Source organism: Prionailurus viverrinus, chromosome D3 (genome assembly GCF_022837055.1).
Source record: "Prionailurus viverrinus isolate Anna chromosome D3, UM_Priviv_1.0, whole genome shotgun sequence".
NCBI lineage: Eukaryota > Metazoa > Chordata > Mammalia > Carnivora > Felidae > Prionailurus > Prionailurus viverrinus.
Genome location: NC_062572.1, coordinates 71,446,825 through 71,591,003, shown reverse-complemented (window position 1 = coordinate 71,591,003; position 144,179 = coordinate 71,446,825). Strand labels below are relative to the sequence as shown.

At 47.9% G+C, this 144,179-nt stretch overlaps 1 protein-coding gene across 2 annotated transcripts; it reads right to left on the bottom strand.

Moving 5' to 3' along the window:
• Positions 1–34,216: 34,216 nt before the first annotated feature.
• On the bottom strand, positions 34,217–84,841 carry MAPK4 (mitogen-activated protein kinase 4). Of its 2 annotated transcripts, none has more exons than XM_047828086.1 (5): positions 84,296–84,841; positions 45,228–45,372; positions 43,341–43,502; positions 37,643–37,865; positions 34,217–34,913 (listed from the first exon to the last, which is right to left on the bottom strand). In XM_047828086.1, exons 1-5 carry the CDS (start codon positions 84,839–84,841, stop codon positions 34,217–34,219), a joined length of 1,773 nt encoding a protein of 590 aa, XP_047684042.1. The 2 variants fall into 2 exon arrangements, with proteins under 2 accessions (XP_047684042.1, XP_047684043.1); XM_047828087.1 differs by having other exon boundaries at positions 37,664–37,865.
• Positions 84,842–144,179: the final 59,338 nt, after the last annotated feature.

Genomic DNA, 144,179 nt, shown 5'->3' with positions numbered 1-144,179 from the left:
GGCTTTTTATGTGCTTAGTTGGGAACCGTCTGAGGGTCACTCTGCCTTGCTATGTGGGAGCCACAGGTGCACCTCTGGACCGTTGAGGTGGCCCTGCCCTGTGGCCCACCTGTACCTGCACTACCCCCCCAGAAAGCACCTCACCCTGTTTTCTGGGGCTGGCTCATTCCCCTCCCTCCGTGAGGAGTCCCTTTCCTTTTTTGTTTTTTGTTTTTTTTCAGTGGTAATACTCACACAAAACTCTCGTCATGGAGATCATTTTAAAGTGTACAATTCAGTACATTCACAGTGTTATGTGATCACCACTATCTAGCTCCAGAACCTTCATCCTCCTCAACAGAAAACTTTATACGCTTTAAGTAGTCACTCCTTTTCCTCTTCCCCCCTCAGTCCCCGGCAACCAATAATCTATGTTCTGTCTCTATGGATTCACCTGTTCTGGACATTTCATATAAAGGGAATTGTGCAGTATATATATATATATATATATATATATATATATAGTTTTTTGTGTCTGGCTTCTTTTCCTTGGCATAGTGTCATTAAGGTTCATCGATGTTGTAGCATTGTTAGGACTTTGTGAAATTAACATTCGTTCAGTGGAACACAGGGTGCCAATGGCGAGCCCCAGTTCAACCACAGGAGAAATTGCAGTAGAGCAGTTTATTACTCACAGGTCCTGGAGGAAGTACACAACTCCAGGGGCCACAAAGGAGGTCAAGGCAGAGTGCAGAGAGGGGCAGGACCTGAGCCACAGGCCTGAGTGCTTTGGGGGTTCCTGAGCTAGAGCTCAACTGCTCAGTTTAAACCCCAAAAGCATGGTTTTGGTAAGCCCCACAGGGATCCCATCTAAGGGCACCGGGAGGCAGGAGAATCTGCTTATCCCAAAGGCTGTTGCAGAAGTCGTATCAGGAACCTACATTTGCCTATGAGTCTGGGCTGCTATTAAACGCATGTGCTTGCATGAGGAGGCTGGTATCAGGCTGAGGTCCCGAAGGTCGCTTGGCCAAACAAAATGTATGCCAAGGCAGTGTACCATGGAGTAGTTTAGCTAAACTCTTGGCAAGCATGCATCAGTCCTTCTTTCCTTTTTATGGCTGGATAGTATTCCGTTGCGTGGATGTGCCGTAGTTGGTGTAGCCATTCATCTGTTGATAAATATTAAGGTGTCTCCATCTTTTGACCATTGTGGATAACGCTGCTATGAACGTTGGTGTACAAGTATGTGAGTCCCTGCTTTCAATCTTTTGGGTACATACCTGCGAGTGGAATTGCTGATTCTATGTTTCACTTTTTGAGGAATTGCCCAGCTGTTTTCTGTAGTGGCAACACCATTTTACATTCTCACAAACAATGTATGAGGGTCCCAATTTCTCTGCATCTTCCTCAACATTTGTTCTTTCTCATATTATTATTGTTATTATTATTATTATCACATGTGTCCTAGTGGGGATGAAATGTGTGCTATTGTGGCTTTGATTACATTTCTCTAATGACCTCTGGTGTTGAGCATTTTGTCACATGCTGGTTTCATTTATGTATCTTCTTTAGAGAAGAGTCTATTCAAATCCCCTGCCCATTTTTAAAATATTGGGTTGGTTGTATTTTTGTTGTTGAATTTTAAGAGTTGTTTAGATATTCTGGATGCTAGAACCTTGTCAGAAATATGATTTACAAATATTTTCTCCTGTTCTGTGGGTTGTCTTTTCACTTTCTTGATAGATGCATAGAAGTTTTTTAATTTTGGTGATATCCAGTTAATTTTTTTCTTTTGCTGCTTGTGTTTTGGTCACATGTAAGAAGCCATTGCTCAATTCAAGGTAATGAAAACATTAACCCCTATGTTTCCTTCTAAGAGTTTTATAGTTTTACTAATTGTAATCAGGTCTTTGATCTATTTTTATTTTTTATTTTAGAGAGAGAGAGACTGTGTGGGCGAGAAAGAGGGGCAGAGGGAGAGAGAGAGTGAAAGAGAGAGAGAGAGAGAGAGAGAGGAGACAAAGAGAATCTGAAGCAGGCTCTATGCTCAGTGCAGAGCCTGATGCAGGGCTCAATCCCATGACCCTGGGATGGTGACCTGAACCAAAATTAAGAGTCGGATGCTCAACAGACTGAGCCACCCAAGTGTCCCATGAACCATTTGCTAAAAGTATTATCTCTGTGGGTTTTTTTTATTGACATGTAACATTATGTCAATTTCAGATATACAATATGATGATTCGATATTTGTGCTTTTGATCCATTTTAAGTTAATTTTTGCATATGGTGTGATGTAAGGATCCAACTTATTCTTTTGTATGTGGATATCCAGTTGTCCCAGCACCATCAGTTGAAGAGACTATTCTTTCCCCCATTGAATGGTTTGGCATCCTTGTTGAAGATCTGTTGACCATGAGATGTATGGTTTCTGGAGTCTTAATTCTATCCCATTCTCTTTGTTTTAGCACCTGCCTGGAGTATTTAAGAATAAGGTGCTTTTCCCTTTCTTCTCCTTCTCCTTCTCCTTCTTCTCCTTCTCCTTTGGTGCTTTTCTTCTATTCTCCAAGCCCTTGTCAACCTTCTTAGTTACTATTCCGGATGCTTTCTTTTCATTCACCATGTGCTCCCCTCCAAACCCTAGCCTAAGATTCTATGATGTCAATGTTTATGTAGACAGTTCTTCTGACCTGATCTCTCAGTTCTCAAGCCTCCTCTCCTACAGGAGTCTTCTCCTGCCCTACCACAACCACTTGCTTCCACTGGTATTCCCTTGACCTTGTCCTCACCAATAACTCCACTCTCCATAACCATAGTTTCAGAAACCCTAGGCTCCAACCACCACCTCATATTTACTAGAGAGTTGTAAACTAAAACAGTGAGACCCCACTACATACCTATTAGGATGGTTAAAATCCAAAACACTGGCAATACCAAATGTCAGTGAAGCTGTGGACCAGTAGGAATTTCCATTCACTGATGATGGAAGTGTGAAATGGAGCAGCTACTTGGCAACAGTTTGACAGTTTCTTACAAAAGTAAACATAGTCTTATCTCATGACCCAGCCATCACACTCTTAGGTATGTGTCCAAACAAACTTAAAACCTATGTCCACACATGGGGCGCCTGGGTGGCGCAGTCGGTTAAACGTCCGACTTCAGCCAGGTCACGATCTCGCGGTCCGTGAGTTCGAGCCCCGCGTCGGGCTCTGGGCTGATGGCTCGGAGCCTGGAGCCTGTTTCCGATTCTGTGTCTCCCTCTCTCTCTGCCCCTCCCCCGTTCATGCTCTGTCTCTCTCTGTCCCAAAAATAAATAAACGTTGAAAAAAAAATTAAAAAAAAAAAACACCTATGTCCACACAAAAACATGTGCACAAATGTTTATAATAGTAATCACCAAAAAATGGGAAGGAACCAAGATGTCCTTCAGTAGGTGAATAAAAAAAAACGTGTTGCATTCAGTTGATAGAGTGTTTTGCAGCAATAAAAAGAAAAGAGCTATCAAGCCACAGAAAGACGTAGAGGACGCTGAAATGCATACTACAAAGTTAAAGCAGCATATCTGAAAAGCCACATACTGTATGATTCCTTCTGTATGATATTCTGGAAAATGCAAGATGATGGGTCAGACACTTGAGGGGAGAATGGAAGACATGAACAGGTGGAGCATGGGGGGATTTTTAGGGCACCGAAGCAGTTCTGTAGGATATGGTGATGAAGGATACATGCCATGATACATTTGTCAAAACCCAGAGAACGTTACAAAACAAAGAGTGAATCTAATATAAATTATGGATTTCAGTTAATGATAACGTGTCAATATTGGTTCCTTAATTTTAATAAATGTGCCATGCCAATGCAAGATGTTAATAATAGGAGAGACCGAAAGGGAGAGAGGGAGTGTATGAGAACTTCAGTTCTTCTTTGAACTTAAGAAATAGTCCACTAATGAAAAAAACTTAAAATCTCAGCAGCAAGGGCGTCTGGGCGGCTCAGTCTGTTGAGCATCCAACTCTTGATTTCGGCTCAGATCATGATCCCAGGGTGGTGGGATTGGGCCCCACGTAGGGCTCCATGCTGAGTATGGAGCCTGCTTAGGAGTCTCTTTCTGTCCCTCTGCCCCTCTCCCCAGCTCACGCCCTTTCTCTCTCTAGAAAAAAAAAAATCTCAAAAAGAAAATTAAAAAAAAAAGGCAAGTGGGAGCATCTGTCTCCATCTTGAAACCATGAAGACATAAGGCTGAGAACAAGATCCAACACCCCGAAGTGAACAGAATAGAGAATAAATAAATTTTGTCTGAAGATGTTGAAAGGTAAGATTAACCCTGAAACTGCCTCATCTCCAGATTTCTTGTCGTAAGAAAAGAAATCTCTCATTGTTTATTACTTTTAATTGGCCTTCATTTACCTGCAGTTGAAAACATCCTACTTCATGTCTGAATATAATAGCCCATTTTATACACGGATAAACTGAGGTTAGGAGAGATTCAGCTACTTTTCAAGAACACAAAGCTAGAAAGTGTTATGGATGGGATTCGCACCTGGTTTTCCCAATCCCTAATGTTCCACAGTCTTTCAATCTAACGTATACTTTCCTTGCATGTGGGCAGGACATGTGATTTGCTTTTAGCCAATAGAATGTGACAAAAGTGTTAGACTTTCATTGCCTGTTTGATGAAGTCAGTGGCTATGTTAGGAAGGCAAGGAATTACAGCCGGCCTCTGGTGGAAAGCAAGCAAAAATCTAGGACTTCAGTCATATAGCTCAACAAGAGAATGAGCGTGAAGACATATTCTTCACCAGTCGAGCCTCTGTGAGAACGCAGCCCAGTTAATACACTAATTATAGCCTTGTGACCCTAAACAGAGGGCCCAACAAAGCCGTGCCTGGACTCCTGACCCATAGAAATTGTGAGGTAGTAAAAGGATGATGTTGTAAGCTATTAAGTTTGTGGTGTATCTGCTATGCAGCTGTCAATAACTAATAACACTATGCCTTGCATGAGCCATATTTTGATGCTCTACAATTATCTAAATTATGTTTTATAAATCTTGACATTGATACGGATATTAGACTTATGTTTCAGATGGGTAAACAATGATCCTGGAATACAGCAATTTGCTAGCCTGCGTTCTTATCTTTTTGTTTTGAATTGCAGGAAAACACAAAAAGAAATGTGTGTCATTTGAACAGAGCATAATTCAATTGTCTTTCTTGAGACCTTGTGTCAATCTGATTAGCAAGCAAATTGTTTTTTCTTCTGGCTCCCTGGGCTGTAAATATTTTCTATCTTCTAACTCCTTTTTCCAGAAGGGATTTATTATCCCAAATAACAAAGTACTTTCAGATTCAAACAATGTGTTTCACAGTTTCTCTTTTAATGAAAAGCTTATCCCATTTTAAAGACACCCATCCATCTGATTTTATATTCCTCTTTCTATATGAAGACTTATTTATGCTGATTACATAGACTTCATATAAGCAATTCTTGTTAACGGCCCTCCATTGGACAAAAGGTAAAGTCTCCCTTATTGTGAAAATGTAGCTGAGGTATAGCCTGGTGGGAAGAATTAAATTTCCTAGCCCGGTCACTCCAGCTTATAGATTTGACTTACAAAAGTGGGCTGCCTTTTATTTTATTTTATTTTATTTTAATTTTTATTTTTATTTGTGTTAAAGTATAACTGATACACAATGTTACATTTGTTTTGGGAAAGGTGGGCTTGCTTTATTTAATCTGGGGGGGGGGGGGGAGGAGACAGGGAACAGAACTCCTGGGCCAAGTCCAGGGCCAATTCTAGAGCATAATATTAAAACAAGCCAAGAACTCTGGTTTTGAGTTATGAGCATGTGGGATTGACTAGAAATAGGCTGGAAGTCGGTTACATTTTAAGGAAGTTTATTGCCAAGGAATCCCAGAGCTGTCAGACAACTGCTAGGTCAGTCCAGTTGCTCACAGAGAATAGGCTGTTGAACCTGTAGGATCCTCAGAAAGGACATTCTTCCCAGTGCCCACCTGTGAAGCAGCTGGGGAAGACCAGCTTCAAGGGAAGCCTTCAGGGAGCAGACCTGTGGGCAGCCAGACCGGGCTGACACTGTGTAGGGAGTCCCTCCCTCTCTTTCTGTTCCAGGGGCCCCCATGCGTGGTTCACCTTTCTCCCTTTTTCCCAATGGAGTTTGTATGGCAGTTATCTTGTTCTCATTCACCACTGGGTTTTGGCCATGCTGGGGCTGGTTGCTTACTCTTTAGCCTTTGGTCATTGATCTGCTCCACCAAGGTCTCTCAGAGGATTGTTTTTCTCACAGAGATCCTGGATTTGGAGGTGGATGAAGCAACTGGTTCGTTCTTTTGGGGAGGGACTGAGCATATAGCATAGGACCTGAGCTTTTCAGAAAGTCTGCTTATGAGAAGGACATAAATGGAGATCAGGTAGCCAAGGGGTGAGCTATATTGGAAACTTTCTGGCTCTTCCTCTGGCCTCTAGTCTTTCCTTCATTCTTCCCAACAGTCTCAATTTCCACTGAGGATCCAGATGGTTCTGGGCTAAGCTCGTCTGAATGCTCCTTCTCTCTGGCCAGAGAAATTGGTTTTGAGCGGCTAAGTCACTCTAATCAGAATGCTTCTCAAAACTTTAGTGGAGGGCTCTGGACTTAGATGATCTTTTTTGGCTTTCCACAATGTGGAATACAGATATGAAGCCCAAAATCATGGCTGCCATCTTGTTTTCACTTAAGAAGCCAGTCTGCAATGAAACTGACACATCAAGGGGAACAGGGCTGAGAGAATTACAGATAAACTAGAGCCTGATCCTGATCAAACCATGCCTGAAATCCTTCCACCTTGGGGTTTTATAGTCACAGAAGCTTATAAATTCCCCTGGAGCTTAAGAGAGCATGCATTGCTTTTTCATTTATTTGCAACAGAAAGCATCCTAACTGGCACCAGGGGTTCTGGCTGCTACCACAGGTCTGGGAGGAGAGTCCAGGATGTCAGAAGACCCACAAAGCTGGAAGGGCAATGTAAGTGGTTTTACAGGCAACAGGTAAATCTAAGGAAGTCAGCTGAAGTGGGCAGAGCCACACAGGGCCCAAGAGGTCAGGGGATTGGTCAGAACTCCATCACAGAGAAGACAGCAAAGTGAGATTTGCTCAGGTTCTACTTTAAATGGGAACAAGCTGAGTGAGGACCCTCAGCCGAGGGGTGGAGGTCTCACCTTGGTTGTTGGAGTTAGGTGGGTACAGGTGTCACCCATCTCCAAAAGTCTCTCGGCCTTGTTTTCACAGTGGTTCCTCCCAACTCTTTATAACCTGGTCTTCATAAAGGCCACGTCAAGACACCCCCTTTCTCTTGCCCCCGTCCTTCTCTTTCCTCTAAGATTATCCCTTTGGACTGAGAGGTGAGTCAATGGGAATCATAAGGAAATATCTTGCACCATCTTCTGGAGGCTGAAAGTGTTCATGACTGACTAGTCTAACTAGAACCCAGTTCTTTCCAGTAACAGTTTGGCCCGGCTTCCCAGAGCTGGAGCACCTCACTGGGTTTACAGACCCACTGTGTGTCCTTGAATTCTTAGCACACTGTCCCCTCAGGCTGGAATACTGTGCCCCACCTGTCCACAGGGCCGTGCCTTCTCTTCCGCAGGACGACCCGATGAGGAAGACCACTTAAAACACCACCTCCTGTTTCCAGTTGCCAGCACTTTCTAGCCTCATTGCCTTCTTTATTTTTGTCTGATATTTGCTACCTTCTGCATATTATACTCTTTGTTGTCTGTTGCCCCTCAGGACAGAGGGCAGAGTCCTTATCACTTTTTTTCATTGCTGTCTCTTGCATATCCAAACTAGGGCTTGATATTCAATCAATACTTGCATGGTTTAACCTACAGTTAGGCATATTAATTTTTTTTTAACTTTATTTACTTAAGTAATCTCTACACCCAGTGTGGGGCTTGAACTCACGACCCCAAGATCAAGAGTTGCATGCTCTTCCAACTGAGCCAGCCAGGAGCCCCAGAAACATTGAATTTTTTCTAAGACACATAAGTAAAGAAAAAAAAAATGTGCATTTTAAGGAGTTTTTTTGTTTTTGTTTTTTTTGTTTTTTTTTTTACAGGTGCCTGGGTGGCTCAGTAGGTTAAGCCTCTGACTCTTGGTTTGGGCTCAGGTCATGATCTCACGGTTTGTGGGTTTGAGATGCTAGAGCAGAGCCTGCTTGGGATTTCCTTTCTCCCCCCCTCTCTCTGCCCCTCCCATGTGTGCTCTCTCTCTCTCTCTCAAAGTGAATAAAACTAAAAAAATATTTTTTTAAAGTTTTAAAACCACAAGATCATGACCTGAGCTGAACTCGAGAGTTGGACGCTTAACCAACTGAACCACCCAGGCAGCCAAGAGGTATTTATTTATCTCATAATATTTCTTCAAGAAGTCAACCCCTCTCCTATCATTTGTATGACCTTGGAGGTTATGACTAGTAAGCTAGATAAAGTCAGATCTGCAGAATCCAATCAAATGTCATTTTGATGGATTCGAATGGATTCATGGATTACAGGGAGACTATGAAAAGAATCTGTAATCGAATCAAGTAAATCGTCAAATCCCATCAAGTGACTGCCAACCTCTCTGTGAGTTAGGTACACAAGCATTCAACTTAAGAATGAGGTCATGTGTAACTTGAATTCTGTCAGATTGTAGTTAACATTAATCTGTTAGAACCATCTTACTAATAAATGCATATTGCAAGAAAAATGATCCCTTTAAGCTACGTTTCTAATGTTAAGAAAACTGGTTCAATCCTTTTGAGTTAGTTTGAGCCAGATGAGTAATGTCATAGTGAATTACTTTGTCACCAAGATTGTTGGGAAATACCAACTTCCTTTGACAAATGTAGCTTATAACTCCAAGTGAACAAATACCATTTCTGTAATAAACATTCTCTCAAATGTGGTTACACATTAGTCTTAAGACTATAAGTCAAAACCCTTGAAATGTAAGAACAGAACTTTCAACATTATACCACATTTTAGCAAACTAGACTCTGATGACAAGATGCAGAAAGTGGATAGAATTAGTTTACATTATTTGTTCACAGGTGTATAAATATTCACTATTATTTCTCCTACCTAATAAGATTTAATGGCTACCTCAAGACTTGTTTTTTTCAGAGCACCTGAATCAACAATCTGTGATTTTTCCAGGATTCTTCTTTAGCAATGGCTAACGGGGGTCTTAGAGATTCTGCTTCCTCCCACATTTTCTAGCCATTTTCTGGCTTTCTGGCCAAAGCTGAATGAAAGAATTCGTAGTGTACAGTCTGTTTCCACAATGCCATTCGGAAAGCATGGACTCAGATTTGCATTGGCGCCATGATTGTGGAAGATTGCTCTGTTTCTCCTTGTCCTGGAGAACTACAGTTCCTGTTCTTCTATTCTGCCACAACCTCTGGTCAACTTACAAAATGGCCAGCTTAAAGGAAACCTCAAAGTTTGCTTGGAAAATCCTCTAGTTGATTAGAATTCCTTAATTGTTCCCTTAGTGGGTGTTATGGGTGGGATTGTGTCCTCCAAAAAAGATCAGTTCAAGTCCTATTTCTAGTACCTCAGAATGGGATCTTATTTGGGATCAGGGTCTTTGCAGATTTATCCTGGTGAAGATGAGGTCATTATGGTGGGCCCCAATCCAACATGAGTTGTAGCCTTATGAAAAGGGGAAATTGGACACAGACACCCACAGAAGGAAGACGATGCGACGACACAGGGAGAAGGCCATGATGTGAAGGTGGAAGCAGAGACGGACCAATGCAGCTCCAAGTCAAAGCGCTTTAAGGATTGCTAGCTGCCGCCAGAATCTAGAAAGAGGCGAGAAGGATTCCACCCAGAGTCTCAGAAGAACAACAGCCAGCCGACACCTTGCTTGTATACTTCTAGCCTCCAGAAATATAAGAGGATAAATTTCTTTTTTTTTTTAACGTTTATTTATTTTTGAGACAGAGAGAGACAGAGCATGAATGGGGGAGGGGCAGAGAGAGAGGGAGACACAGAATCCGAAACAGGCTCCAGGCTCTGAGCCGTCAGCCCAGAGCCTGACGCGGGGCTTGAACTCACGGACTGCGAGATCGTGACCTGAGCTGAAGTCAGAGGCTTAACCGACTGAGCCACCCAGGCGCCCCAAGAGGATAAATTTCAAGTGGAACTTCGTTATGGCAGCTCTAGTGGGTCCTTTAAACCTGGGGATGATGCAGAATTGAGAACAGAGATTATGAAGCAACCCCAACCCATGGTGTTACTATTGCGTGAAATCTGGGAATAACTTGTGCATCTTGGTATGTCTTAGTCTGCATTCCCCCTGGAAAGCGGAGCTACATTGATGACTTTGGGGCAGGCAGTTTATTTTAACAAGGAACCCCAGGGAATAGGAGTAAACCAACAGGACTGGGTGCATAATCGGACTGGTCATTGCTGTGAGTAACCGAGGCTCCATCTTGCCAGCACCTCTGAGGAACATTTTGGAACATGCCGTGGGAACTATCTGCCCAAGGAATGGTAGAGAAGCGCATTGAAAGAAGCACCGGTGTCTTTCTCCCACTGGATTTCCCCGCCATGGCATCACATCCCTATCCTCTGGGGTCCGTGCATGTGTGAACGCAGAGTGGTTCCCAGGAGTGCCTTGCCATGGGTCCGAGACGGGGGTGAGGAACATGGGGATGAGGGGGGCTGTCAGGCCTCACCTGAGCAGAGCCGGGAGCTACAGCAGTGGCTAGAGCACAGGCTGAGAGGCTGTGGCTGGGGCATGAGAGTCATCCAAAAGTATGTGGAGAAGTTGTCTTATTAGGGAACTGGGCAATTAATTTACGTTTAAGCTGAAAAGTGCAAGAGGATTTTAGTCTATAAACAGCATTGGAACATTTGGAGGAACTTAGTCATCATATTTATAAATTTAATTTATTAGATTTTTAAGCATTTTTTAAGTACTTGTGAAAACCGTTTGGTCTGCCAGACAATTGAATTACTTCTAGAAGGAAACTGAGCACATTGGATTTATCAATACAGTTAAAATACTTAAAGGAAGTTAATTAAGTTATAACAGTCTCCTTAGGGGCGCCTGGGTGGTGCAGTCGGTTGAGCGTCCGACTTCAGCCAGGTCACGATCTCCCGGTCCGTGAGTTCGAGCCCCGCGTCAGGCTCTGGGCTGATGGCTCGGAGCCTGGAGCCTGTTTCCGATTCTGTCTCCCTCTCTCTCTGCCCCTCCCCCGTTCATGCTCTGTCTCTCTCTGTCCCAAAAATAAATAAACGTTGAAAAAAAAAAATTATCAAGAACATTTGTGAAATTTACAAATAGAACTTGTCTCTAAATTGAACTTAAGGGGTGCCTGGGGGTTCAGTTTGTTAAGCATCTGACTCTTGGTTTCGGCTCAGGTCATGATCTCACCGTTTGTGAGTTCAAGCCCCGCGCTGGGATCCATGCTGATGGTGCAGAGTCTGCTTGGGATTCTCTTTCTCTCTCCCTCTTTCTCTGCCCCTCCTGCCCCCAAAATAAGTAAATAATCTTAAAAAAAAAAAAAAAAAGGGAATACCCTATCAAATTAATTATAAAAAAAATTAATTGAACTTAAACATTTAGGGAAAACTGGGCCTCTGAATGATCTGACTTCAAATCCCAAGGTAGCTCCTGAATATGCTTTCCTACACATACAAGCTACTCCTAAAGACTAAAAAAAAATCAGGGGCACCTGGGTGGCTCGGTTGAGGGTCTGGCTTTGGCTCAAGTCATGATCTTACGGTCTGTGAGTTTGAGCCCTGCACCGGGCTCTGTGCTGACAGCTCAGAGCCTGGAGCCTGCTTTGGATTCTGTGTCTCCCTCTCTCTCTTTCTCAAAAATAAAAACGTTAAAAAGAAAATATTTTTTAAAAAGACTTTAAAAATCATAATTATATCTCCAATGCTATGGAAATCATTTTTCTACTATCCTGTCCATCTGAAAAATGAGTTGGTCAAAAGTAGGATAAACAAGGGGTGCCTGGGTGGCGCAGTCGGTTAAGCGTCCGACTTCAGCCAGGTCACGATCTCGCGGTCCGTGAGTTCGAGCCCTGCGTCGGGCTCTGGGCTGATGGCTCAGAGCCTGGAGCCTGTTTCGGATTCTGTGTCTCCCTCTCTCTCTGCCCCTCCCCCATTCATGCTCTGTCTCTCTCTGTCCCAAAAATAAATAAACGTTGAAAAAAAAATTTTAAAAAAAAGTATGATAAACAAGATATTTCCATTTAATTTGCAACTTGCATTTTGTATCATCTGGGGTTTTTTGGCTGCAAACAACAGAAATCAATTTTGGCAGAGCAAAGGGAAATTATCGGAAGGATCCTGGGTAGCTCAGAGAATTAACGAAAAGGCTGAGATCCAGCCTCTGAAATGGATAGGCGTCCAGTTGGCCCTGCGAGTCTAAGCAGGGTATGTGCACTCTGTCCTAGGCAGATTCATTTGCAGGTGGCAGAGGCCACCCTGGCTCTTGTCTGACAAGAGAACTTAATTTTGGGAGTTGGGTGCTTGCCAACTCCAGGAAAGGCTGGAGGAGCGGACTGTAGAACACCACCGCCAGGCTGACATCCTCAGGGAGCACTCACTCTGTCACTGCCAGAAGGTCCAAGGGTCCCATAAACTATCCTTCCTCCCCAACCAGCCTTGCCTTTCGGAGTACCAGAGCATCTAATTTTCCCACAGGTCTCTCCTACTGCTAGAATGACCACAGCTCAAGCCACTTTCTCCCGGCATGCACTGAAGAGTCTTTCTTACCACCTGGGGCCAGCCCAGCATCCTCAGCCCAGGCCTGACTTCGTTTTGGTTGTTCCATAGTGCAGAACAATGGCCACATAACTAGTGGTATAAAACAATGAGCATATCCCACTATGTCACTGATTCTGTGGGTCAGGAATACAGATGGGGCACAGAGGACAGGGCTTTCTCTTCTCCATGGGAGAATACTCTGGGAATACTCAAATGGCTGGACTCTGGAGTCACCAGAATCCTTCTTTGCTCAAATATCAGGTGCTGTCTGAAGGACAGCTGAACAGAGCATGTGCGTGTGGTCTCTCTGGGACGCCATCTTGGGTGGTGGAATTTCTGAGGAAGGGTCAGTCCTTCAAGTGCACAGGTTCCACTGAGCAAGATGGAAGCAACTCGGCCTTCAATGACCCAGCCTTGGAAGTCACAGGGCATAACTTCAGTTCTGGTCAAATCCTGCTTAGATTCAAAGGGAAGGATACAGACCCTGCCTCTTCCTTGGAGGAGTGTCAAGAATTGGCAGCATTGTGCTCTTCTGAGCTTACACTCATGGTCCTCCATGAAGCTCATCTGCCCCGTTTGCTGTCGATCAGAAATCAGCCTGTGTCCCTGTAACTGGACTGCTCTGGCCAGCATGCTACTGCACATGGGTTATTATGACATTAATCCCCACAGCCCTGGGGAGTGTGTGTGTGAAGGCGGTCCTGAGTCAGCCAGAGAATCTGGACATCCCTTCTAGCCAGAGCAACCTCATCATTCACCCTGATATGCAATATGCATGTTATCATTCCCTAGGTGGATGCAAGGTAGACAAAGTTGGGGTGTACTGCATGAGGCCATGAGCTCCTTGCATATGCGAGCTTTGTTTGCTTTCTTCATCACTATATCCCCATGGTGTCTGACACACAGCAAGTGCTCAACAAACACTCGTTGAATGAATGAATGAATGAATGAGTGAATGAATTTGCTCTGATGTTCATGACACGAAAGCAGCCATTGTGGTTCGTCTTTTAGGGAAGGGCTATGCATAGAGAGTTACCAGGAATGTCCTGAGGTAGTGAGGCCACTCTCCCCCACCCCAGGTCTTTGGTTCCACGAGGCAGGTCACTTGTACCCCTTTCTCCAAGGGCTCTGTGCTCTCTTCACCACTTTGGGTCCCACTAGCATTGGTGCCTCCTTTGGCTCCAACCTCAGCTGGTTGAAAAAGCAGAAAAAAGCAAGTGTGAGCAGGAAGACAGGTAAAGCGGAAAACGCGTTCTCTTCAGCTCTCCTCTTTCCTCCTGGGCCCTCGCCCATCAGAATCGCCCTTGACAGGCCCTTCTTGGCAATGTAGGCTCTTCCCAGCAGGAACCTCAAAACCCTTCCAGCTTCTACCCAGCACCCAGTTCCAAAGCTGCTTCCACATTTTTAGGTACTGATTATAACAGCACCCCACTTCGTGGACCAAGTTCTGTTTTAGACTGTCCAGGCTGCTATAACAGAAATCCCATAGACAAGGTGGCTTATAAACAGCAAACATTTATTTCTCATAGTTCTGTAGGCTAACAAGTCCAGGATCAAGGTGCCAGCAGATTCAGTGTCTGGGGAGAACCCACTTCCTCATTGACAGGTGTCTTCTCACTGTGTCCTCACATGGCAGAAGGGGCAAGGGAGCTCCGTGGGATCTGTCTTATAAGAGCGCTGATTGCTCCCCCACCCCCTGCCAAAAGAGTGCTGATCCCATCCTTGAGGGCTTCACCTTCATGACCAAATCACCTCCCAAAAGTCCTTCCTCCCAACACCATCACCTTGGGGGTTACAATTTCAATGTAGGAATTTTGGGGCACCCAAATATCCAGTCTATAGCACTCACTCCCCCGAACCCAACCCTAAGGCCCAATTCCATACCCCAGTCCAGCCACAGACCACCTGTGAGGTCACGGACAGAGCAGTGAAGCTCCCCTTCCTTAGTGTTCCCATCTGGAACTTTCCTGCCTTCCTCCTGGGCTGGGCTGAGGTCATAAATAGATGTTCTGTCTGCAAGCTCTGAAGTGTTCTCACAGGGAGGAAGCGCATGTGCTTTGGTTGTTCAGAGGCTGTCATATTTATCTATGTTCCCAGCCCTTGGGGTACGGTAGATCCTCACTCCCTATTTGTTCATTGAGGGAACAATTGAAGTAATTTTTAATTGTCCTGGTTCTGCAGGTCAAGAAACAGGGGCGCAGAAGGATGACCTAAGCTCTGAATGAAAGGAAAACTTTCAGACGGACACCTGCTGAATTGCCAATTATCTCTTGGCCTCCAGATGTCCTCATTTCCTATTGTCCATGTCAGTTGGAACAATGAGGCTCAAGGATCAAACTTGAACCATGGCTGCAGCTGAGCACAACCTTTATAAACTCAGCACCTCTCTCTCCTAAACTCAATCAGTTCCTGCTCATTTAGCTTCTTCCCCGATTTGGATGGAGGTTTGGTGCTGGGTCTGCAAGTCAGGGTCTAGGAGGCAGAGTGGACATTTCTGGCCTCATAGTGCAGGGGAGAGCAGAGACCAGGCTGCTGGAAGAAAGATGATCAGTGCAGACTTCTCCTGCGGGGGCCCGATTCCAACGGCACGCCAGGCTCAGGCCACATCTTTCTCGTGTCATCCAGTTTTCCCACGAGGTGGGCGTGTTGTGTGTGCGTCCAGATCTACGTCTGTTCTTGGCCTCCAGAAGGGCAGGTTGTGCAGGAGTGGAGCTGGCTGGGGGCGTGCTCTTAGGGACACGCATTAGGACAAGTAGCTCATTAGGGGTAAATACACAAAAACCAAATTGAGTAACATTCTAGTTCATATGAAAACAAGCCCCTGGGCAGCTTGTGCCAGATGAGGTAAATGGAAAAGCATGATGTCATTGTTAGGCAGGAGTCTCTCTGGCGCCCCTTCCTCCCTCCCCTCTTCTCTGTGTCTCCTCTTTCCATCACCCCTTATTGCCTCCCTCCCTCTCCTCATTTCTTTAATCTCAGGATCAGCGCCCCTCCTTGTTCTCTTGGGGGCATCTTCTCTCCTTCTTCAGAACCCTTCTGACAAGACGCAAGCAGGCTATCGCCTGTCCTTTAAGAGAAATTCATTAACGATGAGGGGCAAACAACTGATAAAGCACTAAATCCTTTGGTTTCCAAGGGCACTCATTATACTGGCCTTTTGACAGGTAATAAGCATCTCAAAGCCCGCTCCCCAAAGGAAAAAGGGTCTCTAACAGTGGAGTTCGTTCCCCACCTAATGAGTGGGTACGGTGTTTTGGGGACCTATTTTGGAGTCCTTGAAATCATATCCTACAGATTCTACCTACGAGGCCGGCAAATTATGCATTCAGCTGAGTAGAAACATTTGGGGAGGTGGGAAAGGAAGGGACAAAGTCAGCTTGGCTCAGAAGCAAGTCTGGCCCATGTGTGGGCCTGTGGGTCTGTTCACTGCCCCCTTCCAGCCTGGAGCAGGTGCTCAGCAGACACGGACAGGATGCTTTGTCTTTGCTCAGTCGAGTCAGATCTCATTATCCTCTCCTTTGCAGCAGCTGCTGGCTGCTTTTTCCTCAACTCTCCCCTTCCCTGCCTGCTGCCCACCCTTCTTTTTCTCCCTATACCCCCAATCAATACCCCTTGCTCTTCCTGGTAATTCCATCACCAGGCATTTGGCCTAATTTCGGGTGCATGGCTTACCAAGCACGGCAGATGGAAGGCATCAGAATCCCCAAATGAAGAGCTGGCTTGGGACTTTGCCTGAGTCAGACTGGTGATGCTCGAAGCATAGGAACAGCCACAGTGCATAAGTTTCCGACTCCCCTTGCCGTGCTGCGTGGTCCTTTCGGGCAGGGGTGGGTCAGCTCTGTTCGTGCTATACCCCCAGCTCTAAGCACTGTGCCTAGGGGATACTTTATCAGCTGTGTTGTTGCATTAACCGTGTCCGGTCCTGTCTGGGGCTCCTGTTGCCTTAGAGACTTGCCCCAAAGAAACCTCTTGTGGTTGCCAGAGCCATCCATCCAGGTGTGTGTCCACCTGAATTCCTCCCTTTTAAGTAATCCTCCCCATTAAACAATTAGACATGCGTAAAGGACCTCATAGTATGTTTCACGTCTGGGCCCATCATCTCAGGGGATCATGGGATCATCTCAATTGTGCCAAGTAGACAGAGCAGGGTCCACATTCCCCCTGGTGCAGATGGGTGGGGGAAGGACCCAGAACTCCTGTCTCCTGGCCCGGAAGTCTGCTTGCTACCCCACACGCATGTACCCCACGCCGTCTTCCCCACATTTCTGCTTCCTTTCCCACCAGGGAGGGAATCCACTCTCCTTCCCTCTGTCCTGATCAGCCCCTTGGGTTTCAGCCCAGCTCTTCATCTGGTCCTGCATCTCAACCAGAACTCTTGCTTCCCGTACCGTGGCTGTTCACATCCCACAAATGTTGACCGGCGCCCTCTCAGTCTCAGCCAGGGTTCCCATTTCTGTTCTCGCATCCCTCTCACCGTGGCCATCTTGTGGCTCCCACCCTGAGAATTGGCTCTGCCCTTAACAACACCCTCACCCCCTCCCTTTAACAATGGTTTAGTGGTCATTTTCCAGCACCCTCTTAGCTTCTTTAGAGATATCTAAAAAGAATACACCTCCTCTACTATTTCAAACATTATCCCCTCTGCTCAGTGTGTTAGGGTTTGCATTTCAAAGCCCTAAATAAAATTGCTTTACTTCCCTTCATAGTTGATGTCCCCCCAGTCCCTCCCCAACCCCCACCCTGGACTGGTTAGGAACAAAACAGCAGGAAAGGAAGAGGTGTGAGGTTCCCTTAACAGTGCTCATTGTGTCTTTCACTTTCCTTTCTCTTCTCCCTACATCCAGCAGAAGGGAGCTGAGAGCCAAGGGTGAGGAGACAGGTGCGGGGCGTAGTTGCAGGAAGGTCAAGGATGCTCTGGGGGCAAGGTGCTCCCAGTGGAAATCTAGAGTGACCGCTCTGTGGGGCTGCTTTGTCCTGGGGCGGTTTGCTGAAAACTTTCCCTTCTCAGTTGTGAAGGAGATCAGAATGTGCCTCCCACAAAATATACCACTTGGGCATAAAGATTATTTTGAGCTGGAGGCAATTTGAGAATCAAAAGATGCAGAAAGAAACCTTCTTGGAGCTTCCCTTATCTGGCTAAAAGCAATAAAATCTGGGAAAGAAGTCTGCGATAAATTCCTTCTTCAGGCCAGGCCTCCTCCCAGAGGAGAAATGAATATAATCTACCCAAATCCTTCCTTCAGGGTGTTTTAAGGCCCTGAAGGAACGGAAGTTCACTCATAATTGTAAAGAAAAATACAATCACAAACTTTCTCTCTTGAGTGTCCTCCTAAAAACCCATTTAGTTTTTCCTAAACCCCATAAAAGCCTTTTCTTCCCCACTCTTTCTCCTACTAAGTTAGGTGCATAATCTTCTAACTTCAATGATTTAATGTACCAGCTACTTCTTTTGTTGGTTCCCAGGTGTGTACGAATAAACCTTTTGTTCCCATCAATCTGTCTTTCATCAGTTTAATTCACCGACCCCAGACACAGAACCTAAGTGGGGAGAGGAAGTTTTTCCTCCCCAACAGTTGCACATCAGATGTGGAGAGTATCCAGCAGCTTGGATACTGGTCCCTGATGTCAGATGTTTGGTCTGCAGTGGGAGTCCTTTCCTGGGCCCCCACCTTGTAGAGGCAACCAACTCACTTTCTATGGACTCCTGCAGACGATTTTGACTTAGAAAAACACAATTTTTCTCTGCTTGTTATCTCAGCACCCACCCCCCCCATGAATATATTTAGCCTTCATCTTAAGAGGTTTACAGAGGTCAATTTTATACATATATGTGTGTATATATTTACATACACACACACACACACACACACATATATATATATACAAATTTTTTTAACTTTCTGCTTTATAATCTTTACACACAGCAACCCACACTCATACACATTATTTTTCACAGCATCCCTGAACTGGAAGTGCAGCTATTAAAATTTGAGGTCGGGGCGCCTGGGTGGCGCAGTCGGTTAAGCGTCCGACTTCAGCCAGGTCACGATCTCGTGGTCCCTGAGTTCGAGCCCCGCGTCGGGCTCTGGGCTGATGGCTCAGAGCCTGGAGCCTGTTTCCGATTCTGTGTCTCCCTCTCTCTCTGCCCCTCCCCCGTTCATGCTCTGTCTCTCTCTGTCCCAAAAATAAAAATAAACGTTGAAAAAAAAAATTAAAAAAAAAAAATTTGAGGTCTCCTACAAGCAAGAGTTTGTCATCAAATTCCAGTCTGATTGTTTTTAGTTCATCACTTGCTTCGTACCCATTAAACCCCTGTCGTGCTACAAGTCACATAAGCACAGTTAAAAAAAAAAAAAAAGAATATCACACTTTCCAGGGGAGGTGATGAGCTGGCCCACCATAGTGGAGTGGGTGGTGGCCCTGGGGATGGTAAGACGCTGGAGCAGTGGGCATTCTCTGGAAATCTGTCCTCTATTGCCATTGCTCTGGCCTTCGGTTCAAGAACGATACCATTCCATTGCAAATCGGGGCCAGAACTGTTTCATGAGATTACTCCGGGACTATTTACCTAACAAATTCCCTTAAATGGAAATCCCTTTAGCACACCTGACTTCTCAAACATCCCTGGGGCAGTCCTCTTTGGTCCTTTATCTTTTTGGTGACCTGTTACTACAGGCAGTGGAAGCTCTGGCACTCTTGGGCAATGTGGCCACATCGGGGCACCAGCCAGGATTTTCAGGTAGGGCTGAGACCCATTTGACAGAAGATAGGGCTGAATCCACACTTGAGGATAGAGAATTCTGAGCGTGATTCTGATCTGTCAGCTCAGCCTGCTCAGAAATCCACCCTCCAAGAAGAGCCCATTCCTGGGATTCCAGGCCATGAATACTGATGGCCTGTCATCCTGCTGGTTTGTGCAAACAAAAGGTCTCCCCTAGGCGGGACTGAAACCAGCGTGAGAATAAGTGATAGGGAGACACGAAGTGATGGATTTTGGCCAGCGGCCCCCAGAGAGGGCTGTGAAACGAGAAAGGAAAACAGAAATTACACAAAGCAACCTGGAGGTTTTCCTGGCGAGCAGCCAGAGGTGTTAACAGTGAGAGTTCTCCACTAGGAACGGCTCTGGGCATGGAGGCCAGAATAGGGCTCTGCCTTTCAGGAGCAGGCAGGGAGGAGGCAGGAGCGTTGGGCAGAACAGCTGGTGGGCTGCGGGATAACTGCCGTCACAGCCAGGCTGGGGTTCATAAAACTTTAATAGCTGCTTCGCAGAGCCTAATCCCATAACTCTAGCAGGCTTTCCCCTCCCCCCCGCCCTCTTTTAAGTCAATAGACTTTCTGCAAGAAAGAAGCCAGGGAGGGACCTGTTTCTCCCTTGCCCTAGAGAGGGGGGTCTGCGCCTGCTCAGAGGCTCCTGGGTGGATCCTGCAGGCAGTGGCTCCGCCTCAGGGCACCAAGCCCCGCCCCTTCCCTCCGCCTGAGGGGCGGGGCCTCGAAGCAGAAAGAGGCAGAAAAGTAGAGTGGCTGTAGTTACATTTTTGAGTGCCTCTGTCGGGCACAGGAAGGGACTGTGATCCGGCTTCACTATACCTTTCCTGCAGCCACCACTGCCCCAGCAGCTGCCGCTTGGACATTTGGCCCCAGTGGCCTCCACGGTAAACATGGTCGTTCAGAGCCTGAGCTGAAGGGGGAGGACATGGAAGGTGTCATGGGTGGCGAAGATGGCTTCTTTGGTGCTTACGTAGGTGCCTCTTGGTGACCACAGGAGCTATTGGAGAAGCAGTTGATGAAGGCTAGAAGTCCTGCATTATCAGGCTAGAGAAAAGACCGAGGAATGGCTACAAGGCCAGCCCAGCTCTCTGGCTACAGGGCCTGGGAAGTGTGGTGATATAATTTTGAGATAGAGAAATCAACTCCGGCTTTACTACCAAGGAAAGATCCACTGCAGGCCTTCAGATTAGTAACCAGGCCAATCCAGGGAGGCAGTATCTTAACTGTGAAGGCTCCTAGTGCAGAAAAGTGCAGGTCAAGCTCTCGAGGCCCAGAGTCCCTGGGGTTTCCGATCTGAATGCATCTCCTTCCCCATTTTCACCCCCCCATATTCTCTGCCTCCTGTGAGGTTCTACTGGCTCTCCCTCTCCAACCAGAGATTTTAGATTCTCTGTCCAGAAAAATAAAAACTTTCCCCTATGGGCTCTTCCCCACCTCTCCCTACAGAAATCCCCCCTATTCCCCCAGGCCAGTTCAGCCTTCTTCCCTTAGTGGTCAAGGATTCTTCCACCTGGTTTTCATCTCTCTTTGAAGAGAGGTTCTCACAGGGGAGGTAAAACGTTACCTCTACCCATTTAGGTTTTCAGCTGGGACTCTAAAGAAAAGACACCTATTAATAAGAGAGAAGAGTTTATTAACATGTGCAGCGCACATCATGCGGGAGAAACCTAAATTAAAGAGTAATTTAAAGTTGTGGCATAGAACTCCCAGCATCTTCAACAAAGAACAATACATCTATACAGAAATGACAGAACAAAAGAAAGGGATTTCAGGCTTCCAAGGGCAGTGGATTGTGGGAAAGGTAAACATATAGGAGAGAACTAATGGAGTACAATTTGTTTGCAGATTCCTCTGGTGTCTTCTCTGGGCTGATAAGAGTCTGTCTGCAGTAAAAGGAAAATGTATACCCTTAGGCAAAGAGGAGGAAAAGTAGAGAGAACTTTCCTATATTTGCTGCTGCTTCATTGCCTTCCATTCAAAGTGGCATGTTTTGGGGTGGCATAATTCTGCTACCCTACATTCTATTGCAGACTTAAACTTTTACTGGCCATCTCAGCCAGACTGGTCTGACCTCTGACCCTTTTTTCAGGCTTTGCTCTCTGTCTAGGTAAGCTGGTGAAGGATCTCTTGCTAGAGCAATGTGTTGTTTTTTTCAGGTAATGTGGTTGCAGGTGATAATGAAATGCAGTAATGGGAGCGATGTCGGTGCTCTGGGACAGACTTGAGTAGGAGTGTGGGGGGAGACGTCTCTTCTGTGGAGCTTTGTTCACTCCACTTGGGGGGCACCTGCCTCTCTCATGAGAGGTCTAGCCCTGGCTGCCTTTTTATCTGACCCAGTCCCCTTAGGTTTTATGGGGTGAAGTTTGGTTCCTACAGTCCTCCATTTATGCAGACCTTTGTAGTTATGAGTTATCATGAGCGTGTTCCATCCCTTTCGCCTTAATTCTGCAAGCCGGAAGCTGAGCCCCCTCAAAGTGAAGGGGCCTGCCCTTCATTAAATCAGTGGCCATTCTTGGCATAGCATCTTCCACTTTTAGATTCAGACTGGAATTTCTTCTGCAAGCACAAGGCAGACTCATCTCATTGTCAAGTCTAATAAATAAATCACAGCTCGAGCCACGGGACCCAAATGTAAAATGCAATGTCTGGCACCACTGGAGATAAAATAAATTACCTGTAATCTGGTAATCAGGTCATCTTGATTCTCCACTCTGTTCTGGTGACTTCAGTGACTGATTTTGCTAAACTCAGATGAAGCAGAAGGACATTCAGGTTCAGGGCTTCGAGTTGAAACCAACGTGGTTGAGCCAACAGATGAGATAATAAAACCCTTTGCAAAAGGAGACAAAGAGAAGAGCCATGATTCTTGGCTTCCCAAGGGCTTATGTGGAGTACTTCCTGAGGCTTAATTCTGCTTCTCACCTTCAGATTTTGAGAGACATTATTGTATCTGTGTAGCTAACACTACTTTTTTGTTTAGGGAAGTTTAAGTGGCTTTGCAAACAATCTTTGATTTTATTTGAAAGTGAACTGCCCCACAAAGATCGCATGGGGCCTGGAGTTCTAGTATGAGGGCCATGCCTTTAGTTTGAGAAGATGGAGATCTGACTGAAGTGAAATATTATTATAAAAGGATTAAGACCATAATCAGCCCATGGCATTCTAGCCCATGGGGTGCTGTCCTATAGAATGTGGAGGAGGGGCACCTGGGTGGCGCAGTCGGTTAAGCGTCCGACTTCAGCCAGGTCACGATCTCGCGGCCCGTGAGTTCGAGCCCCGCGTCGGGCTCTGGGCTGATGGCTCAGAGCCTGGAGCCTGTTTCCGATTCTGTGTCTCCCTCTCTCTCTGCCCCTCCCCCGTTCATGCTCTGTCTCTCTCTGTCCCCAAAATAAATAAACGTTGAAAAAAAAAAAAAAAGAATGTGGAGGAAAAACAGAAGTAGAATGTGGGGCACCTGTGGAACTGAAAAACTTTATATTAGTCAGACACATTCAAAAAGTTTGTTTATTTTGAGAGAGAGAGGGAGAGAGCACTCAAGCAACTGGGGAGCTGGTAGACAGAGAGAGAAGAGAGAGAGAATCCCAAGCAGGCTCTGCACTGTCATCTCAGAGCCTGATGCAGGGCTTGAACTCATGAACCATGAGATCAAGAGTCAGACGCTTAACTGACTGAGCCACCCAGGTGTCCCAGTCAGCCACATTTAAAAAGTAAAAAGAGGGGTGCCTGGGTGGCTCCGTTGGTTAAGCATCCAACTCTTGGTTTCAGCTCAGGTCATGATCTTGCAGTTCGTGGATCCGAGCCCTGTGTTGGGCTCTACTCTGACAATGCAGAGTCTGCTTGGAATCCTCTCTCTCTCCCTCTCTCTGCCCCTCCCCTGCTCATGCTCTCTCCCTAAATAAATAAATAAACTTAAATTTTTTTTTAATTAAAAAGAGACAGGTAAAGTTAGTTCTAATATATTTTATTGAATACAAGATATCAAAAATATTATAATTTTAATATGCAGTCAGTATAAAAATATAAGTAGGGTATTTTCCATTCCTTTTTTGGGGTCCTAAGTCTCTGAAATCTGGTGTGTATTTGACACTTACAGCACATGTCAATTCCAACCGGTCACATCTCAAGTGTTTAGTAGCCACATTAGCTGGTCAGAGGCTACCGGACTGGACAGGGCAGATTGGGAATGTCCACTAATCAGAACTTCAAAAGGGTAGGGCAGGTGCATTTGGATGGGAAGAGAAGCAGGTAGGAAAGGCCTCAGTGAAATAGTGGCTGAGAGAGGGATGCCTCTTTTTTTGTATATACTTTTTTTTTAATGTTTACTTATTTTTGAGAGACAGAGCGAGTGGGGGAGGGACAGAGAGCGAGGGAGACACAGAATCTGAAGCAGGCTCCAGGCTCTGAGCCATCAGCACAGAACCCAGTGTAGGGCTCCAACTCATGAACCGCGAGATCATGACCTGAACCAAAGTCAGACAGTCAGATGCCCATAAGCCATGTTTATTCTAAAGAAGGAGCAACTTAGGGCAGGACTACAGAATGAAGAGGGTGTTGTTCTGTGGGCTGGACCTGCAACACATCCTCGTGTTCTCTTCTTTCACCAGAGCTGCTCCTGCCCTACACTTTGAAGGAGAAACACAGCTAGAAATCATGAGGAAATGGGGGTTGCAGGTGGGAGTTTCTCTGGGTGGATGTCTATCATCCCCAGTAAATGTGAAAGGTGGGAGATAGGAGAGGATTTTGAAAGCCAGGGAGGAAGACTTGAAAAGCGGGGAATGTGGCTAAGTATCTAGCAAACATCCTAAAAAATAGGCTGAAGAGCTGGGATGGCTGGAGGACTGTAGGTTAAGGACGCAATAAATAATGCAAGAGGATTTCCCCACATGGCGGGAGGGGTTGAGAGCCAACATACAGCTGTATGTAGAGTCTACCAAAGAGCTCAGACACTCACTGTGGTTCGGAACTTTTGCTCAAATGCTCTCGGAAAAGCCAGGTTCTTAGCAACAAAAGGCACAAGGCTATGCAGAAATATGCCCCTGGGGTCAGCCAGTGTGTTGACAAGTGTGTAAAAAGGTTTACCAACTGTAGGTGTTAGAGAACAGGACAGTCACACTTCACCAAGAGGCTACCGAGCTGTAGGAGCCCAGACTGCAATCGTTACAGGAACGAAGCAAAACACCATAGTGGAGGAATCAGGGACCTTCAAATAATCCTGGTGTTCATTGGGATGCCTTCTGCTGCAAGTAAAAAACTTGTAGCTGAAGACTAACTGGCTTATTCGTTAAGGATATTTATGTTTTCTTAACAAAAAGTCTGAATGTAGGCAGTTCGAGGACTGGTTCTGCAGCTTAATGACATGGTCATGGACTTAGGCTCTTTTGATCCCTCTTTGTCACGTCCGCTCTCTTAGACGTTTCATCCTTTGGCTTGCTGCCTCATGAGCTCAAGATGGCTGCTACAGTTCCAGCATGGCATACAAATTCAAAAGCAGGAAGCAGAGGGTAAAAGGTGTTCTTCTCAACATGCTTTTTTAATCTAAGTGTTGAGAAGCTTCCCAGGAAACACCCCTTTATCTGTCATTGACCAGAACTGGGTCACATGTCTGTGGATCATTTCTAGGAAGGTTGGGAAAGTAAGGTTTGCAGTCTCTAGGGAGGGAGATACACAAGGGAAAGGGTATTGGAAATGGTTTTTGGATAGCTAACTACAGTGACACCTCAGGTCCTAAGACATCATGTTGTAGAAGGAAGAGCAGATTATGAGCCAGGAGCCACCAGCTTGCTATGTGACCTTGTCCATGTCACTTAGTCTGTCTGAACCTACAACCTTATCTCCAGGGTGAGGAACTGGATTCAATAGATGGTCTTTTTCTGCTATAACACTCCTGATTTTATTAAAACTCATTGAGAGTGTTGAGCTGTCCAGGGGTAATGCAATTAATTTAATGAGATCCATTTGGTAAAAAACAGCTGTGGCTCTTCTCCTTCCTATGGTCAGGGGACGTTTGTTGGCGGGATAAACTCTCCTGCTTGCAGATTTTGATGGAAGTTTAATTACACCAACATCTTGGTGTCCTTGGTCTCTGAATGTCTGTTCCCAGTAAGAATGTCACACCCTGTATGTGTGCTAAACCGAAGAGACTTCTCTCGGTCTTGACTGACCTTTGCCCTGCCCAGGTTGGGTCAGCCCTAGGCAGAGCTGCGAAGGAGATGAGGTAGCCCCTCGGAGGCCCCTGCACACCTTACCCTCCCCCCTGGCATTCATTACTCTCTTGAGTTTGGGTTCACCCAACTCTGGTCCAGATGTGAGCTTTGTCTACATCCTTCACATCACAAAACTACTCAGCTCCCTCCCGTTTCTCTAAGCTTTGCTTCAAGAGAGCCTCTATAATGCTATGCCAAAGTATGAATGGATGCTGAGGGAATAAGTCTCCCCTACACACAGGTCAGGTATGGTGTTTAGTTTATGACTCCCTTAGGCACGGCTGGGGCAGAGGAAAGTAGGTGAGACAAAACCCTTCTCAGTTGTAAGGAACAGGGTCCACTCAGAGAAGATGCACACAGAGGGGCATTATTCTACCATCATGGGCGAGCCAATGGGAACCAGGGGCAGCAGGTGCAGTCAGGTTCTCACAAGGGATTGGGACGGGAGAAACCTGAGCAGCACTAGGGCAGTTCTGTCTCCTGCTTTATTCTTCTCCTTCTGTGGTTAAGAACACATGATTAAACTGGTCATCCCACAGTTCCAAAGTTGGCTTGTCCTCAGTTCAAGCAACAGCGAAGACCGACAGGCATCTCTGGATCTTAAATCTAAATTCCCAGGAGGAAGAGTATGATTGGCTCAGCAGGAGTCAGGTGTGCTCCCTGGTCCAGCTACTACGGCGCCATAGAGGGGGTCAGGGAAGAAGGTCATCACAGCACAAACCTGCATGCAGGAAACTTCCCCTCTAAGTGGGGCCGTACTCCTCAGAGAAGGGAGGATGTGCGCCGGGTGAATACTCCAAGGGCTGGTGTTTTGTTGTTAGTTTTTGTTCTTAACGAGCAAGTGGATTTCCCACATTGTTTGACATAGAGTAGTGAAAACCCCAGAGAACACGTGACCTTGAAAGTGTTGTTCAGTGGATCCACCATTACTATGGGTATCATCTTGTTTGTTTCAGTTATCTATCACACGCTTATATGTCGCATTTTCTACATGCCAAACACTGTAATGGTCTAAGTGGTTTACATATTTTAACTTACCTAATCCTCATAAGGATTCTATGAGTTAGCTACTATTATTATTATTATTATCCCCACTTTACAGATGAGGAAACTGAGGCATAGAACAGTTAAGTGACTTGCCTCCAGTCACACAGCTAGTACGTGGGAGAGCTGGAACCCCAGCCCAAGTACCTGGCTCTGTTATCCCTGCTCTGAACTCTTATGTTACGCTGGCCTTGGCTACATTATGCAATTTCTCTCTGCCTCAGTTTCCTCATCGGTAAAATGGGTTTAAGGACATGTTTCCTCAGTTGTTGTGAGGACTGAAATGAGGTGGCACATGTAAAGCCCCAACCCCCTATATCAGTGTTCTCCAGAGACACAGAATCACTAAGATGTGTGTGTACGTTTACACAGAGAGATTTATCTTCAAGAAGTGACTCACAGAATTATGGAGGCTGGCACACCTGAAATCTGCAGGGTGGGTCTGCAGGCTAGAGACTCAGAGAAGGGCCAAGGTCATCTGCTGGCAGAATTCTTTCCAGCGCAGGGGAGGTCTGTCTTTTGTTCTATTCAGGCCTTCAACTCACTGGATGAGACCCATCTATATTATGAAGGCACTCTGCTTTACTCGAAGCCCATTGATTTAAATGCCGATCTCATCTGAAAACACTCTCACAGAAACATCTAGGATAGTATTGGACCAAACATCTGGGCACCTTGGTTTAATCAGCTTGGAACCTGAAAGAAAACATCACATCCTCCAGTCATACCTGGGAGGAGCCCATATGTAAGAACTCTGATCTTTTCCTTCCTTCTCACATCTGGAGCCCTCTGAAAACCATCTCCGGGGCTGGGGGTGGCTCAGCCTGCCTGCTGACGTCCTCAGTTCCCAGTTTTGCCTCTTGCTTCTTGGGGCCCTTCCTCAGGCAGCTGCACCACCAGAGAAACCTCCCTCAGCCGCAGAACTCTGGAGCCCTCGGCTCTGTGCTCCAGTACAGCTCACGGGAGCTGGTAATGACTTCCTAGAGCAGTCCATCACGCGTGTGGCACAATTACCCCGGTGGTAATAACCGCGCTGACAGAAAGAATGGTTAGCTAGCTTGCAAACCCGGCAGCAGGCTTGGCTTTTGTAAGTAGACCACGATTGAACAAGAAAAGGCATCTCAGGTGTTAGATTGCCCAACACCTGCCTCAGCATGCCTGTTATTATTATTATTAGATTTTAATAACGCTGCATATTCTTAAGGTCTCCATTATACCTAGCCGTGTTGCTTCAGCTTTGCTGTAACGTTCACGTAAAACAAACTCTGACACAACTTCAGAATCGCAGGAGACACAAATACATTCAATGTCACAAATATATTCACCGTGTACTAGAGGGGTAACTTCTCAGGTCCTTGTTTCTCAAACCTTGCACATTCCAAAGGAAGGGCTGTCTTCAGAAGGACTGGCCCTTGACCGGCTCCTGACAGTGATTCCTGAGCCCTTGGAGTCTCCTGTGTAAGAAGAGTGTTTCTGTACAGCTGAGGCCCGGGGCACATTGTGTTGTTCGACCTGGGGTGGGGTGCTGGATCCTTAGTAGCTCACGTTGGTCACATGGTCCTACCCAACTGAGCTGATCCTCAATAGAAATCCTGGGTGACAAGGCTCTGGTGGGATTTGCTGGTTGACAATACGTCACATGTGTTGTCACACATGGTTGCTGGGAGAATTAGCCTGTCCCCATGCAACTTCATTGGGAGGGAGCCCCTCAAATCTTGCAAACTCCACTCTTGGGGAGTTTGGCCACACACCTTCTCTCTTGGCTGATTTGATCTGTATCTTTTCTTTTTTTCTTTAAAAAGAATTTTTTTTTTTTTACATTTATTTATTTTTGAGAGACAGAGAGAGCACAAGTGGGGAGGGGCAGAGAGAGGAGGAGACAGAATCCAAAGCAGGCTCCAGGTGCTGAGCTGTCAGCACAGAGCCCGATGCGGGGCTTGAACTCACACACCGTGAAATCATGACCTGAGCCGAAGTTGGACGCCCAACCGACTGAGCCCCCCAGGTGCCCCTTGATCTGTATCTTTTCACTGTAATAAACGATAACTGTGAGTGTGACAGCTTTTCTGAGTCCTGTGAGTCCTTCTAGGTTGGTCTTGGGGACCCTCCAACCCAGTTGTTTGAGGACTCTGTGGTGGGGAGCAGTGGTGGAGAAGTATGGGGAATGTTGACAGCAGGAAATTAATAATGAAAGGACTGGAAGTGGGCCACGGGGGGCTCGTTAGGTGGGCAACTAAGAAGGTCTCTTATTTCCACCTCAGACGTTTTACATACATGCCCCATTTATCCACCCAAACCACAAAAATCAGCGGGGTAGGTCTTCCTTCTATCTCTTAACCCCCATGGTGCCTAGCACACTGTCCTGCAATGCAGATGGCACCCTGGCCAGATCCCCTGCAGCAGATGACGTGAGTGTACCCATTGTCCAGCTGGCTGTGCGTTTCGGTGGCTAAGTGGCCACAGCCGCTCCTAGGAGAACTGCCTTTGGCTGAATGGGCTCTGCTCCTCCACCCCACCCCAATGGCCACCAGTGACTAGCTGACATGGGGGCACAAAGGTTGTCCACTTTTTCTCAAGGTGGGATTAACTCCATGTGCAATTCATGCTCCAGAGAGCTCTGTGAGGCTGGGGGGAAGCTGGTCTCTACCTGGACCATGTGTTTGCTGAGCATTCTTCCTCAGCCTTGACCTGCTTCCCATACTCCCCCTATTCCTAGGGCATCACCTCCCCCCCCCCCCCAATCACTTGCTGAAGAATCCCTGTCTCAGGGGTTGATTTGAGGGAACCAAGTCAATTTAGTGATGGCCCAATCATCATGGCTGTTGGAACCCCCACAATCATACTTTGATAAAATGCCAACGGCACTAACCAACCCAGCGTGGCTCACAATGTCCTTGTTTCTGTAAAGGAATTTCTCAGTCATTTAAAGCTCTATCTTAGGGGCGCCTGGGTGGCTTAGTCAGTTAGACGTCCAACTTCGGCTCACGTCACGATCTCACAGTTCGTGAGTTCGAGCCCTGTGTTGGGCTCTGTGCTGATAGCTCAGAGTCTAGAGCCTGCTTTGGATTCTGTCTCTTTCTCTGCCCCTCCCTTGCTCGCTCGCTCTCTTTCTCTCTCTCAAATAAACATTAAAAAAAAATTGTTAAAGCTCTTAGTTTTGGGCCCATGAATTAAAGTGGAGAAGATGTAAACCTTTTATGGTCCACTTGTTAGTAGCTCTGGGAGACAGAAGGTGAAACAATTGTTGAAAAGGAGGCTTGTGGGGCTCCTGGGTGGCTCAGTCGGTTAAGTGTCCAACCTCGGCTCAGGTCATGATCTCAGTTTGTGAGTTTGAACTCCACATCAGGCTCTGCACTGACAGTTTGGAACCTGCCTGGGATTCTCTCTCTCCCTCCTTCTACCCCCTCCCCCACTCGTTTTCTCTCTCTCTCTCTCTCTCTCTCTCTCTCTCCAAAAAAAAAAAAAAAAAAAAAAAAAAAAAGGAGGTTTGCTTTTAGCCACAAGCCTGTCATTCATATTCTTCCTCCTTCCCACAGTGGTGGCCTGTGCCTTTACTGACTCCCTTCCCTGCCCCCTCATTCCCCCAACGTTCTGTCAGCATCTCCTGAGATCATTCCTCCCACCCTCCAACTCCTTGCACTTGACTTTTTTTTGTCTCGGGATTTGCTTCTGAAGGAAATGAAGCCAGTGCCGCACCCCCCTTTCCTCACTATACGGATCAGACCCCACGCTAAGCAGCAGCTATCTGCAGGGGCAGAACATCATGTCCAACGTCAGGGTGCGGAGAACTGGAGAACCGTCTGGTGTGGAAAACTCAGTGTCAGAAGTGTTGTGCACACCATTGTAGGAGACAGGGTCAGACAATATGCAAATGAATGGATGACCAGTTGACCCTTGAGCACGGATCTTAGAGGCACTGACCCCCCAACACAGTTGAAAATCTGCATATGACTATTGTCTCCCCCAAAAGTTAACTACTGTCCAGAAGCCTCACCCATACCATAAAGTCGATGAACACACATTCTGTATTTTGTATGTATTATATACTGTATTCTTATAATAAAGTAAGCTAGAGAAAAGAAAATGTTATTAAGAAAATCATAAGGGGGCACCTGTGTGGCGCAGTCGTTTGAGCGTCCGACTTCAGCCAGGTCATGATCTCGCGGTCTGGGAGTTCGAGCCCCACGTCGGGCTCTGGGCTGATGGCTCGGAGCCTGGAGCCTGTTTCCGATTCTGTGTCTCCCTCTCTCTGCCCCTCCCCCATTCATGCTCTGTCTCTCTCTGTCCCAAAAGTAAATAAACGTTGAAAAAAAATTTTTTTAATAAAAAAAAAAAAAGAAAATCATAAGAAAGAGACAATAGATATATAGTCCTGCACTGTAAAAAATCCATATATAAGCAGACCTGTGCAGCTGAAACCCGGGTTGTTCAAGGATAAACTGCAGTTGTCTGTTTTCCTCTTAGTTTTTCTTTCCTTTGGTGCTGTTTACTGTTGGGGCTTCTCAAACCCTACTTCCCACATTCTACCAGCACCTCAAATTGGGACTCAAGGCTCATATACAATTTCAACCAGGACTCTGGCCGGGCCCCGTGTGCTCTCTTCACTCCCATCCACCCTGCAAGGAGATGGTTAGTGTCCACTGACGTTTTGGAGAGAATCCCACGACAGCCTCAATAGGGTTGCTCCTCTTGACTCAAATGCAGTTCAACAATAGAAAGTTCTTTTGATGCAAGGGCCTTTCAGGGAAGTCAAAAATCAACAGAAATAAACAAATTCTAAAAATGCTCCCTGTTGTCAGGGTGCTGTGGTGGCTCAGTCGGTTGAGCATCTGACTTGGCTCAGGTCATGATTTCATGGTTCATGGGTTCGAGCCCCACATTGGGCTCTGTGCTGACAGCTCAGAGCCAGGAGCCTGCTTCGGATTCTGTGTCTCCAGCTCTCTTTTGCCCCTCTCCCATTCGTGCTCTGTCTCCTCTCTCTCTCTGTCAAAAATAAATAAACATTAAAAAAAAAAAAAACCTCTCTATTGTCTATTTTATAGTTGTTGAATAACAAATGAGGTCAGGGCTAATGTCTGACACAGGTATGATAAAGGGGTGAAATTCAGTTGGGGGACTCTCAGGCATCTATGAAATGTGGCTTGGGCAGGTATTTTTGGGTGTTGACTCCCCCAAATCTCATGATGTTGGCACCTTTGTGACTGGACAAAAGGCTTAGCCTTGGTCAGGGGATTGCAGTTGACTCTGAGATATGGTTTGAAATCTACAGTATGGACACCAGGCCTGAGCCAGGTGATTCTGGAATCACTTCCTTGACTACCAATCTGTATAGATTCTCTGCTCCCCTCCGCTCTGACTGCAACCCCTCAAAACCTTGGCCTCGGGGATGCAGGAAGAAGCCACCCGGGCTCCAGTGAATCAACCCACTGTCCAAGACAGGATGAGATGATATATAAATGAATGAGAGAATACATAAATGAATAAAGGAATCTGTGTTCCAATAAAACTTTATTTGGCCCGTCCTGATCAAGTTTAATAGATATTTTTAAAACGAGTAGTTATAACAATTCCTCTATAATAACAATTATTATGAACTCCTGGTCAAGGTCAGCAGCTTGTTCCTTTACCAAAAAAAGTAAAGCCACTCTCTGAGGACAAATGGCACATGAGAAGTGGTGTATATTTCCTTTTCTTTCAAAAAAAAAAAAAAAACAAAAAACAGAAAGAAAGAAACCCAAACACTTTGTATTTACATTTTTTCCATTTAAAAATTGGTCAGTGTGATTAATTCTGTTTTTAAATATAAGCTTCTAACGTGTTGCAGGTTTCAATGTACAACTCCTAGTTAGCTGATAGATTTAAGGTGCTGTTGAGGTGAGGGTGAGCACAGACCAAGGCCAATGCGGGGGAGTCTTCCAGACTGGCTAGACTTCCTGTGGGTAACTTTGGGGGGCGGGTTCCTGGAGGGGAGGCAGAATACCAGTGGTGGGAATGGCAGAGCATTCCAGGGAATGGACTAGGCTTCCTCAGAGGGCTCGCTGTGCCTGCACACCATCACCCCAGGCCCCGCGTGGGAGTACACCTCCGGGTGGGCATCGTCCAGACGCATCCTGGCCTACGCTAGGAGTGGCCTGGTTGCTTTGAAGCCCTTCCTGTGTCTCGGGGTCTCTATGCTGGTGCCCGACTCCCGAGGACCTCCGCTGTTGGCACGTTGCCTTTCACGTCCTTTCTGGATTCCTTGTCCCCAAGGCCACTTGCTTTCCCTGCATTTCTTTAGGGCCTGCTCTTTGCCAAGGCTAAATGGATGATCAAAATCAAAGGCAGTATTAATGAAACATGATAGGTCCCATGTGAAATCTTCTCTCCTAACACATTCGCTCGATGGCAGGCACCTCATTGCCTTGTTTCCTCCAAATGAGCAATTCATGCCAAGAACATGAGTTTCCAGGGTAGGCTGGGAGAGGAGTTCTGTATATGTCTGCCGGTGGGTTCGGGGTATGTGGGTGGGTATGTGGCTGGAGGGATTCGTGGAACTTTCGTCTTCAAACTCACCTGTGAATGACAGCCTCTGGGAACTGGGGCTGTGACCTTGCATCCGTGCGTGTGTCAGGAAAGTGCATAGGGAGTTCTGGAGGAGGTGTGAGCACAGGCATGGAAGATGAGTTCTCGTACCTACAGACCCCAAACTGGTCTGATCTGAAACAAGGTTTTTAGATCACACAGGGGTGAGGCAAATACAGGGGCGTGGCAGATGGGAATATTTAAGTCCTCGAGGAACCAGAAAATATATGGTTGGTGACTAGGGTAAAACTGGCTCAGTTTCCAATTTTGGAATATAAGAAACATTGCTCTGAATGAACGTTCGAATAGGTCAGATGGTAATGGGCAGGGAAGAAACATCTTGGACTAAGTTTTCTGATTGGAAAGCCAGAGGGAACCCCAGCCGAGGAAGACAGTGGCCTAGGCTTCAAGGCTTGAAGACTGGGCTTCGAGGCTTGCCCTGACACAGACTAGGCCCTAATCATAACCACATCACTGGGTGTCTCTGGGCCTCACTGTCCTTCATCTGTTAGGCCAGATCATTTCAACACTCCTCGGCAGCAACATTCCTCGGAACCCAGCCAGGTGGTAGGGCTTGTCGACTGCCCTTTAAGACACCTTTCTTCCCCACACACCGCCACTTATAAAACGAAGGGCCCCCTCTTTGCTGGGAAAGTGATCAACCCCCAAACTAGGCTCCTGTTCAAACCTGCTCCCAGAGGTTAAAGGCTGGTTATTAAGGCAGTTTAAGAAATGGACATTCTTCTCCCTCCTCGGATCCTTCCTGTGTTCTGCTAACCCCAAGGCAGCAGAGAGGGTTGGAAGGGGCAGTGGAGGTGCCAGGGAGGCACCCCTTCCTGCCAAGCCCGGCTTCCCGGGGGGGCCTCCTCTAGGGGGCCTGGAGCTCCTTTCCCCCTCACCACCTTTCTTTGGAGAAGGCCTCTGTCTGCACAAGATCGCCAGGGTGCTCAGAGATGCACCCACCATTGAGGTCACCCAGTTTATTGTCTGGCAGGTCCTCCGGGTTGGTGCAGAGCTTCAGGGCGCGGGAGATGAACACGTCCAGGTCGAACTGGGGGCTCCCGCCCCCGTCGATGGGTGCGGGGTGGCCCGGTGGAGAGGCAGACAGGCGGCGCTCGGGGCTGTCGGGGGGTGGGCTGGCGCGCTCGGGGCCCACCTGCGTGCTCTTGACCCACTGCGCGATCTCCAGGAAGAGGCTGGCCGGCTCGTCTTCGCGTGGCCCGGCGTCTGCGGCCACCGCGGCACTGGGGGGCGCCCCGGCCGCCTGCTTCCAGTGCGACAGGTCCAGAATGAGCTTGGGCTCTGAGTAGTGGTGCGGCTTGTTGTCGCGCCACAGCAGCTTATCCAGGTAGGACGGCGAGCCCACTTTGTAGTCGCAGGAGCGGCCGCAGTCGGCCTCGAAGGCGCGCTCCATGGACGAGTGCGAGCGCTCCAGAAAGCGCTCGGAGCTGCTCTGCGAGTCCTTGCGCGGATCCACCTGCACGTCCTCAGCCAGCGGCGCGGAGCCCGCGCGCGGGTCGCGCTGTACCTCGCTGGCGTCCTGACACCTGTCCGGCCTCCACTCCAGGTCCGATGACAGGCTCACAGGGTACCTGCAAAGGTTCAGACGGACAGAATGGTGATTGTCCAACCTCGGGTGAGTTGGCTTCCTGGAGGGAGCCAGCCCCCTCATCCCGGTCTGCCACCCACAGGCGGCCTTTCCATTCCTTCCCTGTCCCTCGAGTCTTGTGACCCCCACCTCCCGAGGTAGGAAAGTGATGGGACAAGGTAATGGTGAGCCTCCAGGGTTCAGGTGGAGGGGCTGATTGTTTGGCTTAACCCTTGTATTCTTCCGTATACATTCAATACCCTACAGGTATTTCTGGAGCACCTTACCACCTGCCAGGCACTGGCACTGCCAGACACAGCAGTGAACAAAACAAGAAATTCCCCGTCCTCATGGAATCTATTTGCAAGTGCATCCACCTGTGCGGTGCTCCTCACATGCTGACAGATGCACACAGGTGCACACAGATCACCTGGGGACCTTATTAAATTGCAGCTCTTGATTCAGTAGCTCTGAGGCGGGGCCTGAGAGTCTGTGGTTCTAATAAGCTCCCAGGTGATGCTGATGCTGCTGGTCCAGGGACCACACTTTGAGTAGCAGGGCCCTCATGAGTGCTTCTCAGCCCCGGCTCAGATTAGAATCACCCCACACCCCCATTTCCGACTCAGTAAGTCTAGCGGGGGGGGGGGGGGGCATCAGCATGGTTTTAACATGTCCCCAGGCGATTCTGAGGTACAGCCAGGACTAAGAACTCTAGCCCCAGTGGATCTGGTTGGATGCCCCACAGCACCCTGCATCCGTGCAGTGCAGATGGGATCTGTGGAAAGCTCATAGACACCCTCAGGAGAGGTCAAAGGTCTTGGAATACTGCCTTCTGTCAACTGCCCTGCAGCCACGGAGAGCGAGCAAAGTCAGCTGGCCGAGAGCAAAAGAAGGGCAGTGTGCAGGCCGGGCCCTCTCCTTCCCCTGCCAGGTACTCCATGCAGAACAATGTGGAGGGAGAGAGCGCAGAGGAGGCAGCGGCCAGCTGCTCACGGTACAGGATGCCCAGTGCTCAAACCCAACGCACTGAGGATGGGCAGATTTGGCCGCGAAGGGGCAGACGCATGGCAGCAGTCCACACGATGTGGTTTGTGAGGCACAGGAAGGCTCCGGTACGGCCCGCCCGCCCTCCCAGCAACGCCATTAGGGCAGGAGTCGCTCCCAGAGGTGAACACAACACTGCCTCCTCGCACAAGGGGCCTGGAAATTGCAGAGATCTCTAGGAGGAAGAGCTTGTGAAGACCCTTATCCTTGGCTGCTACACACCAGGGGCCAAACCTTGGTTCTCTGAAGCCTTCACGGCGACTCTGTGGAGTTGGTATTATCACCCTGCCTTACAGATGAGGACGCTGGTGTTTAAAGGTTAAGCCATCTGCACAAAGCAGGAGGGCCTGCAGGAAGGAGTCTGCCATTGATTGGCGCCTCTCCGTCAGGCGGGTGTTAGGGGCAAGTTAGGAGCAGAAGTGTGTCAGGTCTAGAAATGGTCCGAGTTGGTGGGCAGTGGCCAGAGAAACCCTGCAGCACAGCCATGAGAAGCATGGGATGCGCCCCTCTGGGCCCTCACAGGCTGTGGAGTGGAGGGGGAGGGGCTGAGGGACCACAGTCAAGGGCGGGACTAGCATGGGGGGTAGCGGTCGGAAGAGTCTTCATTAATCTCTATTTGCTGGCAACTCTTGATAACAACAATCCACGACAACAAACCAACAAACCTGTCCCAAAATAGCAACATTGCCCTGGCCCTCCCTCGGTGCCTCCTTAACCTGAAACCGATCATCTGTCAAATGACAGAAAAGGAAAACTAGCTCATCTGTCACTTATGTAACTAGCTGTCACATTCCCACAGCAGCGGGGCTCCCACTTAGGGCCCCTCGGAGTCCTAGCTACTAAGCAAGCCCTCGACTTCTATTTCTAAACTGAGCAGCTCTCGGCTCTCCCTCCCAGGATTACCAGATGGTGATGCCCCAATGTTTAGCTGCCTGAGCCCACGTCAGAACAGGAAGGGACCTAACAAACCATAACATGCCTGCACAGAGATTGTTAAAAATGTGTGTGTTCTACCCTCCTCTGAATCACTCACTGGTGGTGACTTCCAGGCACACGATGTTGGGGAGGATTCTGAGGGCGAGCCCAATTTGGCAGGAAGGAGTCCTGTGATGGCTCAGCAGTGTTGACCCAGAGGCAGACCAAGGAGGCCCCACACGAGGTAGCTATTAGCTGTGTGGCAAGACGTTCATCTCTAACCTCTCTGGGCTGTCACTTCATCATATGTCAGTGGGCACTAATAATAATGGCACGTCCCTTCATGGCATTGTCAGGAGGTGCAAATAATGTGAGCCACGCGAAAGTGTTGTGTAGTAGTAAGTTTTCCATGGTTGCCCTGCCGTGCACTGGTGCAGCCTACTTTGCTAGGGCAGATTCCCATTCCGCTAGAAGTGAGCTCCAGTGATGGGTGCTCCTTAAATGCTTGCAGAACACTGTATGGAGCCCTGTGTCCAGTATACCCGGGGGGGGGGGGGGGGAAGGGGTGGAGGTTGTATTGCACCAAGGAAGGTCCCAGACCCACACATGCTCATCTACTGGGAACACCTGGGGACAGGAGAGAAGGGCAGGAGGCTAAGTTGGAGAAAGCACCCGTGGGCTCTAGAGCTTGGGAGACAGAGGGAAAGGTCATGGCGCATCATGGGGGCCAAACCGAAATGGGAGTATAAGAGCGTGGATTCTAGACTTCAGGGCTGGAGGCCTCTGGAACTGCACCTGTCCCAGTTGGAGAGCTGGCTCTGGTTGGCGGCCATCAGCAGGATGTCGTCGATCTCATCTTCGATGCGGAAGGGGTGCTGTGAGGTGGGCTCGTCCTCGGGGCACGAGTATGGGCTCATGTAGGGATGCTGCAGCCCCATCTCTGCTGTTAGGCGATCCATGGGGTTAAAGGTCAGGATCTTCTCTAGAAAGTCAATGGCTGTGGGGAGCAAAACAGGACACGAAGGTCACTCATTGCCCTGCCCGCAGAGAATGCGACTCTTCTCTGACATTTGTTTTGTACTTTCCCCTTTGTAAAAAGGTTTTTAGCCATTTTCTTTCTTGTGATCCTCACCACGATCCAGTGACAAATTCAGAGCAGAGACTGATTTTTGACTTCACAAATGAATCAACAGAGGCCCAGAGGGGTAAAGTGACTTCCTAAAGTCACTGCTGGTTAGAGAAGGCCTGGGGCGAGAACTCTGCCTTAGGGTGGATTTCTCCAGAGACAGGGGTGGGGATGTAGGTAGTTCAGTGGTAGTGATCCCGGAAGCCCTGGTAGGGGAGTGGGAAAGAAGCCCCGACAAGGTGTGCCCTTGAGCAGGTTCCTCCTGTGGTCACCTGGGGCTCGGTTCCCCTGTGGGAGGGATCCTCTAGGAGACAGCGTGGGACACACTTCAGAGGTGGTTCCACTTGTGGTGTCGGGGGGAGCTGAGGTATCTCTACGCCCACTCCCATGTGGTGGGGATTGCATGCTGCTGGAGTGGACAGAGGAGCCTGTGGCTCCCAGGTGCCAGCAGTGACAAGCCTCCACTGAGAAAGGTCACTGAGAAAGTGTGGCAGGTGGGACAGGACCAGGGCTCCTGAGTCTAGTCCTTCTATGACATATTGCCCCTGGAGGTTTGACAAACAAGGGCAGGCAGGCTTGATATGAAAAATATTTAGCCACCAGGCTGCAGCCCTTCTGGGGACTAGGGACTAGATCAAGGGGAGATCCGAGGCAGCTGGAACCTGGATAGGCAGGGACACTCAGAAGCCTTGGGGAGTGGCTCGTTGCCAAACAGCATGAAAGTACATCGAGATACCGGCCGCCAGTCGGGGGTGTGTGTGTGTGTGTGTGTGTGTGTGGGTGTGCACCGGCCAAGCATCAGCTCTGCACTCAGGTACTGGTGTCCTTTCTCCCAAGCGGGGGTGGGGCCAGCCATGTGCCCTGTGGGCTCTGCTCTGGGTTATCTCAGGGCAAGGTCTACCTCTCTGGAGGTTTGCATTACCTCTGGGTGCTGGAGGCCCCACTTAAATCATGACTTGGCTAATCGTGTTACCGCCCTCGCGGTAAGGGAGAAATGCAGCTGAGCTCAAGGACCTCAGCCAGCACCACGACCCTGCCCCTCACTCCAGCCCTGGGTCTCTTTGCAGGAAGATTCACCAATGATTCAGGAAACTGACGGATTCAGAAGGTCACTGGCTTCCCAGGAGGACACGGCACTTCTTTGTAACCCTAGACGGAAAGATCTGTAATGCAACAGCAACCCTGATCACCGCCAAGTGCTCTGGGGTTCAGGGCGTGCTTCTGGGTCGGGGCTGCCAGACCTGAGAGAGCGTCACAGATTCTGGGAAGAATTGGGCACCGCAGCGCACAGCCCCGCTCTGGTACTGCCTGGCTCCAGGCGGGGCAAGTCTCTCCCTCTTGGGGCCGCCTCCCTCTCTGGGCCCGACCTATTACTCTGGACCTTCTGACAAGGAGAGGAGAGAGTTGAAGCTCTAACCAGAGGCAGGCTTCATCACCATCACCACTGTTACTGATAAGCACCCAGGAAACCCTGAAGCTGGAAAGGGCCACTCCACGGACTCTACGAAGAATCAGTCTCCTCTTTCCTCCCTGATAGCTCGTCTTCTAGCATGCACCCACACACTTCTGGAAGCCCAAATATTAGAGCCTCCTTATATCTCACCCAAAGCTGCCCCCCTTTAACCTCCGCCCCTAAGCCTAGCTCTGCCCTCTGTGGTTCCCATGTGTTGGCATGTTCTCTCTTCCCCATGATTGGTTCCCTCACAATTCAAGGCAGCAGCAGCCGGGTCCTGTGCAAGCCCCCCCACTCCACCTGGCACACGCTGGCCCACATCTCCCAGCATCCCCTGCAGTTTGATGTGGTTGTGTGATGGGGGCCTTTGGGGGCGTGGAAGTGACGTGTATACCCCACTTTCAGGCCACATGCATAAAGATCTCTTGCAAGAGCCTCTGTTCTCTCTTCCCCTGGCTTCGACCAAAAGTGGGTGTCCAGGGGGACCTTGAAAGCTGCGTGTTAAAGATGGCGACACCTTTCTGACAGCCTGGGTCCTGGGCAGAGCCCCAGGCTCCCCCACTCTGTCCGGACTTGAGATGAGCCATGCATACACTGCTAGCAGGATCACTTGGGAGGTTCCAGGTTTATCTGCCACAGTGTTAGTTTTGCCTCAGCATAGAAACCCTACCCACCCCCCCCCCCAACTTCTCTCCTCTGGGCTCAATCTCCCCACATGTTTTGAAGGCATTTCTAATATGAGACTTCTGTACAATTTTGTCACATTCCTGTAGCCCAGTAGACTCCAAACTGGACTTCCCAGAGCCCCAGGGGTTCCAGAAGGATTCTCAGGGGCAGCTCTGGAGACTGAGAGGCAGGTCAGCAGGGCCCTGAGGTCCCCAATTCTGCTTCAGCCAGAGCACTCCTTTAACTTGTTTTGATATTAGATTTCTTCACATTTGTCACTTATGATATACTTTTTTATTTAAAAATTTTTTTTCAATGTTTATTTTTTAGAGAGAGACAAAGTGAGCAGGGAAGGTACAGAGAGAGAGGAAGATGCAGAATCTGAAGCAGGCTCCAGGCTCGGAGCTGTCAGCATAGAGCCTGATGCGGGGCTGATGCGGGGCTCAAACTCACAAACCATGAAATCGTGACCTGAGCTGAAGTCAGATGCTTAAACTGCCTGAGCCACCCAGGCACCTCTATGACATAATTACTTCTTATAGTAAATGGAGCTCAAAACTGATGCCCCGATACAGTCTCAGGGACTGTCTCCCTTGTCCCACGCCTGTGGCTAGATGGCTGTGTCAGATGCTGAGGGACAGAGTCACCTAGACTGTCCTTTGAGCCTCTGGGGGCTACAGCCAGAGAGATACCCCTGCTTCTTCCCAGGCCTGCGGGGCCTCAAATGTACAGGAGAGGGAGTGACTGCGGGTCACCAAGTGCTCTTCGGGGCAGGGGGGCCTGACATCCTTTCTCTTGCTGGTATTTCGTATCAGTGACATCTCTTCCTAAAGCCAGAGATCAGTTGGAGACCTCTTCACGGCCAGAGGCAGGCAAGAGAATTTTGTTTGGAGTTGAGTTTTGGCACGTTGGGAGGGTGGGGCCAGCCTAGCTTTAGTGCACACCTGTTTGGCTACAGGATCGAGTCCAAACTCCTCAGCCTCTCAGTCCTTCTCACCTCTCCAGCTTTACTTCCTACCGCCGGGTCTGTGACTCGTCCAGCCGATGTGAGCCCTTACCACGTCCCTTTGTCCAGCTTCTCTGTCCCTCTCGGTGCGCGGCGGCTCCCTTCCTCTCCCCAAATACCCGGGGCTCCCGCTGGCCCCTTCGGATGTGTTCCTTAGTCTTTGTTCTCATCTCTGGCAGGTGTTCCTGGTTTTCCCAGAGAGACCACCTCTTGTGTCTCTGAACTCCCATCCCTAGCACTCTGGTGGCTTAATAAACGTCAGTGGATGCTGCTGATGACAGTGACAGCGAGGAGCTTTATCTCTCCAGGACCAACTCTGATTTTGACAAGACAAAGCCCACCACTCTGAGAGCCAAGTCCCCAAGGGGCTGCTATGTGTGTGGACATGGGGGACACGTCCTGATCCAGAATTCCCGAGAGGTAAACGCACCTCTTGTCTTGTGGTGGGATTTCTACAGGGGCCTAGGACTCAAAGTAAATATACATGGGCTGAGTCTTAGTTTGTGGTGAATCAAATGATCCCTCTTCTCCTTTAATGAAGGGAAAACTGAGGCAGCTTATGATTGAATGGGGATCATGGCCAAGGACATTTCTGAAAGACATTGTTAGTGCTTTCCTGATGGTCTAATTTGTAATAAGGACACAAAGTGGCACAGAATAAATATCCATTTTATAGCCTCCACTGCAGCAAGGTAGGGCTGTGGGACTAAGTTCTGGCCAACGAAACAAGAGTGACGGTGAGGTGTACAAATTCTGGCCCACGACCTTAAGGGCAAGGGGACCCGCCCTCCTTCCCTACTTCCCTCCAGGTGGTAAGAGGGCAGAATAATAAGATAGAAGGCGCTTAGGCCCCTGGGTGACTTTGTATAGCAGGCTCAGCATGTTGGGCCTGGACTGTTTGCTTTTAGATTATTATATAAGAGAGAAATAAACTTCGTAACTTCCTTTTACTTTTCTTTTCTTTAAATATTTAATTTTAAGTAATCTCTATACCCATGTGGGGCTCGAACTCACAACCGGGAGATCAGGAGTTGCACACTCCACTGACTGAGCCAGCCAGATACCCCTTAACTTCGTTTTTCTTAAAAAAGAAATGAATCTTATTTAAATCATTAAGAATTTGGGTCTCTCTTACAATTGGCTGAACCTGTATCCTACCTAATAGAAGGGTCTCCTAAGGAAGCCTCTAGCAAGTATGAGGCCTGGTGATAATGTTAACATTTAAGTTGATGAGTAACTATCCTATGCCCAGGGCTTTACAAATTCTATTTTACTTACTCATCATGATGACCCTATGTGATGCATATCACTATACCCATTCTATAGTTAAGGAAACTGAGATGCAGAGAAGTTAAGAAACTTGCTCAAGGCCAAACAGCTACTCACTGATGGAATTGGGAATTGAGTCTGGGTCTGGGTCTCAAGCTCATAAAACTCACATTCTCTAAGAATGAAATCCTGCCATTTGCAACAACGTGGATGGAACTGGAGGGTATCATGCTAAGTGAAATAAGTCAGACAAAGACAGATATCCTATATTTTCACTCATACGTGGAACTTGAGAAACTTAACAAGATCATGGGGGAAGAGAAGGGGAAAACATAGTTTCAAACAGAGAGGGAGGCAAATCATAAGAGATTCTTAAATATACAGAACAAACTCAGGGTTGATGAGTGAGGGGAGGGGTGTGGGGGAGAGGGGAAATGGGTGGTGGGCACTGAGGAGGGCACTTGCTGGGATGAGCACTGGGTGTATGTAAGCGATGAATCATGGGAATCTACACCCGAAGCCACGAGCACACTGTATACACTGTATGTTAGTTAACTGGACAATAAATTATATTAAAATATAAAAATGAAAAAAAACCACCTCACATTCTCTGCACCACATCATCAAGGGGAAAAAGATAAAGGGAGAGGAAGCAGGGCAGGAAGGAAGGCAAGTGAAAAAGATGAGAAGGAAAAGGAAGCAAAAACAGGGGTAGACTATGGGAGACCACTAACGACTGCCTTGAGGGGGGCCTGATGGCTGCACTCCAGGGGCCAGTGATGCTCAGCCTGGAAGTAGCTAGGGCAGAGTCCTGCTGCAGTGGGGCGGCCTTGGCTCCTACATCTAAGGACTTCGCTCTATCCTTTTGGAAGGAGACCGCCCCCCCTAGCCCCGCAGGGTGAAGCCAGAGCCCGGCCTCCAGGGTGCTGGCCTGGCTGTCCCTCGGAGGTACCTTCGCTGTTCACTTCGGGCAGCAGCTTGCGCAGCGGCCGCTTCACTTCCCAGGTGCTGCTGACGAAGGAAGGCATCACCTTGAGCAGCTCGTCTTTGTCCTCCTCCCGGATCACGGGGATGGTCTCCAGGATGAGCTGCATCTGCTCCAGCTCGTGGGCCCCTGGGGAGCCAAATACCAGGTGGTTACGAGGGAGCTTCCCAAGTGGCTGGGGTGAGGGAAGCCCCCAGGTGGTTTTAGGAGGCCTGGGAGGGGCAGCACAGGACAGTGGGAGCAGCGCTGGGCCGGGGGCCAGGGCACCTGGCTTCTGGTCTTCCCTCTGCCACTAACTTGCTGTGTGACTGTGGGCAGGTTGCTTGCCATCTCTGGGGCTTTGCTTTGTCAAATGTCTCCGCTTCTGGAATGGACCAGTCTGATATAGACTGATCAGCCAGAGCTAACAGCCGGGTCCAAGACTTCCCAAGTCCCCTTTCCAGATGCCTCTCTGCATGTTCTTTCACAGGCTGGGAAAGGAAATGATTTTAAAACCAGGACTGAGCCTCACCTTTTGGTTTCCAATTAGGAGGATCCCAATGAGGAGGGGGAAATTCAGAAATAACAAATTGGCTTTGGAATGCGTCTTGGGAACTAAGTGGTACTGCTCACTCCTTCAGGCAGTGGGAGGAGGACAGGTTATGCCAGGTCTGCGAAACAGGAGTGGAGTCAGGCATTTATTCGCTCCTTCATTCATTCACTCAATAATGACTTACTGAGCACCTTCTTCCTGGCAGGCATCAGGCAGGAAGCTCGTCCTTAAGGAGCTTCAGACATTATGAGTCTCAGAACTCACAACTCCTGCCGCCCAGACACTGATGCTGTGTCAGCGCTGTGGCACTGCTGGTGAGGCTCAGGTCTCTCTCTTCCTTGTCCCCCTGGACCTCCAGACTCTTCTTATTTCCACTGCTCCCATTTTCCCTTCTGCTTGAGTACCCCTTTCACTTACCTCTACGGGTTAAATCCTTAACCAAGACTCTCCAAATTCAAGAAGTCCCCAGACTCATCTAGCTGCTCAGAGGGCCCTCCCCTTACCACCAGTTCCTACAGGACTCCCATCTGCCGGAAGCTGGTGGCCTATGGTGGGGCACTTCCATGTCCCCCGACGACGCCCTGTGTAGCACTAAGCACGTGTGGATGCTGTGGTGCTGCCCCAGTGAGTGCCTATAGCTCAGGTTCTATTCTGAAGCGGCCCCTTTGGCTGCCCCCACGGAGGACAGCTCAGGGACTCTGGGAGCCCCCTGAGGGGCCCCTGTCCAAATGAACACTCCAGACCAACTGCTCACAGTCGCAGGGAGAGAGGAGGAAGAGGCTGAAAATGTAGGATAGATGTTTTCAGGGGTCTATCTCAAGGTGTCTGAGTATAAGTAGTCACTTGATTTTGAAAGTTCTGTGCTCAGTAGACTATTTTTAGCCTCTCCAGTATTTTGCCTGAAATGATAATAAGGTGTCTCCAAGTAGCTCCATAAGGCTGTGCAGGTAATTTCCTTTTTTTAATTTTTAAAGTTTATTTATTTATTTGGAGAGAGAGAGAGAGCAATGGAGGGGCAGAGCGAGAGGGAGAGAGAGAGAATTGCAAGCAGGCTCCGCGCTGTCAGCACAGAGTCGGAGTGGGGGCTCGATCTCAGGATCAATGAGATCGTGACCTGAGCTGAAATCAAGAAGAGTTGGACGCTTAAGCGACTGAGCCACCCAGATGACCCCATACAGGTCATTTTAAAGAGAAAGACCAGGATGTTTTGTGATTGGCATGCTGTATTTTTTTTTTTCTTCTTCTTCTTTTTTTGCACTCAGTTTGCCCTTTTTACAGAACGCCACTAGAGGAGAAGTCAGATGACATGGCTAGTGACTTACCGGCAAAGAGCATTCTCCCCGTGAGCATCTCGGCCAGGATGCAGCCGGCGGCCCACATGTCGATGGCTTTGGTGTAGTTGTTTGGGGAGAGGAGCAGGCGTGGTGAGCGGTACCACTTAGTTACCAACCCTTCCGACAGATAACCCTGGAAGACAAATAAAACCCAGTTCTGATGATCAGCCATGTGTAGATGCCCTCTCTCCCACGCACCTCCTTCGAGGATCTCTCCCCATCCGAAGGCAGCACCCCTTTCTGGATCCCTTCACTGTTGAACCTTACCTGAGTCCCAGGGGTTCTCTGTGGACAGGGAGGCAACATACCAATATTTCAGAAAGAATACTTTCCCACCCCAACTTGATGTAACCATGCAGAACAAATCTGCCTTCATCTAGTAAGAAGATGGATAAATAGGAACCATAGTCAAGTTCATTACCACCATCAATGGAGTAATGATGAGAACCTGGAATTTCATTTATCCAGTGACTGCATCTCAGAAATAGCCCTACATTTGAAATCAAGCCAGTTACTTTGGTGCTGATGAGTAGAATTAATGTGGCTACAATGTCAGAGACACCGAGCCCCTGCTGAAAGTGGATAAGGCCAGCTTCGTAATGGGGCAGGTGAACAGCATATGGAAACAGCCCTAAATGGCACAGTGGACACAGCTTTGGTTGGCTCAGAGGATTCTGGGAGTTCTACAGCGTGTCTTTTTGGCAGACAGGTGTACTAGCTGACTTCAGCCACTGCTCAGGGATTTGTGCTCTGGGATCGAATCCTTCCCTACAAGATATGGTGATGACATAAGTGTTTTAGCACAGAATGGAAAATATAGCCAGGCAATTTGGAAATTGTTTTCTACATAATTCAGAACGTTTACCCCACAATGTAACCTGTGAGGTGTCCATTTGGATTACCTGGAACAGTCTCTTTAAATTGAGAAGGTAGACCCATTTTGGGGTCAAGGTGAGACAATTCAGACTGAGGGGATACCATGGGAGACTTTAGGGATGGTCTTGTTATCTGCTGATGGAACCCCCCCATTTAGCATTTGAGTTGTCCTTTTTACTGACTGAAGAGGTATCACAGACCCAGGCTAAAGCAGATGAAAACTTAAGAAGCCCAAATACCCAGGAGCTTTTGATCAACATCTAGACTCTCTTTATGTGTTAAGCAAAGATTTATTAAATGTTTGAAACCTTCTGAGAGCCTGCATTATGACAGCGGTTTTCTCTCCTCTGTGGCACATACTTCCTCAGAGTAGGGCCTCAAACTGGTGGAGGGAAGCGGGGAGAGAGGAAATGACACAGAGCTTCCCCAATCTCAATGCTCCGACCCAAACGGACTCCTTACAATCCCCTCATGTCCCCTTCTGGTCACCTGCCTTTCCCCCAGCCCCCTAGTGACCACTGCTTTCTGTCCTCTAGTTTTGCTTTGTACAGAATGTCCTATAAATGGAGTCACAGCTGCTTTTTGAGGTTAAATTCCTTCCATTAGCATAATGCAGCCAGATTCATACATGTTGTTGTATGTGCAGTAGGTTGTTAGGAGTTTAAGTTTGATTCTAAAAATTACAGACACTTGGGATGCCTGGCTGGCTCAGTCAGTACAGCATGCAACTCTTGATCTCAGGGTTGTGAGTTCAACCCCCATGTTGGGTGTAGAGATTACTTAAAAAGAAAAAAAAATCTTAGGGCACCTTGGTGGCTCAGTTGGTTAAGTGTCCGACTCTTGGTTTTGGCTCAGGTCATGATCTCATGGTTCATGAGTTCAAGCCCCACACTGGGCTCTGCACTGACAGTACGGAGCCTGCTTGGGATTCTCCCACCCCCACCCTGCCTACCCCCATCTCAAAACAAATAAAAATTTAAAAAAAAATACATAAAATAAAATCTTAAAAAAAATTACAGACACAAGCCAAACTGTAGAAGTTCACTTCTGGGTGGGCGGTTCGCAAATAAAGAATGGTCTGATTTATTTTCTAGTCAGAGGCTGAGACTGCCAGAGACTAAAGCGGAGTCACCCAGAGGGGAGGTGATATAAGGGGAGTTTTCTCTGATATGTAAATGAACAGTCTTTTAGGGAATGGAATTTCCTGTAATTAATTCTGGCTCTCTGAAGCATCTAGGACTGCAGTGGGCACACAGAGGGGTGGGGGTGCGGGGGCTCCCTTCCAGAAATACATGCCTTGAAAGTAAAACAATGATGTTTGCCTGGGCAACGCTGCCCCTGGGCCAGAAATAAAGGCCAGGCCATGATAGCAGCTAAGAAAGTTCACTCACAGCTCTTCCTTACTTTTGAATGAAAATCTAGAACCTGATGCTTTTTCCTTAACCACTAGCTGCCGCTTCCCTCTGGTTACTTGCCTCTCAAGCCCTTTTGCAAATATAGAGAAGACATACTGATGTGTTTCAGAAGCCATAGGGCAGAGGAGAATTTGGGAACCAACAGGAGGCTCTCTTCCTGGTTGGTGGGGCAGACCTGGGGACATGGTGGCAGGGGTCCTGCCCTCAGCTGGGATGAGCCCGCGGTGTCTGAGCAAGAGTGGCTCTGGGACCCACAGCATACTGGTGATCTGAATTCAAGAAAGTTTCAGTGAGTGATTGGGCAAAAGTCAGAATCCTCTAGAATGAAAAGAAAATAAAGAATATCCAGGAGTGGAGACTCAGTTTTATCAGAAGGGCTCACAAATCAGTAAGTACATCGGCTCAACTGATATCCTTAAATGGCTTTCCTGCCAGAGCCTGCGGGTGGGGACAGTTGTAGAGGAGCCTGTCCTCAATCATCAGACCTGGTCTCACACGGTGCACTGTCGAGCGAGTCAGAAGGCGTCACAGCTCCGAGGAGACAGGAAACCAACACTCCTACACTTCTCCGCGGCCACCTCTCAGCACGTGAGAGGCAAGACTGGAGTTGCCCTTTCCCGAGGGTCCCTTTCCTCCTGCCACCCCATCCATTGGTGTTCCGGTGGGAAGCTGATTCTGGAGGTGCTGCTGGGGGGCGGTTGGACAGGGTTTCCTGTCGAGACCCCGTCACGGGGCGATCGGGCCTTCTTCATCTATTGCTCTGACCAGTCCATTTTGCTTCTTTGTAAGCATCAGGTACAGCCAAGGGGAGGCTTTGATTTTGCAAAAGCATCATAGGTGTTTGGGAAATAATCTAGCAGCAGCCGGCCTCTGAGGAGGGTAATTAGGGACCCCCGACAGATCCAACGGGAAAGTATAATTAATGCTCTGAGCATCTTCTTTGCAGAGGGAGCAGGGGGCACTGTGCTCAGTCCCAGCCGCCTGCCAGGGAATGGAGAACAGCCTTGCTCACCCTTACCCCAGAAGGGTGGGCCCCGGCCTGCTGCTCCAGCGAGTGAGCACAGGGTGGGCTCCCGGTCTGGGCCACTTGTTTCTATGCCTCCACCCGCTCTGAGCCTGATCTCTTGTGTCTGGGAGACAGAAGGAAGGTTGGGGGAGAAGCATGTTCCAATAAGCCTTCCATTTCACCCTTCTGGCCCCTCATGAGGAGAGGGCGAATTTAAATGGGGACACAGTCCCTGAAGAATGAAAGCCCAGGCCACAGTAGCTGAGTGTGTGGTGTGGGGAGGACAAGGTGGGAAGGTTGGTTTCTCCCCTCATACTGAATGGCTGCTTAGGGCTACCCCTGCGTCCAGGCCAGCCTGGGGGGCGGGGGTTCCGACAGCCTCACCTCCTCTACCAGAAGTCTCTGCCAGGTGTTGTCCCTGTGTGTGGAAATGAAGGTGATGATTAAAACCTTCCCTGCCTTCAAAGAGCATATAATGCGGTCAAAAAGATGAAATACTGACTATGATTGTCGGAAGGATAAGGAAATGATCTTGGTCAACATTTACGTGGGACTTGCTCTGTGCCGAGCGCTGTGTTAGCATTTTACATGCATTCATTCTGTAGTCTTCCCATCAGCCTCTCGATGCAGGCTCTTCACAGAGTAGTAACACAACCCGCCCAAGGTCATATGACCAGGAAGTGGCCCAGGATGTCTGGCTCCAGAGTCATGCTCTGTATGTTGCTGGACCTCCACCACACCGCACATCAGAGTCCTGGTAAGCAGTGAGGAAGAGGCATACTTAGAACGCACAGGGGCATGTCCGTTTAGCAGTGGGTCAGGGAAGGCTCCACGCCGATGAGGTTCGAGCTGGTCTTAAAGGATGGGGACATCCTTTTTTTGTTTTGTGGTGACAATGGGCACCAGTGTGAGTAAAGATGGGGGGGGGTGGTGGGAAGACCTGGAATGTGTTCAGGGGACAGAGAGAAATCTGGGCATGTGGACAAATGGGATGAGGGAAGAGGCAGAGGAGAATGACCTTTGTTCTGAAAGTTAGTGGTTGCCAAGGACCCCCAACAATGGGAACCAGGGGAAGTGCTTGTGAGATGTACAGATCGCCCAAAGTTACTGGCTTGGAGTCATGGAGGTCCATCTTGAATGAGCTCCCCAGGGAACCCGTGAGCCCCCCCGCCCCTCCCAGTTTGAGAACACCAGGAAGAACAAGGGAGGGCTGCAGAATTGGGGAAGGAGGGATCGTGAGTAGGACAGGAGCTTCACTTTACGCTGGGAGAGGTTGCTCTGTTTTTCCCGTTGGCCCTGGGCAGGCCTTCCTCCTACGGTATGGCTCTTGCGGATTCTTAGTTCTGGGGAGGGTGTTGTGGAGCACAGCAGTTACAGGCTCTGCAGTCCTGTTGCTCGCAGCCTGAAGAAACCTGCAAGCCCTGGCCGACAGCAAGACGCTACTCTCTGGATAGCAGGGGATCATGGGGCTCAGGAAGGCCTTGGGAAAGCCCCCGGGCACCGTGCTTCCTTGCAGCACACAAATACACCCCTGTCTGATCTAGAAGAAACTAGGTCAAGGGAAAAAGAAATCAGGCTATGGAGGAGTAGAATTTTTAGCCTCAGGGGTCAATGGGGGTGTTGCATGGATGCTGTGATTCTTGTGGACGTGCTAGTTCCCAGAAGACCTTCTGGTGAGCGTGCCATGGAAATTGAAAGAATACACACAAGGAATGGGAAAGTCACACACGGAAGGTGGGGGGGTGGCATGAGAGCTGCCTTTAGGCATTTGCAAGTCTATCATATGGATGAGGAGTGAAGCTTGTTCGCTGAGACTCTGGGGACACACGTGAGTGAGCCAAAGCATGAGACAGAAATCTATGTAATACGATAATAATAGCTAACATTTACCGAACTCCTCAAACTGCTCTGCTTCATATGGATCAACTCACTTCATCCTCATAACACCCCCATAAGGTAGGGACTCTCATTATATCCATTTTTACAGAGAGGAATCTGAGGCACAGAGAGGGGAACCACTCTATCTATGGTCACACAGGCTGTAAGAGACAAGCTGGGTTCCACCCCAGGCTGTGCGGATGTAGCACCCCCCATCTGAATATGCAGCTCTGATGCCTTTCACATGAGGAAACCCTCTAAAGCTAAGTGGGGGACTGGGCTCCTAACAGGCTGAGGTGTCCGGGCACAGCACGGACAAGCTCGTGGAGAGACGTGCCAACACCACCCTCCTGGTGGACATCTAGAGCACAGCTTCCAAGACAGTGGCGTGCACTTGAATACTCAGGGATCCGGGCTGATTGAAAGCAGATTCCGTTTCATCAGGGGAACAAGGTGATGCCGATGCTGCAGCACTGACCTTGGACCAGCAAAGCCATCGCTGACCTTTAATATCACGCCTTGCCCTAAGGAATTATGATCTGCCTTGCTCGCAGGCCAGGCAGATTTCTCATTCAGAGCAGCAGGCTGACCTATAATAGGGGTTAATTCTTTGTGTTACAGACACCCATCAAAAGATCATTTAGAAAAACAACACTCTCCCAGAGGCCCCTCTAAGCACAGAGGTACGGTCCCCCGCTCTCCAGCCTTTTCCCCCTGAAGGTATAATTCTTACTTGTGCCAATATCCGTATCAGGCGTGCTAGAAGCCTTTTTAAAAAGAAAGAACACCACAGCCAAATAGCCGTTCTTATTGTTGACTCCACACTCATTCTATTAAACTCATTTCCATGAAAATGTGCAGCAGGGAACCTCTCAAGCCGAGGAAAGGAACACACAATCTTAAAAGCCAAGTGCACAGCATAATCTTTAGTAAGTCATCGGGTACATTCTGTTTATGCAGCTGAAATGCACACGGGGGAAGGAATAATATGGTTAAATCAGCTGCACTGAGTTTTCATTACCTTCAAGATGCCCTAAATGCTCATATGTCCCCTTTTTTCAGGGCTGCCCCTTCCCCATTCCATGCTCTAGGGGATCCTGTCCAATGAAATTCACAGTCTCTGCCTAGGTTTCCATGGAAATCAACCAAAGCCCAGTTAAGTTCCTATAGGTCTGCAGACTCCATGTGGTTACCTGTCTTTATATTTTAAAAAATTGTGATAGAACCGCTTTTTAAAAAAAGAATTTATTTGGGGCGCCTGGGTGGCGCAGTCGGTTAAGCGTCCGACTTCAGCCAGGTCACGATCTCGCGGTCCGTGAGTTCGAGCCCCGCGTCAGGCTCTGGGCTGATGGCTCAGAGCCTGGAGCCTGTTTCCGATTCTGTGTCTCCCTCTCTCTCTGCCCCTCCCTCGTTCGTGCTCTGTCTCTCTCTGTCCCAAAAAAAAAAAAAAAAAAAAAAAAAGAATTTATTCTTGGGGTGCCTGAGTGGCTCAGTCGGTTAAGTGTCCAGCTCTTGGTTTTGGCTCAGGTCACGATCTCATGGTTTGGGAGATGGAGCCTGGCGTCGGGCTCCTCGCTGGCAGGTTCGGAGCCTGCTTGGGATCCTCTCTCTCTGCCCCTCCCCCACTCACTCTGTCTCTCAGAAGAAATAAACTTAAAAAAGACTTTTTTTTTAATACTTTATTTTCAACTGTGGCAAAATACACTCAACATAAAATTCACCATCGTAAGCAGTGTTAAGTGTACAATTCAGCGACACCGAGTAGGTTCGCACTGTTGTGAATCCATCCATCCATCTTACACAAGTGAGTCTGTACCCATGCAAGACGATCCCAGACTGCGTGCCCCCGGCCCCTGGCAACCACCCGTCTACTTCATCTCTGTCAATCTGACTGTACCGTCTTTTTGTCACTGGCTTATTTCTCTCAGCATAATCTACTTCCCCTTACCTTTAGGCAGCAGGAAAGTGGGAGCAACGGGGTGGGCTTCCTTTTAAAAAGCACTTTCTTGAAATGCAGTTGCCTTCTAGTTCAACTACAGCTTGCATCACAGGTAAAAGCTCTGGCCATGACCCTCATGGGGTCCAAACCATGAAGTCTGAATTCTACCACAGTTCAAAGACATGACAAAATGTTTTGTTTCTTTGGAGATGTACCGGGATCGCGGGCTGTCCTCCCGCCATCGTCACCAGGGATGCGCCGCTGAGCTGGTTAGAGAGGTCGATGGAGGGAAGGCTTGTTAAGCTGCTTCAGCCTCAGTTTCCCCATCTGCTTGAGTTCCTGGTCTCCAAGTTTCCCTCTGCGGGGCGCTAGAGTCCTAGGATGCTGCACCACAACACAGCAAACTTTAAATGAGGGGCCCTGCTGGGCCAAAGTGGCTCATTTTTAATGGGCTGGTCTGTGAGCAAAGACTCCTTTTAGGAAGATGCATTAACTGCCAGGCCATAATTAGACATTTGTCTCGCTGACTTTCACAGGGCAATCTGGCAGCACCCTGAGGCAGCTGCTCTCAAAACTGCTACCCATCAGAAGCACCTGGGGAACTTCAGAGAATCCTGATTCTCAGGCCACCTGCCAGAGCAATGACGTCAGAATCTCTGCGGGTAGGCCCCGAGCATTAGTACTTTTTAAAACTCCCCAGGTGATTTCGGTTTATAGCCACACTTGAGAACCAGTGTCCCATAGATCTTGGTCCACCTGCTTTGAAGGGTAAACAGTGTTTTCAAGGTTCCCCAATTAGTGCAGCTTCTATTTTTAGCTCCTCTCAGGATGAGATGAATCCTTGAATAGCCACAGAGGTCTTCTCCAGGCAGCTGACCCCAAGGAAGTAAAAATTTACTGGAAAGCAACCTACAATAACAACGGCTGCCATTTATTGAAAACGTACGATATGCTAGGCACTACGCCAAGTGCTACTTTATTATTGGCCCATTTCATTATTAAAATGACCCTGTGAGAAAAGTATAGAGTGGTGAATAACTTGGCCAAGGCCAGATGAGCTAAAAGTTGGCAGTGCTGAGATTCAATCCCATCAGCGAACAAAACGAAGTCCCTATAATCACGGAGCATCCTTGTTAGCAGGACAGATAGATGAACAAATGAATGTATAACATGTCCAGTGAAGATAGTACTAGGAATGAAAATAAACCAGGGTAAGGAAATAGAGTGAAGGATTAGGTGGGTGGTCCGGGAAAGCCTCTGTGATAAGGGGACATTAGTGACTCTCGTAGCCATAGGGGGAACATCAAAGATGTTGATCTGTGAGTCCCAAGTCTTCCTTTCTGTCCCCCACCTCCATCCCCAAATGAGAGCAGCACTTTCAACTTTCTCCCCTCACCTAGCAAACCCTCCTTGGAGATCTCTCAACAACATCCAGATAAAAGTAACTGAGAACATCTTTACGTGGGGTAGAACTAACGTCTGTGGAACACCCATTATGCACAAGGGATTTTTCTTTTTTTTTCTTTTCGCCAGCATTAGCTCAGCTAATGTAAAAATAAATATATTTGTTTTCATTTTCTATATGGGGAAATTATTGCAGCCCCTACATCCTCAGCCTGGCTTGATAGGCCCACAGTGGAACCTCAGGAATCGACTGCCAGTCAATAAATTATTTGGAGGTTTGCTGGCCATGTGACTATCAGAGGGCAAAGGTAACAGCCATGTTCAACTCCAGCCCTCTGAAATCTTGGGGCTCCCTCAGGTGTGAGCCGCGGCTGTGAATCTCCATCTGACATTATCTTGAGGCTGCATGGTGGTAACTGGGCCCTTTGTGCTGCTAATCTTGCTGGGGGTCAACCCGGAGGTCAGACTCAGCACCTTAGTGCATCGTTCCCCCCTCCACTCTCAAAAAGAAAGAGAAGGCTAACCCCAGGGCACTGTGGAGTAAGGTGTACAATAATAATGAACATTTGCCAGGGGCTGACCACGTGGCAGGTACCATCCCGAGCTCTCTGTGTTCTTTCATGATTGTCATGATAGTCTCACAGGGTGGGCACTATCACTGTCCCCGCTCTTTGGCAGGGAGTTGAGGCAGGGAAGTCAACGACCCAGTACCAACATCACCCAGTCCCACAGCAGACAGTTCTGTTCCTATTTCTGGCCTTCCCCTCACAGCTGCTCATATACCATCCCTTCCCAGAGGATAAGAATTCTCCCCCGTTTAGTTTACAGAGCATGCTCAGAAGAATAAATGGAACTTTCTTGGGCTTTCCTTTCTCAGAAGGCTCTGAGGTATAAATACGACCTTTGTTAAAGATAACGAAGATGGAGGGGTGCCTGGGTGGCTCATCTGGTTAGGCATCTGACTTAGGTTCAGGTCATGATCTCCCGGTTGGTGAGTTCGAGGCCCTGCATGGGACTCTGCACTGACTGCACGGAGTCTGCTTGGGATTCTCTCTTTCTCCCTCTCTCTGCCCCTCCCTGACTTGCGCTTTCTCTCCCTTTCAAAATAAATACACTTAAAAAAAAGATAACTAAGATGGAATCGAGACTAAGAAAAGTGAGATGGTCTTGCTTTTTTCTATGGAAGCAGGGTCCGGTGGAATTTAGAAGGGCGTGGCAGATTTTAGAACCCTGGGGGGGGCTGGATTATACAGATGGCTGTGGGTGGGACTGGCACTGGGCCCAGGCAGCTTACCTGAAGGGGTTAGAAATCCCTATCTCAGGGGCCTTTGAAGGGCAGGAGCCTGGGGAAGTTGGCACTGGTCAGTGCTAAGCTCCTGCTGTGGGCAAGCTCCGGACAGGGTCCATCCAGCCTGTACGTAGGAAAGGAAGTAGCTGCCTGTAGAACGTGGGAGAATGAGCCAGAAAAACTCTGCTACTTCTGAACTTGGCTACCTCTCTGTCCTGAGGCCGGAAAGTCTCCACTACAGAGTCACTGTTTTTAGTTCAGTGTTTCCCAAAATGGGTCAACATCCCCAAAATGCTGGCAGGAGGAGATAACACTGTGTGAGCGAACACCCTTGGGGCAGGTGGGCAATAACGAAGAAGTTTATTTACAGTCTCAGGATCTCCTAGGTGGGGATTCAGGATATACCACCTGTCATACCTCTTTGTCCACATAACCACTGTTTTCTAGGTGTATCCTGGGGACCAATCTTTCTCCAGATGCCTTGGGAAAGACTGGGCCAGGTCCTTGTTTACACATTTACTACCTGGGAGAGGAAACATATTGACCTATTAGCCATTGTCTTCTATTATATTAGCAAGGTCTAATGTCATCATGGCTCCTGTGGAATGAAAACTCACACTTCGAGCCTCACTTATCTCTGGGCCCCTGAGGGCAGGGACCGCTTACACCTGCTGTGCCCCAGGTCCGCAGGCAGAAGAGGCTGAAGGCACAGGTGACTACATGTTACAAAAGCCCTCAGAAATGTTGGCTACTCAGAGTTCACGGAGACTCTGGCCTCAAGGGTGGGCAGGGCAGGCCCGTGGGGGTAGGGCAGGCCTGTTGGATGGGTGCCGTTGCTCCTTTCCCCCAACCACTGGGGAAGCACAGGCTGCACGGGATGGAGGAGGCCTGTGGGTGGGCTGGCCAAAAGGCCCTGACACCAGCTCCAGCCCCCCTTCAATGTTGCTTCTGTCAGGGTCAGAACCCAGCTCTGGGCTCAGTAACCCTGTCTGCCCCTGCCCTCAAGAAGGGTCTTCTCTCCTTGGCTGCTGGGCTGCCTGGATCACATTATTAATCAAGGATCACATCTTGTCTCTGCAGAAACACTTTTCCAAAAAAACCCTGTAGATCCCCAGCACACATCTCATTTCTGAAATGTCTCACTCGCGGAGGGACCGCCCGAGTCACCTGCTCTGGGGAATTCCGGTCCCATTTCAGAAGCTTTGTTGACAGGCATTTCTTAAATTTTTCTGGTGGGGCTGGCTGTGTGTGAGGGACTCTGAGTTGGGGGGCTGTCCTCAGGGAGCTTACAAGCCAATTCTGCACAGGCAGTTTGCTGGTTTGATTGCAAAGACCATCATTAAGTCAGGGACACTCAGTGCTGGGCGAGGGAAGGGTGGGGCAGTCACTGTGTGAAGAGGTTTTGGAGGCCTCTTAAAAATATGAAATTATGGGGGCGCCTGGGTGGCTCGGTCGGTTAAGCGTCCGACTTCGGCTCAGGTCACGATCTCATGGTCCGTGGGTTCGAGCCCCGCGTCGGGCTCTGTGCTGACAGCTCAGAGCCTGGAGCCTGTTTCCGATTCTGTGTCTCCCTCTCTCTGTGACCCTCCCCCGTTCATGCTCTGTCTCTCTTTGTCTCAAAAATAAATAAACATTAAAAAAAATATATGAAATTATGAACACAAAATCAGGTGTGAAATTGAATATTTATTTTTGAATCAGAAAACTGCAGATTAAAAATTAGAAAAAGCTGGCAAATACTATGAACATCACATAATTCACAAAAATAACATTTTTACCAATTAGCTGCTTGCCACACTGCAGGTAGCGAACACGTGAATGTACTGCATAATCTCTGATCGTCTCTTCTATGATAATTTTGTTTAAAAAACTTTTTAAGGTTTATTTTTGAGAGAGAGAGAGAGTGACAGAGTGCGAGCAGGGGAGGGGCAGAACTAGAGGAGGGAAACAGAGAATCCCAAGCAGGCTCCAGACTCTGAGCTGTCAGCACAGAGCCTGACGTGGGGCCCAAACCCATGAACCGTGAGATCATGATCTAAGCCGATGTTGGACTTAACTGACTGTGCCACCCAGGCACCCCTCTTGGACAATTTTGTAATATACTTTTGTTACAGCCAGAAGTTAAAGCTAATTCAGTCTTTGAAAGATCATTGAAAATCTAACTCAGTCTTTCCTCTATTACGGGGGACACTTCAGAATGATTGGTATTTTATAATTTTCTCTCAGCGCCAAAACTAGTCATTTGGTCAGGTCATGTAAATTTTTAGGACTATTGTCAAGTTTGGGGCAAACCGTACCCACTAGGCACTCATCTGTACATAGGCTGTAAGACTTGGGGGCTTTTCTAGTTTTCTCATGTGGTGACTAAACTCCTATGTTTTGAATTGATGGCACTCATTAACCAGGCTGTCGTTAACCAAGCTGGGCTGGGGGGTAGCCACAGGGGGGCCCTGCCGGGCCATTCCAGCGCCACCCAACAGGAGGGCAAGTGTGGTGGGGGGCACGTCAGAATGGAAAGAGACAAGTTCTTAGCTAACTGCTGTCAAAATATCTCAGTTTGCAAATATTACAGAAATATACGACCACGTGAACACATCGTGAGAGGTCCTGAGTTTGCTTCGTGAACTCTGCGGTGCATCTGGCCCCGAGCAGGAATAAGGGCCAAAGAAGAGGGAGCGGCGGAGGCAGACAGGGGGGCATGTTGTCAGGATTTTCAAGATAGGGAAGCAGGTACATACTCCAGGAACCTTCCTTAGAGTAAACTATGGCAGGACCTGTCTTCTCATAGGCTGAGGCAGATTGTCTCGTCACCCCAGAGAGCTTGTGAAGAGGGGAAGATTACCGTGGAAGCCAGGGTGGTTCTGAAGGGTGTTTCTTTCCCTGCTTACAAGGCAAGCTGGTATGATCCTTGGCCACCAGCAAAGGTCTCTGATCTCCCCTTGCCACCTGGCTGCCTTAAATTCCTTTACCGAGAGCCAAAACCCTTGGTTTCACTTTCAGAGGAACAGCCAAAAAGCAAATTCCTTGGCTCCCCCAAAAGAGCATACAGTGGCTGATGACTGAAGTGAGGGCAGTCCTTTGGGGAAACGCCCTTAACCTGTGAAGTGTGTTCCAACTCCAGGTCAGAACTGAATTGGAAATAGGGTCAATGCAGATGTAATTAGGTAAGAGGAAGTCATCAGGATGGACCTCAACCCAGTATGACTGGTGTCCTTATTGAAAGGGGACATTTGGACACAGACACCCACGTGGGGAGGAAGCCCTAAGGCGAAGGCAGAGATGGAGTGAAGCTTCTACAAGCCAAGACATGACAAAGACTGCCAGCAAAGCACCAGAAGCGAGGGGACAGGCACGGAATAGATTCTCCCTCTCAGCACTTAGAGGAACCAGCCCGGAGAACACCTTGGTCTCAGCCTGGTAGCGTCCAGACCTGGGAGATAATAGGTTTCTGTTCTTCAAGCTGCTCGGTTTGTGGTGCTTTGTGGACAGGAGCTCTAGCAAACGATTACCAAGCCCAGACCCCGTGATGGGTTTCATTTCGTTTTCTTCCCACAATGACGATTTCCATCTGTGTTTTTAAGCACCAAAAATCAAACTTCTCCCAAATCCTTTCTGGCGTCCCTTTTCTGCTGGTGACCTGACTCTCAGGTGCCCCCGTGCTGGGGGTCCACAGCGCCCTGAAGCACTTTCCTGAGCAGGAGCACCTGGCTCTGGTGTCCCTGCAGCCTGTGCTGCCCTGCCAGACAGAGATGCCTCACATGCCGTGTTGGGAACAGGAGGTTCAAGTCCTGGGCCGGCAGCTGACTTGCTCGTGACTTAGAGTAACTGTCTCAACCTCACTGAACCTCAGCTTCCTCATCTGCACACAATGGAGAGAACACCTCCTAAGGGTGCTGCCAGGATTAAACAGAAAATGTGTGATGCACTCCGCTTGAATACTGTCACTCTGCCCTTCCTTTCGCTGGCTCTGTTTGTTTTTTTCTAAGTTTATTTGTATTTATTTTGAGAAAGATACAGAAAGCAAGTGGGGGAGGGGCAGAGAGAGAAGGAGACAGAATCCCAGGCAGGCTCCATCCACGCTGTCAGCACAGAGCCGGATACGGGGCTCGAACTCGCGAACCACGTGATCATGACCTGAGTGGAGACCAAGAATTGGACACTTAACCGGACTGAGCCACCCAGGCGGCCCCAGGCTCTGTTTTGATGGAGGCTTCAATGGTTTCCTTGTGCTTGTGATGCCCAAACTCCTCAGCGTGAGTTCTGAGGTTCTCACCCATCTGCCCTCTTCCCTTCCCAGCCTTCCAGCCTTCCGCTCCCTGCTCCCCTGGAGTGACGCGCTGCCATCCGCGAGATGTCCCCCACGGTTCCCTTGCAGTTGCCCTCACCTGGAATGCCTCCTCTCTCACTCCCCACCCAGGTCCTGCCAACCCTCAAGGATACCTTCACACCCACGCCCTCAAGACATGCTCTTTCCCAATGAGCTCTAATTTAGAGGGAAGATGGGGCTAGAAGAGGGAGACGGGAAGGAACGTTTTCACCAAAAGACCCCTGTGCACTCATTTCACACGGTATTTCCTGCCACCTTGTCTGCTGTGCTGAGATTTTAGTCTGTGCTCTGGCTTTCTGGTTTGATCATCCGTGGCAGGACAGTAAACAGTGCTGTTTACCAAGTGCGTTCAATTCACACCGGTTTCTGAGAGCGACCAGCTGAAGGAGAAGCATGATTGCCCCCTTACTATACCCGGCACACACGTTTCACTGTCAGAGTCTGCTGATGGGGACAGTGACGGGACGTTAATGACTGCCATCTGGATGCCGCTCTCCTGTCTCTCTCCGAGAGGGTGGTGTGGGTGCAGGGTGAAGGAGGCGGCAGAGCCGGCGGCTGGCAATAAGGCCGTATCTTCCTGGGTACATTAGTGCCACCTATGTGGTGTCACCGAAGCCCTCTCTATGCAGATAACTCTTCCAGGAAATCTTCTGCCGGGCCTGCTAGTCCCACGTTCAGAATAAATTGCATGGGGTAACATTCCGGGAGTGCAGGGGGGCCGCTGTGAAGACGCAGAAGGACACCTGTCATTCATTCGCCGAGGATTAAGTGTTCACAGCTGGGGAGACACAGGCGGCCACGAGCCCACTCTAAAGTGTTTACAGCGGGGCTGCTGGATGGCGAGGACACCGTGGGAACAGGGTCTATGGAAGGCACCAAGAGCCCCGGGTGGCCTGAGCACTTTGTGTGTGTGGGAAGTGGCTGTGGAGAAAGGAGGCGGAGAAATGCCCACCTAAGGTCGGAGGCTGGGCCCACCAGGGGCAGCTCCCAGAGAAACCGAGTCCCGCAAGACGGGGACATGCTTGGCGGAAGGGATTCGGGCTGGCTGTTTGCCAGAGAGCAGGAGGTTTACCCCATATGCATACAGCCCCACGACTTTCTTTTGATTGTAATCATTTTGGATAGAAATGTTCCCAGAATATTAAGGGCACGGTTTTCAATAGCTTCAAAGCTCTCGTTCTCTCTCATTCTTTTTTTGTTTTCTTCCAAGCAGCAGGACCTCTTTGATTCTTCCCCCTCCGACGTCTCTTGCTCTTACTGGGCACTTCCTATTGAGTCAGAGGTGGGAAGTCACCGACGTGATCGTGGGCCTGCCCTGCACCCCTGTGGCAGCCCCTGGGCAGAACCCCAGGGCCCCGAGGAACACCGTTTGAAAATGTCTGGGTCAGAAAGAGCACCGGCCATACCACTCATTAGTCACATAAGCCACCCTCAATCTTAGCCACCCTCAGTCTTAGTTTCCTCATCTGTAATATGGGAGACAGCAATACAGTCCTACCTATGCCATGGGATTCCCATGGGAATCATCCGGTAACCGAATAATCAAACCTGTGGGAAGTCACTGGACCCCGGAAAGGGCTTTACCAACCCAAGTTTCTATCATCATTCACATCATACACACAGCTGGCTTCTTAAAATAGACTGTGATTTAACACCCTTCTGCAGGGTCAAGATTTTGAACAGCAGGATCCCGAGTCCTCACACACTGCAGCTCGCGGATATCAAAGGAAGGCAGAAACCCCTCTCCAGAGCCTGACGGCTGTGATTTTTTTTGGTTAATGCTGATGTCTGCCTTTTTCTCCTGTCTCCTTCCTTGTCAGACTCTCAGCTGTCACCTCTCTCTGCAGTCCCTAGTTTGTTGCCCCTAATCCATTGGGGATTTGACAACCAGATAATGAAGTTTGTTGGAATCGTGTGCAAAAGTGAGGGTACGCCGGCTCAGGTGAAATGTAGACCCTTCGTGTATGGGCTGGGCACCCTCTGTTTAGCAGTTGAGAATCTACCCTCCATTTTGCCTGTGGCTCAGATGAACGGGGCTGCAAGACAGGACTCCTGTCCTTGCTCACGAGTCCAAAATTTATATTGCACTTGGGAGCTGCCAGCCAGCCCCACGCGGTGCTCTCCCCCACGGGACACGAGAGGAGATCACCGGCTGGAAGCTGAGTTGATAGAAACAGGTGTCCTTGCCCGAGCTGTCCCATCCCATCTAGCTGCCTCTGGTCCTTTTCTTTCTTTCCTCACACACGCCCTGGCTCTGTTCCATCAAGTCATAAGACGAGCTGTGTCTACTGAGGGTTCCTCCCTGCCAAGCACTGTGTTAAGCACTTCGCATTCTTTATTTTATTCAGTCCTTAGAACAAACCTATGAAATAGGTTCTGTTACTTTCTTCTTACAGGTAAGAACATTGAGCTTAGAGGATAAATAACTTGTTCAAGGTCACACATTTTTTAAGGAACAGGACCAGGGCTTATATCCTGATGGCTACACTCCAGGGTAGCATGTACCATGTAGTGCTTGGAGAACAATGAAGTATTTCCTCTCGAGAGTGGACAGGAGGCCAACTGGGACTGGATGAGGCCCTGCAGCGAGGCTCTGGGTGAGAATACCCAAGACCTTGGCTATAGGCAGACAACAGTCAGGTGGTATGATTTCTAGAGCAGCAGGAAGGTTGCTTGAAAAATACTGCCTCCACCTGCTGGCTGATGCCTGAACAGCTCTTTCCTTGGGATTCAACTTTCCCTTTTTACAGTGAAGAGTAAAACTTAAAATAGAAGTATCACCAGGCTGCACATGACTGTGTGCTAAAATTCACACTACAGTGTAAATGACTGACTGTGGCTTTGTTTCCAAGATCTATGGAGGATTTTGAGAGAAGGAACGAGGGGATGAGGGAGACCAGGGAAGGAGATGGGGGGCAGCCAACTGTGGATGGAAGCTCTAATGAGGGGGAGGGGATACAGAGAGGGGAGACCGGAAGATTACAAGATAGCCTCGAGCAACTGCAGTTTTGTCTAAACTCAGCCCAGGTTCTAGACCCTCTCACTCTCTTAAACCACTGGGGCTGTTTTCTTCACAAAAGTGGACTGGGCCAGAGCCTACTACTGAACATCCTTTCAAGTAAAACCCGAGAATGATAGAAACCTATTTTGCAAGGCAATTCTCTAGGCGAGATGTCTTTTTTAAAAAAATCTTTTTTTTAACGTTTATTTATCTTTGAGACAGAGAGAGACAGAGCATGAACGGGGGAGGGTCAGAGAGAGGGAGACACAGAATCTGAAACGGGCTGCAGGCTCTGAGCTGTCAGCACAGAGCCTGACGCGGGGCTCGAACTCACGGACCGCAAGATCATGACCTGAGGTGAAGTCGGATGCTTAACCAACTGAGCCACCCAGGCGCACCCCCCCCCCCCTTTTTCTTTTAATACTCTGACTTGAGGACGATTGGCTTTAGAAAACTACCTACTTGGACGCCACACAGGCACTTAAATGACAATGTGTGTAGAAAGTCCCATATATACATAGACTAGGCTATCGCACATATTATGCCCCAGTATTTGTTAAGTTCAATGGTACAGACCTTCATAATTGTTTTTTTCCATCACAAAGCAAAAAGCTGTCAAATTTCAGCTGACCAGGAATCCTTTCATTATAAAGAGAGTTAAGTCAAACTCTTGTTCCTTCTCTACCTCTCTGGTGCCCCGTCCTTCTCAGACATGCCCTGCCTTCTTGGCTGATTCATTTCTGGTGCTCTCATTTAGCTGTCTTACATGACAGATTAAGATTTTATTTTTTAATTGCCAAGTGGTACAGATTTGTTTCTTCCAACAGTTTAGTCATTTAAGAAGTAAACTTTAAAGTGAAAATCATTCCTGATTCTCAAGACACCATCAACCCTGTTCCCTACAAATAATTACAATTTAGTGCAGTTCCTGTTTTTCCTTCCCTCCCTCCCTGAACACACACGTTAACTTTCTTTCCAAAAATAAAACAATTTTATCCCATCATACTTTACCTTAACTGCTTTCTTCACTTCATTGATTACAGAAAACTTCTCATTAGGACAAAATGAGCTTTTTAAATGGCTGCACGGTGCAGGATCTCTTACTTGTTTATAGTCTCTGTTTAAAGCTCTTTAAATTTCTGTTCCAAATGTCTTGCTCTCTGTGTGAGTTTGGGTCTTCTGAAATATGTCAGGCTATGTTAACTCACTTTGTCAAGCTGTTGGTAGTAGCAAGATGCTCCTCTGGAAGGAGATTTAGTGTAATTTGCATGTAAACTCACACCTGGATTTAAAAACATAGGGGTGGCAGTGGTTTAGAAAGGCAAAAGCATACATAAACAGGAGTACAGCTACCATTTTCCTGTTTTCTTTCTTTTAATTTTTATTTATTTATGAGAGAGAGTGAGCATGGGAGGGGCAGAGAGAGAGGGAGAGAGGGAGAGCGGGAGAGACAGAATCCCAAGCAGGCTCCCTGCTGTCCGTGCAGAGCCTGACTCGGGGCTCCATCCCACAAACAATGAGATCATGACCTGAGCTGAAATCAAGTTGGACCCGTAACTGACTGAACCACCCAGGCACCCCTATCATTTTCCTTTTCTACCATCTATAAAGAAAAGGCTGTGGAGAGAGGCAAGGTCAGAGCGGTTGGGTGAGGAGGTCACTCTGATGATCTAAAACAGCCGAGGCAGGTGAAGCAATGTGCCAGCAGGCAGAAGAACCAGCCTGGGGCAGGTGAGCCTTCTGGGGCTCTCAGGCCCGGCGCTCCCTCCCTTCCGGGTTGTCCCCCTCCGAGTGTTGTGGAGACCAGGGGGCAGGGTGGCAGGTGGATTTGTCAGGGACCTCAGATCCATCCTGTCTGGCCTCGATGGTCTCACTGCTGAGAATCTGCAACCTCAGCCCAAGCTCTGCTCCCCTTTCTTCCCATCAGCCAGAGCGGAGCCGAAGGACAAGCACCCCTTTTTTGGATGGCCCTGGGCACCCACACAGGTCAATAAACTGAGCTAGATTTCAGGAGTCTCATTGCAAGCAGCAGACATATTCCAGAAAACTCGGGCAAATTCTGGATGGAGGGAAATCTCGTTCTGCTTGAAATGCACAAACTTAAAGGGAACTTGCAGCAAATTCCTTTGCAGAATGAGTGGTGGCTTTGGCAACAAACACGCCCTTCATTTAGCTACCCATCAAGCACAAAGTTGGACAGCTTTGGTTCGCTTCAATCAGGAGTTACAAATTAAGAAAATCCATTGTTCAAAATGAAGCAGAATGTTGCAAAAACATAGCATGGACGGTTTCAATGCTATTTAGCAGGTGGTTTGGGGTTCTGGCTGAATGGGGGGTTAAGCAGAAAAGACTTTTTGTTTCAACCCCTGTTGCTGGAAATATCTCTAAAATGTCCCCATTCAATTTCCTGCCTTGGTACATAGCACCCAGGGAACAGAATTCAATTTTTGATAACTGAATGACTTCATTAGCTTTCTGGTCTTCCTGCATTTTAGTACATTATGGAGCAAAGCTGCAGAGAGAAGTGTAGAAAATGCAGCATGTCGTCCGCAGAATGTTCAGGCCAGGAACCAATGTGAAGTGAAAAACCAAAGAGCAAGGGAATTGCCGGCAAGGTTGTTTTTGTTATATTGTCATTTGTTTGCTTCTCAGAGTCAAATCCAGACCCTAGTATCACCTCAGGCAATCACGTTTTGGGAGGCCCCTGGGGGAGCGAGATGAGCTGTTCTCTAATTCAGGACACCCTGTGGATGCAGCAGACACACATCACAGACACAACAGAACCCTCCCCTCAAGGGGAAGCTGGATGCCCCAAGTGTCATTCCTTGGGACCACTTGAAGGAGAGGACCGTCTTTAAACCAGGCTGCTTCTCCCAAACACAGTCTGAGGATGACCTACACAGAACTGGCCCCGTCGGGATCCCCGAGGGTGCAGGGTGAAGCCCAGAAGTACGGGGATGAACACTGCTTTAATCCCACCCAGTTCTGCACCTACAACCCTGGGGTCCTGTCTCGAGGTGGACGGCAGAAGAAGGCGCAGAGATGGGAGCCCTGGAGTGGCTCAGTAAGTACCCGACGGCTGGTTTTAGGTGGCCACGGCGCATGGCCTCCTCACACGTGCATGGCGCAGGCCTATCTCTGTCCCTGTCTCTGTCCCATGGGGGGTGTAGGTCCCTACGCTCTTTCAGGTGACAGTGAGGAAGCAGCGCCTCACGAGGTGGGTGCCTTCCTCACTCAAGGCACAGGAAGAAGGGCTAGGACCCAGGCCTCTGACACCAGCCTGCTGGTCTCACTGCTGGTCTTTGAAACTGCCTTAACTTCTAATTCTGATTCAGTGCCCTTGGGAGAGAGGAAAAGCCAGTAACCACTGTTTTCATTTCCAGATGGGGGAAACCGAGGCACAGAGCAGTGATATTTGCTCCTGATCACTTGGTGACTTGGAAGTGGAATGGAGGCTAGAAATCACATCGTCTGAACCTCAGGCCAGGGTTTTGTTCTCAAACGAGCAGCTTCTTTAGTCTGTGATTGCTACTGGACTGTGAAATGCCCACCGTGAATGCCCTGAGCAAGGAGGCCCAGAAACAGGCAGGCAGGAGGAGGAGGAGACAGGAGAAGGAGCGAGAGGAATGGCAGGCGAGCAAAGCTGGGGCCTGTATGTCCTCCTGAGTGCCAAGTCTGCAGAATGTGACACCCGCAGGTCACCTCACACACCCCTTGCTCCTGGCCCTTTGGTTTGATGTTTCCAGGTCTTCCTTGAACCTCCTTGCTAATCCCTGCAAAAGCCCCCATTTCTTTCCAACTCCATCCCAGTGCCTTCCTGCCAATGGCTTCTCAAGAGCATGCGTGGGGGGGGTGGGGGGATGGGTGGTTCAGCCAGGCCTGCTGCCATCTGCAGCCCCGTACGGCTGCTCTGAGGACAGCGGGAGCTGCTCCAGCCCACGCCCGTGTGATGCTGAGGTTCTCTCCTCTTCCCCATCCACCCAAAGGAATGAAAGGAGTAAAGGGCTTCTTAGCTGCAATAACAGAAGCCACTCAATAGAGTTAAAGCAAAAAAGATGGGCTCCTCCAAAAGTACTGGATGCAGATGAGGGGTGAGGAGAGAGTCAAGCCCCCTAAGGACTGGAAACACTGACCAGAGAGCTCTCCAGTGATCACACAGGCTCACTCTCTCTCCACCCCTGACTCTCCATCTTTACTTGGCATCCTCTGTCTGCACATGTAGACCCCTCTGGCTCAGCAGTTCTGTGTGCCCCCATCTTCTCCGCTCAGATAAGAGGAACCACCACGCCGGACCCACTTCCTGTTGGGAACATGGATGGTGAGTCTGTTGCTGAAGGGGGTCCAGAAAGAGAGGAGCAAATCCAACCATTGTTCTGTGGCTGAGCCCCAACCCCACGCAGCCCTGCATCCAGCCGTGCCAGGTTTCCAGCTCTTCTCAGAGAGGGAACTCTCCATCTGGGGCTGAAGGAATTGTGTGGGCAAACTCTGGGACTGTTAAAAATACCTAGTCTGTATGAGCTTCCCACTTACATATAAACTCCATGAAGGCAGGTCTTGAGTTTCAGTCTTGTATCCTCAGAATCTAGATCATAGCCGGCATTCAACTATTTGATTGACTAAGTATTTTTACTTTAAAACAGCTTTATTGAGGTATAAGTGACATACAACTGCACGTATTTAAAGTGTACAATTTTGGTATGTTTTGACATACATATGCAACTGTGAAACCATCACCAATCAAAAAGCAATGAACACATGCGTCACCCCTAAAAGTTTCCCTGCCTTTTTGCAATTTCTCCCCATCCCTAGGCAACCACTAATCTATTTCCTATCCTAATGTAGATTCCTTTATGTTTTTTAGAATTCTGTATCTAGGGAATCTTATAATATTTCATCATTCATTTATTCATTTTGGTCTGGCTTCTTTCACTCAGCAAAATTATTTTGAGATCCATCCATATTGTTGCAAATGGTTCATTCCCTGCTATTGCTAAATAGTAATTGCATTGTATGGATATACCACAGTTTGTTGATCTGAATGTTGAGAGACATTTGGGTGGCTTCCAGTTCTTCCTCTATGAAAAAGAAAGCTGCTACGAACATTTGTACACAAGTTTTTTCATGGACATATACTTTCATTTCTTTTGGGTAAATATATAGAAGTGAAATGTCTGGATCATATGGTAGATGTAAATTTAACTTTTAAAGAAACTGCCAAATCATTTTTCAAAATGGCTGTAACACTGATTTTCAAATATTAAGCCACACTTGCATTCCTGAGATAAAACACATTTGGTCAGTCTGTGTTTTTCTTTTTATATATTGTTAAATTCAATGTGCTAAAATTTCATCTAGACATTGTGCGTATATCTTAATAAGAGATATTAATCCGGTGTTTTCTTATAATTTTTGAGGAGGCGGGGGAGATCAGGCTTTGCTATCACCATAATACTTAGAATGAGGTGGGAAGTAGTCCCTTCTCTCCAATTTTTTGAAAGAATTTGTAAAATTGGTATTATTTCTTCCCTAAATATTTGGTCGAATTCCCCTGTGAAGCTATTTTGGCCTGAAGTTTTCTTTGTGGAAATGTTTTTTAACTACAAATTCATTTTTTAAAATAGAGATAGGGATATTCAGATTATCTGCTTCTTAAAAATTTTTTTGAGGGCCACCTGGGTGGCTCAGTCGGTTGAGCATCCGACTTCGGCTCAGGTCATGATCTCACAGCTCGTGAGTTCGAGCCCCGCGTTGGGCTCTGTGCTGAGAGCTCAGAGCCTGGAGCCGGTTTTGGATTCTGTGTCTCCCTCTCTCTCTCTGCCCCTAACCCACTCACATTCTGTCCCTGTCTCTCTCAAAAATAAATAAACATTAAAAAAAAATTAAAAAAAATTGTTTTGAGCTATAATTCACATACCATAAAATCCACCATTAAAAAATGTACCATCCAGTGGTTTTTAGTGGGTTGGCAAGGTTGTGCACCCATCATTACTAACTAGTTCCAGAAAACTTTCATCATCTCAACATAAAACCTCATTCCTGATGGAAGTCACACTCTATTTTTCCCCAACTCCCAGCCCCTGACACCACTAATTTACTTTCTGTCTTTGCGAATTTGTCTAATTTGTATAGCTCACCGGAATGGAATCATACAACAGGTGGCCTTTTGTGACTGGCTCCTTTGACTTGGCATAATGGCTTCTAGATTCATCCATGTGGTGGCACAGTGCATATCAGCACTTCATTGTTTCATGACCCAAAGAGCCAAAACCATCTTAAAAAAGAACAATGTTGGAAGACCCACCTCCTGATTCCAAAACTTACTACAAAACTTCAGTAATCATGGGGCACCTGGGTGGCTCAGTCAGTTAAGCATCTGACTTTGGCTAAGGTCGTGATCTTGCGGTTTGTGAGTTCGAGCCCCGCATTGGGCTCTGTGCTAACAGCCTGGAGCCTGAAGCCTGCTTTGGATTCTGTCTCCTTCTCTCTCTGCCCCTCCTCCACTTGTGCTCTGTCTCTGTCTCTGTCTCTCAAAAATAAATAAATGTAAAAAAAGAAATTAAAAAAAAAAAACCTTCAATAATCAGGATAGTGTTGTACTGACATAAGGAGAAACATGAATGAAGCTGGACCTCTCTCTCACACCATCTACAGCAATGAATTCAAAATGGATCAAACACCCAAATGTAAGAGCTAAAACTATAAACTTTCACAACTCATAGGTGCACATCTTCATGAGCATGGATCAGACCCCAACTGTGAAAACAACAAAATAAAACATAAACTGGATATCATCAAAATTAAAAAAAAAAATTGTGCTTCAAAGGATACCACCAAAAAAGCAACAGATAACTCACAGAATAACAGAATTTTTTTTGCAAGTTATTTATATGATAAGGGACTTATATCTAGAATATATAAAGAACTTTTACAGTTCTATAATAACCCAAATAACCCAAATAAAAATGGGTAGAGGATCTGAACGGTTTCCCAAAGAAGATCTACAAATGGCCAATAAGCACACGAAAAGATGCTCAACATCATTAGCCACCAGGGAAATGGAAATCAAACCACAATGATGCACCATTTCATACCCACTAGGATGGCCAGGATAAAAACAAACAAACAAAACAGAAAATGAGAAGCGTTACTGAGGATCTGGAGAAACTGAATGCTCATTGCTGGTAAGAATGTGAAATGGTGCCACCAGTTTGGAAAACATTCTGGTAGTTCCTCACACAGGACCATATGACTTAGTAATTCCACTCCTATGACTATATCCAAGAGAGATGGAAAGGCACGGAGAGATGGAAACAAAAGCTTGTACGTGATCGTTCACAGCAGCGTTATTCACGATAGCTGAAAAGTAGAAACAATCCAAATGTCCATCAGCCGAGAACAGATAAACACAATGTGTGTATCCACACGAAGGGATGCCATTTGGCAATAAAAAGAAATGAAGCAGTGATACCTGCTGTCACAGGAATGAAGCTTGAAAACATACTAAAAAGATGCCAGCCACAAAGGACCACCTATCACATGATTCTATTTATATGAAATGCCCAGAATAGGCAAGTCCATAAAGAAAAAAAAGGTAGATTTCTTGGTTGCCCAGGATTGGGGAAGGGAGGGATAGAGGCTCTAGGGGGTGATGACTCAGGGGCTGGGGTATTTGGGGGGGTAATGAAGACATTTTAAAATTGATTCTGGTGATGGATGTACAACTCCATGAATATACTAAAAGCCAGTGAAATGTACATTAAAAATTTTTTTTTAATGTTTTATCATTTATCCTTTGAGAGAAAGACAGTACATGAGCAGGAGAGGGGCAGAGAGAGAGGGAGACACAGAATCCGAAGCAGGCTGCAGGCTCTGAGCTGTCAGCACAGAGCCTGACGCGGGGCCCAAATCCACGAATGGCGAGATCATGACCTGAGCTGAAGTCGGATGCTTAACCAACTGAGCCACCCAGGCACCCTGTGAAATGTACATTTTAAACGGGTGAACTGTGTGGTATGTTGATTAAGTCTTGATTAAGTTGTTTTGAAAAAAAGAGTTTAAAGGCCAATATAAACCACTGTTCCGCTGAAAGGGTGCCCCAGCTGGTAGCCTCTTCCCAAGCAGATGCATGCTGGAGCAATGAGGCAGGCCTGGGGGCGCAGTTAGTTTCCAGTGGGGAGAGATGGAAGGAGAGGGTGGTGAAGGCATGTGGCCAGGGCAGCAGGTGGACATGGGAAGATGGGAGCCTGTGGGGAGCCCACAGGGAGAAGGAAGGGCCCAGGACACAGGGATGGCAATTTCCTGTCCAGGCCCCACCTTTGCTCATGGCAGGCCCCAGGGAACGTCATAAAACTGCTCTGTTCTCCAACTCTCTTCGTGGAGAAAGCAGAGGCAGGTGTTCCCCACTGCATGACTCTTCTGTCTTCTCATCACAGAAAGCACCCAGAAGTCCTTGAGTTCTGGAGCCGAGTCCAGGTGTATCAGCCGCTACCCAGGTCCCTGGGGGCAGTTCTGGTCCAGGCTCTGCTTCTTATTAGCAGTGGGTCTTTGATGAGCCCCAGCGGTCCCCTAGTCCTCATCTGTCAAGTGAGGAGAATAATTAACTTGACCTGCCTCCCTCAGGGGTTGGTATGAGGATCCAGAATTATCACTGCTGGGAAAGAGCTCCTAGGGTGCATTGCTGTGAATTCCGGGAAAAATTTCAGGGTGAATACGAGGATATTGATCTCACAGCTACAGGAGCCATGGGCTGTTCATGCTCTCTCGTTAGCATTTGCAAACTGGTTGGGGTCAGGGTTGAGGGCAGCTGGTGACCACAGAGCATCGCTAAACAAAAGGCCTATAGAGAACCACTAGGGAAATAGGAAACGGGAAAAATTCATCCCCAAGAAGATGAGTCCTGCCTTGCACAGCTGCTTCATTGAGCTCACTGCCAGGAGGACACGTGGCTTCTGCAGATGGTGGTGGCTCTGCATAGAAGCTAGCGCAATACAGTGTTCATGACCATACCCTGGAGTCTCCCACACCCTGGAAACCTGCTGTCCGGGTCATCCGGGGACACAGGAGAGGCCAGCATGGTGCAGCACGCAGAACAAGGAATGGTCCCTCCTCTCCTGCTGCCTCAGACAATGAGGGGATCTCGTCAGGTGTGCGATGGACAGTAGAGGCAAACAGGACATCATGAAAGAGGAGAAGAAGCAAGAATAAGCGTTGGGGCAGCGGTGGGACAGAAGAAGCTCGTCTCTTCCCAAAACAGCTGTGCCAGGATGGGCCTCTGCTCTGCATGTCTGGATGTGGAGTTGCTGGCAGACATCTAAGTGAGCGGGGGGAAGGGTGGAGGGGTAGGCATGACAGGTGCTCATTCCCGAGATCCATTCTGAAGGGCCATCGCTGATGTCTATATTGATCGGTTGGTCCCCACGCTTACCAGTCGTTAAATATTTTGAATATTTTGAATAGTGTATAACCTCGGTACTAGAATCAGTCTTTGGTTAAGTTGCCAAAGTGCCAACATTTAGTGGTCTGCTCTCCCAGGTTAAACACCCTCCTCCAAGTGCAGTGCTTCCTAATCAATCCATTCTGACAATTCATTCAACTGACTTGTTCCCACTTTTCTTCACTCCTTCAACTTGTATCTTAGATGAGAGACTAAAACATGGTCAACTGCTTCAATAAAATTTACCACTGGGGCACCCGGTGGCTCAGTTGGTTAAGTGTCCGACTCCTGATTTGGCTCAGGTCATGATCTTGTGGTTTTGTGAGTTCGAGCCCTGAATCGGGCTCTGCATATTGACTGCTCGGAGCCAGCTTGGGATTCTCCCTCTCTCTGCCCCTCCTCCGCTTGTGCTCTCTCTGTCTCTCTCCAAATAAGTAAATAAACTTAAAAAAAAAAAAATTTACTGTTAGTGGTAGAATTTCAGGTATCTGAGAACACAGGAACTCCCTCATGATTAATAATCATAGTAAAAAAGAACTAATATTTACTGAGTGCTTCCCAGACGCCTGACAGAGTGCTAAGCATTTCACACACAGCCCTGTGGGGCAGGGGACAGAGCCAGTCCGAGGTGGGTTAAGTAACTTGCTCTGGGTCACACGGTACCAGCAAGGAAGGTCATCCTGCTTCTTCGGGGCCCGGCACTCCCAGAGGCACCTGTTCCATGGTCCACACGGAGGAAGGGCTGGCATCTGGGTGACGAGGTAAGACACATGTGACACACTGGACACCGGAGAACGGAACCCACAGAGGGTCAGCAGGCACATCCTCCTGGGTCAGATGCCCATGTGCCTGACCCTTCTCTCTCAGGAATGGAATAATTTCTACTCTTCGTGTAATAAACATGTTCTTGGTAAACGGACTCTGGCAACCAATTTCCCCAACCTCCCACCTAAACAGTTAACGGTGCTAAAACCATGCACATTCATGTTGTGTGTTTTGGGGGAACGAAAGAAAAATATATAGAAGGAGAAAGAAATCCCCTTCTTTTTACTTGTCTTGTCTAACCATTGTTAACGTTTTGGAGTTTTTACTTCTAGCCTATTTTTGTATGTCATTCTTTTCTCTGTGTTTTAAACCGTTATGGTCACCATCTATACAATTCTGTGTCTTGCTTTTTAAACCTAATCATTATTACATAAACATTTTCTATGCTATTGTAAACTTCAAAAACACCATTGAAAATAGTTGTATCATGTTCTAGTTAGTGGATAAGCCATAGTTTACTTAACCATGCCCTAACCTCCAACATGGTTTTAAGTTTAGATGTTCACGTATGAGTTTCTCTCTAAGTGAATTGGTGGTGTTTGCCCACATCTGATTTTTGTGCAGCTAAGAATTAAAGTGTCACAGCTGGTCACGGAGCTTGCATTAGGCTTTTTTACTTTAGGAGGAGTTTAAAATTGTACTGAGGTGAAAGGAGAGGCTTCTGGGACGCCGGTGTGGCTCAGTCGGTTAAGCATCCAACTTTGGCTCAGGTCATGATCTCACGGTTCGTGAGTTCGAGCCTCGCGTCGGGCTCTGTGCTGACAGCTCAGAGCCTGGAGCCTGCTTCGGATTCTGTGTCTCCCTCTCTCTTTGCCCCTCCCCTGCTCATGCTCTCTCTCTCTGTGTCTCAAAAATAAATACACTTTAAAAAAAAATAAAAAATAAAAAAAGAAATGAGAGGTTTCTGTAGACAATGTCCCTGAATCTCAACAAGGGACTTAGCTAAATCTCTTAGGACATTGTTGTGGACAATGAAGAAACAGATCAGATAACTATGCAATTATGTAAATTCACAACTGGTTGGACAGCTATGTCCAAAGAATGCTGGCTTAGGGTCAGCGTCACCCTGGAGGGAGGAGGTGGCTAGTAGCCAGGAGTCTAAGTGTCTCACCTAATCTCTCTAACACATTTTAAAATCACTGATATGGGTGAAGTCCTAGAAGACTTCTGGGTTTATAAATTTACAAATTTATAAATTTAATTTAAAATTTATAAATCTAATTTAAAACTAAATTAAAACTTATTTAATTTTTTAAATTAAACTTATTTAATTTAAAACTAAATTTAAAACTAAATTTAAAACTAAATTTAAAACTAAATTAAATTTATAAATTTATAAATTATGAAGTTGTAAGGGATAAACTGATGTGATAAAACAAAGATCCAAAAAGATCTCATCAGGTTGGAATATCTGCCTAAAGCCAACAAGATGAAATCTATCAGGGATAAGGGTAAAGTCTTATATTTGGGTGACAAAAATCAACTATATATAAATGTAGAGAATACCGAGCTTAACTGAAGTCAGTTGGCTACAAGCTCAGTATGAGACAATAGTTGACACAGCTGCCCCAAAAAAAACCCACCGGCAGCACGGACAGTAAGTCATTTATGGAGCAGAGATGTCACACTCTCAGGGACTTGGCTGGCTAAATCACAAAGTATCTGTTCTGAAAGACACATTTTAAGAACGTGAATGACAAGTAGAAGGAGGTCAATGAAAAGATAAGGTAGTGTGAGCTCTGGCAGCATTATCATCTAAACAGCCACAAGGCAGTGTAGCCCAGTGGGTACAGCATGGCCTCTGAAGCCAGGGGCTGGGCTTTGACACCCAACTCTGTCATTTACTAGCTGGTGACCTTGGACAAGTTACTCTCTGTGCTTCGATGTCTTCATCTATAAAATGGGGACAACAGCAGCACCTATCATCATCATCATCACTATTATTACCATTATTATTATTAGGCTGGTACAAGGACTAAATAGGATAACACCTGTTGAGCACTTAGAACAGTTGCCTGGATATGATGATCTGAAAACAAAGGGCTTCTAGGCTGCAGAGATTTAAAGGGGCAGGATGGATGACCTTTTCAAATATTTGAAAGCTGCACTGAGGAAGAGAAATCATGCTTCATTCTGAGAGGCTCTTGAAGGCCATACTCGATTCAGTGGAAAGGGAGGGACTCGGCTTCTTCATTAGTCAAAAAGCATTCAATGTGCATGTATTTGGGGTCAGATACTATGCTAGGCTCTAGGAATACGGAGATGAATGAGATACATATTCTTTCCTAAGGGCCCAGATGGGGAAGAGCCAAATGAATAGAGAATCACAACAGGATGGGAATAACTGCTTTAGGCCTCTGGAGGGAGGTGTGATTAACTGTCCCCTGGGGAGCTGGGCAAAGCTTTGACTACGTGGGGCTGTTGAGCTGAGTCTGCAGGGATAGTAGGAGTTCGTGTGGGAGCAGAGGGAACAGTGTGTGGGACCAGAGCTGTCACCGAGTATGGGATTATCCAGTGAATGGTGACAAGTCGGTGATGTTACAGCACAGAGTGGGTGGGGTGGCAGGAGCTAGAGATAAGGCTCAAAGAAGTGTAATACTGATGGAGAAGGTCCGCCAAGAAAGATGGGATAATCCTAGCAGTCCTCCCCCTGAGCCTATTCTATATTGCTGTCTTCTCAACAGGCAACCAACAAAGGCTGATTTAAGAAATGACACTTAAGGGCACTTGGGCGGCACAGTCAGTTGTGTCCGACTTTGGCTCAGGTCATAATCTCACAGTTTGTGGGTTTGAGCCCCGCATCTGTGCTGACAGCTCAGAGCCTGGAGCCTGCTTTGGATTCTGTGTCTCCCTCTCTCTCTGCCCATCTCCCCTCACTCATACTCTGTCTCTCTGTCGCTCAAAAATAAATAAGCATTAAACAAATTTTTTTAATTAAAAAAATTAACATTTAAAAAATAAAAAAAAACCACACTACACTTAGAAGAAAATCAAAAAGGATTTGACTCAATTTTCCAATCATTCTTCTGCAGTATAAAGACAGGAATAAGACAGTATCATGTCCGAGATACTTACACTCTGGGAGTACCCAAGTGGAGGGACAAGAACAAGGCCTGGGGCAGCTGGGACCCTCCCCACCAGGCTGAAGATACCGTGTGAAAGGGAGTCCCTTACTGGCACATCCACTCAGGTATAAAGGGAAGGAGGAGCGCATTATTCAACACTTAGCCCCCAGGCTTTCTGCTTGATTCCATTGAATAACGTTCATTGAGCTAAGGATGTAGAGATAAGTAAGTCATCAACAGCTCCTTCAAGGTGTGCTTATGATCTTGCATTAAAGGATAATCAGTCACACAGAGCATTACATCATTAAATGTGAGGGCTGTCTGCTTCTGGCCACGAAGGCGTGACTGGTGCTGGATTTGCCCTCCTATCATAAGCAATGATAAAACCGGACACACATAAATAGTAGATGTTTTCAGGCACTGGACAATGGGCTGAGCAGGATCCCTGAGAGAAGGGAAGAAACACATAAGGTGAACTTCATAGCTGCCCTGGCCCTCTGTCTGAGTAGATTTCCTAACCACAGCACAAGGAGGGAGGGTGAAGCGGATGTGGTTGCCCTCGTGACCTGGGGAGGGAGAAACTGGAGTCTGGGGCTGCTGAAGCATCTAGAGCTGGCAGGGAACTGGAGAGGAAGGAGCTTCAATAGGGTGGGAGCCCCAGAAGGTTGTTGTTGGTGGTGGTGGGGGTGGTCCTGCATGGACCTCTGGCTGATGGCTGTGCTGCACCTACCCAGGGCGAGACTCTGGCATAGGCTAGCAGAGAGCAGCTACTGTGGGACCTAGAACAAACCAAGGACAGTAGAGGTTATAGAGACACTGGATCCATAGGAGTTCTAGTCTAGCCAGAGGGGAACACCAGGCATTCCAGTGAGACAATAGAAAGGCCAGGCCCCGGGAATAAGGACCGTGCTCTGGAATAAGGGTTATTCTATTCCTGCCCTATCAAACTCTCAAAGCCTAAAACCAAGCCTTAACAAAACTAAGGAGAAGCATCAGTAAATTAACTGCCTGCCAGAACAAAACCAAAAATCAGTGTTGAACTCATTAAAAGGAAGACAATATAATTCAGGATCCCTTTCAGAGTACCAATTGCACTGTCCACGAATAAGCAAAAATTACCAGAAATGGGGTGAAGAATGAAAATGTGACCCAAATTCAGGAGAAAAAAGGAGTCAATACAAAACAACCCTGAAATGTCCCAGGTTTGGAATTAGCAAAGACTTTAAAGCAGCTATTATAAATATTTCATGGATTTAAAGGAAAATATGATCTCAATGGATGAAGATGGGGAATCCCAGCACATAAATGGAAACTATAACAAAAGGAGCCAAATGGAAATTCTAGAATGGAAAAGCACATTATCTAAAATGAAAAATTTACCAAATGAGCTTAATTACAAATTAGAGATGGTAGAAGAAAGGGTCAGTGAAGTTAAAGACAGAACCAGAGAACTTACGCATTTTTTAAAAAAGGACAGAAAAGGGGAGCCTGGGTGGCTCAGTCGGTTGAGCATCCAAGCCTTGATTTCAGCTCAGGTCATGATCTCACGGTTTGTGGGATTGGACCCTGCATGGGGCTCTGCGCTAACAGTGCGGAGCCTGCTTGGGATTCTCTCTCTCTTCCCGTCTCTCTCTCTCTCTGCCCCTCCCCCGCTCAGGCTCACTCTCTCTTTCTCAAAATAAATAAGTAATTTTTTTTTTAAATGAAAGCAAAATAAAGACACTTTCTAGATAAGGAATTTGTCACCAGCAAGCCTGTGCTACATGAAATACTAGCCCCTCTCCAGCATCACTGGAAGGAAGCAGACTTCAGCTGTGAGGTGAGCACCAAGTGAGGCAGTAGGCTGCTGTGGAAAATAAGGAGGCAGCTACTGATCCCTTTACACTTTTTTTTTTTTTAAGTTTATTCATTTATTTTGAGAGAGAGAGGCAGAGTGCAAGCAGAGGAAGGGCAGAGAGAGAGGGAGAGGAAGAGAATCCCAAGCAGGCTCCAACCACGCTGTCAGCACAAAGCCAGATGCGGGGCTCGAACCCACAGACCGCGAGATCATGACCTGAGCTGAAATCGAGTCAGATGCTTAACCAACTGAGCCACCCAGGATCCCCTGTTCCTTTGCACGTTTAATCAACAGCTCAGCCCAGTGAGAGACAGACCTACAGGCACATGAGACAGAGTGAGCTCTGAGATGGCAGTGAGCATGGCCGGTATGCACCCGTGCGGCTAGGCCAGCGGTAGAACAATGAAATACCTGTAAGCTGGTTGGGAGACAGGCACTGCTCCAGGCCCCTGATTCCCTCACTCATCACTTTGGCTTCACTCCCAGATACTCCTAGATCTCGCTATGATCTGGCAATAAAGGGTCAATTCCTGGCAAGCAGGGCACCTCCGGGACCCTGCCTTGGGCCTCTGGCCGGCTTCCTTTCCAATTAGTGGTGCCTGGGCCACGCCAGTTGTTAAAGATTTTTAATACCGCCCCTGGAGCTAAGTGGCGTTGCTTCCCAGGAAAGGAGGTCTGGGTATGAGGCTCTGGGAGTGGGCAGAGAGGACCCCAGGAGGCCCAGGGACGAGTGAAGACCAGCAAGTAGGGGTGGGGGGCTCAGTGGGCAGGGGAAGGGAGGCACTGAAAGCCAACAAAATTAGCTTTCCAAGTTGGCCTGAGTGTTCAGGGACACTTGACTCTCTAGTACAACCTCTGTTCTAATCCCCGAGGTCATGTTTTTCCCTGTTAAAAAGGGATATTTCATAGCCTTTTAAATAAATCTTTTCAGCTCCACTGATTTGGAATAACATGCTTAGCAGCTTAAGAACTTCTAGCTGGGCCTTCAGCAAGTTGTCCTCCGACAAGCCCATGTTCTCATGAAATGCTGGCCGCCCAGTATGGCCGGGCCTCTCCGGTGCCGGCACTGTGGACCCTAGGCCTATTGTGGGGTCCCGGGCAAGCCCTTCCTCACTCCCTACACGCAGGACCCGCGCCTTATTCCCTACAGCTGCAATGGGGACATCATCCAAAATCTAAGCCCAGAGAACAAGTGGACACTTTCTTGATCGGCAGCAAAGACCCTATTTTAGGCACAGAAATGAGCATTCCTCCTCTGAGTTTCAGTTTCAAGGGAATCATGCTTTACGGGGGCTTTCTGTGTGTTCTGCCCAGGCAGACGGGAAGGTTATATTGGCCTAGATAGACAAGAAGCCATCAAAGGAAGGCAGTGGCCAGGAGGTGGGGTTGATCAGCATGATTAAACCAGCATAAACACAGCCGACCAAAGCTTGGTGCAAAGCCTTTGCAAGCTGGCCGTGTGTGTTTGACATCACGCACCCTTCTGCCTCCTTTGGGACCTTGAACCACAAGCCTAAACAAACTACGGTAATCTGCTGAGCCTTCAATCACTCAGTCTCACTGAATTGTGAAACCAGTATCTGTTGTTGAATAACATCGAGGGAAGTAGCTTACACCAGAATGAAAAGGGCACGTTTTCTAAAATCATTGCACATATCACCTAACTACTGTGTAAATCACACCTAAATAGAACCAACACTCCTTTTGGTGTTGATCCGTGGTTCGTGTAGCTTTCTACCGAATGTGAGGGACGCTGGGCAGGTGGGCAGTTTCCAGGGTACTGTGGAGGCCGTAAAAGTCGTCCTGCCTAAAACAATCTTCAAAATTCCCTGTCACAGTGCCTGATATCCTCACCATTAACAACCCCATTTACTTAAAGTATCTGCTTCAAATACAACCCCATCATCTAGGAGTTCTTAGCCTTCTTCCTAAGGGCTAAAGTTTGAGAATATGGCTGCGGGAACCAGCAAACTCATCAGGACCATCAGCTTTCTGTCCACAGCCAAGCCATTCCGTGTCTTCAGATCAGTGGTTCTTGAGAGTTAAACCGGCACCAGAATCACCTGAAGGCTTGTTAAAACACAGCTTGCAGGGCCCCACCCCGAGTTTCTGATTCCGTAGCTCTGAGATGGAACCAGAGACTTTGTATCGTTGACAAGCCCCCGGGTGAGGTCGATGCTCCGGTCCGGCACCCGCTTTGAGAATCCGTCGCTGTGCTATCAATTTGTAAGGCATCTCCACGAGATACGTAGGCAGTGTGAACACATTCTGATAGGGAATGGGGTATTAGGACAGAGGGCTCTGACGCAGAAAGGGGCCGGGGCCCAAAGGCAGGCCAGCCTAACAGAAAACTCAAGACTTTCCTGAGTGATCCGCCAAGACACAGGAGCCACTGGCTGTCAAAATTCTGATGAGCCTCTTACTCTTGCTTTCTTTCCTGGGTATTTTCTGCCTACTGCCCCCCGAAAGGCAAGTCTGCTGGCCGTGCCCTGGCAACCCCAGCAAGGGGTGGCTCCTTTCCCTAGCCACGGGTGGCCCCTCCAGGACAAACCTGTGTTCACACAGCTCGTCTGGCTGTCCGCATGCTGCAGGCTCCCGGGGGCTCCAGACACTTCTTGGAATTTACACAGGATTCAGTGAAGTCTTAAACAACATTTGTTTTCCTCTTTGGAGATCATCTACTTCCTAATAGGATAAATTCAAAGTTAAACATGCTCTGACCCTTCAGCAGCCTCTTCTCGTTACGAACAACAAGGAACTTCTCAGCAGGCTGGCTGAGGAGGTGGGCAGAAAGGGATTCATAACAGGAGCAGAGGCTGGGAAGCCACCTTTCAGGTAGGGTCTCATGACTCCCCCTTCGGTCAGGTCAGGAGTTGGTTCCATATTTCAGTGCAGGGGAAACCAAGACCCGAGTGTCTGCGTGGTGTTATCATGGCATCTACTGGGCATATAGTTCTGTTAGTGATTTAGCTCTTCGTACATATGAAAGCACTCTGATATCTTCCACTTTCATTTGACTCTAAGAAGAATCCTATGAAACAAGCAGAAAGGGAATGACCCTATTTGACAGAGAGGACAACAGAGAAGAGGCACAGAAAAGCCAGCGGGCGTGGAGTTGAAGTGTGTGCATTGGCCACTCATTGTGAGGTCTTGAGTGGGTCTCCTCCCCTTCCGAGGCCTCGGCTTTGTCAACTGTGAAATGAAGGGGACGGACGAGGTGACGGCAAGGTCTTCGTACAGATCTCATACTCAGGAATGAGCTGCACAGTGAAAGATTTGCCTGACGTCACACACATCAGTGAGGTGAGTAACAGTGACACAGGAGACACGTGCTCCCTGTGCCATCGAGAAAGCCATTAGAGCACCCCCACTGTCACCCGCTGTCATCTCCGTGACAGTGTGAACTAACTGGGAACTCCAGCTGTCCTCTGGACCTGGCAAAGACTGAGACCCCCTAAGGGAGGAGGGGTAGGGGAGACCCAGCATGCTCCCTGACTGTGCCTTAAGCCCCAATGCTGCCAGCTGATCACTGGAGAGGAGAAGGCCATCTGGGTTGGCATCTCCTTTACCAGACAAACTCAGCGGACACTTACCCCATGGCAGGCCCTGCGCTAGATGAGGGGGTATGGAAGTGAAGGAGACTCACTGTCCACCCAGGAAGAAGTCACAGTGAGGAGAGTGAGACCAGGTGCTGCACACTGCTGGGTGGGTTATGCTTAGCCAAGGGGCCCGAGTCCAGCTGCCAGTCAGATCACAATGCCTGCCCCTGGCCCTGGGCTGAATCAGCCTGCAAAAAGGGTGCCCTTTTATAACCCACACAAAGGCACTGGCTGTGGCCAAATGAGCACACTCTTCTTCAAGGTGAGTGCAGGATGCACACTACTTCAGGAGGGGTCCAGATACACACGTCTGACCCCAACCAATCCTCTGGCTGGAAGAATTACGTGTTCTCTTTCTGAGAGTCAAACACTCTAACCACATGGAATCAATGAACCCAACTAGCTTCCTATCTGGAATGTGCTGGTAAATGCCTATTCTCCCATCTGTTTGAGACAGTCAACAAGATCAACAGGGCCATGTCTCAGGAGCAGCGATCGGACTCCCTGGGGAAAACAAGATGAACGCAACGCGCCCTCAAGAACCAAGGGGCTCTCAGCCAAGGGGAGCACAGAAGAGGCAAACACAATGACCCACAAGACAGAGCAGAGAATGCTAGATGCTAGAAGGTCCAGGTAATGGGATGGGGGAGAACTGACATGGGAGTTCACAGGAGGGAAAGATGAATTCCCACCGAGGACCAGCAAGCCTTCATGAAGGAGATGGTGTGTGGAAAGGCCATGCATTGAGATGCATGAGAAGGCCCACGTTCTAGAGCCCCTCCTGTCAGTCAGCCAAATAATCTCAAGACAGCCGTTGCTCTCCATTTTAAAATGGACCCTTTGCCCTAAGTGCCTCACAGCACTTTGAGGATTAAATGAGAACTGATTTAAATGCATATTAAGTAAATAAAAGCACCAAATATAAAGTTTTTGTCATCACCCGAAGAAGAATAAGGAGGAGACTAAAAGCCGACAGTGTATGAGGGAGAAGGGGTGAGGGGGACACCGGCCAAACGCAGGGCTCACAACTGGCTCCAATGATTTTTTTTAACCACCCACAGCTAATTTTATTCAAGAGACTCTAAGGAGAATAAGTCAGAACATCTAAATTTCTTCGGCATCAGGAAAATGAAAAGTCCCAGCCAGAGCGGTGTCTGCCCATCCCTGGGGGACAGGAGCACAGTCACTTAGAGCTGGTGGCTGGTGAACGTGGGCCTGGGCCCGGTGTGCTCAGCAAACACTCACTGCACAAATGGATGGGCTCCTTACTGCTTTACAAGGGACTTTACATCCATGCTGTATTTTGATCTGTAACCACAAGCCAGTGGGGCAGAAGGCATATATTATCATCCCGTCAACAACAGGGGAACCAGGGCTCCCAGAGGAAAAGGGACTGTCCGTGTCCGTAGACAGCAGGTGTCAGAAGGGAGCCTGGACCCCTGCCTCCCTGCTTCCTCACACCCCGCACCTAACAAGTGTTACTACAGCAGATCTTCACCCCCACAAATCACCTTCCCTGACGTTAGCAAAGGTCTTCTGCGTGCTGTTCAGAGCATGTTCCCTGGAATACATCACTTAATCAGACCCTTTCATCTAGGAAGGTCCTTGCTTTGCTCCCAAAGGTACTGGTTTATTCCAATTCTGAAAGTGGTTTTGCGCATCCCAGAAACAAGTGTCATGGAATCTATGGGCCTTTTACCAAATAAGAATTGATTTAGGTTAAAACCTTCAGTTTGATTGTTTGGAGTCATTGCTTCTTAGAAGCAAGTGAAGGTACAAACAGCAAAGGGCATGAGGAAGGGCTTTGTTTCATTTTGTTTTTAACCGTGGATATTCTTGCCTACAAAGTCAGCTATCAGTTTTGACAGATGGCCTGGCCACCGGAAGGGGGACAGGGGGCAAGTTCGTGGTTAAGGTGACAATGAGGAACTGGAACCAGCTGGGCTGATTCGGGATCTGAAATCTGGGCTGGAGCCCAAGTTCCAGAGGGTGAGGGTGGGACAGGGAGCCCTGCCCTTCCTCCCCCCCCCCCGCCGGACACCCTCTCACCGCACCTGCAGGACAGGTCAGTGCCTTTCTGGGAGTCTGTGACCTTCTGGCTGCCAGCAAATAAGGTGGCAAGGGAAAGCAGAGGAATGAGGCTTCAGGGAGAAAGCTGAAGCAGGTTCCAGGTCAGAGCTACCCTCCCCTTTCATGACCCACCTCAGCCCCTTGGCTGATAACAGTTTATGGCACACCTACATCCTAGGGAGTGTTTTCATTCTAATAAAAATTCATGGTTCAAGGCTTCTGGCAGAAGGCTGGTAATCACACCCACCCCACAGCTCTGTTGAGGGATGTCTTGTGACATGTATTCAGCAGCTCCCCTAAAGCGGCAGGAACCAGGGGTAGGGGGAACACAACTTCAAAGGACTCCCAGCTCCTGAAGGAAGCAGTGGATTAGTTAAGAAGAGGCCCGGGGCCTTGAGAATGAGTGTCGATATCTCCATCAGTGTGGCTGGGTCAGCTATGTCTCTGCGGCTGGTGGAGACGTGGGGTCTCAGGACCGTCTAGACACCTGTAGCTTCAGTATGGCCCCGAGGGGCCAGGGCATCATGGGACCTAGGAGGGCTGAGCCATTAGCTAGACAGTGTATACTGAGGATTTGTTTATCGGGTAAACTGTTCGTGCCCTCTGTCCACGGAGGGAGAGAATGGGACACAGAGTGCGAAGAGGAAGCAAGCTGAACTGGAGCACGAGGCTGCTATGGTGAGGGGCCTCAGTGGGAGTCCTGAGCGGACAGGAGGGAGAGGTGGTATTAGGTGGATGGCAGGGATAAGAGGATGCTAGAGGCAAATTCACCAACCACACAGTTTTGAAGCCATAGAGTTTAGAGCTGGAAGAAATCGGAGAGATCTAGTCCAACCCTATCTTGTGCAGCTAGGAATTCTTGGTCACGGCCATGGGGCAGAGGCAAGACTGAGAACCAGGCCACCAGCCCCAGCCCCTGCTTGGCCAGCAACTGCCGTTCAGGCCAGTGATCTTTCTGGCACCCTCCAGCCCCTCCCAGGTACGGACTCTAGTCCCCTGATTCCAGCGGAGCTAGGAATACCCTTCTGAACAGCTGTGAGCACTCTGGAGGATTCTGTGGACCACCCATTTCTGCCATTCCAGCCAGACATACCTTGTGTGAATAATGCTGGTCAACGATCCTCGCCAACCCGAAATCCCCGATCTTGAGCACGAGGTCCTCCGTGCTAATGAAGATGTTGGCGGGCTTCAGGTCCCTGTGCAGCACGTTGGCAGAGTGGATGTACTTGAGCCCTCGGAGCAGCTGGTACATGAACAGCTTCGCGTGTTCCTCTGTCAGCGTGCCCTGCTCCAACAGGCGTGCCAGGTCGGTCTCCATGTACTCCTGGACAATGTAGGCCACGCTGAACTTGAACAGCTCGCCCTGCAGGTCAGTGCCCTTGGGCCCCAGCACCTCGTACACCTTCACGATGTTGTCATGGTCCAGGCGCCGGATGATCTTGATCTCCCGGAGCGCATGCTTCATGCTGCGGGAGTCACTCAGGGTGATCTTCTTCACAGCCACCTTCCGGCAGGCCCTGCTGTCCACAGCTGACAGCACCAGCCCATTGACACCAAAACCCAGGGGTTGGAAGTCAACGAAGCGCCCACCAAGGTCATACCCATAGACACTGGCGATGCAGTCGCCCTTCTCGGCCATTGTTGGCTCAGTGGTCAGGGTCTGCCCGCGTGGTGAAGGGGCGGTCAAAATCGGCCAAGTCCCAGGTAGCGGCTTCCCCAGCACACCTCATTCTGTCAAGTCCCAAAGCTGAGGGATGCCTCTCCTCGTGCTGATGCCGCTGCCACCAGCTCCCTGGAGACAAGAGTGGCATATGTCCATGCTTGCTGAGCTATGGAAGGAGAAGGCTCAGAGGGTTTTCTTAACTTGCATTGGGAGGGCTGTCTGCCAACTCGTCTGTACCCTGAACTCTCCTCGAAGCTTAGAATGGCTCATGCTTTTTTAAAACGTAGCATCTTGGAAAGAAAAACCAGTCTCATCATCTATGTGGATGTAAAGTTTTCTACCATAACGGACCTCAAGGTAAAAAATGCAGAAACGCTCCCCTTTAAATCTTTTGTTGAAAGAGGTTCCTTCTGGCTGAAATGTAGAGCTGTTAGTGAGCTGTGTTCCTTTACGATGGTCCAAAGCTCAGTTTTGTCACAGCCTCCGGCAGCTTGGTAACTATTGTGTCCTGAGCAGTATGAAGGGATCCCGGCAATGGATTCTGGAGGCTTCTAGGGGTTTCTTTTACCTCCGTCAGCTCCCTTTTCTACCAGCTCCTCCTAGGTTTCATAGCCCAAATCAGGCTGGTGAGCACTGGTGAAGAAAGCCGGAGGAACCCAACCACCTTTCTTGAGCTCTACACCAAGTTACACCTCAAGTCCCAAATCCGAGGGGCACTCAGCTGCCACGCCAGGATCCTCCAGAGGCTTCCGAGGGGGCAGCATCCTCTGTCACCCCCTCATCCACGCCACCGTGAACAAGACTCTGTTCTGCTGGACTCAGAGAGGCTGCAGGAATGCGGCATCTTTCAGACCATGTCTCCTTTCCTGTCAAAGAAATAGCGTTGGGTAAATTTCCACACTCCAGCTTCCAACACCTTCCCACTTGCGTGTCCTTTGTTAACCAGCCCAAGTGTTATTTGATCTGTCCAGCCAGCTGAAACACTGCTTGCTCAGGGGATTCCAGGCTTTGCACTGCCCAGCCAGCCCTCCTGCTGTGGGCAGCGCTCCCCTGGAAGAGAGAGAAGATGGATTGATTTGATAAGATCATCAAATGGTGCACCTTTTGTGTAAATGCCTGCTCCCCAAAGGTTAACACACACCAATTGTGGGTGGGAATGATCCACTCTGACTTTGGAGAAATTAATTTGCTATGCTCTCCAAACACATACATCAGCACTTGCTGGGAGTGATGATCATAAAAAGTAACTAACTGGAGACAAAAAATAAAGGATTGATAATTTTTTTTTTTTGTACTTGGACCCCTTTTCTTCCTTCTTTTGCAAATGTCTTTGAATATTTTGAGGGAATTTGCCACGTGCTGATGTTTAATTACATGTGTATCTCTTGCTTTCCACAGAGGTGGCAAAAGCACACATACCAAGTAACAAGGAAATTTTATTGCCACCCTAAAAAAGGGATTCTCTGCCCAGCAAGGCAGAGCACAGACTTCTTAGCATGACACCAGGACTGGCATGGTGAACTGTATTCTCTTTGATGGTGGGGACCTAGCTCTTCAAAGCAATGGCTCAAATCCTATCATGACTGCCCCCTGGTGGCTGCTGACTCAAATTACAGGCATAGAGCCTACATGCAGCCTAACTGCAAGACAATGTAAATTCAGACCTCTGGAGTAAAGGCAATGTTATGGCTTCTGAGGGACTGGCAGCTTTTATAAGTTTATTAAGTCCATGGACAGTCAGAGAACTGACACTGTACCCTGCACAAAGGAGTGAATCTAGTTCTTACCATACTATAGGGCCCCCTGTAGAGATGCTTTCATATCTGAACTTTGCACAACTCTGCAAATGCTAAATGAAACAAAACAACAGTAAACTCAATGTCTGAAATTAAGGGGGACAATAAGGGGACACAGATGACCTGAAATAGTAAACCATCAGATCCCCTCTAAAGACTTCTAATGAAAGAGATTTGCCAAGGGCCTGGAACACAGTGATTGCTCAAGAGAGGTCAGCTATTGATGACTTTGTTAAAAATTTCCTTGCATTTGAATAAGAGGCACCTAGTATTCTAATGTTTTGACAAAATCTTCAGCAATCCTACTCTGGATGTTTTTATTGGTCCCAGCAGCAAAATAACCACAGTCTTACACAGAATTTCAGACTGGGAAGTGATCATAGCAAACAAGTCCAGTGGTCCTTAACTGGGGATGGTACTGCCCTCCTTGGTTCATCTGACCAGGAGTCATTACTGGCCTTTAATGCTCAGGGCCAGAACCCTAACCACCTTGCCAAGCAGCTCCATCAGTGAATAACTGACACCCACCCCCAGGTGCCAGCACCTCCACTGAGAGATAATGATTCTGGCCCAAGTCCTCACTTTGCAGATGAGGGCACCAAGGCTCAGAGAATAGCAGCTCAATGTTTCTGGCGTAGACGGGCAAAACACATTTGATGAACTGAGAAATGAATACCATTCACTCTGAGCATCCCTCGCCAATTAGAGACAGTGCTGGGACCAGCCTCTGAGCCACCCTCTGTGGCCCATGCTAGTGAAGTCCGCCGGGATACCTAATTCAGGGGAACAAAAGAACCACCCTAGCACTCCAGTCCATCCTCCTCTGGCTCTTGCTGCCCATCACGTAACAAACTAAACCGGAGCTTCTTTCACTGTCTACCCACATGCCTGTCTCATTCCCAAGGGCACGGCAAGCAGGCAATTATATATTTTGCTTTATGAGAAGAGACGCTTAAGCCTTCTTCCCTTTCCAGCTCCCACTGGGTTGTAAATAGACAGGACCGAGCACCTAAGCAAGGAGGAGATGACATCACCAGCAAGCGAGAGCAGGATTTGTTCCAGATCAGCTGCAATGCAGATAATCTGTGAACAATTAAGAGGTGCTTTATTTATTTTTAAAACTCTTTCCTCTCCCCCTCACGTGAGGGAGGGGCTGTCTCCCCTGGACATATGCACGTATGCATGCGTGCGTAGCTGCGTGGGTGCGAGTGAGTGGTCTCCCTGACACGCGGCTGGCTCCAGTGGGCAGGTACCGTGTCACCTTGGGAAGACTTGCTTCCAGCCACTCTGCCTTCGTCATGGGCCTCTAAGTACACTCTTTCAATTCCTTCCACCTTCCCAGTTCCTGAAATGTTCTCCTGCTTCCTCCCCACTCACTGAAGTGTTGCCCACCACTCAACCCAGATGGCATCTCACTTCCACTCCAGAGTTCCCATTCCGGAAGTGTCCCGGGTGACATTCTCCTTGCCTAAACTCCTGCAGTGTCCTTGTGTATGCCCTCTTTGACACTGACCACATACTAAGCTGGGCTGTTATTTAACGTCTTATATGTGTCCATCTCCCAACTAGACTTCAAGCTTCTCCAGTCCAGGGCACAAGGCAGTACTCAGAAACTATCTGACTTGGGGGCACCTGGGTGGCCCAGTCAGTTGAGCGTCCAACTCGGCCCACGTCATGATCTCGTGGTTCATGGGATCAAGCCCTCCGTCGGGCTCTGCGCTGACAGTGTGGAGCCTGCTCGAGATTCTCTCTCTTCCTCTCTCTCTGCCCCTCCCCTGCTCACTCTCTCTTTCAAAATAAAAAAATACACTTAAAAGCAAGTTTAAAAAACAAAAAGGAAACTAAATGGCTTGGACGTACATTCGTCCAATGCTGAGGAACACTCATTATGTCTACACAGTTGTCCTGCCCACATTTCCTAGATGATCAGCCTCCCCTCCCTAACTCTGCTGGTGCAATACAACTTGTTCAAGAGGGCTTTTCTCACACGCCCCAACCACTCAGACACATCAGATTTCTTAACTTCAACCTTCTCGGTGTCACCTGCTGCTCAGAGGCTGCCTCTGAGAATTCCAGGCAGCTGTTTCTCTGTTCCCGTGTGAGTTGACTGTTACTCATCCCTTCTCAGCCCTCTTCGCTTTCTAAGTTTCTTTCTATAATTCCTCTAAAATTTCCACTGTAAACCTTTTGCTTTTCTCCACGGGTGGACTGATTGCAAAACACCTATTACCTAAGATGTCTTGGCTTTAGCGGTTCATTGTTTGCATGACACGCCAGGGGGCATGAGCGCATCGGCGCTGGAGAGGGGCAGACCCAGCATCTGGATGTGCCCACCGTTGCAGAGACAACAGTATGGCAACTCCTCAGGGCAAAGCACAGCCATTCTCCATTTGAACTCGGTGGCTCAGAGCTACTCTGAATCAGGTGCGATTTCAAACCAGGCAGTTGGCATTCACCTTGAAGGAAGGAAAGGTCATGGGTTCAGTTGTGCTCAAATGACAGTGAGCAAGAAGAATGCATGCAACTCCTGCAAGGGTAGCCTGGCTCCCATGATTCACGGTGAATGTTATAATAAAACGCAGGAGTCGAAACACCTACCCCTAGGCTCCTAGCAATGGACCTTCATTTCTCCACTGATTTCCCACGGACTCTCTTGCAATACTTTAGTTGGGGCCAATTAATGATCCTCTCACACATCCAGCTTTTTAACACGTGGAGACAAACCAGAAATGAGATGGTGTGTGCCAACTGTCCCTTGCTGGGTTTCCCGGGGAGCTCGTTTACAAAGCAGCTTTGGAAATTCTAAATTTAGACTCAACTCTGCCTGCTCAGATCCTCCCAAACCGCATGCTGCTGTTGACTTTCAGCAGGAACTGTGGCCCCCAAGGAGGTGCTGATATTTCACGGACAGTGCGTTCTTCTCTCTCTTGAGCACCCCAAAACCTGCAGGAAAGCCTTCTCAGGCAGGGCTGATGTTTACAGTTGAACAGGCTGCACACTGCACAATTCTAGGCGGCATCATTCACATTATAGTCAAGTCTGTCTGACTCTAAGGTTCGTGACCTTAATCACTATAGTCCATGTGAATAAAATCCTCTAGACCAGAGATCAGCAAATTTTTTTCTATAAAGGGCCAGGGAATAAATGTCTAAGGCTTTGCAGAACATACCGTCTCTGTTGCAACTACGCAACCCTGCCTTGTAGCACGAAAGCAGCCATAGATAATGCCCAAACAAAGGGCATGGCTGCATTTCAAAAACATTTTATTTACAAAAACAGGTGGGAGACTCAATTTGGTTAGGGGGCCACAGTCTGTCAACCCCTGCTCTTGACTGTGTAGGAACATCCTCTAGGTTGTTCCTAAGGAGACACCAAAGTGTGCCATAGCCTGGACCTTTCCAGCTCCTCCTGCATGGTCTCCTCCGTCCTTGGACTCAGTCCTCCTGTTGCCCCTCATGGTGGCACTACCCCAAGCCTGCCCTCCCAGGGAGTTATTCTGGGCTTCGGCCCCCACCCTGGGCATAGTTAAGGTCATTTGCAGGTTTCATGGCCTCAGGGCCCACAAGCTACCTTCTATTTCTGACTCTGGTACTTTTCAGGCTACTGTTGACATGCCTCACCCCTACACACCCACTTGCACCTTCAGAGGCTTTCTGGAGAGGTGGCGAAGGCGACCTGATGGAGACAGGGTAGCTACACTGACTGAGGGTCACCATGGGGTCACCATGGGCCAGGAGCCGTGCCTGAGGATTTCAGTTGGGTCTCACCACAACCCTGTGACGTTTGTGTCACGCTCCCATGAAGCCCCCGAAGGAAGTAACTTGCCCAAAATTACACCACTAGCAGGTGATGACTCAAAGGCCACGCTTCTCAGTACTGCAGCCCCTGATCTGAGCCCAAGGGAGTGATTCTCACCACGAACCACCTAGGCCCAGGGTGACTGCCCGGGCCTACAGAAGGGCAAATTTGGGGATATGCACACTTTCCGGTACTTTTCAAATTAAATCAAGAGGCAGCCACCTTTTCAGCCTGTGTTCAGCCCCAACGTGGAGGCCACGGCTCATAGCCTGCTTTATGGAAACAGAAAGTGAGAAATAGAACATTAAGACGAGTTTAAGAGTTGAGAAAAAAACAAAAACAAAAACAAAAACACGACAAGTTTAAACAACCATAACCCTGCCTTCCAACTGGTCCTTGGACTCTTGGCTAAGGTAAGCCTCAGACAAGCCAGAGCCCGGTCTGCAGAGACTGGCCATCCTCGACGTGAACCGAGCTGAGCGTCCTCCCAGCTTCCTGATTCACCAGGTCCTGGGGCGGACACTGGCCGCCTACCCAGGAACCATTCCCACTTCCTCCGAATGGACAAAAAGCAGGTCTGGGTCAGTCATTAAGCAGCTGAGCCCAACCAAGGGATGACGCAGGATCGTTCTAAACCAGGGTTTCTCGGCCTCAGCATGATTGACACCGCGAGCCAGGTCCTTCTTAGCAGTGGGGTGACCCACGCACTACGGGATGTTCGGCAGCACCCCGCCTTCTACCCACTAGATGTCAGAGCACCCCCGAGTCGTGACAACCAAAATGTCTTTAAACATTCAAACTGTCACCGGAGGGGCAGGCACACAACCACTCCCAGCTGAGAACCACAGGCTAAAGCCACCGTTTCCAGCAGTAAGAGTACTGGCGTTTGAGCAGAAGACTTATTTGTTTTGTGGAGCTGTATGATCCACTGGTGTCAAAAGTTTAGCGACCTTGGTCTCCACCCACTAAATGCCGACAGCATTTCTGGTTCCTGTGATAGCCTCACACATTTCCAACACCCCACAGGGCAATGGAGTATCCTATACCCATCGCTGTTGAGTCAAAATCATGGTCCCTTTGGCAGCAGTTGGCTTAGGGGCGGTCATATGATCCAGTTCCGCATAGTAAGTATTAAAGGAAAGTCTGCCAAGGGGGGTAGGTGCAGAGGACAAGTTTTCCTTCCCGAGAAGAAGAAACACCACTCCCATCTCTGGATGCAGCTGTGGGAGAGAGTGATGTTGGTGCTATAGCAGCCATTTTGAGACCACGTGGAAACAAGCCTGGGGACAAAGGCCAGCATAGGAGAGCAGGCACACGAGCTGGGAGCGTTGCTGACGTGGCCAAGTAGCTGAGCCAAACCTGGAAATGCTTCCAGCTTTTCTGCCAAGTGAGGTTGTTAAGTTCTACTGTTGTTTAAGATATTTTTATTGCCTTTTTTTTTTTCTTTAACTCGAAGTTGAAATTATCGGATAGTAACTTGCCAGGCACATGGTTGGTCGGGTGGGAGATAGATGCAGAACACAGCTCCTGACCTCAAGGAGCGTATAGTCCCATTGAGAAAGAGGAACCACCGCAATAACAATTTCAGAAACAATGAAGAACACTCAGGGACTAACTTCGTGATTCCCAAAGCAAGTGCAGGATCGGGATGAGGCCGACTGAGGACTCATCAGCCAGTGAAGCCTCTTGGAGGATGTGGAAGGCAGCTTCTAAGATGGCTACCAATGATCTCCACTTGAATGGCTTCAAGCCCTGTGTAATCCTCTCCTCTTAGGAGCATGCTGGACTTAGGAGCATAAGGACTCGCTTTTAAGAAACAGTATGGCAGAAGTAATGAGAGGTCAATTCTGAGATAGAGTTATAAAAAGACTGTGGCTTCCATCTGGGGTGGTCACTCTCAGGGAAGCCAGTGGCCATGTCCTAAGGCAGCCATTGGTGGGGGGGACATCCACAAGAGTTCTTGCAAGGGGACCTTCTGAGGCCCGCTGGCCACCACGGGAGCAAGCTTGGAAGCAGACCTTCCCTGAGGTGAGCCATGAGAAGACTAGAGCCCTGACCACAGCCTGATGACACCTCGTGAGAGATCTTATGTCACAAGCACCCGGCTAAGCTGGGCCCAATTTCCTGACCACAGAAACTGTGTGAGGATAAATGTTTAAGCAGCTAAATTTTAGGGTGTTTGTTATATAGCAAAAGATCTCTGATCTAGAGGAGAAACTTGGAGATCTGTAGTTCCTGACATTTCCAAGTTGGAGAAGAGGCAAAGTGGGCTGGAGACTCTGAGAATTCTTGGGCCAGGGGTCCTGGGTCTTAGCTGGCTTGGATCTCATCATATTCCAGAGCCAGACAGAGCCTCGGGGGGCGGGGGCAGAATCTTCACATCTCTTTTTTCATTGATATAGCCCCAGGGTCTCGTCTTGTGTCTGGCATACGGTAGGAACTGAAGAAATAAATGCCAGTTGACATAGGAATGACTACATGTTTGCAGTAAGTGTTGGTGACATTTTGAATCCCTCCAGGGTGAATGGGGGGGAAAGGTGGGGGTTCAAGCACAGATGCCACACAGGCCCTGGAAGAGCATAGTGACCAGAAGGTGTTTGTTTCCTCACCTAGGAAGGGAGGGCTGGTCCTGAGGCAGTTAGCACCATGTTATCGCTAACTTTGATCTTAGGGACTGAGACAGTCTTGCCCTGGGCAGCAGCTGTGATGCTCCCAGGAATCAGGAGCAAGAACTCTTTTGCACTTGGGGGTTTTGACATGAAGTACCACTCCCTCCACCCAGGAGGTGAGCCAGCTGGAGGAGTTCGTGGCAAGTGACGCGGGAGGCCTTTCCTCTTTGTGGAAACCCAGGTGCGTGGGCAGGCAGGTGCTGCAAATGTTGCGGCCCGTGATGCCAACTCAGCCTGCATTTCCTGTGCCCGAGCCTCTCCCATCCCCGGCACCACCACCCACCGAGGTCCTGGGGTGCCCCTTCACACACAGCCCAGCCAAGCCAAAAGCATTCCTGTAAATATGTCTCGAGCAGGAGAGCCAGGCCCCAGTGAGCACCCTCCCCCGGGATATGCAAATGTCTTAATGTTCCTGCAAGGCGGTGATGCCACCACCCCGGCTCCTTTCCTTTATATGGTTTCCTGGAGATCATGCCGGTAAGAAACAGGAGAGGAACCTCTTTTGTCTTCATCCCTCTGAGAGGGAGCAAGAGGACAGCTCACCGAAGGCTAGGAGAAAGACATTAGCAGAGGGATCATCAGACCTTGGGGTTGTTACTTCCTCCCCCAAACGCAAAGGCCAGGAGCCTTCAGTTCAGTCTTCACTCTGCCTTTTCTCTTGAAAATTACATAACCAGCCAAGGAGAACAAAGACTTTCCGGGCTTCCCAACGATACTGACAGAGCATGGAGAGAAATTCTGGCAGCCTCGCCCGGAGTGCCAAGCCCACGTCGACGCAAAGCTGGGGAGGGGAGCAGTGTGGGTCCCTGCGTGTAACCTGTGGGTGCTGGTCGCCACTGGCTGCACAGGCTGGACCTGTCCAGGCTTGAGGCTGTGAGTCTGACTCCAGGATGGGTCACGAGTGTGTGTGGGCCACTGTTTAATCCTGATTTTAGACGACTCCTACACTTGAACTTTGTAGATTCAAGGGGAAATTTCTTATCTGTCCTTTTTTTTTTTTTTTTTTTTTTTTTTTTAAGGAAAGAAACCTGGGATAGCTGAAGACGTCTTTCAAAATCAAAATCAGGACACTTCTAACATCCGTGGCGAAATACGGTGAGGCCCCATTTGGGGCTTGCTTTGTTTGGACTGTTCTGAAGGGCAGAGATCCCAGCCAGGGGCTAAGCTTCTCAAAAGTAGAGTCTGCATCTTTAATTTCTTCTGCATTTGACTTAGCACCCACTGCACGGGGCCCGCAGGCCACTGTGCCTTCCCTGAATCTGGAGATCGCTCTCTGTGAGGCAAGATTTAATAAGCTGTTGTGGGAAAGCACAAAGTTGCTGGAGCTCATTGTTCAGACCCCACGTGTCCTACCATCCATGGGACTACTTACTCCCTACCTGCAGGGTCAGCCTATGGCAGGGATGTCGAAAGATCCCTGGTCTGTAGCTAAAGGACACAGCATTAAGTTATGTTGCTTTTAGACCAGAAATGGAAAATATGGAAATATATCTCATATATTACTATCAACGCATTTTGCACCTATGGCAGATGCTGATAATCAGTGACTCTGTCCTGATGAGCCAGGAAAACCAGCATCCCCGAGAGCCTCTGCTAATGGCCTGGAGCTGACCTTCAGAGCAGAGCCTATATGCATCCACAGCATGGCTCTCTCTGACCTCACACTGCCATTGCTTGACCTTGGTCCCTGTCCTCTTCCCCTGGCTAATTCTTACTCATCTTTTGGGTCTAAGCTTAAATGCCCCTTCAGCCAGGAAGCCTTCCCTGATGCTCTTCTCCTTCCCCAGACTAGCTTACCTGTCAGGCTGTGTCCCCTTGTGCCCTCTGCATGTCACTTCTCTCCCTTTCTGTTTCTGCTTTAATTGCTTGTCTTCCGTGTTTGACTGGAAGCTTGGTGAGGGCAGGGTCTCCATCCTCTACATCACTACAGTCCCAGTGCCTAACTCCTAACCTACTCAATAACTTCTCCAGAGAAGTCTCATACTCTAGACCAGCATTTACAAATTCAGATTTGTAATACTCACTTCCTTCCTCCCCATGAGAGACGCTAAACAGACATGAGAATTTCACAAGTCTTGTCCAATTCGAATCCTGCATTCAGTCCCTTTACATTTTGACTTCGCTTCCCAAGAGGGAAGGGTTTTTGACCTCGCTTCCCAAGCCCCACTTCTGACCCAGTCACGTGGCCCAATAGCCAACGAATGTGTGCACTCAGCTACCTCCTACTATTCCCAGAGAGGCTAATCATTTACAGGGCTTGTGCTCAGAGGTACAAAGAAATCATTTGCAGAGCAGAAAAGAGTTCCCTCTCCTAGCGATTGCTTCTCCCTGTTCATAAGGGACAGAAGTGGTGTTTTGACAACTCAGGTGACAACAGTAATCCCTGGACCACATGGGGCTGTCACAGCTGAGAAGGAAGGTCATGGGCTGGGGGCCAGGAAACTTGAGTTCTAGTCCCACGGCTGCCTGGGAGCAAACCAGGAGGAATTTCAAATCTGTGAGGTGGGAATAACCACACTGCCCCACTTCCTCATGGGGACAAGAACAAATGAGGCTGGTGATACAAACACACTTTTGAAAGCAGAAAGCACAAATTAGACGTAAGTCACGACCATAACCCACATACACTAAAATAAGCAACTTCCATAGTGACCTTAGCTGGGTTCGGAGGGGGAGGGGTCAGAGACGTTGCCTTTTCTCATCCCTTGGGCTTGTACCTCCATTCTTCCAACAGTGAGTGGCCTCCATGCGGGAAGAGATATTAGCCCACTAGCTTTTGCATGTGCATTTTAAGTCTTTTTAAAGTTTTCATTGATATTGAGAGAGAGAGAGACAGAGGGAGAGAGAGAACGAGAGAGGGAAACAGAGAGAGAGAGGGAGAGAGAGAATCCCAAGCAGGCTCCATGCTGTCAGTGCAGAGCCCAACACGGGGCTCGATCTTATAAACCATGAGATCATGACCCGAACCGAGATCAAGAGCCGGACACTTAACCAACTGAGCCACGCAGGTGCCCCATGTATGTTTTAAGTCTTGTTTGTTGATGTTGTTGCTATTGTTGTTTTGCGAGGGGCAGGCAGGGGGGACCTTTAGAACTAAATTATCCCTATCTTCTCTTATGAACCAGCATACACTGCAACATCCAGCCCAGAACGAAGTGTCTAGCAATGAATCTACGATGAATCGCATAAATGGACTGAATATATGCGTCCCCCAAGCCCCCCTGCCAATCCGTATGTTGAAATCCTCATTCCCAATGTAATGGTATTAGGAGGGGGGGGGCCTTGAGGAGGTGATTGTATCATGAGCATGGCGCCCTCATGAATTGTATTAGTGCCCTTATAAAAAGAGACCTCAGAGAGCTCTCTTGTCCCTTCTGCCATGTTGAGGACACGATGAGAAGTCGGTGGTCTGCAACTCTGAAGAGAGTCCTTATCAGACACCATGCTGGCACCCTGATCTTGGACTACTAGCCTCTAGAACCATGAGAAATCAATTTCTGTTCTTTATGAGCCACCCAGTCTATGGTACAGCCGCCTGAACTAAGACACTCACCAAGTGGCTCACCAAGTCCATTATGGCAACGCCGTTCACTCTATTCTAACTTACTGAACTCTGTTGCCATGTGCCCACTGCCCTCTCTTCAGCTCTCCTTGTGAATACCTCCTTCACTGAAAGGTGATCAGACCCTCAGAGTCAGAACCACATGCCACAGAGATCCCACTGTAGGAAGAGGACCTACCGGAGAGCAAACATGTGCTATTGGGTGCTTGCTCTAGGAGGGACGCCAGGGAGTGTCACTAGTCACTGAGGAACAGTGAGTCCCCCGCAAGCCTGTAAAGGATTCCACACACACAAAAGCCTCTCGTGTCTTGATGGTCGGGGCCCCATGGGAGGCCATCAAACCCCATTGGACATGGAAAGGGGAGATAATGTAGTGATCAGCCTTCAAATTATGAGCTCGCTGGAGAAGAAGGCAGATGGCTCCACTGTCTGGAAGAGCAGGAAGGGTGGAAAAGAAAGCAATAGAGGCAACAGACGAGGAAGCACAGAGGTGGGCAGGGGACCAAGGAACCCCCCCCCACCACCTGGCATTCTTAAATAAAAAAGGCAAAGAACAGGAGCCCTGATGGTGACACTGGGTTTCCCACCAACTGATGGTGACAGCTGTTAGCTAGTCTGGACTTCATGTGAGAAAGGTGACCATCCTTGACTTAGAGTGTAGATCAGTGCCAGGTTGGTCCATACAAATTGCAGTGGAAACCAATGCTCGCACCCCTGCCGGATGAGGAAACTGAGGCCAAGGAAAGGGAAATGACTCTTCCAAGGTCAGTCCGAGAGGCAGGAACCAGGCATTGTAGAGTGCCCAGGCTGCAGGTTTGGGGAGCAGGTCCTTCCAGGCATTTCTTGGGCCTCAGGATGACCTTGTGGAGGATTTTTGGGCCTCCCTCCCTCAAATGAGGAAGGGGATCCTGACCCAGCTGGCAAAGAGCTATGCGTGGTGAGGAATGGCGAGCTGTGAAGTAGCAGCTTTTCCTCCTCAACTTGAGTAATTATTGTGTATCAGGGGGAAATGTCACATATGGACCACGTGGCAGCAGCTGTCAGCTCTCCAAACTGGAGTCCCCTCCCTTCGCTGAGAGCGGAGCAGGGAGCCAGGCTGCCCCAGAGGGCGGAAGGAGGAGAGGATGCTGAATTGATCCCTGTCCCCACCGAGGAGGCGCAGGGCTGGCTGGGGCCTAGCATAGTGCCTGGCCTGTGTGGCAGTGAGCCGGTGTTTGATATAGAAGGAAAGTTCCAATTCACTTTAGTCTGAGGACGCCTGGGCCCCCATAAGGCCAGGAGCCAGAGACGCCTCTGCCCATGCAGGTATAACCAACCAAGACAGCGAGTAATCACGGGCATGTGGACACTCACACGCTCACACACGCCAGTGGGAAACCGAGCACTCAGAACCCTGATGTTTCAAGGCACGGTGTGGGCCTTCGTTGGGGGAGCAGGGTTGAGGAGGAGGAACTGGGGAGAGAGACAGAGAAGGAGGTCAGGGAGGAGGAATGAAGAGAGAGCAAGGGGAGGAAAGGGAAGAGAGAGGGAGCCCATCTCCACTCCCAGACACGGCTGCCTGCCTGCCTGCCTTCTTCGTGGCTGCGGTTAGCGTGTGGCACACAGACACCCTCACTGCCTGGGAGCCTTGGACACATCGATAAAGTCCTCAGTGCAGAATAGGCAGCAACCTTGACAACAGCAGCAGCATGACCAACACAACACAGCGCATTGGCTGGACAAACGTAATCCTGGTCGGCAGCCAAGAGTTCCACAGTGCTCCCAGGTACAGGCCGTCCTGGGGCGGGAACTGGATTTTACCTGCACGGTGTAGTCAGCTGGAAACCCGGATCAGGGCTGGCATCGCAGCTGACGCAGCACGAGTGCATGGTCAGCGATGGGCTGGACGGTGACGCAGCAAGGCATTCCTTTGCTTCTCCCTTCCCCTGCCACACGCCAGACAAATGAGGTTTAGGATTCACTGGGTTTTAAAAAGAAATAGCACAAAACAGGCTCTGTCTTCTTGCTGTCGTGTGCCGGGAATGAGAGGGCAGTCAATGGGTCTGGGCAGGGGGGCTGCCTGGAGAGGGTCTCAGCCCCCACCTGGCTTGTAAGTAGACCCAGCCTCCAAGCCACCTTCTAGGAGGAAGGCCGCTCGATACATATTGCCTTCATCCCAGTGTTGAGGGCCAAGGCAAACTGGGGCTCAATGGAGACGTAAGGCAGTTGACTGGATATTCATCGTGGGCAGAGCTGCTCTCTGGAACCTGAAGGAAAAGGTAAAGTCTAGCTCATAAGGAGAGGCGGCAGGACCCAGGCAACGTAGGCTGGAGAAGGTGTCTCACTCAGTCCCTCTCACCTGGAGCAAACTCAGCGAGGCTACTGCTCACCGAGGGTGGTGGGAGGGACACAACCCTTACCTTTCTTCCAGTGAGAACCTTCTGGATGGGAAGAAGGTTGCTTTTAAAGCAAAGCTTTATTTTACCAATGACAAAATCATCTCCTTTTTTCAAGTAGCCATGTAAACTGGTTTTAGTCCTGGATCTGTTTCCACCGCCTTAATTGCAAATTAGAACCCCCAATGGAGGCAGACTAGGAATCTGCTCAAGAGGCCTGGCCTCAGCAAGCCTGCAGAGAAATACAATTCGGGATCTCATCAGGATTGAGTCAAGTGATCCTGCACGAGTCCTGGTCGTCCGGAACCAAAGTGGAGGGTCTCAGGCCAACGCCTAGCCCCCCGCCCCGACACCCTACCCTCTGCATAGTTTTATAAGGCAAGCATACTTCTTTGGAACAAAACTAAAAGCAGAAAAGGCTGACTTTGACAGTGATCTCTTTGACTAGTGGATCAATGTGTTCTGTCTCTCTCTGACACAACTGAGGAAAGGGACACAGTGCCAGCTTCAACGCCGAGCTCACCCAGGCTCGGAGGACCAAAGATCTGCTCTGATTTCTTCTGCTGAGCTATTGGAGACAGTGGTTGGGACTATGGCCTGGAAACCGCCCCCCCCCCCCCCCCCCGTGGCTGTGTTCAGGATGCTCCCTCAACCTGGATGTGCTCCTTCCCTTTCCACCCACTTCCAAGGCTTCGTGGGGAGGCCACCTCCCAGGAGAAGCGCAGTGAGGGCCGTGACTGGGTGAAGGTGATGATAAGGGAGGGAAGTAAGACTGTGCCTGAGAAATATTACTATCTGCCCCCCTTTCTTCATCTGCACAGCCTTAGTGTAGGTTCTGGATGTCCCGATGATGTGTTAACGGCCTGCACCCTGCCGTCTCTAGCTGTGGCCCCGCCCCCCAGTGGGGGCAGGGCGCGAGGACCTTTCCCTAGGGTTTCCCTGCGGGCGGAGAACACCGTGGCCGCCCTCAAGGAGTACGCTCGGAGCCAACAAATGAGTGAAGATCCCGCAGCTGCCAGATGCTCTCCCTGCCACTTCCTGTACCCCTCCAATCCATCCTCCTTCTGCTTCCAATATTTCTAAAATACACCTGATCGTTTCCATCTCCTGATTTAAAAAAAATCTTTTTTAACAGCTCTCCACTGCCCAGAGATTAAACCCAAGCACCGGGCACAGCTTCCCATCAGACCTGTATCTGCTTTCCCATTTCTGTCCAGCTGCTCTCCAGGAACTGTACCCCACAACTGCGGATTGGGGTGATCATCCCTGAGTCACCTCAGCCCAGGCAGGTGCGGCCCTGTCTGCTGATGACACGATCCTCATTGCGTTCCTAGAACAACCCTACCCAAGCCCAAATGTCACCTGCCACCTTTGAGGTGAACTTTTCCTTCTCTGAGCTCATAAAGCACAATGCATACGCCTCCATGAGTCCTGTGCAGCTTCCTTCCTACTGGACGGGAGTCCCATGTGCAAAAGCACCGTGGCTGGGTCTGCCTTATGCACCGCCCCCCCACCCCGCACAACCTTCAGTGTCTGACCTGCAGCAGGTGCTAAGCAAAGAGGTGATGGCTCAATGAATAGACGGGAGCGGGAAGGGGGCTAGGGGCTCAAGAGTGGAAAATACAAGAGGTGCCTGGCAGAAGTGACCCCTACATGCACATGCCCCCGGAGTGAGACCTGCGGGCGCAAACATGGTCAGCTGCCCAGGACACGAGCAGCGTGTTCATATGGAATGACACAAACTCTGGAGACAGGCTACCATGAGGCAGCACCCTGGATCTGCGGCAAAGGTGCAGAGGCAGAAGGTCAGGGCAGCTGAGCAGAGGTGTGCAGACAGAGAGGAGATTTAGTGGGAGTGTTGGAGAGCGTCCAGCACAACTGACAGAAAGTGGGACCAGAGAAGGGATTTTCCGGCAGAATCCTGGCGCGCGCACGTTCCCTCGGGGCACCACCGAAGGCAGGGTGTCGTTAACAAGGTGGGAACAGCCTAGCTTCAGCAAAAATAAACCCAGAGAGTGATGGTGCGTCATTCCCCCCGGGTGTTCAGCCCCTTTTCTTCTTTTCCCAGCTTCCAGATCATCACTGACAAACTCAGGATGCGAAACGCGGATTGTTTATGAGACTGGGTGCAGGCTGCCTCCTCAGGCTCACTGGCCTACCGCCCTGCTTTAAGAATGGCCACACCGAAAGATCGCACCGCTGAGACGTCTCCTTAGGAACTATTTTGCCTGGTCTCTTCTGGAAGCCTCAGCTGCTGCACACAGCTCTTTCACGGTTTGGTTGCCCCGTGGATAGCAATAAAATCAAGATGAAAACTCATTTGCAAAGCAACTTTCCACTGTCCAAAGCATTTGCATGTAGTAGCGTTTAATATTTAATACTTTCATGTAATATTTATTGAGCCTTGCTACGTACCAGGCAGAGGGGCCCCAGGGGCCCCATGCAACTCACAGTCCAGGGGCGGAGGGGCGGCTGTGACACAAACAATGGCACAAAGAGTGCCTGTGTATGATCATAACTGTGATAAATGTATGACGGGAAAGTACAGGATGCTATGAGCCAGGGTGCCGAGGAGACAATTACTTTGGGGAAAAGTTACTTTGGGGAAGTGATGTTTAAATTGAGACTTGCAGGGTGAGTAGAAGCTACCCAGGAGGCGAAGTGGGGAGATGGAGAGAACTTCGGGTGCTGTCAGAGCCTTGAAGAGCCTTGAGAAGCCTGATGTTGGAAGAGAAGAGATGGGCGGGAGGCTGGGTCTGCTGGCCCACAGGAGGCATGGAGGGAGAGGAGGCTGGGGTGGAAGTTGAGGCTGGATTGGGAAGACCTGTTTCATTCCCTTCTCCAAGAGCTTGAGCAGGAAGTGCCGTCCTCACCTGTGCAACACGGAGGAAGGTGCTCCAGATCTGAAGCATCTCCTGGTCTGAAGCAGCTGGACGTCCCCAGAGAGAGGTCCCCTCTGACACCCCACGCACAGACCTGTGGTTCGTGTTCTACCTCGGCTGTGGTCAGGTGGTCCAAGCTCGGCTGGGCTCGGGCCTCAGTGACGTGGCCCACGCAGCTCCGTCCCACGCTCCCAGTGGGACCCTCCCTCTGTCCAGCCAGCTCCAAGTGTGCTCCCAGGTGCAGAGCAAGTCAAGTCACTCTAACATCAGCCCACGGCCAAGGGTAAATCATCCTTGTAACCTCTCATCGAGTTGTTACGAAGAGCCTCACGGAATCTGTCAGAAACTCCCAGGAAGAGGCAGTCTCCCACCCAGGGAGGCTTTAGGGACGGCCTTAGGCTCAGTTGGGGGACTGAGACGTCTGGGAGGGGACTATAAGGGGCAGCAGAGTGGAGATGGATGATCTGGCTGATGAAGAGAGTTCTCTGGGCTCACATCTGACCCTTGCCACGTACAGATTATGTGAACTTGAGCCTCAGTTTTCTCATCTGTTTTATTTAAAAATTTGTTTAATGTTCATTTATTTTAAGAGAGAGAGAGACAGCCAGTGGAGGAGGGGCAGAGAGAAAGGGGGAGAGAGATTCCCAAGCAGGCTCTGCGCTGGAACCCACGAACCGTGAGATCATGACCTGAGCCGAAATCAAGAGTTTGACGCTTAACCGACCGAGCCACCCAGGTGCCCCAGTTTCGTCATCCGTTAACCAGAACATGAACACCTCCCATATTTATCCCGTGGGGTTTTTGAGAGAATTAAAACCACTAGCCATGATGGTAGTATGGCAGGTAAAACTATCACGCAGTAGATTGCTGAAATAATATCACACAGATGTCACCGCTTCCCTAAATAATAGCAACACTAAGTACAACCACCCTAAATAATAACAACACTACATGATAACAACAGATGACAATGTACTTTATGTCATCTAACTTCACAGGGATATTCCTAGCAACATATCGTGGGGGCACATCTTACAAGCCAGGGACGGAACACAGCCAGGCGGAGGAACCTGGCCAAGTGTGTCCAGCGGGATATGGCATAGCTGGGCTTCAAACCCCAGCAATGTGTCTCCACACTCCATGCTCTTACCGTTATGCCATGCTGCCTGAGTGAATGAAATGCCCTGGACGCTTGCTGTGGGCTGTCCCAGCAATCAGACTATGGGGCTGGGGTGCCAAGTGACACCACTCAACTGCCATTAGCTTGCCCTGTGCCCCTTGACAAGGGATTGCCTTTGTCCTCCTTCTGTCTCCTTGTGGGACCCGAGACAGCAATCAGAAAACCCACAAGAGATAACTGGTTGCCGCTGCTCCTATCCAATGTCTCTATAGTGTTTAATAATCACACAAGAGCAAGACCCTGTGTGGATTCTCCCGGCTCATCCCTCCTCCCACTCCAACACAGCAAAGCCTCTCTGCCCACCCAAAGCCTGTGGTGCTCCGCCACATTCTAGGGCCATTTTGGATGGGCATTCATCCCTGGTCTTTAATCCCATAGCTTTCAATGTTCAGCAAAAAGCTCTCTCACCTTCCAGCTTTTTGTTTTTTTGCCATATCCTACCTTCCATCATTCCTCCCTCCCACTCTTTCTTAGCCACCCCCTTTATTCCTTTCTCTCCCACCGTCCCCAACTTCCCCCAGAAGTTCTCTAATCCACACCCATCCCTTATTCTCCTCTGCAACTCTGAATAATATTCCCTCAGAATGGCCACTTCGGAGTTTAGAAAAGAGGACAGGGGTGCCAGTGGGTGGCAAGATGGGGGAACAGCCCATCTTAGGCAAAAGGTGAAGGAACATCTATCTGGGAGGTTCCAAGGCGACTTTCTGTTCCTTTTCTTTCTCTGCAGTGTCCTCTCTACTTTTCAGAGATGCATCCTCTTCCGTGTTAGTGCCTATACAAGGACTTGCGCCCAGCCAGGTTCCTTTTCCCAGGGAGCCTGTGAGTTAAGTTTGTCTCTAAGCATGGAATACAAGCTCAAGCCCTGATTGGGAAAGGTTGGGCACCACGCCGGCTCTTTGAGGGGAAGAGTTCCTGGCACCTTAAAAATGACATCATGGAGGTCATTTCCTGGGCTGCTGAGAAAAAGGACAAGAGATCGTCAAGGGGCCCTTCCGAGGAGCGTGGTAGAAGATAATGTAACTAAAGCAGCACCTGTCCCCCAAAGCGCTGCAGTCTGTTCTCCCAGAGTCATTCGCTTGCATGACTGAACAAGTTTGGGGCCCTCTGGATGCCAGTGATGTGACTTTGTTCCCAGCCATCTATCTAGTTGATCCCGGGCACTGAGCGGTTCCAATCTGGTGATTACCTTCCCTTCTCCGACCCCATCAATCCCCCACCAGACCAGCTGACAGAAGCTCTCCCTCTTCTCCCTTCACCTCCCCAGGTGGGATTTACAGACGGAGGGTTATCAAGGGAACCAAATGTGGACGTAGTTTTACACTATCATATTCTGCCCTTCCCCCCACCCAAATGGAAAGTTATCTAACCAAGGTCTCCTATCCACTGCAGAAATCCCAAAGCTTCTGGCTCTCAAGTCCTGCTGGAGGCAGCTGCAGGGGGCGGGGGAGGGGGGCGCAACTCAGACGTGGTACAAGAAGGTGTGGACCAAGCGGAGATTCACCTCCCCTCCCATTGAGATGGCATTAAAGTGACGGTAAAGGGGTCTTTAAATCAACAGAAACCCATAATCATGAAGAGAACAGGAAGGTAACAACTGGAAGATATTTCTGAAAGCTTGAGAATTTGGAAGTCTCAGCCCAGAAAGCACAGTGAGGCTCCAGGAGAAACCTGGAGGGGCCCCAGGCTGAAGTCAAGAAGCAGGTGGGAGGGGCCCAAACTGTGGAATTACTTGAAAGTTTGCATATCAAATGAGAATACCCTTACCATCACCCAACCTCTGCATTTAGAAAAGCAAGCAGTTCCTGCCTCCCTCCCCTTCCCATCCTTTATTTTTTTATTTGATTTTTACATTTTTAAAAAAGTTTACTTATTTTTGAGAGAGAGAGAGAGAGAGAGAGAGAGAGAGAGGGTCCAAGCTGTTAGCACAGAGCCTGACATGGGGTTCGAACTCACGGACCACGAGAACATGACCTGAGCCGAAGTTGGATGCTTAACCCACTGAGCCACCCAGGCGCCCCTTGTTCTCTTCTTTAAACCCCAGTGTTTAAACCCTCAAGCCTTTCCTTAAGCCCCAGGTTCTGAGGGGACATTGTTGAGTTGCAATGGAGAATGAGGGATGGGGTGAGTTACTGAGGATTTTTTTTGGGGGGGGGGATTTGGTGTGCTTTTACAAAACAGTAATGTAAATGCTATTTACTAGGTTCAACTTTTAGAGTCTATAAGTAAACTTTTATCACAAACAAAACATAGATATCATCAACTTGGACACGTAAAAGAAAAGATTCAGTTAGAAAAGATGCTGGGGAGGTGGAAGGAGAGAAGGAAGGAAGGAGAAGAGAGTATTCTCATCCTGGGTGGAGCGATCCTGCTGAAAGCCAATGGAAAGAGGAAGGCAAGGTAATGAATATAAGCACTTGAAGTTGAAGGATAATAAATATAAGCTTTTTTAAATATGATGATTACTATCAAAATCAAATAAAGATACTGACCACAACGCTTCTTTCTCGTGAGGAAGGTATTAAGGGTTCACCAAAAAAAAAAAAAAAAAAAAAAAAAAATATATATATATATATATATATATATATATATATATATATAATATCGATTGTTTAATGGGCAGGCAAGCCAATTTGCCCGCTCTATTTACATTATTCCTTTCTTATTCTTTTTTTCTTAAATGACAGCAACAAAATGAGCCACAAAAATAACGACAAACCATCAAAAGAACGGGTAAAGTATATTATTACTTGGAGATACAGAACTAATCAACATGACAACTAAAAAGACAAAGTTCGGGGTCAGGAATGAGACAGAGGATGACAACTTTTCACTGTGTCTTTTCTGCACTTTTTTTTTTTTTAAACCATAGCTTGCATTGATTAAAAGTTGAAAGACCAAGGAGTCGTCTACTTGTTTGCAGCCCCAGGGTCGCCAGGGCAAAGGACGCTCCAGAGATGGGTGGCTATCCCTGACAAGATGCTGGGAAGGACCTAGTTCAGGTCCTGCTGACAGCGGCCTGGGGACCGGCTTCAGAGAGCCTCCGCCCCTGGTCAGCGACTGGGCTTTTTCCCTGCTGCCCACCTCCTCCTCATCCTCACCTTCTTCAGGTGCCCTTCCCATTCTAACTCACTGATGTTTAAACTCAGCTACACGTTAAAAGCACTTTAAAGTCCCAATGTCTTAAGAGAATAAGATAAGCCACACACCGGGAGAAAATACTTGCAAAAGACATACTGATAAATGACCCGATTAAAACATGGGCCAAAGACATTAACAGACACCTCATCAAAGAAGATTCACAGACAGCAAATGAGCATATGGAAAGATGTTCACGTCATATGTCATTAGGCAAATACAAATGAAAACAACCACTATACACTTATTAAAATGGCCAAAATCTGGAACACTGACAACACCAAATGCTGGCGAGGGTGTGCGGCAACAAGAATGCTCATTAGCTGCTGGTGGAAACGCATAATGGTACAGCCACTTGGGAAGATGGTTTGGTAGTTTATGACAAGACCAAACATATCCTTATCATGTGATCCAGCCATCTTGCTTCCTGGAATTTACCCAAAGGAGTTGAAAACTTACAGCCACACAAAAGCCTGCACACGGATGTTTCCAACAGCTTGTTTGGAACTGCCAAAACTTGGGAGGCAACCAAGGTGTCCTTCAGTAGGTAAGTGCATCAGTGAACTGTGGTCCATCCACACAGCAGAATATTATTCAGCACTAAAAAGGGAATGAGCAGACACCCCCTCTCCCAAGGCAAAGGGGAGCCGTCAAGAGCATGATAGCACACGAGCCCCTCCAGTCTCACTGTGAAGGCTCAAGCTTGAGGCTGACTGGTTACCAACAACCCCTGGCAGAGTATCAATCAAGGAGAGGCCGCTGGGGTTTTGAGTACTGTACCTTGAACCCATTACAACATTCTATGCCACGTTAGGTCACACACCCAGCATCATCTGACTCCCGAAAATGAAAAAAGGTAATCAAATGAGGGGCGTTTGTTCTTTCCAGGGACGCCAGCCTTAAAAAAGGAATTCTACTTAATGCTTCACTGATTTATATTTTCAGGGTGAAGCTGCTCCCGAAAAAAACTTCCTGATAATCCTGGCTACTTGAGTTTTGGCAATTTCTTGAAGCTTTTCTTCACTAAATGTGCTGGGTGGTTGTTTTACAAAATAAGATAAAGGGAAGAAGGCAAAATGCATAAAACCAGCAAAGTTTTTCTAAACCAAATCTGGAGTCATTCTTAGTAATTTAATTTAGAATGATCAATCGAGCAATCACCCGAAACTTATTCCCTAAAGTCCCCTGGGGTAGAATTCTTCGACTCTGGTGCGTAGGCTGGCCTTTACAGTCCTCTTCCCAAATACACAATAGTGTGTTTCAGCTGACAACCACACAGCAGCCAGACAGTGGGGAAAGTAATCAGCAAATTCATTAATTAGGATACTGCTTACATTTCTTCTATAATGGTTTTATTATTGTTTTATTATTTTCATTCTCTGCCTTTTTTTTAATGTTTACTTATTTTTGAGGGAGAGACACAGAGCATGAGCGGGGCAGGGGCAGAGAGAGATGGAAACACAGAATCTGAAGCAGATTCCAGGCTCTAAGCTGTCAGCAGAGACCAACGTGGGGCTCGAACTCACAGACCATGGAATCATGACCTGAGCTGAAGTCAGACCCTTAACCTACTAAGCCTCTCAGGCGCCCCATCCCCTCTGCCTTTTTTTTTTTTTTTTAACGTTTTTCTTGCCGTGAGAACCTTTTTTTTTTAATTTTTTTTTTTTTTGTTGTTAATGTTTATTTATTTTTAAGACAGAGAGAGACAGAGCATGAACTGGGGGAGGGTCAGAGAGAGAGGGAGACCCAGAATCCGAAACAGGCTCCTGGCTCTGAACTGTCAGCACAGAGCCCGACGTGGGGCTCGAACTCACGGACCGTGAGATCATGACCTGAGCCGAAGTCGGCCGCCCAACCGACTGAGCCACCCAGGCGCCCCCCCTCTGCCTTTTATTAACATCACTGGTGGTTGTTAGTATAAACTTATGTTTGGAGGGTGTCACAAATATATTTTGTTCTACATGCAAAAGTGTTATTTATAAAGAATATCAAGTCTGAAGGGTTCTCAAAGGTAGTGTTGTGGAATATGTTAAAAAAAAATCTTACAGGAAACCAAATACGCACCATGGAGAACTACTAATAATTATTGAACACTTACAACAAGACAGACACAGGGCTTTGCTATTTAATTCACTACCTTTTTAGTAAAATTCTAACCATTTCATTATCAAGACAATCCATGAGAAAACAGAACCTGATTATTAGATAATATTTATGCAGTTTACTTCTAAATTTTATTTGTATATTATTGAAAGAATCCTGAGTCACAGAGATAAGTGATCGCAAATGTGTAACAGCTTTTTTTTAATAGTTCATATTGACAATCTCAAGTTATTTTTAAGTCAGAAGAAGATGCCAGAATAAACTTTGAGATGAGCTAAAAATAGAAATAAAATAACACACTGAGGGTTTCAATATGTTAAAATTTGAGACACAACCCATTTGAGTGTGAGGTTTTTTTCTTTTTTTGGTTATAATTCTTTTTAAAAATTAAAAAAAAATTGTTTAATGTTTATTTACTTTTGAGATAGAGACAGAGCATGCGGAGGGTGGGGCAGAGAGAGAGGGAGACATAGAATCCGAAGCAGGCTCCAGGCTCTGAGCTGTCAGCACAGAGACTAGCGTGGGGCTCGGACCCATGACCCACGAGATCATGACCTGAGCCGAAGTCAGACGCTCAACCAACTGAGCCACCCAGGCGTCCCTGGTTATAATTCTTATAAGAATTTAAAAATATACTTTAAAATAAATTCAGGTCAAATATCTATGGAAGAGCAAAGCACCTTTCAAACACAACTGAAAAACTACAAATCTGTATGAACTTCCTTTTTCTTTGCAGATGAGGAAATCAAGGCCCCAAAAAGGTGGGGAGACTTATCCAAATTCCACACAGGGATTTAGTGACAGAGTGAGATTATGACCAATTTCTCCTCATAATATGTCCCCGGCCACTTTTTATGTTCCGTGTTTCAGAGACAGAATGCTTTAAGGGGATTTTTTATGGAAAGTGGCCTCTCCAGGGTCATTAGTGAACTAGTGAAAATATGGAGTCTGATTTTGCGTGTCACAAACTGACCTTCTCATTCAACCAACATTTTTTCCCCCAGGTGGCAGTTCATACACATCATTCTCCTGAAATTGACAAATAATAATTTAGGACAATAGCAAAGTTAAAAACCACCACCACCGATTTGTGGATTTGCAAATAATTTTTGTTTGCCACAGGACATTAGCCTTTTTCTTCTTCTTTATTATTTTTTTGAGACAGTGTGCCTGAGCAGGGAAGGGGCAGAGGGAGAGGGAGAGAGAGAGAGACTCTTTTTTTTTTTTTAATTTTTTTTAATGTTTTATTTATTTTTGAGACAGAGGGAGACAGAGCATGAACAGGGGAGGGGCAGAGAGAGAGAGGGAGACACAGAATCCGAAACAGGCTCCAGGCTCTGAGCTGTCAGCACGGAGCCCGACGTGGGGCTCGAACTCACAGACCGCGAGATCATGACCTGAGCTGAGGTCGGATGCTCAACCGACTGAGCCACCCAGGCACCCCAAGAGAGAGAGAGACTCTTAAACAGGCTCTACACCCAGTGCGAGCCTCATATGGGATTCCATCTCACCAACGTGAGATCACGACCTGAGTCGAATTCAAAAGTCGGACACTTAACCGCCTGAGCTACCCATGTGCCCCTTTTCTATATTTTTTAGATACATTCACAGAGGTTTGCTCTATGTCATTCCCTCTTCTCTGGATGCTTCGCCAGTAACACATCGGTTATGTAATGTGCGTGCGTGTGTGTGTGTGTGTGTGTGTGTGTGTGTGTGTGTGTGTTAAGGACAATGGAAGGGTTGAAAATAACCACAATTCCTGCTCCTATGGCAAGGTCATTCACGACTTTTCTGTAAACAAAAGGAAGAATGCTCTTCTGGGAACCAGAATCAATCGCGATTGGGGTATAAACCCAAGTTTCCTAGGTGTACACCCCAGGTGGCAAAGCATGGCCCCTGAATGGCCACACTGCTGGTGTGGACCCCAAGGGGTGTAAAAAAAACCCATTTGGTCAACTCCCTTCAAAACATCTCATTGCCACAGGAACTTTCCTATTCCCAGTGTGGTGGTTTGGGAGCACCTGCCCTCTCCTCTTACGCACGTGCATGCATAAAGATCAAGTATGTACATGGATATATATAAATAATACTGGGCTGTGCCCACAGTTCCCAAGATGAATCATCTTTCTCTAATTCATTTCCAGAACAAAAGGTTCGTGACATATTTGAACTGCTTCTATTAGGAAGACAAAAGAATGTGAGGTGGCTAAAAATGCCAGACACTGACAGTAGTTCAGACTTCTGTTAGTTGATATTGGGGATGATTATTATTAACAGAGTGAGCTGTGTATATATTGCATACATTTCCCAAAATAGATACCCATTCTGCTGTTGGGAGGTTCCTAATGGGATACCCTACCAGGTGGGTTAATCAAGGGAAGGAACTCTCAACCATCTGGATGCCCAAATGGGAAGGACTAATTAGATTATGGTACATCTCCCAATGGGGGAGAAGGTGAGAAGGACATTTAAAGATACTGGAAAATGTGCATGATATAGCAGGAAGTGATAAAAGGTTACTAACGATGCCAAGTATGATCCCCTTTTTATCTCAAAATTGTATAGAAAAGATACTGAAAAGGTAATCTTTTAACATTTTGATGGTTATCTGCAAATGGTAGATTGCAGACTTTTTTTTTCTCACAATGTTCTGTGTTTTCTGTGAACCTAAATTAATAAAGGAACAGTGGTCTCACATTAAGATGACATCTTCTCCCCATTTCCCCCCAGCCTCCCTTAATAGAACACCATACTCTCAGAGCCCACTTATGAACGACGATGAATTGAGTTCTTTCGGGGTGCAAACTCCGCACAGAAAAAGCAGATGTCAAATCCCTGTCTCAGGATTTAGCTAATTCGGCTCACGTGTAAAAGTGTCTGCTCTCCAGGTTCACTCTCATTTGCAACCATCAAGCTTGGCACCAGCCCTTAGGTAATGACTTTCGTTTCCTTGGGGCTGCTTACTTCTACCCATGGGCCAAGGGTGAGCTGTGTTTTCCTCCATTCCTCGGATATCTGGAGGGGCAAGGTCATTTCAGGTCTGGGCACCCGGGTACTCCCGTCTGATGCAGGAGGCAGCTGTCCTCTCCCACCCATCTGCCACCTCCATGACACTCCCAGGGTGTGCCATGGGGGCCCCTGAGCAGTTTCCTCCTCTGCAGAGGTTGGCAGATAAGCAGTCCTAGCTCTGGCTGCTGACCCTGTGGGTTACAAGCGAATTGTTTAGTGTCTCTGAGCCTCAGCTCCTCGTCTGAAGAACGGGGATCTTTTAAGCCTTCTCTCAAGGCTGGTATAAAGGTCAAAGACAGCATATGTGCGTAGTGCCCGACACTTAACAGGCACTCGGTCAACAGCGGCTGCGATAACTATTACGACGTTGCTGCAGATTCTCGGTTCTTCTTTTCAGGACTTAATCTCTCTCTAAAAAGGCTCCTACGTTTCTTTTCCCGTTCACTCTGCCATGCTAGGGCAACTTCATTAACTCAACAGCACTAAATTAATGCTTCCATTCTCCTGGTTCCTCTCAGCTCATCTCTAACCTCCCATGACTCTGGAAAGGTGGGCTCCCAGGAAGAAACACGAGGCCAGAATAAACCCAGGGTACAGCAGCAGTGTGCCTGTGCTGTCGTGTGCATGAGAAGTGCTGATGCTTCCACTGCTCCACTGCAAGGGGAAGGAGATGCCGCCTTACTTGGGGCAGAAGGATAAATTCCCATTTGAAAGGCAAGCTAACATCCCTGTATAAAATAGATTATGCAAGTCTGAAGGATTGTGATTTATCATAATATTTTTCTAAGACTTCAAGGCCTCCAGTGTTAACTTGAGGACTATAAACCATGCCACAAGCTATCTAAAATGAGGGAGAGATTTTTTTTTTCCACTCTAGAAATAGCTGCCAAGCAGATTCCACCCAGTGCTCACTCTCCTGTTGCCAAGAGCACCACATCTCATCATTACCCAGGACTAATGAGATGGATATGAAGTCACAACTGTCAGGGAGGGGAAGGACCCCAAATTAATGGAGTGCCTACACTGTGTCAGGCACTTTACGCAACAAGATGTCCTTAAAGATGCACGAAACTCTTGTCGTGGGCTGAATTGTCCTCCCCCCCCCCCCCCCCCGCGCCTGCCCCCATTCATATGCTCAAGTCCTAAACCTCCAGTATGTCAGAAAGTGACTGTATTTGGAGATAGGGTTGTTTTTTTTTTTACTTAAGATTTTATTTTTAAGCAATCACTACACCCAACGTGGGGCTTGAACTCATGACCCTGAGATCTAGAGTCGCTCTACCCACTGAGCCAGCCAGGCACCCCTCATTGTAAAACTTTTGATTTTTTTTTTCGGGGATCAGAGTCTTTAGGGTCTTTTTAAAAAATGTTTATTTATTTATTTATTTTGAGAGAGAGAGAAAGAGAGTGTGAGCAGAGAAGGGGCAGAGAGAGAGAGAGAGGGAGAGAGAATCCCAAGCAGTGGAGCCCGACATGGGGCTCCCATGAACGATGAGATCATGACTTGAGCCGAAATCAAGAGTCTGACACTTAGCTCATTGAGCCACCCAGGTGCCCCAGCGAGATCAGGTCTTTAACGAAGTGATTCAGGCAAAATGAAATCCTTCTGGGTGGGTCCTAACACAATATGATTTGTGTCCGTAGAAAAAGAGGAGGTTAGGACACAGACATGCACAAATGAGAACAGAGGAAAGATGGCATGAAAACACAGAAGTGTCTGTCTGCAAGCTCAGGGGAAAGGCTTCAGGAGAAACCAACCCTGCCAATATCTTGACCTTGGACTTGTAGCCTCTAGAACTGTGAGAAAATAAGTATCTGTGGTATTTTGTTATGGCAGCCCAAGCAAACTGATACATCCCGATGAAGACAGTATTCTTATTTTACATATGGGAAAACAGGGATATACAAGTAGCCTAGTTGGGACCACACAGCTGGAAAGTGACACAGTCAATCCTCAAGCTAGATCTGTTTGACTCCAAAGTCCAGTCTGTCTTCTCCTGTAGCTGGTGAAGGGTGGGGACTTTGGAGCCAGTGTTCCTGAATGTGAATCCCAACTCTGCCATTTCCTGGCTCTGTGGCTTTGAGCGAGTTGCTTAACGTCTCTGTGCCGGAGTTTCAACATCTGTAGAAATGGAGCCACAGTATGGGGCGCCTGGGTGGCTCAGTTGGTTAAGCATCCGACTTCGGCTCGGGTCGTGATCTCATGGTTTGTGGGTTCAAGTCCCACATCGGGCTCTGCACTAACAGCTCGGAGCCTGGAGCCTGCTTCAGATTCTGTGTCTCCCTCTCTCTGCCGCTCCCCTTTGCGCACACCCTCTCTCTCTCAAAAAAATGAAAATTAAAAATTAAAAAAGTAATCCTTACTTTGTATGCTTGTACAGGGGATTAAAGAATTCTAAAACGAGCTATAAACATATGTGAAATAATAGGAAATATATACATCGGTCTCTGCACCCAGTTCCTGCTAATATTTGGTCTTGGATCCTAATTCCTGCTGTAGAACTCTTAAAACCCTTGTAATTCCGTGAGTGACAGGAGTATCTCTTGTTCTGATGAGGCAACTCTTGGGGAGGCCTGTCTCCTGAATGGGAGCTGGTCAGCAGCAAAACCAAGCCATGATCAGAGGTTTGGAACTTTTGGCCCATCCCCCATTCTCCAGAGGGGGGAGGAGCTAGAAGTGGAGTTAATGACTGATCGTGCCTACGCGATGAAGCCGCCACAGAAATCCTACAAGTACAGGGTTTGGAGAGCTTCCAGGCTGGTGGACAAGGACACATCCACCACAAACTCTGCAGGGTCAGGAGCGCCCGTGTTCAGGACCCTTCTAGACCTCACTCTAGGTATCTTTTCGTCTGGCTGTTCATTCCTAATAGCAGAGGTCCAGTACTGTTTTCCTGAGTTCTGTGAGCTGCTCCAGAGAATGAATGGAACCCAAGGAGGGACACGTGGGAATTTCTGATGGACAGCCAGTGATCAGAAGCACAAGTGACAACCTGGACTGGAATGGCGGTCCGGAGCGAGGGGTGGTCTCGTGCGGCTGAGCCCTTCTCCTGTGGGATCTGACCCCAGCTCCAGGTGGATGGTGTCAGAATTGAACGGTAGGACACCCTGCACGTGTTACAGAACTGGTCAGTGTGGGGGAAACCGGCCCCTGCCCCACATCTGGCACCGGAAGTGTCGTGAGTGAGAGTAAAGGAAACACTCGGCATTTTTCCTGGACAATGTAAAATCCTCAGCATTTGATACAGGGCAAGAGCCCAATAAAAGTGGGCTGATATTATTATTACTCTCATTATTACCACTACTACTATTCCCATTAATTCTTACTGAAGGATCCTCAATAATCCTGCCCAAACTTCTCCTTTTACAAAGTCAGGAAGGTGAGGCCCCGACACGGGGAATGCCTTGGAAGGTCACAAAACCAGGGCCAGTGTTCTATCCATTGTTTGGCGGGTTTCAACACAACGGATGTTTGGCTGCGAGGTTTAGTCTCTAGAGGCTTTTACGGTGAGAGCGGAGTGTGCAGTAGAGTAAAGGCAGTCAGGAGGCTGGGACGGGCATGGGGACTGCGACCCTCGGCCTTGGGTTCTCATCTGTGCAGACACTCCCCCGCTGCACACAGCCACACTGAGCATCGCCGCAAGGGCGCTCAAACACCAACCTGTGAAAGCACCTAAATGACGCAGGATGCTACCACATGGGATCTGAAACAAAAAAGAGCAACTCCTGAAAACCCTCGTGGGCCAAAGGGCAGAAGAGAGGATACATCTTAGGTCAAAACACTAAAAATTAAGGAGATGAAAAAACATCAAAAGACTCTCATAAAAAAGCAATTCATGGATGTGGCTATTAACAGATCTTTAGGAGTTTGCTGAAATTAGGGCAAAGCACACACACCACAAGGAATGTTTTATGTGACTGTGCTCTTATGCACCATTACAGGGGGCTCCGGCAGAAGGGCAGTCCCTGCCTAAGAGAAAAGGGGACAAGACAAGTCAGCAGTTATGCCTGCTCACGGAGCTCCAGGACCAACAGGGACTGAAGCCGTTCTGCAAAAGCATCTAGGCGGTCAGGCATGGACCAGACCATGGGGCCTTGTCAACCAGACCGAGGCGTGTAGTCTCCTAACAGCAACGGAAAGCCACTGAACGCTTTTAATCAAGACACCACGAGATGGCATTCATATTTTGTAAAGATGATTCCACGGTGTGCAGAACGGACGGGCAGGGCTGGGATGCAGTGAGGCAGCCTGGCTGGGGAGCTTTTGAGGTAGTTCAGGGCACGGATGATAGGACGGTGGGTTAGGGTGTGCTGGTGAGTATGTGAAGTCACCAAGCACGGTGAAGACTTGGAATGTGGGGGAGGGAGGGAAGAAGAGGGGATCGCAGATGAACCCCAAATTTCTGGCTTATACTACCAGACAGACAGGGATGTAGCTACAGAGACAAGGATCCCTGGACGAGGGACAGGCTCCGGGCTTGGTCTTAGAATCACACTGTTTGAAGCTATGTGACATCCATGAGGAGATGGTCACGGAAGGCACTGACGTTTGCTGAGTACTCACTCTGTGCTGAGTGCTCTATAAGGCTCCGGTAATAGAACAATTAACAAAACAGACTCCCTGCCCTCACCTGGCTCATGCTCAGGCTTGGCCACAAACTGGAATCGCCCGTTTGTCTGATAACCAGTGATGCTTGGATCCCTTCTGCAGGAGTCTTCAGTTAATTGGGTGTCAGGGTGTTTAAGGGCGCCCCTGGTGGTTCTAGGGTGCGGTCAGGGCTGAGAATCGCTGCTCTGGAGTGTGCGAAACCCAGTGTGGCCTGTCTCTAATCACGTGGAAAGAGCAAGTGGAAAGACTCAAGACCCTTGGCCTTAAGGATTTAGAACAAAAAAACTAAAGCACAGGATGGCACAGGAATACTATTATTTGGATACTAGTTCAAAATATATTCATCCTCAGGCATTCCTGGTTCCTAGTTGTCCCCTGGCTCCCTTATTGAGAACTGAGCCTGGCTGTCTCCGATCATAGAGTTTCTTCCACAGCACACAGAAACATCTCTTATGCCTGTGGAGTAATGAAAAATGGATGACAGGTGATCCCATCTCTAAGAGTTGACGCTCTAATACAAAACATAAGTCAAATATAACACAAGGCAAGATGTAATCCAGGCTAATAATCAAAGAACAAAATAAATGCCAAGAAATACCAGAGAAGCAAGAGACTTCTTGTGCTTTATTCCTCTTTCCAAGTCACTACAATGGACCACTCAGATTTCTCCCTCCTGGAACTGAACTCATCTTGCCCTTGAACTCAGTCTGAGGGCACACATTCCTCAATTTTCCTGGAAAGAAAAAAAGCCCTGACAGCCAGGCTGAAAAAAAGTTGTCTGTGCTGGGCAAACAACACTCCAACAAATGTGCCAGGTGCTGGAACCACACCCTCTTCAGGAGCGGCGCCCAGCACTGCTCAGAACGTTCCCGCTCATCTCTGCTGCAGGCTGGTGGGAAGGGAGGTGCGGTGTTCCTTAAGCCCATTTGGAAAAGAGAGATATGATGTATCTGGGAGATATAAAAAGGCGGATCCGTCTGGGAGCGGCAAGCACCGGAAGAAAACAAATCCTGAACTTCAACCTTGAAGTTCTCCAACCCCTGCCCTTAATTCCTGTCTTGTCCTGTCCTCCGACCCCTGCCCTTAATGCAAACCGTGTTACTGCCCGGCGTTCCCTAGGCCTTCCTAATGCCCTCGTGTCGTTATAAGCAAAGCAACACCCCACCGTGAACAGGGTGGACTGTGCTCCACCTTAGGATAGAGAACTGGCTGAGGGACAGACAATTCTAGTCTCGCAATTCTCCAGAAGTGACCATAAATACAATCAGACCCACTTGGCATTTCATCACTGCCCATATCAACTGTCCCGAGGAGACTAGTGAGGGCTATCAGACGGAGCCCCTGACTTCAAGCACTTTAGAGAGAGAGAGTTGAAGATTTTAGATTTTATCCCTTCGTCAGTATGAAGCCACTTGGGGTTTCTGAGGGATACGATCCAGGAGTTTCAGTGAGAGTAATCTGGCAGTGTCATGCCCAAGTATCTCAGCCTGGTAAGCCACTAAACAAAGGAAGGCCCCTGACAAGAATCAAACTCTCAGAAGCTCACGTGTTATCAAGTACACTAGAGAGGCGCTAGAACATTCCCTGAGCCAGTGTGTGTTAATGATATTTAAGTCACTAGGGTACTTGCTCAGTGCTACAGGAAGCAGGACCTCTCTGGACCCTTCTGCCACAAGAGCTCAGGCTCAGACTCCCCTGACTGGGCTCAGCCATGGCTGCCTGGGAACAGTGTCCCATCCCAGGGAGTCCCCCGTTTCCAGGCACCAATTCCAGACACGTGGATGTCACTTTTTCCTAAAGGTTTCCGGTGAAAGGGATCTCCCAGTGCCCACGAGGATCTTCTAGACTCGAGGACTTCCTTATGTGCTTCCCACCCCTCTTATGCCACCAGCTGCCTCTTCCCTCACCACAGAATAGAGAAGGGCTGAGGTGATGCTTCTCTGCCAGAGAGACACCTGGGACAGATGAGGAGTGTGAGTTAGGCACATCCATTTCCTTATTGCCCCAGGGACCCGGGTGTAGAACCATGCCCTGTTAAGGCTTTCATTAAGTTACTCCATCAGTTCAATAGGTGACAATAATAATAACAAATCTGTGACACCCTGGACATTGTACTAGGCACAGTGGTACATATAAAAAAACCAAACCAGACCCCGTCTCTGCCCTCAAGGAATGACCGAAGTCCAGAAGGTGCTTAATATTATTGACAAACATCCATAATGAGAGATAGAATATGACAGAATGTGAAAGACTCCAAGAAGAGCGGTTGAGGGAAATACCATAGGCACAGGGGACACCGAAGTGACTCATTCCAAAGGGAAAAATGAGGGATGGTAGATTCTGACAAACCAGAGAAAAACTCTGCAAATCTAATTATGTGGAAATCAAACGAGAAAGTGTCTTGAAACAAGAAAAACTTACTTCTCCCGAATGAACAGAAAAACACAGGCATACGTGCTAATACAAGGACTGCCCGCCCACCATGGCAGCCTGTTGGCCCTTGGGAACCCCCACAGCAACTGGGCAGCAAAGCCCCCAGCCCTTACCACTCCGGGCCACAAGACGACCGACGGAAAAACACACGGCTGGTGCCCGAGAGGAGGGGCAGTTCCAGTAGGTAGCTGCTTCAGGACATCCAGCCCAGGGCCATCTGAAACCTCACTTTCTCTCCTCGGCAACGCAAAATACTTGTCAGGTTTGACGTTGGGGGGGGGGGGGGGTCCTGGCTGTAAAGGTGACAAGCAAGCCCCTCCGAGCCACTCCAGAGCCCCACTGGCCTGGAGATGACCAACAGCACCCTCCTCGCCCCCGCCCCCTGCCATGATCCCTTCCTCACAAGGCTACCCACAGATGTCAACAGCAAAGAGCATCTAACACTGACACAGCACTTTCAAAGTTCACTTTTTGCTTTTACAAACACCTCTGAGTCTCACAACATCCCTGAGCTGGGAGGTGCTCTGACGTCTATCTTGCTGATAGAGTTTCTGTTGCATTATCTCCTACTGTCCACAAGCACATTCCATTCAAGCAATTTCTCCAGCTTTGGCTCTGGAATCTTCAGTGCCTCCTTCCCGAGGAAGGACACTTGAGACCCAATGGTTTTTTGCTCTGAGAGGACTTGCTGTCCCTCTAGGGGCCACGGGAGAGTTAAAATAACAATTCAGGGGCATCAGAAGGCAGTGTTTGAGTATCAACTAACAGGCAGACACTGATGCAAAATAAGCCCATGGGACAGAGGAAGTGTTGGCCTGGCTGGAGCAGGAAGCCACAAAGTACCAGAGGGGTCTGAATGATGGTCTGACACTTAGCAGACACTCAACCTTATAGTTGATCCTCCTTATTCACGTAGTTATATTCTATAAAGTCTCAGGCACATCACAGCCTTCTTGTGTTTAGGAACATCAGATAGCACTTCAACTCTACACGTAGGGCCATTTTAAACAGTGAAACTGTCAATAAAAAAAGCACAAAAATGCACAAGAGGGGCATTAAGTAGACCACAGAAAGGATGCTTGTTTGAGATATGAGAACCACAACGAGGAGGCAGGGTATGGCCTTGCTGGATCTCAGCTGCGAACGTGTACATCGGGTGACTTAAGTTTTTGGCCATTCTGCTCTGCACATGTCCACGACTAACAGCGAAAGCACTAGAAAGACTGACTTTCGGGGGGGGGGGGGGTGGTCACAAACACATATTAGTGGATGGTGAACTGGCAAATATGGGAACTGTGAATAATGAGAATCAGCTGTACTTTGTTCCAGAAGAGATATAAGGAAAGACATTTAGCCCGTGTCTGTGGAATTGACAAAAGAGGCTGTCAGGTGGAGAAAACAAACATGGAGGCCGGTGAAGTGGGAGTGAGAAGCTGGTTCTGCACAAGGGAGTGACAGGAGGGAGCGTGGCCAGCAAGACAGGTGTGGGCAGACGGGGGAGGGCTGTGAATATTACTCAGCATTCACTGAGAACCTGGAAAGTGCAGCACCAGAGAAGGGCAGGATTTCAGGACCGTAAAGGATGAGTCAGGAGTGGATACGGCAGACAGAGAGGTGGGGTCAGGTCAGCACCTACAACCAGGGGATCACTAGATCCCCTGGATGGAGATAACAGGCTGGTCTAGAGGGAGTGAGAGGAGGAAAGGGCTCTGTGGTGCAAGACCTCCAAGTGTCAGTGTCCATACAAAAGGAACGGAACCAGGAGCTGGGGTCCTGGTCGTCCCCAACTCCACTCTTTGGCTCCCTTCTGCACACCCCATGGCTTCCCATCACACATCACTGTTTACCTGTCTGTCTTCTTTGCCAACATTCATGAAAGCTCTTGATGTGCCCAGACACTTGCACGTCTGATAATGTGCTTCGTCCTCAAGACGGGAGGTGGGCGTTATTATTACTCAGCCCATTTGCAGACAGGAAACAGACAAGGTTAGGTGGAGTTCTTAAAACTCTCTGAGCTTTTTGGTTTCATGGTTTATTTTAGCTTTTGTTGTCCTCACCTGAGGAGACCGGTCCAAAAAAATGTTTAGACTGATGTCAAAGAGCTTATCGCTTATGTTTTCTTCCAGGAGTTTTATGGTTTCAGCTCTTGCATTTAGGTCTTTAGTCCATTTTGAGTTTATTTTTCTGTATGGTGTAAGTAAGCAGCCCAGGTTTATTCTTTTGCATGTGGCTGTCCAGTTTTCCCAGCACCATTTGTTGAAGAGACTGTCTTTCCCTCATTGTATATTCTTGCCTCCTTCCTTGTAGATTAGTTGACCGTATAGGTGTGGATTTATTTCTGGGCTCTCTATTCTGTTCCGTTGATCTATGTGTCTTTTTTTGTGCCAGTATCATACTGTTTTGATTACTATAGCTTTGTAGTATATCACATGGATATCTGGGATTGTGATACCTCCAGCTTTGTTCTTCTTTCTTAAGACTGCTTTGGCTATCTGGGGTCTTTTGTGGTTCCATAAAAATTTTAGGAGTCCTCGTTCCAGTTCCATGAAAAATGTCATTGTTATTTTGATAGGGATTGTGTTGAATCCACAGACTGCACAGCAAAGGAAACCATCAGCAAAATCAAAAGGCAACCTACTGAATGGGAGGAGATATTTGCAAATCGTACATACAATTAGGGATTAATAGCCGAAATACATAAAGAACTTACACAACTTAACATTAAAAAAAAAAAAACAACAAACAACCTGATTAAAAAATGGTCAGAAGACTGGAATAGACAGTTCTCCAAAGAAGAAATCCAGATGGCCAACAGGCACATGAAAAGATGCTCAGCATCACTACTCATCAGGAAATGCAAATCCAAACCACAGTGAGATATCACCTCACACCTGTCAGATTGGCTATTATCAAAAGATAAGAAATAACAGGTACTGGCAATGATGTGGAGAAAAGGGAACCCTCATACCGCTGTTGGTGGGAATATAAACTGGTGTGGCCACTGTGGAGAACAGTGTAGAGGTTCCTTCCAAATGAAACAGAACTACCTAGCAATCCAGAAATTTCACTTCTGGCTATTACCTGAAGACAATGAAAACATCAGTGGGAAGAGAATGTACCCCTGTGTTCACTGCAGCATTATTTATAACAGCCAAGATATGGAAGCAACCTAAGTGTCATGAAAAATGAATTGTATACGTATCCGTATTCACACATACATACATACATACCTAATGGAATATTATTCAGCCATAAAAAAGAATTAAATCTTGCCATTTGTGACAACATGGATGGACCTAGAGGGTATTATGCTAAGTGAAATGAGTCAGACAGAGAAAGACAAACACTGTGTGATTCCACTTACATATGGAATCTAAAAAACAAAACAAATAAACAAAGTAAAATAGAAACCAGCTCATAGATACAGGAAATAAGCTGTTGGTTACCAGAAAGAGGAGGGGTTGTGTGGGGTGAAGCAGGTGAAGGGGATTAGAGGTTCAAACTTCCAGTAAAAAATAAATAAGTAACAAGGATGCAATGTACACACAGGGAATATAGCCAATAATATTGTAATGACCTTGTGTGGTGACAGATGGTAACTAGACTTAACCATGGGGATCATTTTGTAATGTATAAAAATATCAAATCACGATGATGTATGCCTCAAACTAATAGGATACTGGATGTCAATTAGACTTCAATTAAAAAAACAAACGAAGTCTCTGACCCGATGGTCTGATGCCAGAGCCCTTGGCCGTAGCCAGGGACCCAGCAGCTCTTGCTTGCTCAGTGCGGAATCCTTGCAGCTTGGGACGAGCTGGGGCATCCTAGTGACTCCAGAAGGATAAGTGAATGATGTTCAGCTCCGACCTTCCAGGCAAGTGTCATGTAGTACACACAGAACCCTGTAACCCCGGGTTCAGTCCTCCCTTCTCCAGGGGCTTTGCTCAGGGCCAACTTCAAGGGCATTTGACCTGTGCAGTCCCCCAGCGCCCCGCCCACACTCAGAAGGACCTTATACTTGGTTTAACGCTCTGCTGTGTTGAAAGTCTTAATACTTTTCAAACGAGGGGCCCGCATCTTCACTGTACCCTGGGCCCCTCAAATTCCACAGTGGGTCCTGCTCCCGACTCCCCGATCTCCTCTCCCACGGAGTGCGTTGCTCTTGGCCAAACCTGAGGACCAGAGACAAGTCTGTGCAAGCAGCCACTGCTTTGTTGAAAACTTTCCATCCCAAATTAACACGTACATTTCTATTCTGGTTATGGAGCCAACTAATGCGTGTAACTTAATCACGCTGTTGTTTGCTCAATCTGGCTGTAAACCGTGTAAACTCCATCCTCCCAGGAGCTTTTGCTACCGATTGGGGAATTAACAACACACGTCAAGCTCGTTACATTACTCTCTCAGGATTCTGCTCCAATTTCTGCTCTCAGAGTCTCTAGCCTGGAGCATGTGGCACGTCAGCACTGAGAGGTGCCCACCCTGAATTACTGAATTTGAGCACCTCCTCTATTTTTTTTTTTTTTTAAGAGAGAGAGAAACAGACAGCTCTGGCGGGGTAAGGGCAGAAAGAGAGGGAGAGAGAGAAGCCCAAGCAGGCTCTACATAATGGTACAGAGCTGGATGTGGGGTTCAGTCTCATCAACTGTGAGATCGTGACCTGAGCCACAATCAAGAGTTGGACGCTTAACCGACTGAGCCTCCCAGGCGTCCCCTGAGCACCAACTCCTAAAAAAGTCCCCACAGACCAGAAAGAACGAGGCCAAGCAATGAAACTGTAATCACACCTTTGCTTCTACCCTTCCACACTAGGTACAGACAGGACTTCAGTTCTGAAATCTCTTCCCATAAAGTGTTTCCAAAAAAGATAAGGAAAATGAAGTTAAAATCAACAAACAGCTAATTGTGCCTGAGCCTTAGTTTATTAATCAAACAAAGGGGTTGAACAACTTATCTAAATGTAATGCCATGGCCAAACAGAACAGCGGGTGGCAGCTAGCCGTGACAAGTATGAGACACAAATATCTAGCATTGCTGAGAGACAGAACAGGGTCCCAAGGAAGATCGTGGGTGAGAGATGGAGGGGCTGGACGGGCTGCAGGAGACCCTGGTTCTGTTACTGATTAGCTTTTGGAGTTGGGTTTATATCACGTTGCTCTCTGGGCCCTAGTTTCTCCCTCTGAAAAACACAGACTTAGAAATATTTGGGGACAGTGAGATTAAATAAGACCGTGGGTCCAGAAAAGCCCTTTGTGAAACTTTTAAGTCTTATTCTAAAATATAAGATGCTACTGGGCCCAGATGTTGCATGTGCTTAAAGGCCCTCAGAAGGCCTACCTTTGATTCTAGCAAATCCCAGGGAAACTGCCCTGAAAGGATTTCAAGAAACCCCAGCTGGGGGAGGCAAGATCAAATTCGATGGAAAGAATTCGTACTCCCCGTGGCCTGCCAGCCCTTGGCCTCCTAACGCGATCAGATGCTGGATTTGGAAACAGCCAACCTGATCGAATTCTTCACACTTCTAATTACTTCATGATTTGTATACACATTTTGGCAGTTGCTTCAAGGCTGTTTTATTAATTCACAGATTTTCACTATTTTTGCTTCTCCTTTTCTTGCCAATTAGCTGAGCTGGCTGCCACTTGGCATTTGGGGAGAGCTACAATGGGAACCAGCCCTCCCTGCTCCCCAGCCCCCACACTCGGGAACCTCACCTCAGAGTAAGAGTCAGAGGTCGCCACGGGGGACAGATGGGTGGACGTGGCCTGGTGGGAGCCCATTCCCCAGTGACGACAGCTGTGTTTCCTCTGCCCTGAGAGAACGCCCTGTGTCACCTCTCCCACTATCTCATGCCAACACCACGCACACCCCCAGGCCCTGTGCTCCCACTCAGAATCTAACAGCTCAGGAAGAAGGCCGCCATCACTAGATTTGTTTGACTAACCTCATGGAGATTCTTCCATTAGGCCCCAAGAAATTCGGAGAGAGCATCCTTATGTATCCAGGTCTCTGGTGAGGTATATAAATACCATCCAGATTCACGGCCAAGTGAGGCCCTGCCCTTGCATCATACCTGGGCAGGCAGTGCTGGGCAAGGGATCTGGTTCAAGTCCTGGCACTCAGGGGCTCACCTCACTTCTCTAGAAAGGGGATGAGGGCATACTCTGTCCTCCTCACCAGGTAACTGTGAAGAAGAGTGGAGAACACTGTAAGTGCTAACTACAGGCCATTACAAACAGGTGACTTTGGTTCAAGGACCATTACAAGCAGATGGCTCAGGTGGGACCACACCCTAGCAGTAGGGTGTTTTGGCTCCATTTTAAAATCAGAAGGATTTCAAGGTTGGGTTTTGACATGGGATAGGAAATACGGCTAAAGCCTCTCCTTCCTCTGGAGCCCAGGCTGACTCTGAAGCTGGTGGTGGGAAGCAGGATGGAATGTTCCAGAAGGGAGTGCCTGGGCTTTCACTGGGCCATTGCTATCCATTGTACCCTCCTCAAATGACTTTTGTCAGCTTCCTGCTTTTAGAACGTACCCCCAGGGGGAGGTCCATGCAGGATGCAGCCGAGGACACACAGCAGGAGCTGAAATGGAAGCTCGGCCAAGGCTGGGGGGGAAGGCAAGAGCGCTGAGCTGGGATGGTAATGCTCTCCTCTCCTTCCCTTAGTTACAGAGCCTAATGAAAACACCCATTTGTCTTGCAGATGGATGGGTGCTGAGGATAGCCAGCAGGCTGGTTTCCCTACTGATGAAGGGCGTCACACACATGACACGTCAATTAACAACAGCAAATAGCCAGTGGGTACAGATAGGATAAGGGAATGGGACAAATCCATGGCACAGAGACCTGGGTGCATGAGCAACACTGCCGGTCAAGTCTGTGGCTCTTTTTGAGGATTTCTAGCCACGGTTCATGCCAGCACCTTCGCTCCCCCTTAGCATTCCAGGATTCCGGTCACTTGAGGCTCCGTTTCCTAACGTCACAGAGGCCAGCCATCCCTGGGCCAGACCGTGTATTTTTCCACGGCCAGTCTTGGTTCCTCTTGACCTGCACCTCTCCAGTGCCTTTTCCTGCATCCCGAGACAGCTCAGGGAAGCACAAAGCCAGCTGAGTTTTCGGGACGGCCCGAGCTTCAACTTGTCACACTGGTGCGAGGTGAGCACAAGTCAGCCAGGATGTGAGTTTCTCCCCAGAAACTTTGCATCCTCCAGGTACCCCAGAAGGTGAATTAGGATAGAATTTGGTGCCACAGGCTGAGGGAGAAGACAGGGCTCTGGGCCAGCCGTGTGCTTTGACAGAACTTAGAGCTGACTCAACACTTAAGCCATCCCATTGGACACTCTCAAGTGCCCTTTTCCGAACACACTGAGTTCCCTGGAGACCCTGAGGCAGCCAGAACTCCCCAGGAGGCTGCACCAGAACATTCCAGACAAGGCCCTCCAGGAAGGACACCTGAACATATTAAAAGGGATCTGTCTTAAAACAATATTATCACCAATGACACCACCCAGCACCTCTACAAAACTCCTCAAACTCCTAAGAGCTTATTTATAAAAAACAAGTAAACCAAGATATAACAAGTTGGACTGAGGCAAAATATGGTGTTGCATTCTTTACCCCACAAAAGAATTCACCATTGCTATGCTGAAAAACAACAAAAACAACTGCTTTTTAAAAAATTACACGTTCACCATCTAAAAATCAGATAATAGAGGCAGGAAAAACAAAACCAAAAGGATGACCCTAATACCCCAGAAAATCCCGGCTAACATCCTCCTAACATCTGCTGTGCCTATATACTAGTAACATTTTTTAAAAAAGCAAAATAGAATCCTGTGGTAGAATACCATTTTAAAAGCAGTGCACTATTAAAAAAAGTTCTGGGAAAGAAGAGAATGCTCAATTACTTAATAGCTCTATAGCATCATCAAATGGAGGTCTGATATTTACTCGTGTGTTGTTGCCTTTAAGTAGGGTACTCCCCTGGAACCTTCAGTGAAATATCTGCAAATTATAACTCAATGTACAAATTTCTAGGAATGTAATTAGGAAATCCTAATTTGGTTGGTGCTCCTGTATTCTGCTTCCGTTTGTACAACAGCTCCTAAAAAGACACACACTCCTGTAGTCACTCTTTTTTTCAGCATATGCTAACCACAGGCCTACTCTGTTCCCATCACTGTGTAAGCACTGAGACACAACAGTAAACCAGTAAACAGGTCCTTGCTCTGGTGGAACTTAGCAGTGAGAGAAGACAGACCACACACAGCAAAACAGAGATTAAAAAAAAAAAAAAAATCAGATTGCAATAAGGGCCATGAAGGAAATAGAGATAGGTGATATATCTCAGGAAAGAGGATTATTTTAGCTAGAAGGTCTCTCTGAAAAGATTATTTGAGCTGGGGCCTAAAAGGTAAGGAGGAGCTCCTGGGTGGCTCAGTCGGTTGAGTGTGCAACTTCGGCTCAGGTCATGATCTCACGGCTTGTGAATTCTTTTTTTTTTTTTTTAATTTTTTTTTTTTTTCAACGTTTATTTATTTTTTGGGACAGAGAGAGACAGAGCATGAGCGGGGGAGGGGCAGAGAGAGAGGGAGACACAGAATCGGAAACAGGCTCCAGGCTCTGAGCCATCAGCCCAGAGCCTGACGCGGGGCTCGAACTCACGGACCGCGAGATCGTGACCTGGCTGAAGTCGGACGCTTAACCGACTGCGCCACCCAGGCGCCCCATCACGGCTTGTGAATTCTAGCCCCACATGCTGACAGCTCAGAGCCTGGAGCCTGCTTCAGATTCTGTGTCTCCCTCTCTCTCTCTCTCTCTGCTCCCTCTCCCACTTGTGCTCTCTCTCTTTCTCTCAAAACTAAATAAACATTAAAAAAAAAAAAAGATAAGGAGTCATCCGGGTGAACAGCTGGAGAAAGAGCAATCTGGGCAAAGAAAATGGTAAGTGCAAAGGCCCTGAGGCAGGAAAGAGTTTGGTAGGTTCAGGAAAGAGACTAGGTGGGGCTAAAGCAGGCCAAGCGTGGGGCAAGGTTGACGAGGCAGACCGCATAGGCTCTTGTCACTGTGAGGAGTTTTAATTTCATCCTGGTGTACCAGGAAGCCACAAAGTATTCACGAAGGGGAACGATGTGATCTAATTTGCAAGTTCCCTCTAGCTGACTCCTAAAAAGTGAAGAATGTACTGGGGAGACGCAAGAGTGCAAACAGGGAGACCAGTAAGGAGGACCTGGAGGTGGTCCAGGTGGGTGATGATGGAGACTCGGACTTGACGGTCAGGGTGGAGGCAGGGGGTGGAGAGAGACACGAGGAGATGCATTCTGGAAGTGAACTAAGATCTGATGATAGACTGGCTGCAAGAGAAGAGGGCACGGATCACTAAAGGATTCTGACTATTTTGCTTGACTGACGGGGGGGCGGATAGACCATGTACAGAGATGGGAAAGCCGGGGGACAAGCGTATTTGAGAGGAGTCTCAATGAATTTGTAGAAAACTCTACACCACTGCACAATGCTTATCAGTTTTTGAGATCCCTTCTCTCCCTAGCTTCCAGCTCTGAGACCCAGCTGGTCTGGGTTCCGCCTCGGGATTAGCCCCTTCCTGACCTGAGACTTCAGGGAACTTAACCTCGCGCCACAGAGATTTCCCCCATCTGTGACAAAATAAAGAGAATAAGCGTCCCTTTCTTAACTCCTCCAGCTCTCTTAAAGGCTGAGAAATGATGCCCAAAGAGCTATTTCAGCTCCTGGAAAGGAGGCACACTATACTTCATTTTGTTTTCTCCGCTGTCTCCTGACTTAACTAACAGTATGGATACACGAGATATCTATCTTACTCCAAGGGCTCTGTCTCTGAGCAAAAAGTTCTTTGGGGGACACTATCTGAAATGATACCACTTATCTGACCACACAGGTCACTAATTCCTCCCCAAACATCATTAATAGGCTTGGGAACACTGCCACTCTCTCCTTATGAACGATGCTATTTAATTTTTTTTTAACGTTTATTTATTTTTGAGACAGAGAGAGAGCATAAGCAGGGGAGGGGCAGAGAGAGGAGGAGACACAGAATCCGGAACAGGCTCCAGGCTCTGAGCTGTCAGCACAGAGCCCGCCGCGGGGCTCGAACTCATGGACCGCGAGATCGTGACCTGAGCCGAAGTCGGACGCCCAACCGACTGAGCCACCTACGTGCCCCATGATGCTCTTATTTCAAAGCCCCAAACCCATGTGCTTGCAGTTGGTGGTGCCTGCTATCCAACCGCTCACGACACGGTCTTTCTTGGCCTGGTAAATTATTGTTTCTTAAATGCTGCAGTACCAAACCTACCCCGCCTACGTCACGGCCGCAAGCCAGGGACCCGGTGCCACCCAAGAGTGGGCCACTCTCACCCAAGGGTTTATAAAGCTGACACGATGCGTTGGCATGGCCACCCAGGTCCCCCCCTTCAGGAATGAAGCACTTCTTGCCCCAGCTGCAGGGAGGCTGCCCCCCCACCCTACCCCCCGCTAAGAGCACTCTCTGCCAACTAGAACTGAGGTCATGCTCTGCTCCCAGGGCAAACCACATCCGAGGACAGGCTGGCAGGAGGACAAACTCTGAAGGACCTTTTCGGCTGAAGTTCTAGTGTCGGAGGCTATCACTGGGACTGCCTCACAGCGCAGCTCGTCCTCAGTTCCCCTACCCACCCCCGTCCTTTCCCGGGAGCCCTCCCTAGCAAATGCTCTAGATGCTAATCTGTCACAGCCCGCTTCCCAGGGAGAAGTAGGGTGCCCGGGGCAGGCCCCCAGGGGAGGTGTGCTTGGACCCTGTGCTCCTCCCAGGGCTGTGGTCTAGGGACGAGACAGACCTGCTTTCGACACTCTCACTCCTTCTCTAATTCCAGCCTGCCTTCCCTGGAAGGCAGGTCTATCCTCCCCCAGGCCACTCCCAGGCTTCAGGGCCTCTCCCTCCTCCTACTCTTTGGCTCACTTTTGATCTGTCCTTTAAATGTGTGGTCCGCATCATGCCTCCCCCTGTAATAAAGTCCACTGAGACCACAGTGAACTCTAAGGGCTCCTAATTGGTGTTACGGACATGTCCTGTCTCCCCAGAGAGGGTGCAAACGCCCCACAGCAGGGACTTATATTATCTCCCATGCCTAGCACGGTGCAGGACACAAGACAGTAAAGGTTGGCTGATGCCACCAGCATCATGGAACGATGTCGTGTGCTAATGCTAAGTGACAAATGAACGCTGGGGACAGAAAGTCTCGTGGATACTTGGTGAAGACCCAAGATTGAGGAAACTCCAGGGAAATACAAGAAAAACTTTTATAATAACCAACCTACCGGGGAGGGTGCAGATTTCATTGCTGGGGAAAAGTTTGCTCCTGGTAGTACTTATTCCCTGAATTATTAAGAGCTTAACTTCTCCAGCTCATCATCTCTCTTTCCTACTCTTTGGGGTCCTAGCTGTGCTGATGAACAGCTCTGGAGCAAAAGAAGAGTCAACTCTCAAATCTTTAGTGGCTCTGGGAAAGGGCCTGTTTGGGGAGTCTCACTAAACTGATGGCTTTGTGGAGGACCGAGGCTCTCTGTGACTTTTCATTTCACTGAGCCACTACAATAGCAGTCTCTACCAGAAGGATAAAGTCCCATTTTCCTTCCTTGTATTCAAAGCGTCCCAGCTCAATACATTACTTCTCTGTTACAGCACCATGCACACGCGTTTTAGAACTTGTTATTTTCGACCTCTGGTTGTTTCCTGGTTAGGTCTCCTTTCCTCCCGGAGACAAGGACCTGAAGGTCAGGCACCTTCTGTCTTTTGCCTGCAGGTCTGGAAAGCAGCATGGTGAGGTGAAGCAGAGGCTTTGGAGTGGGAGGGTCTGATCGTTTTTCTTTTTTTGTTTAAATTCATTTATTTTGAGTGAGAGAGAAAGTGGGGGAGGGGCAGAGAAAGAGGGAGAGAGAGAGAATCCCAAGCAGGCTCCACGTTCAGCGCAGAGCCTGATTCGGGGCTCAAACTCACAAACCGTGAGACCACGACCTGAGCTGAAATCGAGTCGGACGCCTAACCGGCGGGGCCACCCAGGTGCTCCTGGAAGGTCTGATTCTCAGCTTTATTGCTAAACAACCAGAAAACTTGCCCAGTAATATAGCAAATGTTCAACAAAATTACTGCTTTTCCTCTTCAATAGCTTCCGAGGGCCTTGTTGTCTAGCAAGTCAACAAAAAGGCTACTTGGCTCAAAAGAAGTAAAAACAAGATGACATAATTGTTAGGTTGATTGCTACCTGAACTCGTGAATAACCTCTCCAAAGACGGAAGGGAAGTAGGTATATGGTTTGGTGGGGGGGCTGGGCAATGGGTGGATTTCTTTCTTTCTAGAAGTTATGTTAATGTTATTATATTCTCTGTGCCGTCATCTTTAAAAATGAGTAAGGGTATACAGCGATCTTCATATTTAACTGTGTAGCCTCACTTCCCGCCCTGGGTGAAAAACACATAGAAGGTAAATGTTGATAAGCCAGTGCTATCTTAGTGCACGCAGGGCATCTCACATCATAAAGATGCACATCCAACAGGCAGATTCTACGCCAAAATTTCTAAAGAGGAGACCTAAGAATCTGCCTCTGATTAAGTTCCTTAGTGATTATAGGCTCCCAAAAGTTTGAGAGATTCTAGAAAGAATGCTGGATTTGGAATCAGAAGATCCAAGTTCCAGTTTTAGCTCTGCGGCCGTCTTTTAGCAAAAGTCCCGTGTCCCCCGGGGTCCCCTTTTGCTTTTCTGCTATAATGCTTCCAACTGGAACATCAGTAAGACCCCTTCTGAAAGGAGAGGGGGCCAGCCACATTCCCCACTGGGAACCCACACACGCCAAAGGAGAAAAGCTGGCCAGAGAGCCTAGATTCCTGAGGATAACTAAATAATCTTTGGGACAAATAAATATTCAGCAAGTGATCAGGCCTCAGCAAAAGTGAAATGCAGGACTATTACTGCCAACCCAAATAAAGCAGTTGCCGCAGCCCGCATTTCCTTGGGAGAGCCAATACTCTAGTTCCGCTTTGTGGCTGGCAACTCTGTAGCAAAGCCCAGAATCCCTCCTCATGCCAGACTCCCTGCAGACCCGCCTGGGCTTGAGCAGAAAGGACTATGGAAGGAAAGATAGAGAAACATCAGTGTGGCTTACGTTCTCAGCTGCGTGAAAGGATGGAGTGGTTACAAATAACGAACAAAAGGAGGTTTCCATGAGTGTGTGTTTGCTGCACTGAGGAAGAAAGAATTGCTGAAAAGACGGGAGAGGGGGCAGTCACCAATGATAATTCAGATTTGCTCCTCTCATTGGGTGTGTCAGGAATTCTAGGTCCAGTCTAATGTAAGCTCCTGAGTTTTGATGAGGCAGTTCATGTGTTGAGTAAATATCAGAATGACTCACAGAAAAACAAATGTGGCTGATCATTTCATTTTTTCTGATGAAGGAGCAGCAGATATATTTGCAGACTAATTGGTACATAATGCAGGACCTCCTACACCTCGAACTGGGAATCTCTGGCTGGATGTTAATCCAAATATATAGAGATTTGGGTCTTCACAAATGATCCTTCAAATAGATGTTTCTTTTTGCAGGGGGATGTCCTAATTAAAATGATACGTTTTGCACTTAGTTTACATTTTACCTTCTTGCATAAGCAATGTAACGATTTTAGCCTGCTTGGGGCATAGAAAGACATGCTACAGAGTTACCCAAGCCGGAGCCTGAGTCTTGAAGAGGTCAAATACGGTACACTGACTTTCAGGCAATGTTTTTTATAGGGCACAGTCTTTGTTTCTCTCTCCCGGTTTGGAATGTTTTTTGTTTGTTTGTTTGTTTGTTTGTGGTTTTGTTTTGCTTTGTTTTTAAATTCTGATCTATCCCCTTAAACACCTGTCCCATGTGGGCTCACTCCATTAAAATGATGATGCTCTTATAAATTTTTTTTAATATTTATTTATTTTTGAGACAGAGACAGAGCATGGACAGGGGAGGGGCAGAGAGAGAGAGGGAGACACAGAATCTGAAGCAGGCTCTGGGCTCTGAGCTGTCAGCACAGAGCCCGACGTGGGGCTCGAACTCACAGACCGGAGATCATGACCTGAGCCGAAGTCGGACGCTCAACCGACTGAGCCACCCAGGTGCCCCACGATGCTCTTATAAACAGAGCAAAAGCTTTCTCACCAGGCTTATGGACGGTGCCTAACTGCTTGTGGTCTCTAACACTTCTAAAGACAGAAATAAATGTTAAAAGTGCTTCAATACATTTTGGAGATAATTCAAAAACTCAAGCAGCCTCCAAGACAAAGACATTTAGTAAGGATACATGAAAGATGCAGCATCTACTCCCAGTCTCATTCTAAGATCTGAAATGCAGGAATGGCCGCTGGAAAAGGCCTGAGGATCTTAGAGGACTGCAGCTTTGTATCTGAATTATTATGGCAAAAATATTTTTAAAAGCCATCTTAGTACGGACATGCATGAAGAGAAATATAACTTCAGAGCCTTTCTAGCTTCCCCTTCTTATTTTTCCCAACATGACTCAGGCCCTTTTGGGGGGTATTCCACCCAGCTTTAAAAGTGATATGGGGGAGAAATGGAAAAAGAACAGTGAGAGAACATGCAGGGCATGATAGCTAGTATGGTTTACTCACTTTAATAAGCACACCTTCGTCAAAGTCAAAGAAGCCCAGAGAGTGATGACCGGGCAGGACAAGGGTGTCATGACATATAAGGGGGGAGGAGAGAGCTGAACATGTTAAGGCTGGACATACAGGTGGGTTTGATCCAGAGGGTAAAAAGGGCTGCTGGGAACACACAAGACACATACGATACGTACGTATCAGAAAAGAAAGTTTCAGAGCAAAAGAAGAGAGTTTTAAGTAAGTCGGCGGACTCCTAACAGAGCCGTGAGCTCCCCGTCGTGGGACGTGTTTGGGAAGGACAAGCAACGATCTGTCAAGAATAGCATGAAGACGACCCTGCATAGATAAACTCTGAGCCTCACTGGGTGCTGCAATTTTAGGATAATCTAAACAAGGATAGCTACAGAGCTGGAAAACAAGATGGATGGGGAGTGGGTAAATGTTTTAAGGTTGCAAGCCGGAGTAAAGATTTAACAGGAATGTTCTAGAGAGCATTTTAAATCATAAGATGGGTGGGTGGATCAGAAGGTCTGTCACGTTCCTTCCACTGGATTCCTTTATTTTTTATTTCTTTCTGTATTTTTTAATGTTTATTTATTTTTGAAGGAGAGACAGAGTGCAAGCAGGAGAGGAGCAGAGAGAGAGAGAGACACAGAATTCGAAGCAGGCTCCAGGCTCCGAGCCGTCAGCACACAGCCCGACGCGGGACTCGAACCCACAACAGTTAAGATCATGATCTGAGCCGAAGTCGGACGCTCAACCGACTGAGCCACCCAGGCGCCCCGCTTCCGTTGGATTCTTGGTGTAACATCAGACTGGTCCACAAGCACAGTTGTGATCAACTACCTTGGAGCCTCTTCTGCTCCAGGACCAGACAGTTCTGCATGACAGCTTCATCAGCTATGCGGCAGAGGCTGAAAAGTGCCCCCCTCAAAGGGGAGCTACTGAGTGGAACAGACTGGAGTCTGTCAAGAGTTTAACAAAGTGGAATAAGCAGGGGTCTAAACTCAAAGGCAGGTTTAATCCCTGGAAACTCAAGTTGGACAAAAAGTACTATCATGGGGTTTTCCATGGGCTTATCTTTCTCTTTAACTATTTAAAGAGTTTTTTAAAATAAAACAAGCAAAGGGGTGGGGGGGAGGGGGGAAGAGAGGGAGACATACCAAGAAACAGACTCTTAACTATACAGAACAAACTGATGGCTACCAGAGGGGAGTGGGTGGGGAGATGGGTTAAATAGGTGATGGGGATTAAGGAGCGCACCTGTTGTGATGAGCATGGGGGGGGGGGGGGGGGGAACGGAAGTGTGAATCAATATAGTGTATACCTGAAATTAACATTACACTGTATGTTAACTAACGGGGGTTTAAATAAAAGATTTTAAGAAAGAAATGAAAACTGAGAAATTTTTAAAAATTAAAAAATAAAGTGCTTTTAAACCCTGAACTTTAGTTTCTACCATGTGCCAACTTTAAAAAATTGAATTGTTTTCCCCCTTGATTTAAAAGATCAAAGTTGTTTTCTCTGTTAGAAAAGACTATTTCAGGGCACCTCGGTGGCTCAGTTGGTTAAGCGTCTGACATCTGATTTAGGCTCAGGTCATGATCTCACAGTCATGAGGTTAAGCCCTACATCGGGCTCCATGCTAGGTGGGAGCCTGCTTAAGATTCTCTCCCTCTGCCTCTCCCCAGCTGATGCAAGCACATGTGCATGCTCTCTCTCTCTCAAATAATAATGATAATAATAATAATAATAATAATAATTTATTAATAAAATAAAATAAAAAAGACTATCTCAATATTGCCTCTGAAATTATAGAACCCTACATCTTACTTATGTTTAAACTAACGTGCCCAGAATGGGCTAACTCTACTGTGCCTCCTTTTAAGAAAATCTGCAAAAATCCAAGAGCAAAGAGAAAAATCCATGGGTAATCATTCATTTTATAAAAGTGTCCTTCATTTTGTACAACAGTTCACAGAAACACAAAGCCTTAGAGCCCAAAGCCGAAACCTCAGAGATGAGGTTGATGGTGATGACAATGGAAATTGGTTACCATTTATTCAACGTGTCGTTTATGTCAGACTCTTCCATATAAGGCCTCTCAAATGTATTCGCTCACTTAAGCCTCAAGACACCCAGTGGAAGACTACATTTGTCAGCCATCTGTGGACAGAGGGATGTGTGCAGAATTAAGATGTGCCACTTCAGGGTCTGACCTTTAAAAAGAGGGGCATGCCCTGCTTTTCATCCTTTTTCCTTCCTTCTGGCTGAACTGCACACATGGTGAGAACCCAGTCAGAAGAGGGCAACATCTTAGGGAAAGGAGAGCAAGAAGACAGAGAAAGCCTGGACGCCTGGCACTGTGGAGCAGCCCTATCATCATGGAGTGTCGTGCCTGCACGACTGAGCGAGAAGGAAATAACCTTCTCTACTGTTTAAACAACTAGTATGAGGGAGAGCAACCACCCCCTTGGATTCAGGCAAGAAAGACATGTGCACTGGGCCCCACACTTCAGAAAGCTCTGGGTCTTGCAACACACACACACACACACACACACACACACACACACACACTCACTCACTCATACCTCACTCAGGACCACTGATAGAATGTGGCCAGTACCCTGAACATCTGCTGGCATAACTAACATCATTCAAGACCCAGGGAAACATTTCTCCATATTTCTTGCCTTAGTCCTCAAAACAAAAGGCCACTGTGTCCAAACGTTGTGAAAGATTGGGGACTCTGCCACTGCCAGCATCAGGAACAGATGTAGCCTCAGAGGGCAGGGAGAATTTGAGCAGTCCCAGCCCTTGAGTATTAACTCATCAAACCCTTCTTCTCGGCATCAATGCAACAGATTTCTGCATAATGGAGTACTGCTTCCCAGAAGGGCGGAATATCTTTTTTTTTTTTTCCTTTTCTTTATCTTCCAGTTCTGTTTGTTTCAACACACCACTGGATTAGTGTGGTATTAGTGTGATACTTACACGAGCTGCATACGTAAGTGAAGCACTAGTGTGCACTATTAGACAATTCACATAACTCTTCAATTTACACAAATCTGTGTAGGTAGGTCTAGAGTCAACATATGTGAAATGTGATCCTGATTCTTTACATTGGCAGCCAGATAGACTTTAAAAGTTACAATTACAAACAGTGTATTTTTAAGATTTTATTATTTAAAAAAAATTTTTTTAATATTTATTTTTGAGACAGAGAGACAGAGTGTGAGCGGGCAAGGGACAGTGAGAGGGAGACACAGAATCCGAAGCAGGCTCCAGGCTCCCAGCTGTCAGCACAGAGCCTGATGTGGGGCTCGAACTCACAAACCGCGAAATCATGACCTGAGCCGAAGTCAGATGCTTAATCGACTAAGCCACCCAGGCGCCCCCAAAGATTTTATTTTTAAGTAATCTCTACACTCAACGTGGAACTCATAATCCCAAAATCAAGAGCCGCGTGCTTTACGGACTGAGCCAGCCAGGCACCCCTATTTTTATAAAAATATTTAATAAGCTCTTAAACTTAAGTTCAAGAAATTAAATAACAATTCAGCCTTATTTAAATTTCTTTAATTTAAAACATGATATTTATATTTTTGCTTTTTAATTTTAACAGATTTTTAAGTATTTTTAAATGTTTTGAAAACTTTCATTTAAAATAATTTTAATTTTTTAATTACTTTAAATTTACATTTTGTTGAAAATACAATCAAATTTTTTTTTTTTTTTAAATTTTTTTTTTTTCAACGTTTATTTATTTTTGGGACAGAGAGAGACAGAGCATGAACAGGGGAGGGGCAGAGAGAGAGGGAGACAAGATTGGAAACAGGCTCCAGGCTCCGAGCCATCAGCCCAGAGCCCGACGCGGGGCTCGAACTCACGGACCGCGAGATCGTGACCTGGCTGAAGTCGGACGCTTAACCGACTGCGCCACCCAGGCGCCCCGAAAATACAATCAAATTGACACACATTTTACTTAATCCTTTAGGTTCTTATTGTCAATTGAATACCAGCTATGATAAACAACTTAATAGGTGATTTTTTAAATGAAGGTAAGGGGCGCCTGGGTGGCTCAGTAGGTTGAGTGTCCAACTTCGGCTCAGGTCATGATCTCATGGTTCATGAGTTCGAGTTCCGTGTTGGGCTCTGTACTGACAGCTCAGAGCCTGGAGCCTGCTTGGGATTCTGTGTCTCCCTCTCTGTCTCTGCCCCGTTCTCTCTCTCTCTCTCAAAAATAAATAAACGTTAAAAAAATTTTTAAGTTAAGGTAAGAAAATATATTTTATGAAACATAGTAATTTATGAATTAAATGTCTATTTTATTACTCCATTTCATACATTTTGCATCAGGAGAATGCCCAAGCATGCAAATCATTAAATTCTATTATCATTATTTTTATTTTCCCAACTTTCAATGATATAAAGACAATGGCTTTATATATATTTTGTGATTATGAAAATATATTTGTCAAAGTAGCAGAACACATTATACATAACAGAGAGTTATAACTTTTATTCTTTAGACATATGGTAGGTCATCCATTTGTATTCTTGCCTGAGGCCCAACAAATGTTAAAAAAGCAGTCTTGGGGAACATGGGTGGCTCAGTTAAGCATCTGACTTTGGCTCGGGTGGTGATCTCATCAGGGTTTGTGAGTTTGAGCCCCACATCGGGTTCTGTGCTGACAGTTCAGAGCCTGGAGCCTGCTTCAGATTCTGTGTCTCTGTCTCTCTCTGCCCCTCCCCCACTCACAATAGGTCTCTACCAAAAATAAACATTAAAAAAAAATTAAAAGAAGAAAAGGGGTCTTTCTTGAGCAACTAAACTTATGTCCTAAACAATATGATGCCCTTGTTTACTTCTCAGATAAGTCAGAGCCCACAATAGTGTGAAATAAGATGTTAAATGACACTCTTGAAAGGAACTCACTGGCTATTCCCATATCCTGTGTATGGTATATCAGACTCAAGGTGTCTGTAGAGCCACATGTCACTGAGGGACTGTTCTGACACAATCAGTGGTTGCAGATAGTGTGTGAATTAGTTACCTATTGCTGTGTAACCAATTACCACAAACTTAGCAGCTTAAAGTAAGACACATTTATTATCTCACAGTTGCTGTAGTCAAGAGTCCCACATCAAAGTCTCAAGCTTACAGTCAAGCTGTCAAATGGGCTGCATGCTCATCTTCAGGCTTGACTGGGGAAGAATCCAAGATCATTCAGTTGTTGGCAGAATTCATTTCCTTGGAGCTGAAGGACTTAGAGTCTCAACTTCTTGCTGGCTATTGGATGGAAGCCAGTCAGGCCACTCACAGTTTCTTGCCTCATGGCCCTTTTATAATATGACTGTAAGCTTTTTCAAGGCCAGCAGGTGACCCTATCTCTCCAACCTGCTAAGGCAGAGACTTACATAATATAATTTATGGGAGTGACATCCTACCATCTTTGCCATATTCTGTTGGTTAGAAGCAAGTTATAGGTTCTGCCATGATCAAGAGGAGGGAATAATAAAGGGATATTATGCAAGGGTTATACATCCTGGGGGATCACCTTAGCATACGTCTGCTAAAGTGTGTATTCTTACATTCTGGCAGAATGAAGAGTTCTTGAAGAAAATTCCCACCTACCTAGAGAAGAAAGGTAATGGACACAATTTTCAGAAATTCAGATAGGGCCCTATGTTTACCCTAGCGAGAAGGTTTCACACCAGGAACTCTTCTGAAACTGTTGTTGTTTACCCTCGATCTTTCTAGGTGTCTAATCAAATCAAGATGGCAACCTGCCACTTTCTGCTCTCTGCCTGGTTAGGAAGCTCTAGGTAGTGTATTCACCCTCTTAGAAAAGACATATTTGGAGGTTGTGGGTCATGAATTCAGCAACAATTTCCTCAATTTCCTGCTAGATCTATGACTGCAAGGTCCTAGAAGATATTCACAGAAGATGACCCCAACCCTATTTTCTTAGAGTTAGTAGCCTTGTTGGTAAGAAAACACAAGAAGAATGTCCAACAATGAAATTCTCTTCTAATGACATCTCCTCCTCGAGCCCTCCAGTCAGACCCCGCCCTTCCTCTGCCTCTCCCTCCTCCTCCTCTCCCTCCTCCTTCTCCTCTCGGACTCCACATACAAACACAGCTTCTTGTACAGAGTTCTATCCCCTCTGCACCTTGACAATCCCCCTAAAACCTCTCTCCCATTACACTGGGAGATCTTTGAAGGCAGGGTGATTTACTCATATTTACATGTCCAGCAACCAGAACCACCCCTGACACAGAGCCATCTCTCCACATGGGTGTGATGGATGGATGGATCAAAGACAACGAATGGGCTGAGGCTGTGTGACGGTAAACGGTATAGGACTGCAGATGTGAAACCTTTTTCAAGTCATGCCACTTGTCTGAAGTTACTTCTACTTCCCCCATTAAAAAAACAGAATTGTACAGTATTCAGCAAATGAACCAGACGTGATTGAGTACTTTTGGCTCTGATTCCATTTATATGAAGTTCAAAACCAGGCAAAACGAATCCTCAGTCAGAATGGGAGGATGGAGAGAACTACCTGGGAGGGGCACGAAGAACACTTCTGCTAGAAATAGTCTATAGTTTTATCTGGTCACATAGGGTATACATATGGAAAAAATCCATCAAGCTCGACATTTAAGACCTACGAACTTTCGTTTATGCAGCATACTTCAATCTTTAAAACTCCAAACTAGACTGGGTGACTCAGTCAGTTGAGCGTTCAACTCCTGATCTCAGCTCAGGTCATGATCCCAGGGTCATGGGCTCCACGCTGAGTGTGGAGCCTGCTTGGGATTCTCTCTCTCTCTCTCTCTCTCTCTCTCTCTCTCTCTCTCTCTCCCTCTGCGCCTCTCCCCTCCTTCACATGCGTGCTCTCTCTAAAATAAATTTTTAAAAACTCGAACCTTCTTAAAACAAAAAGTGAAATGAAAAGGAGGACAAAGGGACTGCACCTGTGGGCTCTGTGTAAAAAGCACAGCCCCGTTCCTTCACTAGGAATCCTACGGGGGGGAAGTGGTGTCAACAGTGTGATCACCTCGCAGGGATCCAGCAGCAGAGTCCTCCTCAGTCGTTCAATCCGGGGTTCCCATGACTTGCTGACGTGCACAGGTGCCCGTGGAGAATTGCTACCATCTCCTCTGGGTCACTTTACCCTTCTCCGGAGACCTTGGAGATCAGGTACTGGTTCATTAAATGATTCCCTGAAGCCTTCCTGGAGGCCAGGGAACATTGTCCCAGCTGTCTCCCTGGGACAACATCTGCAAGGTTACACTCTGGGCCAAGCCTGCAAAAGTCGCTCTGTGCCACCTTCCAGCAAAAGGCCCACTCACTCATTTGGTGGAGGTAGGTCAGGATGCGTTCGTGGCCGCACCCAAGGGCACTTCGCTGTTGCTGTGGCAGATTTTCTGCAGCCACAAATAGGTAACTCTGCTGGTTGTTCTCCTGCTGTCTCAACGTACATTAAAAAAAAAAGAAAAGCCATAGGAAAGGGCACCTGGGTGGCTCAGTCGGTTAAGCATCCGACTACTGATTTCGGCTCAGGTCATGATCTCCCGGTTCCTGAGTTCAAGCCCCACGTTGGACAGCGCAGAGCCTGCGGGATTCTCTCTCCACCCTCTCAAAATAAATAAGTAAACATAAAAAAATTTAAAAACACAGGAAGTTGCACGCTATTGGGCTCAGGATGGGAAGCTGATACTGAGGAGAAGCCCGTTAGATGCCAGAGGACAGAATGTTAGAATAAATAGCTTCTCCCAAGCATACGTTTTTGGAGAAACTGTGTCTCCAGGTCAGGACACGGGAGGTTGGTAAGAAACCACTCCCTCGTGAAACCTTCTTCCAGCCAAGCAGATCTGTCTCCCTTCCCTGAAGTCAAACTGCACCTGAGCCTACCCAAAAAGCCACGATCTGCTCATCAGGTTCATCTCACCCCTACAACAAGACTGTAAGCTCATTTATAGTCAGGCCATGCTTTGTGTGTGCCCTGCTCCCCCAGAGTCCCTGGCCCAGGGCTTGGCACAGTCTGTGGTCATTGAATACTGGGTGACTTATGTGCATGTCAAAATCCAATAATTAAACAATTCAAGCATATAATGAATAACCACACCCCTCCCCAAGCACGGTCCTTGGCCTAGACGAGGATAAAGGACATATAAGGTCTCAAGATGTTCGCTGCTAATTGGGGTGAGGAGAGGAGGGGATGAACTTGATCAGCTGTACCTTCTTGCCATGATAGAAGCCTAGGAGAGAGGTAAGTGGAGCACCATTGACCCCCCACCCAGCACACCACGTGTTCCGTCTCATCACTTTACAAATGAAGAAGTGTACCTGCTACGAAGCGCCTGTCTCAGCTCCGAACCCCCCTCTCTATACCCTGCTCAGTGATGCTGGGCTGGAAATCAGCAAAAATGCAAGTCACGTTGTCCTTTGACACTGGTGCTCTGTCGGTTTCCACCAACAGGGGGCACTAGAGGGAGACTGCAAGTGAAGTGGGAGGAGGCTGTTCCCGGCAGGTTCCTCTTCCTCTCAAGTCTGAGCCAAGATGCGGCAAGCCTCCTCCCCCAGGCTGCTTTCCTTTGTTCCCTCAGCCCCAGGGATGGCGGTGGCCTCTGCAGTTACCTCTCCCGTTTCGTGCAGATTCTCTTTGCCTTTGCAGGCCTCCCACACCTATTTAACCGATTCCCTCTGTCAAACTCTATTAAAGTAACTGGCTTGGTTCTGCTCTTCTATCCGTGACCCTGATGGGCACAGAAGGGAGGCGACCTGCCCAACACCTCTCAGCTCCTCAGGGGCCCATCTGGCACCAGGAACCGGGCTTCATGACCCCAAATCCTAGTTTTCTATCCACTGCCTCCACCACATCTGTAGACGAGTATGATCAAAGACAGCACAGCATAACGACTGACTGGGTTTTAAAGCCAAACTACCCAGATTCAAATCCTGCATCCACCAGTTACCAGCTATGGGACCAACGGCGATTCACTTAACTTCTCTGTGCCTCCAGTTTCCCCATCAGCAAAATACAGGTAGCAACAGAACCTATTATAGGGATATTGTGATGCATTAACACGTAGCAAGCACTGAGAACGGGACTGGCATGTAGGAGAATAATACTGGCATCACCATCATCATCATCAAGAAGCAGCATTGCAGGGGCGCCTGGGTGGCTCAGTCAGCTAAGCATCCGATTTCGGCTCAGGTCATGATCTCACGGTTCACAGGTTCGAGCCCCGCATGGGGGACTCTGTGCTGACAGCTCAGGGCCTGGAGCTTGCTTCGGGTTCTGTCTCCCTCTCTGGCCCTTTCCGGGTTGCGCTCTGTCTCTCTCTCAAAAATAAATAAACACCTTTTTTTTTTTTTTTTTTTTTTTTTTTTAAGTTAAAAGCAGCATTGCACACGGAGCACCTGGGTGGCTCAGTCGCTTAAGCATCCAATTCTTGATCTCAGCTCAGGTCATGATCTCACGGTTCATGAGTTCGAGTCCCACGCTGGGCTCTGCGCTGACAGCATAGAGCCTGCTTGGAATTCTCTCTCCTTCTCTCTCTGACCCTATCCCACACATGTTCTCTCTCTCTGTCAAACTAAATAAACTTAAAAAAAGAAAGAAAGAAAAAGCAGCATTGCAGAAAGAATGTAGTTCTCAGTCACAAAGATCTGTGTTTAAATCTCGGTTCTGTTTTTACACACTGTGTGTCCTCAGTGACACTTTACCTATCTAATCGGCAAAGTCACTTCACTATCTGAGCCTGTTTCCTCATCCCTGTCATAAGGCAGGTCTCACAGCCCGAGGAAGGATCATGACAGAACACGTGAAATACTCCATATCCAGCAAGCAAGTACTTACTAAAAGCTCTCTCTGCTCTTACAAATTTTATCAAGTCTGATGGACCAAACATCTCCTAGGTCACTGGGACATGCATGCAGTGAATTTAGAACAGGGGGACACCTGGATGGCTCAGTCGGTTGGACGTCCGACTTCGGCTCCGGTCATGATCTCACAGTTCATGAGTTCAAGCCCCACGCCGGGCTCTGTGCTGACAGCTCGGAGCCTGGGGCCTGCTTCGGATTCTGTGCCTCCCTCTCTCTCTGCCCCTCCTCCACTCACGCTCTGTCTCACTCTTTCAAAACAAAATGAATAAGTGTTAAAAAAAAAAAAATAGAACAAAGGTGGCTTGAGTCGTCTTTATGGAAAAGGAAGTGAATTTGTGCTTTCAAGATACCTCAAACTCTGACCACACTCTTAGATGATACACAGGGTCGTCCAAGCAGGAGGACACAATCAGTGGCTCTCAGTTTTAACTCCGCACCACTCGGTGACTTGCTATAACATGGCCACGTGAGGCTTTAACTATAATTTATATCTTATCCACTTCAAAGAAGGATTTTCAGTTACCTGCGATAGAACGTTATACTATTTAAATATTTTTAATGTTGATTTATTTTTGAGAGAGAGAGACAGATAGAGTGTGAACAGGGGAGGGGCAGAGAGAGAGGGAGACACAGAATCTGAAGCGGGCTCCGGGCTCTGAGCTGTCTGCACAGAGCTGGACGCGGGGCTCGAAATCGTGATCCGCAAGATCATGACCTGAGCCGGAGTCAGATGCTTAACCGACTGAGCCACCCAGGCACCCCTGATTTAAAACTTAAGGTCAGAAACAGAGATCTGAACCCAGAGGTGCAGGGGAGAGGGGAGACGGGTGAAGATAATCTACTCTGATCTTGAGTTAAAATGGTTATTATCTCCAAATATCAAATAAATCCTGTTTCCCAACAGCCAAAGTAAGAAGGGAAACATAATCATTCATGTAATTCTCACTTTTGGTTATAGAAAGGTATCGTTTTAACGGCAGAAAATTTTCCATGACACTGTAGAGAAATTAATTGAGACTTTACATAGAGAATATTGAATAACACAGTGAGTAGTACCTTCGGAGACTGCTCTTCAGAAGTTATAAGAGCTCATTTTGGGGCTTCTTATTACTTGAGCAAACTTAGGTCATTGCAACACAAGACTGGTAAATTCTCTGCAAACTCATCAAAGATGACTGTCCTAGCTTGCTCCATGCTTT

Coding starts and splice junctions, on each gene's coding strand:
- MAPK4 (XM_047828086.1), bottom strand. CDS start 84,841: ATGGCCGAGAAGGGCGACTGCATCGCCAGTGTCTATGGGTATGACCTT. Junction 37,866..43,340: donor GCCCGAAGTGAACAGCGAAG/GTACCTCCGAGG, acceptor TGCTCCCCACAG/CCATTGACTTTCTAGAGAAG. Junction 34,914..37,642: donor TGCAGTTCCAGAGGCCTCCA/GCCCTGAAGTCT, acceptor GAACCTTTGCAG/GTACCCTGTGAGCCTGTCAT.